The sequence below is a fragment of the Pongo pygmaeus genome, chromosome 9 (assembly GCF_028885625.2).
Source record: "Pongo pygmaeus isolate AG05252 chromosome 9, NHGRI_mPonPyg2-v2.0_pri, whole genome shotgun sequence".
Classification (NCBI taxonomy): domain Eukaryota; kingdom Metazoa; phylum Chordata; class Mammalia; order Primates; family Hominidae; genus Pongo; species Pongo pygmaeus.
This window is the reverse complement of record NC_072382.2, coordinates 90,268,314-90,376,293: the sequence shown is the minus strand read 5'-3', so window position 1 is coordinate 90,376,293 and position 107,980 is coordinate 90,268,314. Positions and strand designations below refer to the sequence as shown.

The following is a 107,980-nucleotide window of genomic DNA, read 5'->3' as shown; positions in this document are numbered from 1 at the left end:
ACTGAAATACTATTTGAAAATCCTAAGCAGACAAGCACAACTAGATATAAGGAAACTGAAGAGACTGGGAACACCTGGACAAAGTAAATTAATTTGGTTGGAAGGCTGGAAGAAAGAATGGTGAAAACCCCTGAAATAATGTGGAAGAGTAAAAGGGACTTTTTATAGAGCATGGTTAGCATTGCTTTACAGTGGGAAGAGTTGGTAAGAACCCTGAGCCAATTTAAATAAATGTAATATACACAGACTCACTGCTTAAATTTTCTCTATAGATTCCAAATCAAATTAGCCACTCAATCCAGTATGTGAAGACTTCCAGTGGTAACCACTTACTATTGTCCAGAGATGTCCATTTTGATTTTGTAACTCTGAGTATTGAACAATGTTTCCCCTTATTGAACTAAAATGGGCCCACTATAACGTCTTCCCACTGTTCCTAGTCTTTTATGCTATGCATAGCCATAATACAAATGTAATATCAATTGTACTTTTTTTGGAAATCAATAGGGCCCCAAAATTAAGTAGTAGGATTATCTGAACATTCTAATTTGAAATCTTAATAGGCAAGGAAAATGGAAATGAGTTATTTCACTAGAACTGCAGAAAGGCTAATATTCAGATAATTGTTCAAACTTCAAATGTTTGATTGCATTTTAAACTTTCTCTAATAAGATACTTTTTAGAAGGTGAAAAGATGTTAATATACTTATCATCATTAAAATATTTAATGGACACATCTTGAGACAGGCACTTAGCTGGATGTGTTATAGAGGCTGGGCCCTTGTTCTCAGTGACCTTAAAAAATATCGTCAGAGCTATGACAGGAAAGAGCTAAAGGTTGTTTTCTATTTGAAGTCCATAATATATTTTGGAGCAGAAATGTAAAATATAGGGGAATATCATCCTTTCTGAAGAAAATAAAAATGTGTTTCTGAAGCCTAAAGGAGTCAGCTAATGTAGATTTCTCACTGTTTTATTAAAATAAAGAAGGGGTCAATAAAATATATATATATATTTATATATATATATCTTTAAATAATCAGAAGGCGAAAATCAAAATTATTTCAATTTTTTAAAATAAGAGCACTTTAATTCAGATACAAATAACAGTTCCTCATTACCAAATAACATCCTTTCCTTAGACATATGGGCTTAGGGGAAAATGTTAAAAGGGCTGAGTGAAAACAGCAAGACAAAGACAAGTGTGTTCTACCTGAGTTGGAAGAAGGCTGCACTTTGTATTAGGTTACAGTTTTGCAAATGGTCTTTACAGAAAAATACCAGCAGATATTCTCTGGGAACCTGGACATTACTTTGAGTTAGAGTGAGGTCAGGCTTTTTGGCCCTACTCTATTGCCTAAGCCTTTACAAATGGCTCTGATACAAGCTGTGGTAATCCTCTTTCTCCAGGAGGAGTGGCTGCTTTTCTTCAGGAAGCTGCTTTCTCTTGTGACGACACAGCAAGCTCACAAGCCCTGACAGCAGGGCAGTGAGGACGGCCCCTACCATCGCCGCCCCAAGGAGCCATGACCAGATCCGACTGGCTTGTTCCAAATAGGACTTAATGTAGTCTTGAAAGGAGTCTGGGTCTGAAATAGAAAGACATCCCATTGTTTTTATTGTTACCACCATTGTTATGATCACCATCACCTTCATCCTTTCACAGTCCTTTGGAGTAGACACCTGGGTTTGAAGGCCAGCTCTACTACTTATTAGCTGTAAGAGCTTGGGAAAGTTATACCTAATACTCCAAAGCCTCAGTTTCTTCATCAGAAAAATAGGAAAATAATACCCCCTTGTTGGAACGTTTGAATTTTATAGATAACATCCGTAAGTGATTCAGAGCCTGGTATATAGTGTGTACTCAATTAAATGTTAGCTGTGATTTTTCCATCTTTTTCTGTAAAAGGATGTTGTAACTATTCCTATTATCAATAGAACACTGTTATATCATTAACCATTCACTAATCCAGTCTTTTAATTATTTGACAAACATTAATAGTAGTGTTGGCAAATGCTCAGTAATCTTAGAAGCCTCCCAAGAACACCAGGGCATTTGAACAATCTCTGTATTCACAGAGGTCACAGTCTTAAATCTTGAAACAGATTTTGGTGCATGGGCGCCGTCCCTCTGCCCTAAGGCTTCGGGAGTGGGGGGCGCTCTTGGTTACCGGGCCGCAGTGGCATAGGAGTGGGCCCTGTGCCGCGGTACCCTGGAGTGCCCGCACTCTGGGCCTTTGTTTCTCCTCGGAGATGCACTCCCTGCTGAAGGGCAGGGGCCTGGCATTTATAGGCCTCAGGACTCTGAAAGTAAAGCCTGGAGGGGCGGGGCTTAGGGGAGCCGATACATGTAAGAACAATAGCCCTTCACGTCTGCCAAAATCAAACAACAACCAAAACAAACAAAAAAAACCCAAAAGCCTTAAATGAAACTACAGTGCAAAAAATATAAATAAAGAATTTTAAAAAGGGAGGAAAAAAGAAAACAGAATGAAAACAGTAAAAAAGTCGAAGAGGCAGAGCCTGAAGAATGTGTGGAAAAACTACTGGATCCAATTATAGCAAAAGGGAAGGTGGAGCATTTCCTGAAGTGGAAGGGACGTCAGATGTTGACAGTACTTGGGAACCCGCAGAAAATTTAGATTGTCCAGAATTAATTGAAACATTCATTAATTCTCAAAAAGCTGGTAAAAAAAAAAAAAAGGTACAAAAAGAAAGTCTTTATCTGACAATGAATCTAATGACAGCAAATCAAAGAAGAAAAGAGATGCTGCCGACAAACCAAGAGGCTTCACCAGAGATCTTGATCCTGAAAGAATAATTGGTGCCACAGGCAGCAGTGGAGAATGGATGTTTCTCCTGAAATGGGAATATTCACATCAGGCCGACTTGGTGCTGGCAAAAGCGGCAAATATGAAGTGTCTTGAAATTGTAATTTTTTTTACAAAGAGAGACTAAGTTGGCATTCTTGTCAAGATGATGAAGCTTAATTGTTTGCATTGTGATATATATATATACACACATATATACATATATACATATATATACAGATACACATATACATATATACATATATACACACATATATACATATATGTGTGTATATATATACATATATATATCTGGGTCTTGGCTTTTAATTAACTAGTGTGGAAAAATAACTACAATCTAATGAAAAACAGTTTTGATATGTTCATTTTAAAACTAGTATTGGGAGAGTTGGGTTTTTTTGGTGTGTGTGTTTTATTTTCATCAATATCACTGGTTACTTTGAACAAATAAAAGCTTTCTGTAGTTGCTTCCTTTATCACAAAAGATTTGATATCCTGTTCTTTTATGAATGTATTCATAAAATGATGTATTATTTCCTCTGCATTAGAGAACAGCATTTCTAAATGTCGGGGAAAATTTCCATAGTCATTACTCAATCAGAACTTGCGTTTAGCCTAAGGACCATTCTGGGTTGTGTGTGTGTGTGTGTGTGTGTATGCATAAAATGTGTACGTAAATGGCTTTTTGTGTTGTTTTTAAACATTCACCAAACAAAAATCATGGGTAAGCCCATGTTTTTGAGATGCCATCATTCTGAGCAACCTAAGAAATAAATCACATCAAATTAAATTCAAAATTTTCCTGAAGCCAGACATTTCAAATAAAACAGATGATTCTATAATTAGTTGGACAATTTAAATGAATCATTTAATAGTAGCCATATAAGAATCTCTATCTTATATAATGGGATCATTTATATCTCATATCTTTATATCCCTATCTCATATAATGGGATCATTTATATCTCATATCTTATATAATGGGATCATTTATATCTCATGTAAATGAACAGTTTGTTTGCAAAATTCCTAAAAGGAATAATTTTATTACTACCAACAACCTCCCCAACCAGATGAGGGAACTAGAGACATCCTGCTGTGTTTTAATTATCTAAACAAGACTTAATTTAATGGACATTTAAAGATTCCTCTAGCAGGCCATTCCTTTACAAAAAGTTGAAATCCCTGTGCTATACTGACTAAAAGGTAATGATTCATGGGATGTCTAAGACTTGACTTTAGGAACCCAGGCAGATGGTTGGAGATTTGGCAGTTTAGAATCTGCTGCCATAAATGGATGAACAACTTTTGTAATGTATTGACTTGCATATTTTTTCTTTACCTTAACTCATTTCTTACACGTAGACTCAGTCTTTTCAATATTCGATTTGCTGGTTCAGCAGAAACCAGGAAAAACAATAACTTGGTAGTAATCAGAATGTTATCCAATTGTATATTGATTCCCTTATTGTAAATGAAGGTGAATAGCGGTCAATTGTTTTACATTACTTTAAAAAGCAACAACAGATTTTGACCACATATGTTTTAACAATAATTCTGAACAAGGAAAAGTCTTTAGCCTCCTGATTATTTATATGCCTTCAAACCACATAAGAACATGGCACTGGGGAGAGACAGCATCCAATATGTTACTGGGTTAGCATTTCCTCTATTATCGTACCCATCACATTATATTCCAGCTATCTATTACATGAATTTTTTTTCTATTAAAATGGCTCATTGAGGGCCAATAGTATATTGTCATCATTGATATAATTCTGAATCTGGTATAGTGTCTGAAACACATATGAGAGAATGAGCATGTTTACTGAATGACCGAATGTGTTATTGGATCCAGAAGATACGGTGAAGGAATGTCCCTGAATGGCAGCTGTGGAATGAGAAGGGGAGACATACACAAAAGGATGTCACCCAGGGAAAAAATTTATAAATTACTCATATTTCACTATGTTATGAAGTGGTATTTACAGTTCCTTTTAAAATTTGGTATAAACAGTGATGGGTGCTTTAAAATGAAAAAAAAAAGTCTTAATTACAATAGAAAAGTAACATAGGAAAACAAATGTAATCATAGCATACTATTTGGTTGAACTGTAAATAATATTGTAGTAGTAAAAACAATAAAATTCCTAGATGTGAATTTGCCCCCAAATATGATAATACTATACTGAGAAGATGAATGAAAGAACAGGGAAGCTGTAAGAGAGTTAAAATCATTATTTAAATATGAAGAACTCCAAAGATAAACTTGATGAATTAACAGATAGTAATATTTCCCTATTATTTAGAAATACAGGGCAATATAGCAGAATAAATAGCTAAAAGGGTTACAGTAGCTGATATAGGGGCATAAACCTTTTGTTATAAGACTTGGAGCCCTCTTTGGCTTGTAAAATAACATGCATATAATATTTGCTAAAACAAAATTAAAACATATGCTTAACAACTTATGTGTATGTGGAAAAAAGTATAAGAAAAAGTACAATGGAGACTAAAACAGCACAAGTGATCCACCTAACAATAAGATTACAGGTGATTTTTATTTTTGGTTTATTCTATTATTAATTTTCCAAAATAAAAAAAATGTCTTTTTACTGATACAGTTAGCACGCTACTAAAAGTACCTGATGCAGTTAATAGATGATATAACTATATATTTAGGAAATCCATAATCAGATAATGCATAGTAAAAAAATAAAATACTGCTAGATAAGGATTACATAAATTAAACTTCCCTATACATCAACAATTAACCTATTGTTTCTATTAAAATGGCTCATTTGAAGGCCAATAGTATGCTTTCATCACTGATATAATTCTAGAATCTGGTACAGTGTCTGAAACACATATGAACATGTTTACTGAATGACTGAATGTGTTATTGGACCCAGAAGATATGTTGAAGGAATGTCCCTGAGTGGCAGCTGTGGAAATGGGAAGGAAAGATTTGTTTTAATGAAAAACAAGTCTCATTCTCACAATCAACTACATATTTAAGGCACGTAGAAGTTAAGGAGAGATGTTTAAATTTTATGTAAATATAACTATAGAATCTATTTAGGAGACTATAAGATTTGAGTAAATAAGGAAGTCTGTAGTGAATATCTATCTGTTCAGTAAGAGCAAATGGATTCTTTCTAACAAAACAATTCCTTTATAGAAGATGTTCTCTATAATGTATATAGAAGATATGTATGTAGAACATACACAGAAGATACTATAAATTTACTTTTTGACATAGCAGAAAGAAGAGAGTGCATCCTGGGCTTACCTTGCAGCAAGTCATGGCTATGTGACTCAAGTCTAGAGCAAAAATATATGTTTAACTTTGGGGGAAGTTCTCTTAAAAAGAAAAAAGTATATCTTTGACCATTTACCTTTTCCTTTCTGACTAGCTAGAATACAGACAGGTTGTTGGTCAGCCATCATGGACTATATAATCCAGTGTAAACCCTAGACCTTGAAAGTTACTGTTTTCAATATATATTAAAATTATTTTGAAAATGGGACTACAATACTTAGCTTAAATTGCTGTTAGTGGCTTCAATACATAGTACATTTAAAATGTCCAAAAAAAGGCAGGGTACATAGAGGCTACATAATGAATATTTTCTTTTTTGTTAAAGGCTCGGCTCAAGTGCTTTCACAGCTTTTAAATACTATTTCCATGTTGGTCCTGTTCTCCAGCTTCTCTTATTATTGCTCCACTTCAATTCACTCCAAGTGGTCTCAATTTTTACTGTCACCAAGGGACTGTCTTTGAGACACTTTTATTTCTCAACATCCTTAAAATTTGGACTTTCTTTCTAAGCCATCTGCGTTTGAGCCCCAATAGTGCACCTTTTTGTTCTGTCCCAATGTTGTAATTTTTTGATCATCTTTCCCTATGTGAAGTCCTATTTTTCTTGTCATCCATTCTTTTCAGAATAATTATGTAGAGTTTTGTTTTATGCTCTATCATTTCCAAAGTGCGTTAACATGCCCATTTATTCACAAAACAAGCACATGAACTAGTTAGGGGCCATTACTCTAATGAATTAGGAGTCTGCCTGGAGCAATTAAACTAGACAATGTATGTATAGCCCTTGGTACAATGTCTACCATATAGAAAACAATTTACAACTGCTGTTGATTCTTATCATGATAGAATGATAATTTCATCAATATTTCAACTAAATCAGCTTACAATATGAGTTTTTCTTTCCAAACTTGCTTTGACTGCTGACTCAGCTCCATTCTGTCTTCTGGATTCTCAAACTAGTTTCTTTGCTGCCTTGTGACATTTGGCACAAATGTCCATTTATTATAATTATATCTATTTATATGTGTCTTATTTTTCAAGCTTGTCACAAACTCTCAAGAGCAAGTATTATGTCTTACTTGTTTTATCTTTCTTCAATTCATTTATTAAAATATCACATATTCATTGAGATACACTACCTGTTGGCTGGGAGTTGGGGGGACTCTGTCTCATTTACCTTTTCACCCTCAGCACCTGGTAGGTAAACAAATCATTTCGAGAGTAATGTTGTTCTGATGAAGATACAAAGGGATCATGGAGAAAAGACTTCCTACATCTCTGTGAAGTCAGGGAAGGCACCCCAGAAGACTGTCCCACTGAGTAAAAGAATGAATTAGACTCTGAGCATATAATGTTGATGGCAATCCATCCTAGGCAGAAAGGAACAGCATGCACACAGGTATACACAGCCAAACAGAGCTATTGAACAAATTCATGAATGATAGAAGTGTCAACAAATTCCATTGGCAGAATGGGGCATTGCAGTTACTGTGAACATTGTTTCCCCTTCTCATTTTTGAAACCAAATTTCTAGGTCTTTTGTAATGTATGGGAAGAAGGAAGCTCTCAACAGAGAGTTTTTCTGCTACGTAGAAAGTAAGATTACATTTATCAACAACATTGAGGACATAACCCTTCTTTGCCAAAGATTTTTGGCCTCACCTTGTAAATTAGTTGTACATACAAGAAAATCACCTGCTACTCAATTTTCTGAAGAATCACTCAATTCAATTATAAGAGAAAAAGTTTGATAAATGGCAGACATCAGCTGCCTTTTTACAGAAACCACTTAAGTAATTATAAACATGAGTACCTGGATGATGAATAATAATCCCCTTGAACAAAATTATATCAAGAAATTTTAAATAATCTTTTAGTATGCTTAAAATTTAGCTATGAATAGAGATAAAATTTAAACTCCTTGAAAGTACAACAGAAGCAACAATATTGAAAAATTCATAAAATAGAAAATAGGCAATTGGTGTTACTTAGTTTAGCTGTTTTGTTTTGCTTTGTTTTTAGAGATGAGTCTTGCTGTGTTGCCCAAACTGGCCTCACACTCCTGGGCTTAAGAGAACCTCCTGCCTCAGCCTCCCGAGTATCTGCCATTGCTTATTTTAAAGTCAAACTTCTCTAAAATTAACTTTGTAAATTCAAAGCTGTGTGAAAATTAAAGAATTTCAAATAAATTGTTTCTTAATTTTAATTGGAAATAAATACCTTCAAGCCTCTAATATGACTCATTGAGCCTCTTCTCCCCTGGCTCATCCAGGAAATTTTGTTGCCTTTGTAGTAAAAAGTATCCATTTGGACACTAGGGAAGTAACAAAGCGGTGGAGCATATGTGTATAAGACAATATAGGGGTTAAAGGGAACCCTCTTCTCTGTGCAGTGATGGAGTGATGAAGTTTTGGATTCAATATTTGACACTAGATTTGTAGTTTAAAATTAATCACTTTAACTTTTTGAGTCTCAATTTACTTACCTGTAAAACAGAATAAAAATCACCCCTCCATGGGGTTTTAAAAATTAGCCGATTCAACAATTTATATGCTGATGTCTCTCGCATTCGGATCTGAGGGCCAGACATCACTTTTGAGTTTCAGGCCTGTGTATCCAACTTTCCAAGGCACATTTACCTTGCCACCCCATATAACTGCATTTCACTGTATAACAAAACCATAAGCTTTCCTCCATGTCTTTCTTTGCTCCTGTTGTTATTATATGAGTGAATTGTACTACCATTCATCAGTTTCACAGGCCAGAAAGCATAAAGCCATTCCTAATCTCCTTCATCTGGTGTATAAATCATTTTCCAACTTCTGTAAATTTTGCCTTCAAAATAATATCAAATTAATCATGCTTTCTAGCTCCCTTACTGCCACCACCACTGCAACTTAAACTACCTTTACCTCTTCCTCAGACTCTTATAATAGCATTTTCACTGCCTTTCTGCATGTGCTTTCCAATTACTAAAATTTTTCTGCATACTGAAGCTGCAATAATCTTTTGAAAATTCAAATTTGATTATAACCTGCTTAAAATTTATCAGTGGCTTGCATTATTCTAACAATATGGCCCAAATTCATAACCATGTCCTCCTTTTCAACTAGTTAATTCTACCTGTCATATTGATGTCATCTGAAATATCACTTCATTGACCCCTGGAGTTAGACATATCTCTACATAAATGAGTTTTTAAGCAAATGGTTAAGATCTTTCTCTTCCATTGTAAACATTGTGAAGATAGAGACTATGTTGTTTACCATTGTATCCATAGTATCTAAGGCAATGTCTTATTCAATAAATGTGTATGTAAAGAATAAACAACTCAGTACAGACACATAAAAAAAAACCTGGTGTGATAGAATACTTATAGTGTTTTAAAATATATATCCAAAAGTGACCTGAATATTAAGAGGTGTGGCATTTTTCTAGAAAACTTCACTTATATTAGTTAAGAGAAATGACACTTCATGATAAATATTACTTGCACTCAAATTGATTTATTGATTTCAGTCAATACCAGATACAATGTGATGCTTAGAGAAGCTTGCAAAATAAATTCTGATCTTGGGGGTTTGGGGAAGAATAAAACCCAGGACAGGTTCATACATAGAAAAAAACGCTATGTAACTATGAGAAAGGCATGAGTAAACATCACTATAAGTATAAAATGATTTTTATATCTGAGAGTTTGACAAATGGAGAAATAGAGTCAGAATTCAGGCAGAAACAATAGCATATTTAAAAGCATGAACCCCTGAAAGTCTAGCGTGTTTTGGAAATGGAAACAGAGACCAAATCATAAAATCCTAAATGGAAAATATTGGAAAAATAGTTACCAATAAGCTCCCATTTTTATGTGCTGTGGTTTTCATAGAAGAGAAGACATGTTACTTGAGACTTACAGGAAGCCCCTCCTCTTACCACACCTCCACCCTTTGCAAATTTCTCTTTCTTAGTGATCTTAAGATTTTCCAAAAACTGATCTCCTTTGTCAGCTGTGTTAGCATTTTGTCCATTGGCTACAGTCTTCAGATAAAGCATAAAAGTTCAATTAAACCCATATCTTCTCAATTAATCATCCCTCAAAGGGCAGAACAAGGTTGATAACCTATAGGCTCTCCTGTTAGCCCCAAATTGTGTATGTACTATACCATATACTAGGTAAGTGGCCTGGGAAAATCAATTTATACTCTTTATGACTCTGTTTCCTCATCTATGGAAAATAAAAAGAAATAATGATACCTACTTCATAGAGTAATTATGAAGATTTAAGGAAGTAATACATAGGGCACATTGAGAAGAGTTCCTGGCTAATAAAAAATACTTAATATGTGTTAACTATTATAAACTGGGTCAACTTATTTCCTTCATGTCCTTTTCCACTGTTCATACTACTCAAATAGAATAATTCAGCATTTCATAAATATGCTGTACATTTTCCACCTCTACTGTTCTTGCTATTCTCTTTGCTTAGCATATCCCCTGCCCTTTTCTATCTGCCACCTGCTTACTCATTCTCAAGGCCTTGTTTTCTCTTTTTAGGTCGAACCCTTCAAAAGTCATGGCTTTCTCTTCAGCATTGCTGTGGGATTTTCTTTATGACTCTTTTACTGCACATAACACAGCCTGATGTTTTTTGCTTCCTTGCACAATTGTCTTACTTCCACACTGGAGCTTCTTCAGGTATGAAACTATGCCAATCATGTATCACTGGATTCGAGCACAAGAGTGAGAGGGTTGAGTTTCATTCATTTGTTTGTTTTATTTATTTATTTATGTATTTATGTGTCATTATCAATGAATACAATGAAACATCAATGCTTGTTAAATACCTCCTACCCACAAGCCACACTGTTTTTGATAATTAACCCTCATGCGTTAGGTGAATTACAGTGTGGTGAGATGAGGAGGACCTCCTAGAATTGAAATCTTGCTTCTCCACATTATTAGTGTTTGAGAAAGTCACTTAAATTCTCTGGGTATCAGTGTTCTCACCTTTATCTTGGAAGAATAAAACTTAACTCCTATATGGTTTCTTAATAATACATGTAAAGAATATGCATGTAGTGGACTTTCAGGTAGAAGGAAACACTACTATCTGTTCCTCATTTTGTCAAGAAGATACTGACATGGTTCTATGCAGGAAGATTATTTAGAGCCCAAATCTAATTCTAATCCTGGGGTTTTATATTGCTATCTTCATCATAGGGCAATAAACATTATAATAGCTATTATTATTAACTACACTTAAGTTCAAGATTTCTACAAATTTTCTTGGTAACCCTAGCAAGAAACTTCCAAAAATGATTCCAAAACTGCTGGATGTTTACCCTGTGTTACACTGTACTAGGCTCACTAATGTATTATTCTCAATAATTCTTTAAGGTGTTCTGTCCCAGTATTTCAGGTGAATAAACTGAGATTCAGGAATTCAGAGCAAATTTCCCCAGATCACATTACAGTCAGTTGATAGAGTCATGTCTCAAAGCCTTTTTTTTTCTTCTTCTTCTGATTCTACTGCTCTTCCCATGGTTGCCATGTACAAAATGGCCTATGTTAAGCAAAATGACTATGACTTTAAAGATCCTCAGAATTTGACTCCTGTGATAATAAACTGGTAATAAATTAAGGATTATAATGCACTTTCAGGATTTAAAGTTTCAGGAATAACATTGTCGAAGCCTAAAGTTTTGTGTTATCTCAAAATAAATTGGTAACACTAGATTCAGCAATTCCTCTGAAAGAAAGTAAACTTTACCTGAATCTTGTAGATAGCTATAGTCATAGCCCAGATCTTTGGATGAAATAAAGAAATCACCATTTCTGTACAGTGGTATAAAAGGAACCATATAGGATTCCCGGTTATGTCCAATGGGTGCATTGGCTTCCGGATAAACTTCTTGAAGAGGACGGTGCCTTCGGAGCCACTGCTCAAAAATACTGCAGAGGAAAGTATTCAGACTAAGAAACGTATTGTGTATAAAAGAAACATTTGAAAATTTTTAAAGTAAAATAAGGCATATATTAAAATCTGGAGACATGGAAAGATGTTGAATATATTCTTTATACTTCAAAAATATTTCGTAAAGTATCAGTTTATTATTTCAGGCCTTGAAGTTCACTCATTTAAAATAAATATTGAGGCTAGCTTTGAAAAAATAATTTCTTAGCAGGTGAATAAAATTTACACATTGAGTTTTAACCTTCAGAATGCTGCAAAATAAAGGTAACTATTGGTTGAGTGACAATTGAGTCATAGTTGTAAATTAAATATATTCCCAAAGAAAGACCAGAGAAAGAACACATAAAACTAAATTGGAAACAGTGCTGGAATTTGATCATTTTTTTGGTTCTGGTGGGAGGCTTTAAATGATTTAAACATTCATGTTGTGATAGGTGAAGTGTGGGCTTAATGAGTCTTGATGGGAGACAGAGCTTACCTCCAATGACAATGGTTTAGATACTTAAACTTTGTTTCTCGGCTTTTTTTAAAGTTAGAGTATGACCATATGATAAATATTCTGCCAATCTGACATACTCATTCATGACTTCGAAACAGGAGATAGTGACACAAAGAAGCAGGGACAATCAGAAACCATCCTAGAAATGGGCAGTGGCAGTTGATATAACAATATTTAGTTTTCAGGGGCAGCAAAGCCAGATGTACCAGCAAAGGAATCCATTGCCCAGCAAGTGCCCTGTGTTCTATAGCATGGTTTTGGCAGCTATCTTAGCTGATGCCCTTCTTGCTTATTCTCACCTGTTTCTCAACCTGCTGCTCCATGATTTTGTGAGCTGCTCAATAGCCGCTCAGCAAATTCTTTTCCTACTTAAATCAGGCAGAGTTAGTTTCTGTTTCACGCAACTAAAAACTTTGACTGGAACAAAAACTAAAAACTTAAAGGACTGAAAAAAGTCCGGTAAGAATGGAGTAGAAACTCAAGTTGTAGGGTAATTTATAGTGAGGCATTAACAATATAACAAAGAGAATGGCTTTGCATTATCGAGTCATATGACATAGAAGAAAGAACACAAGAGCTGGAGTTGTGGAACTCTTCTTGAGGCCTAGCTCTGTGTTTTCATCTGGCTGTATAACTCTAAGCAAATCACTGAACTTGGAGATTTAGCCTCCTCATCCTTAAAATAAGAGTAATAATATCTGTCCTACCTGTTTCCAATATGATAGTTTTTGTGAAAGTACTAAATAAGTAAGCTATCGTTACTTAGCTGTACGTTTTAAGCTAGCAGGTCAAAGGATGGTACATGGTAGAAAAGGTGGTATTGAAAAAGAAGCGATAATGCTTCAAACAAAATGAATACAATTTTAGAAAACCATTTTCAACATTTTGAAGCACAATAACGAAGAGAACAAGGAAGCCAAATGGAAGAAATGGTAATCATTTTTTCCATGACAGAAAACAATTTTGTTTATTAGAGGATCTGAACTTGAAACACTACTTGTGGTCAAAGTTGGTTTTCAGTTGTGAATTTAGTGAGGAATTGGCGGTCCACTGATAAACACTAAAAATCTGGTCCATGCAAACCAAATGCTTTCTAAATTAGTTCAATTATTAAACGAATATTTACTGAGTATCTACTGTAGGTCAACTTACACAAAGAACTGTGTAAAAATCCGAGTTCTATAGGTTGTGACAGGGAAGATTTGTAAAATTGTATCTGTTTGATCTTTATTCTACAAAATGGAAATTATACTTATGTCATGAAGGTAATGTAAGGATTAATTAAAATAACACAAAATACACAGTTAAGTGCTTGCCAAATGGTACATAAAAGCTATTATCTTTCTCACAGCTCCTCTCTTCTCTTCTTCCCCCTCCTAAATATTATGATTATACTGGAAAAACTTTAAAATTGATGAGACATAACATATGCTGTATTAGAAATGCCAAAGCCTTGTATATGTGAGCAGTGCCTTTAGTAATGGTTATTATTCTGATAGGCAAAAGCGAGAAATTAGAAGATTTAAGAAGATTAGTTTTTCTGTGCTTCAGTTTCCTCAACTGAAGAGGTTAGAAACTGGGTTGACAATAAACCCCAAATTTTATTAAAGTCCTATGATTTTATAAACTAGTCCTTTTGTTTTAACTTTTATGGTTTTCTTCTCTTTACAAAAGCAGTACTTATTTGTTATGTAAAATAGAGAAAATACAAACAAAAAGGAGAAAAGAAAAAATCACATGTAATTGCTCTATGCTTTTGTTATATCTAGTTTTTAAAATATGCATCCGCAACACTCTACATGTATTTTACCAAAAAAGGAAATCACATTACAGATAATTTTTAGTAGACATTTTATTTGTACTAAACCATGTGTTTTCAATTGGTAAATTAATTTTTTAAAATGAGAAGGAGGCTGTCTGATAATCCCTCCACCACCCCTGTCAAATTTTGACTGATTTTGGAACAGCCTGATATACAATGAGCCACTAAATAAGGGCTTGAGGCAAAAATTGTACCTTTTGTCAATTGAGAAAAATTACTTCTATAGTTCAATTTATAAATAATCTTGTTTCTGCCATGAAATAAAAATTCTGTACCTAAGTAGGACAAGGACATCAATTCTCAGCACCAAAGATTTAATGGATGAAACCATTAATGTGCTCACCCACCTCATCAACCTTTTCAAATGAAGGTATTAATCTTGATTAAGTTCTTCACCAGTGATTCTCAACTTCAGTTAATTTCACCAAACCGTGACTAGAATAGCTCACATGGGAATATTAATGTTTAACTTAGATAATTACATTGACATTTGGGGAGGAGGGGGTAGTCATCTTTTTAGCAAAACTTAATTTGAACTGAATCTAGATAGTTTTTCTGAAAATCTGAGTAACAGTGAAATTCACAACAGAAAAATTAGAAAAATGTAAAGATGACCACAGATGGAAATATGGAAAGATGTGTTTTATAAATAAAAGCTGGCATGGGACCTCTGATTTCAGGTCTGACATGTAAAGACTCTGGTCACTCTTATCCTTAAAATAAGAAAAAAATTTAGACAAATTAATAATCAACAAATTTTCTTGGACCCATGAGAGAATTGAAGTTGCATGGCAAACTGCCATCCTCAAAAGTGGAGAGATGGGTTCATCCAGAGGCACATAGCTGAGATCTGCTTACCAGGGGCAGGAGCAGCTGGATTCCTAAAGTGGTAGGAACACTGAAACACTTTGATGAATGGCTGGAGACTGAGTCTAGACTAGTGATGATAGTGGGAAATTCCTGGGTGCTGTTGTCTTATGGGAACTTCCACATGTTTGGGGCTTTACCTCCAAGAACTCCAGGTTTTTATGGTGAAGACTTCAGAAAGATACTCTCCTTACTCTGTTACAGGGAGGAGGAGAGTGACCATTGTGAAATATGCCCAGGACATTCTCCATATCAAAGCCCTATGATCCAGGGGAAATTGTTAGAGCCTTAACCCAGTTTCAGGAAGAGAATTCCTTTCAGTCCATACTCTTTCAGTCTTCCTGTCTCACCTAAGGGGAAGTAAATATAAGCCACAGGGGTCAGAGTTTCAAGGAAATAAATCGAAATACTGCAACCAGGGAAGCAAATAGAGGGGCAGAGGCAAAAGAAGAAAAAGCTGTATTGTGAAGCCCCAATGCACTGGCCTACTAAGGGACTAAGATTTAATTAGAATATTTTGAACACTCCCCTCTCTCATACTTCACCAGCATCCAACAAATCTCCAGTGGATTGCAGCTAAAAGAGCTGAAATACGTAAACTATCTCTGAGGAAGAGTATGTAGGGAAACCCAAAACCAAGAATAGAGACAAAAACAAATACACTAGAGAAACTTGAGGCCTCTGATCTCAAAACTAAAACAACTACGACAAACATTTAAGCATTGTCCAACTCCTTGACAGAGTAACATAAATTTGTACACTAAAAGCCCATTTACCTTAGTTTATCTTACCTAATGAAACATATATGGCTTTTAGTAAAAAATTACAAGGCATGGCAACAGAGAAGAAAAAAAAATCTGAAGAGATAAAGCAATCATTAGAATCATTTATATCATATTAGATATGATATAAATTTTGGAACTATGAGACATGAAATTTGAAATAATTGTGAATAATATCAATTTTAAATAACTATACATAATATAAAATTAATATATTAGAATAACATTTCTAATAGAAAAAGTAAATCAGATGCAAAAAATCATGAATAATGTAAGCAGAAAGATGGAAACTCTAAGAAAAAATTGAAAGAAAGGCTAGAAATCAAAAACACTCCAGCAGTGTTGTATATATCACTAGCATTGATATGTCCAAGAAAAGAATCAGTGAGCTTGAGGCTAGGTTAGTAGAAACTTCCCAAACTGAAATGCAAAGAGAAAGAATAAAAAATAATTAAGAATTATGGGATAATTTCCAAAAAAATGTAACATATGCATAATTGGAATGCCAGAAGAAGAAAAAGTAGGCAGAACAGAAGAAATATTCTCCAATAAAGGGAACTGGATCTCCTTGATGAAACGGCAGGCTCTAGGGCTGGCATAAGAAATATACAAGATGTATGTTGAGCATCTTTCAGTGCCATAAAGTAAGGATATGTTCAAAGAAATGACAACCACCCACAATGTTAGAGATATGTCAAAGGGACAGAGTAGTCAACTGAAACCACTCCTAAAGGCTAAAGCTGGAAGAGTTTGAGTCACAAAATAAAGTCATATAAAATAAATATAGAGGAGTCTATACAGATATAATCTATAAATATATAAATTAATAAATGGAGAGAAATACATAAATCTATCATGTGAAAGAATTCAAATAATTATGTAGATACTCTGCCTTGAAGGTACTATATATAACTCCCCACTCACTAAGTATGGGATGCACACAGTGACTTCTTTTCAAAGAGTACAGTATCAAAACATGGTGAAATCATTTAACAGTTTGAAAAACTTGACCAACACTACCTCTGCCAGGTGATCAAGGTTAACATTCACAATGGTAAGTTATGTTAATAGCATGGCCCTTTTGGGGTGATAGAGGTGTGATAATTTCTCTCTACCCATCATAAGGGTCATGGCCAACACTCCTATAACAAAAGACAGATTAACAAGAGAAAAGCATAATAAATTATTTAATCAAAGTTTTATATGACGTGGGAGACTTCAGAAAAGAAGAGCCAAAGACGCAGGGAAAATTGTCTATTTTTATGCTTAGATTTTATGCTTATGGCCAGTGTTGCAGAAATTTGGATGAAAGAGTATGATATAATGGTAACAGACTGAGAGAAATAACCCAGTAAGCCCTGTCTGTTTGTATTCTTCTTGACCTCTCTTTGCAGCAGTCCCTCCTCCTACATAAAGGACAGGACCTTAGTAATGAAGGTTTTATGACCTACTATCAAACAACGTAGGTCAGAGTATTTCTTTATGGCCAGCTGCTACACAGAAAGGTGGGAGAAGATGATAGTAATATTTCTAGGGTTTATGGCTTGTTTTGAAAAGAAGGGTTCTAGTTTTTATGATCTTGGGGAACAGGGAGTTTAGTTTCTATGGTTTATTTCACAGGAGAAAGAGGGGCCAGAGACTTTGCTTCTGAAGAATTCCAATCTCCTTTACTTCAAAATACTCAGCGTCCCAAGGCACCATACTTTGGGGTACATTTTTGAGTCCCTATACACCTTTGATATGATGAGAAGAGAATGGTGCTTTACCTCTATGGTTGTCCATCCCAAAACACATAACCCAGTTTAATCATGAGAAAAAAAATCAGACAAATATCAACTGTGGGACATTTTACAAAATACCTGAGCAGTACTCCTCAAAGTTGTGAAGGTCATCAAAAAACAAGGAAAGTCTTAAAAACTATAATAGGCAAGAGGAACCTAAGGAGACAGGATGATTAAATGTAATGTAGTATCCTGGGTGGGATCCTGAAGCAGAAGAAGATATTAGGTAACTACTAAGTAATCTAAATAAAGTATTGACTGTGGTTGATAATAATTGTATCAACATGGTTCATTAATGTTGACCAATGTTCCATACCAAGGGAAGAGGTTAATAATAGGGGAATTGGGTATGGAAAATGTTGGAACTCTCCGTTCTATCTTTGCAACATTTTTACCTATAAAATAATTATAAAATAAATATTTATTTAAAAAAAGAACAAACAAGGAAGCCTTAAGATAGTTGGATATTTGGGAACTGATTTGTTTTTTTTTTTCTTTTTTTTTTTCTTTTATTATTATTATTATTATTATTATTATTATTATTATTATACTTTAGGTTTTATGGTACATGTGCGCAATGTGCAGGTAAGTTACATATGTATACATGTGCCATGCTGGTGCGCTGCACCCACCAACCCGTCATCTAGCATTAGGTGTATCTCCCAATGCTATCCCTCCCCCCTCCCCCCACCCCACAACAGTCCCCAGAGTGTGATGTTCCCCTTCCTGTGTCCATGTGTTCTCATTGTTCAATTCCCACCTATGAGTGAGAATATGCGGTGTTTGGTTTTTTGTTCTTGCGATAGTTTACTGAGAATGATGATTTCCAATTTCATCCATGTCCCTACAAAGGACGTGAACTCATCATTTTTTATGGCTGCATAGTATTCCATGGTGTATATGTGCCACATTTTCTTAATCCAGTCTATCATTGTTGGACATTTGGGTTGGTTCCAAGTCTTTGCTATTGTGAATAATGCGGCAATAAACATACGTGTGCATGTGTCTTTATAGCAGCATGATTTATAGTCCTTTGGGTATATACCCAGTAATGGAATGGCTGGGTCGAATGGAATTTCTACTTCTAGATCCCTGAGGAATCGCCACACTGACTTCCACAAGGGTTGAACTAGTTTACAGTCCCACCAACAGTGTAAAAGTGTTCCTATTTCTCCACATCCTCTCCAGCACCTGTTGTTTCCTGACTTTTTAATGATTGCCATTCTAACTGGTGTGAGATGGTATCTCATTGTGGTTTTGATTTGCATTTCTCTGATGGCCAGTGACGGTGAGCATTTTTTCATGTGTTTTTTGGCTGCATAAATGGCTTCTTTTGAGAAGTGTCTGTTCATGTCCTTCGCCCACTTTTTGATGGGGTTGTTTGTTTTTTTCTTGTAAATTTGTTGGAGTTCATTGTAGATTCTGGATATTAGCCCTTTGTCAGATGAGTAGGTTGCAAAAATTTTCTCCCATTTTGTAGGTTGCCTGTTCACTCTGATGGTAGTTTCTTTTGCTGTGCAGAAGCTCTTGAGTTTAATTAGATCCCATTTGTCAATTTTGGCTTTTGTTGCCATTGCTTTTGGTGTTTTAGACATGAAGTAAGCTGATAAGCAACTTCAGCAAAGTCTCAGGATACAAAATCAATGTGCAAAAATCACAAGCATTCTTATACATCAATAACAGACAAACAGAGAGCCAAATCATGAGTGAACTCCCATTCACAATTGCTTCAAAGAGAATAAAATACCTAGGAATCCAACTTACAAGGGATGTGAAAGACCTCTTCAAGGAGAACTACAAACCACTGCTCAAGGAAATAAAAGAGGATACAAACAAATGGAAGAACATTCCATGCTCATGGGTAGGAAGAATCAATATCATGAAAATGGCCGTCCTTCCCAAGGTAATTTACAGATTCAATGCCATCCCCATCAAGCTACCAATGACTTTCTTCACAGAATTGGAAAAAACTACTTTAAAGTTCATATGGAACCAAAAAAGAGCCCGCATCGCCAAGTCAATCCTAAGCCAAAAGAACAAAGCTGGAGGCATCACACTACCTGACTTCAAACTATACTACAAGGCTACAGTAACCAAAACAGCATGGTACTGGTACCAAAACAGAGATATAGATCAATGGAACAGAACAGAGCCGTCAGAAATAATGCCACATATCTACAAGTATCTGATCTTTGACAAACCTGACAAAAACAAGAAATGGGGAAAGGATTCCCTATTTAATAAATGGTGCTGGGAAAACTGGCTAGCCATATGTAGAAAGCTGAAACTGGATCCCTTCCTTACACCTTATACAAAAATCAATTCAAGATGGTTTAAAGACTTAAATGTTAGACCTAAAACCATAAAAACCCTAGAAGAAAACCTAGGCATTACCATTCTGATTTGTTGTAACACATCTACCACCACGATGACCACACACCAAAAAAGTTACATACACAGATATAATAGAAGACCTTTTTATTTATTTATTCATTCATATATTTCAAAAATAAATGAATATATTTTAAACATCTATAATAAACTGGCTCTGTGCCCAGCATTGATGAAGTTTTCTGCCCTATAGTATTTGGAGTCTAGTGGTGGAGATAGACACTAACTAGCAATTTCAGAAATCAACCTATACTTATGGACTGGCAAATATGGAAGCATGTAATATGGTAACAGGATTTAATGGGGAAGCCTCATCTTGTCTGTGGCCTGAGGAAAAGTCTTTGATGGTGCATTCTTCAAGAGTTGAAGAATGACCGTTTAGAGAAATGGTAGAAGAATATTTCTGAAGAATAGAATGGAATTTGGAAAGAATGATTGGAAGTATGCGACAAATTCAAGGAACTAAAAATTGACCAAGATGTCTATAGGGATCAAGGAGCAAATAGCTCCAGATGAGTCTAGGAAGGTGAACTGAGGCCAAATCATGAAGGGTAGCAGAGGCCATGTTAGGGAGATTTGTGTTTTTTTCCTAAGAGTGGTAGAAAGTCACTGTTTGTATCTAGGATGGTGAATGATAACATGAACAGATTATCATTTGTAAAAGACCACACAGATTTCATTGTAGAGAAGGGACTGAGGAAGAGTAGGAGTTGGTGGATATGCAGGCATCAAGGGGGATAAAGAAATCAGTGAGAAAATTTGCATCCAGGAAAAAAGATGATGTCCGGAAATCCAAGCAGTTCAACTGAGGGACCAGGTACCACAGAAAATGCCTAGTTTTCTGGCTTATGCTATTGAGCAAAGTGTTTGTATTACCAGATACAGAAATCCCTGAAGAAGTGGAATATTAGGGGAGGATGTTGATGTCATGATTCTAGATGTGCTGTGCTGCAAGATGTTTTTGAGACATTTCAGTGGCGACGTCAGGTCATTCGCTAGATATCTGGGTCTGGATTTCAGAGTAAGATTAACTTTGGAAACACAAATTGAGAAGTCACCAACCTCTAGTTAATAATTGAAGCCATGGGAATAATGAGATAATGAAAATACAAGAGAATCTGGAGTTATTTTTCTTGGATATCATCTTTCTGAAAGGCCAGGACAGATGATGTGACAGTCACACTCTCTTTGAGAACTGCAGCTTGAGATGCCTCCAGCCACTCAAATTTCTAGTCACTCAAAATTTATTTAATTGCAGTTGTATAATAGCAAGGCCAGTGCATTCCTATATTTTTAATTCTTTTTTTATTATTTGTTTCTTCATGTAGTACTTGTTTTGAAGCAGTCACTTGTTAAAACAAACTTGTAATTTTTAAATGATAATAAACATTTCCATTTAAACTTAATCCAATAAAACTCTCTAAGCCTCAGTGTGCTCATTTGTAGAAAGGGGATGGTACTATCTATTTTAATGTATTTATGAGAACAAAAATAAAATAAGGAAGTGAAATGTCAAGTAACAATAGTTAAGGATAAAATGAGACAAGATAAATGATTGGCTTAGTTCTGAAAAAGCAGTAATTTGTTTTCTTCCCTTTCAAACCCCTCATTTTACAGAGGCAAATAAAATTTGAATCCAAAGGTCACAGTTAATGGTACAACCAATATTGGAATCAAGGGGTCTTGTCTACCACTCTGTTACTAATAATAGTAAATACCCTGTTCTCTGTGTGTTTACACAGGATGACAGGGGTGTTTCTGCAGTTGCAAGTATGCATATGCTTTTACCAAATTCTGATGTGTAGATTTTCTCTCTCTTGGAAGACGCTCTGCTTGACCTTCATCTTGAAATGTAAGCTGTTTATCCAACAGACACCTGCATTAATTAGCATTAAACACCTTAAGTGTTCCTTTTCTCAGAGGACTCAGGACTCACACACTCTATACTCAAGGAGCAGCAATGAATACATTACAAGATCAGGAAAGGATATGTATTAGCCTAAGAAATACAACGAAGGAGATAATGTGAAATCATACTTTAAAAAAAAGGCAGAGAGAGAGAAAGTAGTGAACAAAGTTGGTAAGGGACTGAGTTAAGATGAGAACCCAGTTCTTCTGCTTCTTTCTCTGACACTTTAGTGTTCGCTATCTAGGTTTCTGTTCTTTCCTTCCTTTCTCTCCATGAGGAGGTTTTTGTTACTTTCCGACTAAGCTTTGAGCGATGCAGATGGAGGAGAATTTGTCAACAGGGTGGGAAAGGTACAGAAAACAGATGCTAGATTGTCAGTTAAACACGCTCCTTATTTCAGAAATTCAGGATCACAATCAATCTTTTTTCTTTCACTGTGAGGGAACAAGTCCACATAGAGGCAGAGGCATTGTTGTTTTCAAAGCAGGCACAAGTACATTGGAGGAATATCAATGCTGCCAACCAGCTGAAGAATAACAGCTTTTTATCTTCTGTTTTCTCAGTGCTGTGCACACAGATTAGGTGCCAACTATTTACCCAATAATCTTGAGTTTATAATCTAACCCAGATGACAAAGTTAGCAATAATGCAATTTCTATAAAATAAACTCTTAATATATTGTTAAATCAAGTTTAGCTGAAAGTTGTCTCCTACATATTTTAAGTTCAGCCTAAAGGTTTCTCTGTACATTGTGAACTATAACCTAAATGGAGTTGTAAACAGACTGTAGTCTATTCTTGTGCCAATCACAGAGTTTTGTCTAATCCAAGGTGGCCAGCTGTTCAAACCGTGTTCAAATAAGTCAAACACCAAGCTATAACCAATCTAACTGTTTCTGTACCTCACTTCCATTTTTTTAACGTTATTTTTCTTTTTCTGTGCATTCATCTTCTTCCACCATGTGGCTGTGCTAGAGAATCTGAGCCTACTCTAGCTCAGGAAGCTACCTGATTCATGAATTGTTCTTTGCTCAATTAAACTCTTTTAAATTTAATTTGGCTAAAGTTTTCCTTTAAATAATATCTTGCTTAATATTTTATTGATTCCATTTTACAGAAGAAAAAATTGAGTCAAAGAGTTTAAGAATTTGCCAATAGTAACTCAACTAGAAAGCAGTAGAAGATCTGGGGTTCCATTTTAGATTCCTGTGACTTTTATTATAACACCCAGCTGGCAGAGCTAGGACCAGAATCAAGGTGCTCTGTTCCAAGTTTAATGCTTTTCCAATAACATGCAAGAAATTAGTAATTTGGAATTAAAACAGAAAGGTGGGCAAGGCCTTCATGTTTTGTTCCAAGCATTAGCAGGCCTTTCAAAGCTATACACAGAAGTGAGAACTAGGCATCTTCTGATTTCACCTCACGTGACAAACAGACATTTGATTACAACATCTCTGAGTATGTAAGAAAGGGTGACGGCACAGTTGTGAAACACTAATAACAGTAGTCTAAATTAGACATACGATTTATCCTTGTAGAATTGAAACCCTTTTTTATTCACAGGCCATGAGGAGCCGTAGACCAGCACTGGCTTAGTAGGGTACAAGGCAGCAACAGATAAGTAGGTCAAAGAGGATGCCATGAACATGAGATTCTGGATCTGGGCCTAGATGTATCCATGATGACTAGCTTAGAACACCCTCCTGAGAAGGGCCACAGAGTACTTGGGAGGTGACTTTAAGAGTGCTGAAAGGGACCTAAACAGCTCACATTCACAACAGGCAGTGAAAGTGAGGGGAATTGGGGAAAGCAGTACAATATATCTTGTTATAAACATAGGAAGAACCTGCCAGATGAACATACAAGAAGGGAAAGTCCAATTTCCACAAGCACAAAGGCTTATACAAGGCATCCTAACTTTGGCCTTGGGATGTGGGAGCAAGAAGAGAAGTCAGAAATACAAAACCTCCTCATAAGAAACCTTGTTTCAAATTCCTGTTATTGATTTTTGTGAGGAGAGAGAAGATAATCTCTGGAAGTCTCAGTTTACTCATCTGTAGAATGTGGATAATAACAAACTTCGAAGAGCTGTGAGACATAAATGAGATGAGGTACACTAAGGACAGTGCTTAATATGCAGTGACGTTACTTGTGGCTATTATACTTGCACAGAGCAGAAACCATTAGTTCTACAGCTTAATACAGGAGCCAATTAAATTTCCTTAGAAAAGACATTTTAAATATTTGCTATTTGTTCTCTCATCCAAGTACTAACCAGGCTAGACCCTGCTTAGCTTTCAAGAAATTGGTACGCCTATGGTATAGACATAGGCAAATTTTTGCTATTTGTGAATTATGGTGTACCACAAATAAAAGAGTTGTCCTAAAAATTAATTCAATAGGTCTATGAATTTTATTTCTTATTTTAAAATTTAAAAAGAGAATCATACAATCTAAAGGTTAGCCTCACAGATTCTGGAGCTAGATGATTGTGATACTTAATAATTCTGCAAACTGGGGCAAGCTACTTAACTTCATGTGCTCCACTCTTCTTTTCAGTGAAGTGGGGATTATAACATATTATGAGCTAAACTGTGTCTATGTAAAATTCAAATGTTTAAGTCCTAATTCCTAATACTTCAGAATGTTACTTTATTTGGAGATAAGATCTTTAAAGAGATAATTAAGTTGAAATGAAGACATTAGTAGGCCAGAATCCAATAGGAATGAAGTGCTTAGAAGAAGAGGAAATTTGAGCATGGGCAGGGACAGAGAGGAGACTATGTGAAGACACAGGAAAAAGATGGCCATTTACAAGTCAAGGGAAGAAGCCTTAAAAGAAGCCAACCCTGGTGACCCTTTGATCTCAGAATTTAATTTTCCAGAATTGTGAGAAAAAAAAAATTCTGTTGTTTAAGCTACCCAGTCTGTGGCACAGGTATACCACATTTTATTGCAATTCAATTTATTGCTTTATGCGGATATTACATTGTTTACAAATTGAAGGTTGTGACAGCCCCACATTGCAGAAGTCTCTCAGTGACATTTTTCCAACAGCATGTGTTCGCGTCATGTCTCTGTCACAGTTTGGTAATTCTCACAATATTTCAAACTTTTTCAATATTACTAAATCTCTTATTATGATCTGTGATCAGTGATTTTTGATGTCACTCTTGTAATTGTTTTGGGGTGCCACAAACCACATCCATATACGATGGTGAAGTTTTGTATATGTTCTGACTGCTCCACCTGCAAGCCATCCTCCTTCCCTCACGCCTCCATCACCAACAGTCCTCCTCCCTCTCTTCAGGCCTCCCTATTCTCTGGCACATAGAAATATTGAAATTAGGTCAATTAATAACCCTACGGTGGCCTATAAATGTTCAATTGAAAGGAAGAGTCACTTTAAATCAAGAGGTAGGAATAATTACCTAGAGGTAAGAATAATATTAGATAAATATTAGAGATAAGAATAATAATGAGGAAAGCATGTCCAAAGCCAACATAGCTAGGCCTTTTATGTGAAATACAGTCAAGCTGTAAATGCAAAAGAAAAATTCTTGAAGGAAATTAAAAGTGCTACTCCAGTGAACACATAAATGATAAGAAAGTGAAACAGCCTTATTGCCAATATGGAGAAAGTTTTAGTGGTTTGGATAGAAGATCAAACCAGCTACAAACTTCCCTTAAGCTAAAGCCTAATCCAGAGCAAGGCCCCAGCTCTCTTCAATTTTATGAGTCGTGAGAGCAGTGAGGAAGTTGAAGAAGAAAAGTTTGAATCTGGCAGTTGTTCAAGAGTTTTAAGAAAAGAGCCCATTTTCATAAAATAAAAGTGCCAGGTGAAGCAATAAGTTCTGATGGAAAAGCTGTAGAAAATTAACCAGAAGATCTTGCTAAGATAATAGATGAAAGGCATTACACAAAACAAACAATTTTCAAGGTAGACAAATTGCCTTCTATTGGAAGATGCCATCTAGGACTTTCTTAGCTAGAAAGAACTCAATGCCTGGCTTTAAAGCTTCAAAGGATAGGCTAACTCTCTTGTTAGGAGCTAAGGCAGCTGGTGAGTTTAAGTTGAAGCCAGTGCTTATTTAGTTGAAGCCATTCCAAAAGTCCAAAGGCCATCAAAAACACTAAATCTACTCTGCCTGTGCTCTGTAAATAGAACAATGTTTAGATGACAGCACATCTGTTTATACCATGATTTACTGAATGTTTCAAGTCCACTGTTGAGACCTACTCCTTAAAAAAAAAAAAAAGATTTCATTCAAAATATTACTGCACATTGACAAGGTCACCCAAGAGCTCTGATGGAGATACACAAGGAGATGAATATTGCTTTCATTCCTGCCTGCACAACATCCATTCAGCAGCCCATGGATTAAGGAGTAATTTTGACTTTCAATTGTTATTATTTAAGAAATACATGCCATAAGGGTATAGCCGACATAGAGTGATTCCTCTGATGAATTTGAGCAAAATGAATAGAAAACCTTTTGGAAGGGATTACCTATTTAGATACAATTAAGAACATTAATTTTCATGGGAGGTGGCCAAAATATCAACATTAATAGAGTGTAGAAGTTGAATCCAAACCACATGGATGACTTTGAGGGGGTTCAAGACTTCAGTGGATAAAGTTACTGCAGATGTGGGGGAAATTGCAAGAGAACTGGAGTACAAGTAGAGCCTGAAGATGGAAACAAATTATTCAATCCCATAATAAAATTTGAATGAATGAGGGGTTGCATCTTATGGATGAGCAAAGAAAATGGTTTCTTGAGATGAAACTTATTTCTGGTGAAGATGCTCTGAACACTGTTGAGCTGACAACAGAGTACTTAGAATATTCTATAAACTTATCTAATAAAGCACCAGCAGGGTTTGAGAGGATTGACTCCATATTTGCAAGAAGTTCTACTGTGGGCAAAATGCTATCAAACAGCATCACATGCTACAAGAATATATTTTTTGAAAGGAAGAGCCAATCAATGTAGCAAACTCTGTTTTTTTCTTTCTTTAAGAAATTGTTGCATCCACTCCACACTTCAGCAGCCATCACCCTGACTGGTCAGCAACCATCAACCTGCTAGACCTACCAGAGGTCTGACCTACCAGAAAAAAGATCACAACTTGCTGAAGGTTCAGAATATTCTTAGCATTTTTCAGCATAAAGTATTTTTAACATAAGGTATGTACATTTTATTCTTAGGCATAATGTTATTGCACCATAAATATACTACAATATAGTGTAAATATAACTTTTCATGTGCACTGGGAAATCAAAATATTAATGTGACTAACTTTATTAGAATGTTTGTTTTATTGTGGTGGTCTGAAGCCAAACCTTCCATATCTTAGAGTTATGCTTGCACTGTATTATGGAAGCCCTAATAAACCAATAGATAATAGTACTTACTACAAGGGATTGTTTTAGCATTAACTGAATTAATGTATGTAAAATCAATTAGAGTAACGTGTAGCATAGAGTAAGTATTGATGTTATTATAATTGTTATTAAAATTATAAATACTTTGTTTTGGGATTTTTCTTCCTTAGGGGTTCTTTAAACTTTTATATTCTCCTACATCTTTTGCCCCTTTAAGATTAGCTCAATGGCTACATCTATGAAAACTTTTAAGAGTTGACATTTTCCTCCTTTGATTATCACATTTGTCATATTGCATTGCAGTTATTACATCATGCGTAATTTTTTGCCTATATGGGAAATTCGCTGAAAGCAATGATATTGCCTTATTGGTCATTATATGTCCTGTGTCCATTACAGTGCCTGCCAGTTAAAAACAATATGAATTCAACCAGGAGATTGAATTCATATTATTTATAAAGTCTCATAAACCATATATATAAAATACATAGGAATTGTGTATTTTTCTCTGGAGAGTCCAAAATTTTTTCAAATTGTTTAAGATTAAATTATTTAAGATTAAATTCTTTAAATTATTCAAATTATTTAAACATTTTATGAATCACTAATTTAGTGTTTAGATATCAGAACTTGGAGAAGAAAGGATCTAAGAAACGTTGATGACTTTGGATTGAATCTTGGTAGATTGCATCATTCACTAATCCCCATCAGTTAGGACAGTGCCTGGCATGTAATAAGCATTGCACTGAGTGCTGGAAATAGAAAGTCAAATGAGGAAAGGTGCTTGTCTTACAAAGAGCTAAAGTCTGGTCAATAACTCAGCACAGTACAGTGTGAATGCCAGCAGAGAAGGGCCCTTCATGCCTTGGGAAAAAAGAGAAAGATGAATTAGTGTCCGCTTGGATGAGGGTTGAGTGGTGTCAGTCAAGGTGCCCCTTTGGTGACACTTGAACTTAAGTTTTAAAAAATGAATAGCAGAGATCTAGGCAAAGTAATAAGATGGAAAAAAGCACTCTAGGAGGAGTAAAGCACAAGCATGAAGGAACAGAAGTATGCTTCTGGGACCCTGCAAGTAGATCAGATGGATTGAAAGGAAGGATATTATGTGGATATCTGTAGGTATATGTGGTTTAACACAGATACTGTAGGGTTTGCATGAAAGGTAATTAGTCAATATTAGTTTAAAAGCTGTGAGGAGCCATTGGAGGATTTTAAGCCATGCAGTGACATAATTGTGCCTAGTTACTGTATAATTCAACGGACCAACAGCTGAATTTGGGAGCTCAAAGAGAGCAACATGGTAGTAGACAGACAGCCTACTCTTACTGGGAAAAACTTGGAGCATCTATCTGGGTTTGAAATAATAGCGTCCCAGGAGCTCTATTTCCTCCTGATTCCTGGCTAATGATGAAACACACTTGAGGAGTGTCTGGAAATTTTCACTGAAAAACAGCCCCTTTAAGAGAACTCCACACTTTAAGAGTAGAGATTGTCAGGAATAAATAGCTTCAAATGAAAATCCTGTTATACAGCTAAGAAATTCAACTGTGGCCAATCTCAATTAACTACAATTTTAAGTATATAGTCTAGAAGTTCTTAACTTAGTTGAAAAAAGGGGAAACAAACCCTTGGGGAATCAGTAAGGCAGTTAAAATCAGATTAAAATACTTAAACTAACAACGAAACTTGGAGAAACTCAGTATAAGAACCAAAAAGGCCTAAATAATTAAAAGTTTAAGAAAGAAAGGCAGTTTCAGTGTTTTTTTTCTCTCCTTTTCCAAAAAACATTTAAGTATATCATTAAGTAGCGGGCACCCTGCTATGAACAATTCAATGTGCACCCAGGATTGAGAGACACTGCATTAGGCAGAACTTGCACTCCAATAAAATGAGCCAGGCCACACTGGCCACAGTAGTCAAGATGAATCTAGAAAATGTCTCCTAACAGACCTCCAGACAATGCTGTGTGTAAATGGGAGGTCTGCTATTCACTTGGCTTTCAATAGGAATTACTGATGGGCCTTCAAAGCCTCATCCCTCTTACCTGTGAAGTGGTGATAACAAAACTTACCTTACTCCCTTCACTGAGTTGTCCATTTATTTATTCAATAAATATTCTATCATGTTAAGAATCATGACATGTCAAGCTCCAGTGATGTAGAAGCATAGTCCCCAACCTCATTGATCTCCCTCCATGTTGTAACAAACGCATACATAAAGTGTTAAGGCAATGTAAATGATGCTCTTAAAGATGTGTATAAAGCCTATGGGATTACAGCAGGACCAGCTAACCAGATGCGGAAACGAGAAAGTGGTATTTAAATTGGTTGAGTAAATTATGGGAAAGGTATCACATAGAATGTGTAGACTGACAGGGACCCTGGGCACTGATGTAATTGAAAAATAAAAGTGATCTGGTGTGGGATGCAATGTAGAGCAGTGCGGGATCAACAAGAAGTGAGCCCAGAAAGGTGGAGGTGGGTCACACTGTGAAAGGCCTTATGCATATCAGGGTGGGGAGTCTGGGCTTGATCCCAAGGGTTAACTTGAACCTAAGTACTTTAGATAAGAAGTAACCATTCCTGGACTTTAATTTTAGAACTATGATTATAATGGATGTGTGTATTATATTAAATTATAATCAATCAAAATATAATACTTCTGTTTAGTGGAGATCATAGTATGCCAGGGGAGCAGTAGTGACTAAGATAACTTCTACATATGACAAATAGCTATTGCTTTTCTTAAGATGGCTATGCTGCCTCTCTTTCTTCCAAAATTTCTCTTCATTTAACATAAATTATTGTTCTACTATTCTTCACTAGAGTGATGCTTCTGAGGCTCCTAGAATAATAAAAAATGACTGATTGCTTCAGTAATAATTTCAATTTATTGGATGACAGTCATGCATCCAGTGCTATGCTGAGAATTTTGATATATATATATATATATCATATTTATTTCTCCAACAATACTGCAAGAAATGTATTAGTAATGGTAGCAGTAGTGAGAGTTAGCTCATATACCACTGTATGCCAGGTATTATTCAAAGCACTTCACATACAGGAACTCATTTGAACCTCAGAACAACCCTATGAGGTATGTTATATTTGTATTTTACAGATGAGAAAACTGGAGGACAAAAGGGATATAAAACTTGCCTAAGGTTATACAGCCAGTAAGTGTGAAGTGGCAGAATCAACATTTGAAACGTGCAGTCTAAATATGATAAGTGTTCTTAGCCTTAATGAGGTATTTGTACAAAAGTACTCCCATTAAAATACATATAAAAATAGGCAAACAAACAAAAAGTGAGGGTTTAGGCAACTTTCCTCTATTTAGTTAGTAAATGGAGCAGTAGGAATCAAACATGAGTCTTTTGTACTTGGCACTTTCCAGGACACCAAGTGCTTCCAATTGTGTATTCTGCATACACACATACACACACACACACACATACACACAGTAAGCCTATATGACTTGCACATTTTCTAAGTTAATCAGGAAAAAGAAAAACATTGAAAAAGATCTTTGAGTGGAAAACTATGTGACATTTTACATTAGAAATAAAAACTTCATCTGTTCACTGCTATGTCCATAGAAAGGAGAATCGTGCCTGTACACAGTTGATAATAAATATTTGATAAGTAACTATCCCAGAGGGTTTTCAGAATGTATCCCCTGGGAATGAGGAGAATATATTATATGTTTCTTTAAAACATATATTCAGAAAATAGATACTAACAAGCTATTACCTACAGGCAAGTACAGGAAATGTATGTAGTAAAATGGGAGATGAAAAGCTTCAGAAAGCAGAGTCCTTCCCTTAAGGAATTTTCAGGGAAGAAAGCCACTTAAACCATTTATATCTATTTTGTCTCTTTTTATATCTTTAATCATTTATATGATTTTTATATCTTCAGTCAAAGACCAAGAACTTGTATCTGATGGAGAAAGGTGTCTTCAAGTGCTATAAAGTAAAAGTCATTATTCAAGGTAATAACAGTTAAGTAAGTTCAAAGTGAGCATATGTAGTACAGGCACACTTTCACATAGCCAACACTCTTGTCATAGCACACAATACTTTCTGGTTTCCAACATCCTCACTGAAATATTCCCAGTACTATATCCCTAAGCCCTAAGCATCAACTTTCATGTGACATTAATAGCCTTACTGCTCTCCCCCAACTGTGGTAGATTTCACTTGATTCTGAGAATTACAGTGGAAAAGTTTATCATATATCTACTATCTGTACAGATATAGAACTCCTTTATTTTGAATGACAAGTCTTTCCCCCAGACAAAAGGATATCATTCCTGTTCTGCATAAGGCCCTTCAGACACAAACTGTAACACTTGTAGCCTCCCCAGTAATTGACATGGTTTGGTAGGAATCCAGAGGAATTATTCTTTATGTAATAATCTACATGATAATCTTCATGTAATAACCTACATGATAATCTGCATATGAACAGGCAAGGTTTCCACCTCTGCTTCAGAAAATGAGAAAAATGAGTGCTTAGTTTGGTGCTTATAGACTAAAACAATAGTAGAAAAGTGGGCAGCAAGAACAAAATAGCAAAAATCTGTGGGTATCAGCCCAAAGTATTTGAATTTATTCTGTATGTAATATATATGCAATGGAAGACTATTGCCATTTGAAGAGTGGAATTGTGTGAAAAAATAGTGCATAGAAAGAATTATATGGAGGTGTTATGCAGATTGGATTTTGTTGTTGTTGTTGTTGTTGGAGAGATTAGAGGCAGGGGACCAATACATATGATGGGGCTAAGTACCTATGGCCCATACTAAATGTAAGAAAAATCAGAGGTAATATCTGTAGATAAGACAAGAAAGCAAAGAAAGTAAAAAATATGTGAACACAGAGATGCCATCTAAAAGAAGCAAAATTCTCTGTGAATTATCTATGAACTCAAATGCTTCTTTCCAAAGAACAGCAAATATTCTATGCATGACTAAGAGTATTTATGGTTTACAATTATAGAAATATACAGAACACCAATACACAAATAATTTATCCAATAATAAAACTAATATCATTGGCAATTTAGATAAGAAAAAGCATGATGTGTTAAAGTCTAGCCTAATGAACAAAGAAGATAATGTAAAACATTCTTCAGAGAGCAAATTCAACTGAAGCTGACAACCTGACATCTTAATCACAACAAATGATCTGGACTGCTGGAGGAAGGACCCCAAGAAAAGATCGATCAAGTGCTAAAAAACAGACTATTTTCTTTGCGTTTTGCCCAAAAATAGTAGTTAGATATCCTCCCGTGTACTTACCATTTATTTCCTTCTCCAGCCAAAATTTTTATTTACCTAGTATTTCTTAGCTTTTTTTCCTTTTCTACTCTTCTAATCCTCTATTCCATTTGGAAAAATTGACAAACTAAAGTATGTCTTAAAAAAGCTAGTGATCTGAGCATCATTCGATCTGGAGTTAAAAATATTAATTGCCACTTTCAAGAAAGGAAAAACTGATTATTTTATTTTTATTAAATCTCCACTATGGAAAGGGAGATAACATGGAGGAAAGGATTCCTATTTCTTCTGCTAACAAACAATTTGTGGAAGAGTGAGAGACTAGTGAAACCCCCTCTGAGAACAAACAAATAACAGAGGGTAGAACATCAAAGGAGAAAACTCAGAAACATCTCAAGAAGACTCCAGAATATAAACCAAATGGACTTGTGATAGTGAAAATTTTGAAATTTCTATTAAAATCCCAAGTTGATTACTTATTATCTATTTTCTCCGAGTGATTAGTAGTAAAATTCATGAAATGAGAAAGGCCCAGTTAAGAAAAATCAAGGGTAGTAGGAGCTATGAAGACATATTTCACTCCACAGCCAAGTGGTGAAGGCAGAGGAATTCTGAGGGGTGGAGTGATTGTGACAACTCTTACCAGCAAGCTCCTCCTTGGGCCCGTCTGACAAAGCTTATCCTTTTATCAAAGGTCAAAGGAGTAAACTCCTTGTTTGAAGGCTTTTCCCTACTCACTTATATATCCTTGGACAGTGAGAATAATTGTTTTTATCTCCCATATCCCTGAGTTCTTATGATTTGCTTATTTACTTTTAAAAGCATCAGTGAAGGTCCAATTTATCATTGTTTGTTGTTGTGCCCAAAACATTTGAGAATTTGTAATTGTTTAGAAGTTGTTATTAGGTATACTCACTGAAAAAATATGAGCTTCTCAGAGGCCTGATTACCTAATGGGCTTAGACTCAAAACTGACGTAACTATCAATAAAGCTTAAAAGAATTAAGTGTGCACTAAATACATAGATATCATTTACTGAGAAGAAAAGGAAAAGTGAACAGATTTCCTTGAAGGAGTGGAAGAGAAATGGCACTTAAGAAAAGCAGTTTTCCTTACAAAGGAGAGAGGAGAGTTCTTAGATATATAAATAACATATTAGACACTTCACAAATATTAGGGCTTGAAAGAACACTGCTCATCCATGTCCCTGCAAAGGACATGATCTCGGTTTTTTTTTGTTTGTTTGGCTGCATAGTATTCCACGGTGTATATGTACCACATTTTCTTTATTCAGTCTATCATTGATGAACATTTAGGTTGATTCCATGTCTTCGCTATTGTGAATAATGCTACAATGAACATATGCGTGCATGTTTCTTTATAATAGAATGATTTATATTTCTTTGGGTATATACTCAGTAATAGAATTGCTGGGTCGAATGGTATTTCCGTCTTTAGGTCTTCAAGAGATTGCCACACTCTCTTCCACAATGGTTGAACTAATTTATACTTCAACCAACAGTGTACAACAAACTCCCATGACGTAAGTTTACCTATGTAATCAACCTGCACATGTACCCCTGAACTTAAATAAAAGTTAAAAAAAAAATACTGTCATCTAATCCAAGGGTTGATAAATAAGTCATCTAGAGTCCATGAAATATTTGAGGACTTGCCACCCAAATGGACTTCGGAGACTTTACCCCAATCACAATTAGAGCAGTTCTACTTGTATCTGTTTTACATGCTGAAATGACATTCAGTGTAGGAATTTTTTTTAAACAAGGGTTTCTGGATTTCCACTTCTGGATTGGCAGTGGGAGAAGCTTCACGGACCTTCTCCTTTGCAAAATAAGCGTAACTAGTAACAATTATGTAAAAATAATACTCCCCCACTTAAAGTCTCTAGAAGTTATTCTAAGGGTACACAGAAAAGGCTGAAACATTTGTTCAAGAAAGTCTACTAAAACATTAAGAGCAGTGAGGCTCTGTGGCATTTGAATCATGATCTTCTAACTTCCTCTCACTTGACAGAGATTGTGTTGAATTTATAGACTAACTTAGAAAGTATTGTCATGTTAACGATAGTTAAGTCTTCCAATTTGTGAACAAGGGAGGTCTTCCTGTTATTTTATTCAGATCTTTATTAATTTCTTTCAATAGTGTTTTACAGTTTTCAGTATATAAGTCTTGCCCTGATTTGGTTAGAATTATTCCTAAGTATTCTATTCTTTCTGATATTACTGAAATTGTTTTCTTAATTTCCTTTTCAGTTTGTTTATTGCTAATGTTTAGAAATACAACTGATTTTTATATATTGATTTTGTATCTTGCAATTTTCCTAAACTCGTTCAAACTGTTTATTTGTAGATTCTTTATGATTTAAGACACTATTATCTGCAGAAATAGTTTTAATTTTTCCTTTCCGGTGTGGACAATTTTTATTCTTTGTCATGCCTAATGGCCCTGGCTTAAACCTTCAATACAATGTTAAACAGAAGTAGTCTAAGCAAACATCTTTGCCTTGTTCTTTACATTAGGAAAATTATTTGAGTTATTTTTCAGTTTTTAGTAAGTGAGTATGATGTGTTACCTGTGGCTTTTTCATAGTTGTTATTTATCAAAATGAGAAAGCTCTTTTTTATTCCTAGCTTGATGCATGTTTGTTTTTTAAATCATGAAAGGTACTATCTTTTTCTGCACCTATTGAGATGACCATGGGTTTTTATTTTGTGTTTATTATATTAATGTGGTATAATAAATTTATTGATTTTAATATGTTGAGCCACCTTTGTATTCCTCAAATAAATCCAATTTGGCTTTGACATAAATATTTGTATATGCTGCTGGGCAGTTTTTCAGTATTTTGCTTAGAATTTTTTTTCCATTTATATTTGCAAGTGTTATTGTGCTGTAGTTTTCTCTTGTGATGGTTTTATTTGACTTTGCTCACAGGATAATACTGGCCTCGTAGAGTAAGTCAGGAAATGTTCCCTCCTACTCTACTTTTTTTGAAAGACTTTAATTGATGTTCTTTAAACATGTGAGAAAATCAATTAATTAAGCTATCTTGTCCTGAGATTTTCTTTGTTGATTTCTTTCTTTTTTTTTTTTTTGGATGAGTAGCTTGTATCTTTACTTATTACAGGTCTGTTTAGATTTTTATTTCTTCTTGAGTCTGTTTTGGTAATTTGTGTGTTTCTAGGAATTTATTTTATCTACTTTATCTAGTATCAGTTGCTGCCATACAATTGTTTATAGTATTTCTTTGTAATTTTTTCTCCTGTGAAGACAGTAGTAATGTCCCTCTTTCATTCCTGATTTTAGTAATTTGAATCTTCTTGTTTTTTTTTTTCTTGGCCAGTCTAGCTAAATGTTTGTCATTTTTGTTGATCTTTTCAAAGAATCAACTTTTGGTTTCATTGATTTTCTCTGCTGTGTTCCTATTCTCTATTTTGCTTATTTCTACTTGAGTCTTTACAGTAATTTTTTTCTTCTTATTTGAGTTTAGTTTGATCTTTTATTTTCTTGTTTCTAAGGCTAGTGGTTATGTTATTAATTTGTGATATTTCCTTTTTTAATGTAGTCATTAATAACCATAAATTTCAGGCCAGGCATGGTGGCTCATGCCTGTAATCCCAGCACTTTGGGAGGCCAAGGCGGGCAGATTACCTGAGGTCAGGAGTTCAAGACCAGCCTGACCAACATGGTGAAACCCTGTCTCTACTAAAAATACAAAAATTAGCTGGGCCTAGTCGCAGGTGCCTGTAATCCTAGCTACTCAGGAGGCCCAGGCAAGAGAATCGCTTGAACCCAGGAGGCAGAGGTTGCAGTAAGCTGAGATGGTACCATTGCACTCTAGCCTGGACAACAAGAGTGAGACTCCATCTCAAAAAAAAAAAAAAAAATTTCCCTCATTGCCGCTTTTGCTATTCTCCATGGCTTTAGTTTATTTTGTTTTTAATTTATCTCAAAGCATTTTCGAAATCTCTTGTGATTCTTTCTTTAATTCAACTATTATTTAGCAGTATGTTGCTTAATTTCCCCATACATTCATAAATGTTTCAAATTTCTTTTTATTGTTAGTTTCTATTTTTTTTCCATTGTGGTTGGAGAATATACCTTGTATGATTTCAGTCTTTTCAAAGTTTTGAGACTTGTTTTATGCTCTCACATGTAATTAATCCTGGAAAATACTCCATGTGCACTTGAAAAGAATGTGTACTCTGTTGTTGGGTAGAGTGTTCTATAAATATCCGTTAGGTCTCATTGGCATATAGTATTGTGCAAGTTTTTTCTTGCTGATTTTTGGTCTAGTCCTATCCCTTACTGAAAGTGGGGTATTAAAAAGTCTCTATTATAGTTGACTTGCAAACGTTTCCCTTCAATTTTGTCGGTTTTTGCTTCATGTATTGTGTGGCTCTGTTGATAAGTGCATACATATTTATAATTCTTGTATCTTCTTCAGCAATTGACCTTTTTATTGTTATATTATGTCTTCTTTTGTCACTTGTTAAAATTTTTGTCTTAAAGTCTGTTTTGTCTGATATTAGTATACCTATTCAAGCTCTCTTTTGAATATTTTTACATAAAATATCTTTTTCTTTTTCTTTTCAACCTATCTGTGCATCTAATGTGAGTCTCTTGTAGACAACATATATTGAGATCATTTAAAAAAATCCAGTTAGCCAATTTGTGTCCTTTTATTGCAGAACTTAATCTACTTACATGTCATGTAATTGCTGATAAAATGTCATTATTCTTGACATTTTTCTGTTTGTTTTCTATGTATCTTATGTCTTTCTTTATTGTTCCTCAGTTCTTCCATTACTGCCTTCTTTTGTGTTAAATACATAATTCCCAGCTGTTCCCAACCTTTTTGGTGCCAGGGGCTGGTTTCATAGAAGATAATTTTTTCATGGATGGAGGTTGAAGGGATGGTTTTGGGATGAAACTCTTCCATCTCAGATCATCAGGCGTTAGATTCTCATAAGGAATGTGCAACCTAGATCCCTCATGTGCCCAGTTCACCTGCCGCTTAGCTGACAGGAGGCAGAGTTCAGGTTATACTCACTTCACCACTCACCTCCTGCTATGTGGCCTAGTTCTTAACAGGCCACAGACAAGTAGCAGTCCATGGCCCGGGGGTTGGGGACCCCTGTTATATGGAGCATGCTCTCATTTTTATGCTGTTATTGTCCCACATTTTATCTGTGTACATTATATGCCCACCAACCTGGATTTATAATTATAGCCTTATATATTTTCTTTTAAATTGGATAGAAAAAATAAGTTAAAAACTCAAAGAGCATTTTTGTAGTCTTTTAAATTTATCTATGCAGTTATCTTTCACAGTGCTCTTTACTTTTTCTTGTGGATGAGTCACTGTTTAGTGTCCTTTCTTTTCAGCTTGAACTGCTTCCTTTAGCATGGTTGGAGGAAGTCTACCAGCAATGCAATCTCTCAGTTTTTCATTTATTGGGAAATTTCTTTATTTCTCTTTCATATTTGAAGTATAATTTTGCCAGATATAGAAGTCTTGGGTCACTGTTCAAAGTTCTTTCAGCACTTTAAATATGCCAATCCTTTTTTTTCTGGCCTTCATAGTTTCTGGTAAGAAATCAGTTCTCTCTTCTCTCCTTCTAGCACTTCTGTTACACATATGTTGATATACTTAATGATGTTGCTCAGATCTCTTAGGTTTTTTCATTATTAATTTTTTTTTGCATTTTATTCTTCAAAGTGGCTAATCTCAATGAAATGAGAAGTTCAGGGACTTCTCTAAGGTAATAAAACTGTCTGATAGCAGATGAGAAACTACTGCACATGTCCTTGCCTTAACCCAGTTATTTGCTCATTCCATTGAATTAAAAGAAGATAAACTAAAAATATACAAGCTCTTTTTAACCAACAAAGAATGTCTACAAGTGGATAATTTTAGTTATCAGAGAAAACATAGCCCCTGGAAAATAACATGTCCAAAGTTACATGAATAGTAAATGGCAGGCCCAGGAATTAAAACAATGTTCTTAAGAACCAATCTGGTTCTTAAGCCCATAAACTCCTAACTAAAAAGAATAATATAATTAAATAAGAGGGAATAATTATTAATCAAAATTCAGATAGATTCAGTATAACAATAGTGGTGTGTATTTTTAAGAAGTTACATATGGTTCTGTCATTATGCATTGATGATTGTCCAGCAGATATGCTGGGAAGTTGGTAGAATGCCAGCTTGGAAGGAAAGATGTGAGGTCACAAGTAAGCTGTGCCTAGAATATTATTCTGGTTTTAGGTAGGGTAAGCCCCTGAACAGGGGATCCAGGGGTCTAAACATGAGCATTCAAGGAATTTTATGAATTCTGGTTTGACTTTGGCTTACTATTTTATTTCTTGGTCCTATTTCTTCCAACTTCTGATATATTTTTTTAACCTAACTACATTAGCTACTTCAGAGTAGTAATATTTGATGTTATTTCCAAAGGAACCTAATTTAGTGTGAGATCTATTGTTCAGAAACAGGTGGTTGAGGTTATAGCTTTCGGTAGTCTGCCTGCTTGGCATTACTTTCTCAGTGATAGAAGTTTAAATAGTGTCAACCTTCTTGGGAAAAAGACTAAAAAGAATAAGGCCAAATACTAGTGTTCTAGCCAAATATTCTACACAACAGGGCAGAATTTGATTCTCAGTATGAGAAGGAAAGTGCTAAGCTTGCAGGGAAGATGTCTAGGCTATGTAAAAAAAGAGATTAGGAGAATGCTATAGTCATCGTGTTCTTAGAATTCATTTTTAGCACATCTGTGGTTACATAAATGTTAAGAATTCTAGACTCATTCATTTTGGGCATGAATGCAATGGTTCTCAACCCATTATAATACTGATGCCCAGACTTCCATATCTGTTAATTCAGAATTTCTGTGTTTGGGGCTTGCACAAGGGTATTAAAAAAAAACACCCACTGATTTGTGCAGCAAGGATTGAGAAATACTTTTGCAATAGATTACCTATTCGGGTAGGTATGACTTAGAAAATGGATGAAACAGACATAATAACAATGTATTAAGTAACTCCAGCTGAGAGAGGGTGGCAAAGGCACTGGCTGCTCCCCACTCTGCTCTGAAGGAATGGTGTTTTATCAGAGCCTCATAGTTGGTCTCTGGTATTAGATTTGGCACTGTATAGTGGGAATAGATAGGTCAGTCTTTGGAAGGAAGAAAGCCATATTGTTGAAGCTATGCAAAGGCTTAGAAAACAGGCCAGTGCCTATTTACATTGTTTACAATTAAATGTACAGTAAAAATACTTTGTTTTTCTTAAATTCACCCAATATCTGTCCACTTATCATGTTTGTTTCTTCATAATTTCATGGGATTTTTTCCCACATATTCTGTGATGCACATTATAAAAAGTGTCAAAGAGGATGATCATAAATCCTCATTTTTTCTAATCTAACACCTAACTTTAAAATCTTTTCATACTTCACACTGAGCCAGAAACAGCCCCAACTTATTTCACTTTTTTTTTTTTTTTGCACATTTTCATTTGGCCAGATGTTGCCATATAGGTAATAAGAGATTTCCTTTATTTTTCCTTTGAGGAAAAGTTGTTACATCCATCAGGCTTCTAGCAAAAAAAAAAAATCAATTTTCTTTTTTGTTCTTGACTGATTTGATATAGATAGCTAATATGGAAACACAATTTTTCTCCTTCACTACTTTCAAGGTATCAGGTGTCATAATTCCTCAAATTATAAATAGTTAAAAGAAACATAAAAAACGTTTCTCATCTGTGTTCAGATAGAATCCATTTGAGAAGAAAATTTTTCACCTTTCACCAAAGCAATCAATATACACTCCGTTGTCATGCCACACCTTCAACATGAATTTAAAGGCATAAAAATAAGTGTTGTGGAATCAATTAGCACAATCTTTTGGGACTTTGCACCAAAACACAATTGTACATTGTTAAGTTTTAGGAAGAACATGATTTTTTTTAAAAATCCATATTCTCAAGATACATTTGGGGTGTTGCTACATGGTAGTGCAGGAAAGACTATATGCATGAAATTCAGGGCCTTCTTTGAAGAGTTTTTAGCATTTCTGTGTTCAATAATTTAATGGAAGACTACAGTAACCAAAGAAAGGTGAAAATCACTCAGAATTCAAATTCCCTAGGAAAGAAAGTTTGAGTCATTTGATAGGTAGAGATCCTTAGCCAGCCGAAATGCTGGCTGAGTGCAAATATAACATTTAATGGGTAGTAAAAAAATAAAATAAAATGAGGTCTGCAGCAGCTATGCATCTTTTCTTTCCTGGTCCTTCTGTGTTTTCACATATAACCTAATTTGTGTCTGTCTGTGTGTATACATATACAGTATTTTTATATATTAACATTTCATGTCTCATTATTTCATATGTGTTATCAATGATATTTAATCTTATAATTCCCTCTTTAGAGTACAGAATGTTTATATAAACCATGACAAAATTTGATGTTTATATGACATCTCCCAAAGACGGATAATATGGCTATTAATCAGAAAGGAATAATTAATCAGAATTGGCTTTTGGGACATTAGTTACCTCTTCATGGGGATAGAATGAAATAATCTTGGTTTGAAAAAAATAGCATAAGTTTGTTATTGTTATTGTGTGAAATTTAACTATGTATGGGAGGGTAAATGTGTATCAATGCCTGATAGCCAAGAGGTGGACTGTGCCAGTTTTTAAGCTATTGTTTCCAGCCCCAACGATGTCCTACTATATTCCATTTTGGGATACTGGGGCTGAGAATGTGTAAGCTGCATTTCTCTTTTGCTAGTTGAATCCCTGATAGACACTACATATAGGCTAGAACAGCAAAGGACTTGTTCCTTCTTGTTTATTTCAGTGACTGTTCTTGACCCTACGAAGAGCAGTAGAGTCTAGCTTCTAGCTTTCTTATCAGCACACCAAGAATCAGCCTTATCATTCCCCTTATGTAGTTTCAACATGCTTTAGGCCATATTCCCCATTCCCTCACACCCCTACATCCCTCTCTGCTCAAAAATCTGAGATCTAGTTCTGTAGAGCACTAGTATACTCATGAGCTATCAGTACCAGTTGACTAAAGCCTCCTACTCAGGAGTTTGAATTCCTGCCCTGTGAGGCTCCTCCTCCAATGTCAGGTGATATGAGATATCACTACTAAATAAACAGTGTCCCCTCTTCAGAAATCTGAGTGCAGGTTTTCGAAGCCCTTCCCAAAACTACTATATTCTAATATCTCTTACTACTTTGTTATTTTTCCCCAGCCCTAGGAGTGGTACTGCTTCCTTCAATGCCTATCTCTGTAATTTTTCAGTTTTTTTTCCACTTTTGAATTTTCAAATATCTATTTAAGCTATTATTTATTATTATATAAACAACTGACATTATTAAAACAACTAGCATTGTTTCTGTTTTTTCTCATTGAATCTTGACTAATACGAAACATGAACACGCACATACACACACACACATATACACAAGTACACACACATACCTCTATCATTTTGTATAAAACTATAGAAAACAAAGTTCTTTATAGCTAGTTGAATGTGAGTTAATGTGATTTTTTTAATACAAAGTTAAGAAAAACCTAGTAATTATAGAGTATACATTGAAGGCATATGACATAGGACAGTATCAGAAATACTTGGTGTGTATTCAGAATTCATACATTTTACAGGCAAAAACTTACGTTCACACATCCAAGTTGCTCTAAAAATATTTGTAAATTTTTCAATAACAAACAAATACCCGATTTTAAATTAAAGTTTAAAATTATATTCTTGAGTTTTATTAACAATATTTTAAGTGCCCATTAGCCACATGTGCAGATATAGGTCATTGTCTTTATTACTCATATTTCACCCTGATTCTATAGCAAACCATATGTAAAATTTTTGAACAATATATGGCAGTTTAATGATGTCAAAGATGAGAACAGAAGTAAAATGCCACTGTTTAATTAAAATATGTGACTTATTTTGTCAGAAGATACTAGACCAGCAAGTAATAATAATAAAAAATATCAAAAATTACTGAAATGTATAATGGAAAAACAACAGAGACCATCAAGTAAACTAAAGCTGCCTCTTAGAAAAAGACAAATAAAATGAAGAAAGGTCTAATTAGGCTGGTTATAAAAAATTAGAAGAGACAGAAATTACCACTAACAAGAATGAATTAGCGGCATCACTACAGAACCTACAGATATCAAAAGGATAAGAAGTATACATTATGAATTATTGTATGCCACTAATTTGACAATTTAAACAAAATGAACTACTTTGAAAACCACAAACTACTAATGTTCATTCAAGAAGAAATAGATTGGTTGGGTAACATTAAATTTATTAAACCAATTGAGTTTTAATCTTAAATCTTTCCTACGAGGAAAATTTCTAATCTAGCTGACTTTACTGGTGAATTCTACCAAACACTTAAGAAAGGAATATTGCCAATTAAATATAAACCCTTTGTAAAACTAAAAGAGGAAGGAACATTCATTTTATTTTATTTTATTTATTTAATTAATTTATTTTTCACTAGACAGGTCATCAAGACAGAAAGTCAACAAAAAAACAATGGATTTAAACTATACCCTGGAACAAATGGGCTTAAGAGATACTTACAGAACATTCAACCCAACAACCACAGAATATACATTCTACTCATCAGCACATGGAACTTTCTCCAAGATAGATCATATGATGGGCCACAAAACAAATCTTAATAAATTTAAGAAAACTGAAATTATATCAAGTACTCTCTCAGACCACAGTGGAATAAAATTGGAAATCAACTCCAAAAGGAACCTTCAAAACCAGGCAAATACATGGAAATTAAATAACCTGATCCTGAATAATCATTGTATCAACAATGAAATCAAGACGGAAATTTAAAATATTTTTTGAACTGAACAATAATAGTGACACGACCTATCAAAACCTCTGGAATGCAGCAAAGGTGATGCTAAGAGGAAGGTTTACAACCTTTAACATCAAAAAGTCTGAAAAAGCACAAATAGACAATCTAAGGTCACACCTCAAGAAACTAGAGAAACAAGAACAAACCAAACCCAAACCCAGCAAAAGAAATAACCAATATCACAGCAGGACTAAATGAAATGGAAACAAAAGAAATACAAAAGATAAGTGAAACAAAAAGCTGGTTCTTTGACAAGATAAATAAAATTGATAGATCATTAGCAAGGTTAACCAAGAAAAGAAGATAGAAAATCCAAATAAGCTCAATTGGAAACGAAATGGGAGATATTACAACTGATGCTACAAAAATACAAAAGATCATTCAAGGCTACTATGAACATCTTTATGCACATAAATTAGAAAACCTAGAGTAGATGGATGAATTCCTGGAAATACACAACCCTCCTAGACTAAATCAGGAGGAATTAGAAAGCCTTAACAGACCAATAACAAGCAGGGAGATTGAAATGGTAATAAAATTACCAACAACAACAACAAAAGGTCCTGAACCAGATGGAGTCACAGCTCAATTCTATCAGATGTTCAAAGAATTGTTATGAATCCTACTGACACTATTCCACAAGATAAAGAGTGAATTCTCCCTAAATCATTCTATGAAGACAGCATCACCCTAACACCAAAACCGGGAAAGAAGAACATAACAATAACAAAAAACTACAGACCAATATCCCTGATGAACACAGATACAAAAATGCTTAACAAAATACTAACTAACTGAATCAAACAGCGTATCAAAAAGATAATCCACCGTGATCAAGTGGGTTTCATACTAGGGATGCCGGGATAGTTTAACATACACAAGTCAATAAATGTGATAAACCACATAAACACAATTAAAAGCAAAAATCACATGATCATCTCAATAAATGCAGAAAATGTACTTGACAAAATCCAGCATCCCTTTATGATTAAAACCTTCATCAAAATTGGCATACAAGAGGCATACCTCAATGTAATAAAAGCCTATCTATGACAAGCCCACAGTCAATATAATACTGAAAGAGGAAAAGAGGAAAGCATTCCCTCTGAGAATTGGAACAAGACAAGGATGCCCACTCTCACCCTTCTATTCAACATAATACTGGAAGTCCTAGCCAGAGCAATCAGACAAGAGAAATAAATAAAGGGCATACAAATTGGTAAAGAGGAAGTCAAACTGTTGCTGTTTGCTGATAATATGATCATATACCTAGAAAACCCTGAAGACTCTTCCAAAAAGCTCCTAGAATTGATAAATGAATTCAGCAAAGTTTCATTATACAAAATTAATGCACACAAATCAGTAGCTCTGCTATACACCAACAGCAACCAAGCTGAGAATCAAATCAAGAATTCAGCCCCTTTTAAAATAGCTGCAAAAATAAAATAAAATAAATTACTTAGAAATATACCTAACCAACGAGGTGAAAGACCTCTAGAAGGAAAACTGCAAAACACTGCTGAAAGAAATCATAGACAACACAAACAAGTGGAAACACATTCCATGCTTGTGGATGGGTAGACTCAATATTGAAACATTCATTTAAAATGGTCAGCATTACCTAGATACCAATACTTGGCAGGGCTGTGTGTTACCTGGAAATGAAGTATTATGTAAGAGCAGAACTCAACAATACTAAATAAATACCAAAATAAAAACAGAGATTTGAAAAAAAAATCTTCAAGCAGTTAACATTTGTAGTTGGCAAATTCTTGTCACCTGTATGCAATGCTTATAGGCTAAGAAGTCTACTTTTGCAATAGGTACTGACCTAACTATAGAGAAAGTGAAAGGATCTTTCATTGACAAGTAAAGAAACAGAGCATAAGAATTAAGACAAATTCTAATCCAGCTGAAATGAGTTAGAATTCTGAAGTTTAAATTTGGAGGTATGACTAATTTGCTTGCTGTGTGGAAGAAGAAATAAAGTCATGTAATATAGAGAAATTAACCTAGATTTGGGATCAGAAGATTGTGGTTCTATTTACCACTTAACCACTTTGTACTTCAGAAGCACTTTTCCAAAATACTCAATTTATTTATTTTAAAAACAAATGGCTGTATGAGACTGTTTCTATAATTAAATGACATAACAAAGGAGTATTTCCTAAATGTTGCTTTCCTTTTCATGTTGAAGCATGAAACTCCTTAAAATGATCTTCGAGGAGCCTCATTACGTCCCCAATCTTATTCTCCTGTACAATCTCCCTAGTTTACAATGGTCCAGTTATTCTAATCAATCTGTTCCTTGAAATTCTTAGTTTGTTTTAATTTCAGAGGTTTTGCACATGCTTTTTCTGAATCAGTACTTTGTTTAATTTAAAAACACAAAACTTATATGGAGTGCAAGCACCAGGTTTCTAATTTTTCAGGGTATTATTTTACTATCCAGGTCTTGAAGGCTAAAATCTTCCTTTGACTTGTAGTGGATTTTGTTTTTCTACTATACTCATTCATGAATGATGCAGATTTCTAGGGTCTTTGATTTATGTGGACATTTTGGTCCTAGCCTTGGGTAGGCTCAAGTCTTTCATTTCTGCCCCATTATGGGCTTTAAAATCTTATGCCTTAGGTTATTGAGACCAAAACCCCAACAGCCAAGGTAAGGTACAGGCCAGCTTCCTAGATCAGTACTCCTGTTTTAATTTATTTTTTCTTTCCGAATCTTATTAGCCTTACTGTTCTGAGAGATAGATATGCATGTAAGATAAATTTTCCTATTATATTTTTCTGGCTTTGTACTGATCATCTCAAGGGAGTTTTCAGATTCTCATAGTCTAATATCTCACTAGAACAGAAAGCCATATATCAACTTTTAGAATTGCACATAAAATATCTTAAAAATAAATCAAATGTCTTCCTTACTCATAGAACATGAAAAAATAGAAGGACATTGGAAATCAGAAAAGCCAATGTCCTCATTTTGTAGTGAGGATAAAAGGAAATATATGCGGATGGCATAACTGAAGACGATGCAACTTAAGAGTGACACTACTACAACAAGGGCTTTTCTCAAGGCCTGCTTCCCTCACCTCCATACCTCAACACTGAGTACTAGAGGTAATTACATTTCAATGATTTAACTGATATGAGCAACTTTCTGATTAGTATCAAGGCACCTCACAGAACAGGGATCACTGGGGTTAAGGGATTTCAAAAATGTTATTTCTGTTCTCCAAAGCGATTGATTCCTGGTTTGGTAAAAGAATACCCCATCATGTGAATCTTGAAGCTTGTTCTCCTGTCTTTTTTTACCTGGCATACAGGAGCTGTGATGTTTCTTTTTATCTTGGGAAAGCACTTTTTCTAAAAACACAAAAACAAAACTTTTTTCCTTTCAGTAAATATGCTTTGTATAAGGACATAGCTACAGAAAACTTTCAGCTGCCATTTCCTCTTTGACTTTTTGAATTTAGTAATATTTCTTTCCTGAGTATTCAACAGATTCTTATCCTTATTGTTATTCTAGATTATTGTGACATTTTGTACTTGACAAGGTATTTCTTGGGCATGCTTTACTTTAGGATAAAAATAACATTTGTATTGTCCATGTATGTTATTATTTGTCCTCTGCTGTGGCAATCCGACAAGCAGAAATTTGTTTTGATACTTCAGGAAACCCTTATGTCATCAAAATTACATTAATAAACAGTCATATGATAAACAGATATGTTATGAATAATTTGGCAAAGGAGGTTTTCAAAATAGCATTTCTTATAGATATTTTATACATTAGTTATTGTTCTTTATTTTTCCTTTGAGGAAAATCTGAGATAATTTCCCTAAAGAATATCTTTTGGAATTAAAGCCATACGTTTTATAGTACCTATTTAAACATTTCAACATGGTTTAATGTTTTTTCTCTCATTTCTTCAGCAAATTTCACTTAAACTATAGACTCAGTCACCTGTATCTTAAAATAAAAAAATCATTCTAAAATACTATATTCTTAATTCTTGCTCCCTTCAAATGATTTGTTTCCTTATTTCTCTATTTTATCGTCACAATTTTAAAAGCTAGGTCTGATTTAACATTTTCAACTTCAAGTCTGTCATTATTCCATTACAGTTTGACTTTCATTCTCACTACTTGTAACAGGCTGAATTGCTTCCATGCAAAATTTGTATGTTGAAGTCCTAATCCCAAGTACCTCAGAATGTGAGTGTATTTTAAGATAAAGTTTTTAAAGACCTTATTAGGGTGAACTCTAATGCAATATGACTGGTATCTTTATATGAAGAGAAGGTTAGGACACAGACACACAGACAGGGAAGACCCTATGAAGACACAGCAAGAAGATGGCCATCTACAAGTCGAAGAGAGAGGCCTTAGAAGAAATTAACCCTGCAGTCACCTTGATCTTGGATTTCTAGTCCCCAGAATTGTGAGAAAATAAATTTAGGTTTTTTAAGCCACCTAGTCTGTGGTATTTTGTTGTGGTAGCCCTAGAAAAGTAATATACCACCCTATAAATAATGTTTTTGATATGATTATCAGTTACTTCCTAATAGATATAATGACAGAATCAAAACACAGGGACTTTCAAGTAAGACAGAAGTGAGTTAAAGTCCTAATTTTAGTCAATTAACTAGTGCTAAAACTTTGGGTGAATTATTTAATCTTTCTTTGCCTCCGCCTTCAGACTTTAAAAAAGGAAATAATTAATATTCATTTTTAAGGATTAAAGAGGATGGTTATATGGAAATGCCTTGTGTAATATCAAGCAGATAATAATGAAACTCATGACACTATAGTTCTTTCCTGTTGTCCAGACCAGCATGCTTCCTAAATTCAGACCACTGATATATTTAATGACATAAATAATGGATGATTTGTCTAATATTGTTTTATCTAACTTACACAAACTGTTCCTTTCTAATTCTTATTCTCCTAGTCAGCCCCCAGCCCCTTAAGAACTGATGACCTCCCTTCACACCTGAATAAGAACATAGAAATAACTAGATCGGTACACACTAATTTGTCCAAGAACAATACATGCATCTATACTCTATCCTGTGTCTCCATTCAGGCATAAAGGAAGGTTCCTCCCAACTCATGGCAAAGGCTCCTCTCTCCATTGGGCTTTAGATTTCACATCTCCAGTACCTTGCTGTGGCAGTCTTTTCCTTTTTCTCCTATGTCTCTTTCTCTGAATGTTTTCATTTTCAACAACATATAATCATTCTCTAATACATATCCTCTCTCTTAAAAAGAAAATCTCAAATCCTCCTTTCTTGTTCATATCTCCTTTCCTGCTTCCCACTTAAAAATGCTCCTTTTTTTGTGAAAACTTTTCAAAAGATTTGTTTAGAATCTGCTCCAGTCTGGTTCCTGAAGCTTCCATTCTACTGAAACTTTTCTGTTGCCAAGGGCATGATCATTCTTGTATTTTCAGACCCAATAGGTACTTTTCTCTCCTCATTTTATTGATCTCTTAAGAGTACCTGATTTATTTGTCCACATTTTTTTTTCTTTTTTTTTTTGCTACTTGGCTTTTGTGGCTTAATGTCCTTGTTTTCCTTCTTCCTCACTGATCAATGACCCTCTGTCTTCTTTGCTTTTGCTGACTCATCTGTATCGGCTCATCCTTTTAATGATGGGGTATGCCAGACTGCTTCCTTTTCTTCTGTGTTTATACTCAATTCCTGTGACCTCATTCACTCCATTAATTTTAAATAATGCTAAATAATTAAGTTTTAAAACTTAAACAATTAAATAACACAAAGTGATTAATGCTAAATAGATAAGGCTAAAGCTACCAAATACATATATCTAACCTGATTCTCTCTTTTGAGCTTGATACTCCAAGATTCAACTGACTGCTTGGCAGCCTCTTTTGGGCATCTATTTGCCCTATCCTAAAAAGACCCAAAGATGTTCAAAGAAAACTTTAGTTCATTTTCTTTGCTAAATTTATTACTTACCCATCCTTTCTACTTCAGTAAACATCTCCACTCTTCTCTCTAATGCTTCTAATTATTGGAGTAATCTTTGACTACTCTTTTTTCTTTATTTTTAAAATTACTAACTACGTCTATATTATCACATAGTCCATTAACAAGCCCTGTTGGTTTTACCTCTGAAATACACAGGGTTCAGTTTTCTTTTTCCCAATAGCTCCATTGTCACCTCTGTGGTTGAAATCACTATCATTTCTCATTTAGACCAATGCAATAGAGTAATCCATGTCACTTTTGAAGTTTTCACTCTAACAGTCTATTTGTCACAATAGCCAAGACAACTTTTAAAAATGTCAATCTAAAAATTATTTCAGCACCTGGATTAAAATAATTTAAACTCTTTCCTCTGTACTGTACTTAGGGCTCTGTTGATCTCTGCTGATCCCTTCAATCTTATATTGCACGAAGTTCCTCTTGTTCACCATATTTAGCTTTTCTAGTCTCCTTTCCAAAATTGAAGCAGGACAAGCTCTTTTTTGCCATGGGACCTTTAAATGTGTGCCTTCTGCTTCCTAAAAATCTTGTCCCAGAGGGATTTCTATGGCTACCTCTTTTCTGTGGTCTCAGTGTCAAATTGTAGGTCATTTCCTCAGAGAAGCCAGCTATAAGTAGCCTATCTCAACTGGAACTTTCTCCCAGTAATTCTTTATAAAATATATAGATATTATATCACATCATAGTGCTTAACTGAATTTTGTGCTTATTTCTTTCTTTTCTGGTTTGCTTATGTTTCTCCTCACTAGAATGCAAATATTTTAATAGCAAGTTCCTTGTCTATCTAGTAACTGTGTGCTAAGAACATTGTTACATATATATTTTTACAATATCATACTAAAAATCAAAGCTGTAACTTTAGATGGCTACAAATATTAGCACCATTTTATGGCTGAGAAAAAGAAGGCTTAGGGAAGACTAAGCAGCTTGCCAGAGATTATGTAGCTAGATGTAGCAGCTTTGGGATTCAAAATGAGGCATGTCTGATGCTAAAATCTATGATCTTAATCACATGATTTACTGCCTCTTAGTCTCCTGATTTCTGGCCTTTTGATTTACTTTAGAGCTCTGTTCATCCCTTGGATCTGATATTTGGTGCTATTTCAGTGGGTCTGACATTTGGCTCTCTAAATAATTATGATAAAGATCTATCCTACAGTCATGCTGCTTCTGTCTGCCTAAATATCCTCCTGCTATGTTAAGTATATTCCACATTGCCCCCAGGATCTCCTAATCTTCAGGGCAAGAGGTTGACACACTTCCATCTGCTTTGCAGAAAACTGTGTGCCTTTGGGCACATCATCTTCTCTGGGTCCCAATTTCCTTATTTGTAAAATAAACAATTTGAATTATGATCTTGAAATTCTCCTTAAGATTTCAGCAATAATGACAAGTCATGTTTCTTTATCCCCCTTCCTTTAAGCTTTTTAAGTTATCAATATTTTAATTTAAGCAATTTAACTTTCCTAGTACTAGAATATATTAATCCTACAAAGAGCAGCTACATTGTTGTAGGAACATTCTTTAGGTTGTTCGTTATAGTACACGATGTCTTCATCACTTGATAGAAAGCAATTCAACTTTCTTAGATTAATATTTCACTCCACAACAAAATGCTATTGATAACCAGTAGATGCCTGCCTACCTCAGAGTTATCAATTATACAACAACTTAGTCTAATAAGTATGTAATGAATGTCTCCTATGTGCTAGGTTCTGTGCTAGGTGCTAAAAATGATCGATACATAGATGCTGTCTGCCACGAACCCATGATTTAGTGGGAGAGATGGGCAAACCATGAATCAATCTAACAAGCGCAGAGTGGTATAAGAGCTAAATCTAACAATAACATCAAAAAGAAAAACAGCTGTCAGAATATAGACAAGTATGACTATAATGGTATAAATGTTCTTTGTTCTAGGGCATTAATTCTGCTTGAGAGAACAAATCAGGGAGCAGTTTTTAAAGCTGGTCACAATCCAACAGTGTAAAAAGAAACCCAGAAACAGACAGGTCCCCCTCTGCCATCCCATCTGATTGCTAGAATAGACTTTAAGACATTTTTCTGGTTTCCAAGCTTACCTACCCCCATAACCCTGAAATTTCTGCCTTTCTGAGCAAGCTTCAGCCTTGCAATCACCAGCAGGGAAGCAATCTGCTGTTCATTCCTGAAGCCCCCGGGACCTTTCTTACTGCCACCCTTCTGGTTGGACTGTTTCTGGGCTGCCAAGTTGGCAAGGCGTCTGGTTTGAAGGCATGTGGGTTAGGACAGTCTTCTTAGCAGGATGGCCCAGGGGAGGCTTGGGGAGTAGAGTAGAAGGGAAGCCTCACTGGAAAATACAGCCAAAATGTCACTCCAGAAGATGTAATTAATCTGTAGCTAAGGAGGGAGGCAGGCTGGCCATCCCTGGAGTGTATTGTTTCAGGTTTACACCTAACCTAGATTCCTACACATTTAAGAGACACGCTATGGGAGAATCAGTGAGGTGATGCCAATACTGGAGAGCATTTAGAGTACAGTGAGTAAAGAACAAAAGCATTGAATATTTTTTTAAGCCCCTTATACTTTAGCTCTTTACAGGAGCTACTCTTTGTTAATGTGTTATAGTTTATAAAGTATGAACTCAGGTTCTTATGAGGAAAGTAGTATTATTACTGCCTTTTTCTAAGTGAGGAAAATTAGGCTTGGAGATCAGCAACTTTCCTAAGATCACACAAAAGAAGCATGAAGCAGACCCAGGACATAATCACAGAACTTCTGACTCCAGGTCTCATGATCCTTCCACTACAGGATTCCTCTTCACAGTTAGAATTTAGTATCTAGACTGTGAGCTCCTAGTGGTGGATGTCATGTCCTGCCTTTTATACCTCGGTCTCAATTCCTAAGCTAGTGCCTGTCCAGTCAGGTTGACTCCTATGAGCCCCAGCCACATCAGAGTATTTAAGAATCAGTTAAAACTGCTGACCCAAGCTTCTGAGCATGCTAAATGGCACATCTCCCTACCCTTAAATTTTGGCCCAGTGTTTGTTCCTCTTCAGATTTTTTTTTTTTTTTTTTTTTTTTTTTTGGAGATGGAGTCTTGCTCTGTCGCCCAGGCTGGGGTGCAGTGGCACGATCTCGGCTCACTGCAAGCTCCGCTTCCAGGTGCACGCCATTCTCCTGCCTCAGCCTCCCGAGTAGCTGGGACTACAGGTGCCCGCCACCACGTCTGGCTAATTTTTTGTATTTTTAGTACAGACGGAGTTTCACTGTGTTAGTCAGGATGGTCTTGATCTCCTGACCTCGTGATCCGCCCGCCTCGGCCTCCAAAAGTGCTGGGATTACAGGCGTGAGCCACCACGCCCGGCCTGTTCCTCCAGATTCTTCTTAATCCACATTTCCCTGTCTGCCTGCCCCATCTGAGCATGCTAAATTTTTTATCAACTTGTTTTGCTTAGAATGCCTCCTGCAGCAGTAACTGCACTGCTTGACTAGTGTTCAAAATAATCACTTATCCTGATAGTTCCTGCTCCCTTGTTGGAGGAAGAATATACTTTCTTTGTCTATATCCACTATACACTTTCCTTCTATTAAGCCTCCATCTAAACCTTTTATGAAGCAGTATTTAGTACCGGTTACTTAACCTCTCAGAATTTCAGTCTATTCTTCTGTTAAGTATTGACTGAATGAGTCAATTCATGTGATGCGCTTGGAATTTGGTGTGTAGTAAGCACACAATAAACCTTAGTTTTGTTTTTAGTATTTTCGTAATGTTGTAACTATTGACTGTTGTCTGAAGTTTCTTTCAACCACATACTTCTATACCTTTTTGTTTTGTTCTCTATGTATTGACTGTTTTTACACGCAAATGTCACACTAAAAAATCTACTCATTCTTCATAGAACCACCAGTCATAAAATTGTATTCCAAACAATAGTATCAAACAGCTGTTCATTGACTATCTTATGCTAGGCATAGTGATAGGTGCTGCAGATTTAGGGGTTAAAGAGGACTACTCCTGTTGTCCGTATTCTTTGGTGCTCTTTTTCGCACTTCCAAATATCCTGTCCTATTGAGCCACTATTACTGCAGAGTTACGTTTTGCTTTACATTACTTAGTTGTTGACATATCTGCCCTGGAGGAAACTAGGTGGAGAATAATAGTATTTAGTAATCACTTCATCTCCATGGTCTAATATAACACATGACACATAAAGGGTACGTAATGTTAGTTGAATTAACAGATGAAGGAATGCATATGTGCAGAGGTGTGTTTGTTTTTTTTTTCTGTATAAGCCATTCTTAAACGGGAATGTGCAAAGAAGGAAATATTTCTAAAGCCCCTTTTTTGCTGTTCTGACATTTATTGAAGGTGCACCATCTAGCACCAACCCTTTACTTTCCTCCTCAGAAAGCTATGCACATAAAAGCTTCCAATCTACTGCTAAAACACGGGCAATGTGTAGCTTAAGACAAAATAGGTCACACAAAAGTGAGACTTGGATTTGCAAGAGTTAATTCCATGCAGAGAATTACCAAAAAGAGAATTTGAAGACCTGCAGAAATAAGGAGGAGCCATTGAATACATGGTTCTCGCCATAAGCAGGCCATGCTAAGCTGAGAGGGCATTTCAGAAGCTGGAGCTGGACAGAGAGAAATACAGAGTGTGTCAGGAAAAATGCAGAACCTGGAGCTCAACTGCCTAGTAGATAGAGCTCTTTATTCAATCAATCTATGAGACAGATAATTCTGGAAAATATGAGTCACCAGTAATTACTTTAATAAAAATAGATAAAAGGAAACAAACATAATTTTAAGCAACCTTAAGAGTATAGGCAAATGATAACACATCCCTCTCTACCCTTTTGTATGTTTGTTTGCTTATTTATCTGTACAGTTTTGGAAATAGCCTCTATTTTTGATATTACTGCAAAAATGTACATATCCATTGCAAAAAAGTTTTAAAATTTGTAAAACACAAAATAAATAAAATTTATGCATAATTCTACCAACCAGAGGTCCATTACCAACATTTTTATACCCTTCTCACCTCTATTAATAGATATATTTGCATTTGAATATACATGCATATGCTTTTGAAATAGAATATTATTAAAGATCCTATTCTATAACCTTCCTTATTTAATAATAAATAATAAATATTTTAAAACCCAACAGTTATAAATACACATCATTTTAATGGTTACTGAATTTTCCATTGCATGCAAGAGTTCACTAAATGTATTTATAGAGTGCTTTGAGAAACGACATCAGAGAATATATTTCAACTACATTTCTTAAGTCGATTTGCTAGTTAACACACTGCAGTTGGACATTGTTATACTTTATTAATTCAACTAAACTTTGTGTGCTGGGAATTACCCTGAGCACAGAAAACTACAGATACAAAGATGTGATAGATAAAATGAGAATTGAAATTATAATTCAAGATCTTGCTAGGTAACTGGACAATTATAACTCATAATAATACAATTCTATTACAATGTCTTAAGCTCGACATAAAAGGTCAGCCCCCAAATTCTTGGAGACCCAAAAGACTGGAGTAAGGACCTTGGGGAAGTGGAGAAAGCTGCACTGACAAGGTGATGCTTGAACTATCTCTTGACTTATAAGTATAGGTGGAATCCCCATTTGCATGTACATTAACATGCCCGTTTAGGAAGAATGCAGAAGCTGAAGTGTCCAGTGAGTGGCCCACACATGCTAAATAAGTATTTATTGAATGAATGTAGAATGAATAGATAAAACGATAAAACGGAATCTTCTAAAACATTAATACTACCCTATAACATTTATATCAATTTATTGGGACCTCTAAACCCCAGTAAAGCACTGTATTCCTTTGCCATGCCTACTCTGAAATCATGTAAAACCTATAAACTTTTGAGAATAACACTATTTTTGAAGAATAGGCATTCAAATTGTTGGAGAATGATAATTATTGTATCATCTTATTATTCAGTATCACCTAAGTATTATTTAAAATACTCCCAACACCCTGACAAAGGTAGTATTTTGTGATATCCATTATATAGAGCAGAGGCTCCGTGATTGGGTGGTTAACTGACTCATTTCTGAGTCGAGGTCTCTCTGACTCTTTAATTCATTACGACACTGTGCTTCCTACTCTTTATAGAGAGCATTTTAGATTCATACCTTCTTTGATTTCTATAACTTCTGAGTTGGTCAGGATCTCTTTAGAGATTCCCATTTTAGCGATGAAGAAAAGAAGTCTCAAAAAAGCTACATTATTTATCTGAACTCCCAGAAATACTAATTAACAGATTCTAAATGTAAAAAAAGTTTTCTTCCATTGGCCCACACTGCCATTAACCACTCCTGACACAATGTTCTATATGGAAAAATTTCTGAAATGCTAGTTGTCAGACTAGAGCCCTCCAGTTTATCTCCAAGGTCCAAATGACCACCTTCACCAAAGTCCTTCCACACTAGCAGGTCTATGTGCTATAAAGTCAATAAAGAGGCCAGGCATGGTGGCTCATGCCTGTAATCCCAGCACTTTGGAAGGCCGAGATGGGTGATCACCTGAGGTCAGGAGTTTGAGACCAGCCTGGCCAAATGGTAAAACCCTGCCTCTACTAAAAAAAAATGCCCAAATTAGCTGGGCATGGTGGTGGGTGCCTGTAATCCCAGTTGCTCGGGAGGCTGGGGAAGAAGAATCACTTGAACCCGGGAGGTGGAGGTTGCAGTGAGCTGAGATTGCACCACTGCACTCCAGCCTGGGTAACAGAGAAAGACCCCATCTCAAAAAACATAACAAACTAACAAACAAAGAAAACCCATAAAAAACAAAGTCAGTAAAGAGCCAAAGAAATCCCTTCTGAAATTTTATCCTGGACACTCATCTTTCTCTGAAATAATAACATATCTTTATCTTCTTCAGAAGTGTATCCACACCTGGCTCTTTCCATGCTCTTCACTATGCCAAAATATTTATAATATAATCTATGGTGGGAAACAGTATAATGTGATTTAAATTGCTCAAAAAATCTGGGTTCAAAACGTGGTATCATCTTTTAGTATCCATTTAAAGAAAAGCGAATTATTTTTTCTCTTTGTCTTCAGTTTTCTCATCTATAAAAATGGACTGCAATACCTTACATAATTGTAGTGAGACAATTTCACTATTATATTAATATGAAATATATATATTATATGTACAGTATATACTATATTATATAGTATATATAATATACTATATAATATCTATTATAGTAATATATAATATAAAATATATTAATATATTAAATTATATTAACATGTATACAAATGGACTGCAATACTTTATATAATTATAGTGATACAATTTTAGTGAATTGTAAGAATTAACTGAAATAATATTGATAATAACTTAAGCTTTTGAGGTTTTTGTTCACTGCTATAACCTATTGCCTAGTATAGTGTCAGGAGCTCAATAAGTATTTTCTAAATGAATTAATGAGTGAATAAATTCATTAAATTAATAAATATGAATGAATGATTGAATACAATATTTAAAGGGCTTAAATATTTACTGGACACATATCATATTTCTTGACATTTTGCTAGGTCCTAGCAATAAAACTATGAACAAACCAGATGTGATCCATGTAGAACTAATGGTGAACACTGTTAAGAAAACAGGCAAGTAAGCAGAGTACAGCATGATGAGGATGCACAGGGTAGACAAGAGTACATACGAGGATAAATTTAAGTGTATGAGGAAGACATTTCTTCCTGAGGCAGGTCACATCTATAGAAGTAACATGAAAAATTTCCGTCACAAGACCTGGAACTTAGTATGTTCCTAAATAGTTCTTCATACTTTCTACACCTTCTCCCACCATCCAAGTTGAAGAGCATTTATTAGGCTGATTTAATGACCCAAATGCCCTAGTCTTTAGTTTTTCCCAAATCTGTTATTTGTGTAGAAACAGAATAAACAACTCTTCAACCAATTCTTTCTTTTGGAGTCTTCAACCTCCTCAAACTTTTCAACCCCATCTCCATGCCTGAAAGTTTTTTGTTTGTTTTTACAAACCTGAGAACAGCTTAGAGTCCCTTGTCAAACCTTAAACTGAATAGAGAAAAATAATTTTAACTATAAATTGAACTTCTCTATTTGTAACTTACCTATTAATCATAACTAAAAGCATGATTAAGCTGTAACTAAAAATCCCAGTAAAGACCTGCAACTGTACTAATGTATTACTGTCATTTCTTCAAAAAGAGATTATCCAGTTGTAAAGTCCAGAAAGGAAATTAGAGATTTAGAGCAATTCATTCTTTTTACAGATAGTACTACTGTATAAGAAACAAATGTTCATGACCTTAAAGCCATGAACAAATGACTGAATTAAAAAGAAACCACATGAAAAGGAATAACTTCTGAATAGCAAAAAAGTACCATTAAAACATTAAAAGATAATAACTAAAAAATATTTATAATGTTTATGACAAAAAGAACTAATTTTTAAAAATTGTGAACAACCTATACAATGCAATAATAGAACCAAAATCTAATATAAAATAGCAAAGGAAGTAAATAGAAATTTCACAAAAATGAAATATAATTAATTTTGTTATTTTGTTTCTTTCTCCCCTTTTTGTATTTTCTGAATATTTTTTAGGTGGTAGGATAGGTTTTAGATAATTTTTCCCAATTGGATCCTTTATGTTTTATTTTTATTTTTATTTTTTGATTTCCAGCTTTCATTTTAAGTTCAGGGTACATGTGCAGGATGTGCATGTTTGTTATGTATGTAAATGTGTGCCATGGTGATTTGCTTCACAGATCAACCCATCAACCAGGTATTAAGCCCAGCACCCATTAGCTATTCATCCTGATGTTCTCCCTCCACCCCACCCCACTCAATAGAGAAACATAGGGCTTACACCACATTTTAAATCAAATGGACCCAACAGATATATACAGAACATTCTAACAGCAACAGAAAATGTACATTATTGTCAAACATACATGGATAATCATATAGTTAGACACAAAACAAGTCTTAACAAATTTAAGAAGATTGAAATAATCAAGTATCTTTTCTGACCAAAATGGTATGCAACTAGAAATCGACAATAGAAAGAATTTCAAAAAATTCACAAATACATGGAAACTTAAAAATATGTTTCTGAACAACAAATGGGTCAATGAAAACATTAAAAAGGAAATTTAAAACCTTTAGAGAGGAGAAAATGGAAACACAAACTACTAAAACTTATGGGATGCAGCAAAAGCAGTTTTAAGAAGGATATTTATAACCATAAATGCCTATATTAACAAAAAAAATTCCAAATACATAATCCAATGCTGTACTTCAAAAAACTGAAATAAAGGTCAAACTATGCCTAAAGTTAACAGAAGGAAGGAAATAACAAAGATCAGAGAAGAAGTAAATGAAAATAGCACAAAAGATAAATGAAGCTAAGAGTTGGTTTTTAACAAGGTAAACAAAATTGACATACCTTTATCCAGAATAAGAAAAAAAAAGAAGATGCAAATCAATAAAATCAGAAATGAAAGAGGAGACATTACAACAGATACCACAGAAATACAAAAATCATAAGAGACTACTAAGAACAACGAATTGGGTAGACTAGAAGAAAACAGATAAATTCCAAGAAACACACAATGTCCAAAACTGAATCATGAAAAAATAGAAAATCTTAATAGACCAGTAATGAGTACAGAGAGTGAATTAGTAATAAAAATTCTTCCATCAAAGAAAAGCTTAGGACTTGATGGCTTCAGAGATAAGTTCTACCAACATTTAAAGAACTAATACAAATCCATCACAAACTCTTCCAAAACATTAAGTGGCGAGAATACTTTCAAACTCATTTCAGAAGGCCAGCTTTACCTTGATACCAAAGCCAAACTAGGAGAGTATGACAAAACAAAATTACAGGCCAATATTCCTAATGAACATAGATGCAAAAATCTTCAAAGAATACTAAAACACTGAATTTGACAGTGAGTTCAACAGAAAGCTGGTTCACTATCATCAAGAGGGATTATCCCAAAGATGCAAGGATAGTTAATACACAAATTTCACAGTTATATTTGTGAAAAATCACATGATCATATGATCATTTTAATAGATGTATTAGTAGAAAAAAGTTTTCAACAAATTTAATATCGTTTTGTGATAATACTCTCAAAAAATTAGGTATAGATGGAACGTACCTCAATACAATAAAGTTTGCATATATGACAAACCCAGTGCTAACATCATACTTCATGGCAAAAAGTGGAACTTCTTTTGTCTCATATCAGGAAGTAGACAAGGATACCCACTCTCACCACGACTAATCAACAAATACTGTAAGTCCTAGCCAGAGCAATTAGCTAAGACAAAGAAATGAAATGTATCCAGATTAGAAAGGAAGAAATTAAATGGCCCCGGTTTGCAGACATGATTGTACATACTGAAAACCCTAAGAAATCTGCCAAAATTCTATTAAAAATTAAAAAATGACTTCAGTAAGGTAACAGGATACAAAAACAAGATACAGAAATCAGTAGCATTTCCATACACTAACAATGAACTATCCAAAAAAAGTGAAGAAAGCAATCAATTTACAATAGCATCGCAAAATATATAGATCAAAACATCACATTGTACTTACTAAATATATACCATTAATTGTTAATTAAAAATAAAAATTTTAAAAATCCTAAGGAATAAATTTAAACAAGGAAGTAAAATACCTATACAATGAAAACTATAAAACATTGATGAAAGGAATTTAAGGAGATACAAATAAATGGAAATATATCTCTTGTTCAAAAATTGGAAGAATTGGCTGGGCACAGTGGCTCAGGACTGTAATCCCAGCAATCTGAAGTCTGAGACGAGTGGATCACTTGAGGTCAGGAGTTCGAGACCAGCCTGGCTAACATGGTGAAAACCCATCTCTACTAAAAATACAAACATTAGCCAGATATGGTGGTGTGTGCCTGTAATCCCAGCAACTCAGGAGGCTGAGGCACTAGAATCGCTTGAACCTGGGAGGTGGAGGTGGGAGTGAGCCGAGATCATGCCACTGCACTCCAGTCTGGGTGACAGAGCGAGACTCTGTCTCAAAAATAAATAAATAAATAAAAATAATAAAACACAAAATTTGGAAGAAAGAATATTATTAAAATGTTCATACTACCTAAAGCAATCTGCAGTTTCAATGCAATCCCTACCAAAATTCTAATGATGTTTTTCACAGAAATGAAATAAACAATTCTAAAATATTTATGCAACCACAAATGATCCTGAATAGCCAAAGCAATCTTGAGTAATAAAAACAAAGCAGGAGAATCATAGTATCTGACTGCAAAATATACTACAAAGCTGTAGTAATTATCACAGGATAGTACTGGCATAAAAACAGACATATTGACAAATGGAAAAGAATAGACATCCCAGAAATAAAGTCAAGCATTTATGATTGATTTTCAACAAAGATGCCACAAATACACAATGGATAGGCTCATCAATATATTGTGTTGAGACCACTGGATAGTCACATTCAGAATAATGAAATTAGACACTTATCTCACACCATATATAAAAATCAGATCAAAATTGGTTAAAGACTTAAGTGTAAGACCTGAAAATGTGAAACTGCTAGAAGAAAATGGGGGGAACGCTCCATGACATTGGTCTGGGCAATATTCTTGGAAATGATCCTCAAAGCACAGGCAACGAAAACAAAAATAGGCAAACAGGATTACATTAAACAAAAAAGCTTCCTTCAGCCAAGAAAACAGTTAACAGATGAAGAGATAAAAATAAAAAGATAATTGATGTGTCCAAAATAAGGGACATAGAAAGAATGTGCTGTGAGTTAATAGATTAGAGCAGTGGTGTGTTGGCCATTATTTTAACAACTAGGTCTTTTGGAATAAGAGCCCTGATGTGTACCATTTGCCAGTTTCATGGTGTAAATACTCTCATCATGGCTGATTTCAGGCTACCAACTTGAGGTCACTTAATGCCAAGTTGGGAAATGGTATATTCATAATTACATTTTGGAGTGATAGTTATAGACAGAAATGACCTGGGCATAGTTTATGGAGGAGGTCAAAACTGAAACTAATCTTGAAGATTGTGTACAAACTAGATAGGTCAAGAAAAGTAGGCTAGAGATTTGAGGAATGGTCTAAGCAGAGCCCAGAAATAGGAATAAATGTGGAATGTTTAAGAAAATACACTCAGTACATAGTTTGCCAGTAAATATATTTTTGCATAATTGAATGGCAGTCAATAGACCTGTCTGATTGGAAAAATGAGTCTTCATAGGTAGAAACTTGAGAGGATGGCTCAGATGCCACACAATGATCTGTGGTAACCCACAGTTCTCTAGCTTTCTGTATAATGATAATTGAATCATCAGAATCTTCATCAGCTTTGTTACAAAGGCTCAGAAATTACCTTGATCTTTGCTTATTATTTTTGAGTTATTTTAATAATTATGCAAATGTCTAATAATAAAATAGAATTAATAGAGAATTCTAAGGGGGCAGAAAATTCTAATTTTCAAAGGTTGCAGAGTGGCTTTTCACAGCTGTATATCTACATAATGACATTCTCTCTACTAAACAACCATGCCTACAGACATTGAATTTAATGATAGTACTTTCTTTAAATATAGGTGGGCTACAGAAAAAACAACTTCTTTCTCTTGTCTGGTGTGTGTGTGTGTGTGGTGAGTGTGTAGGGAATTTTGTGGTTTGGCAGGGATCCCCAAACTTTTTCTGCAAACGGCTAGCTATTAAATATTTTCCACATTGCAAACAATGTGGTCTTGGTCACAGCTAATCAACTCTGACATTGTAGCCCAAAAGCATCCATTGACAATATGTAAATGAATGTCATGGCTGTGTTCCAATAAAACGTTATTTATAAAAACAAGTGGGAAACATCAAGGCATCTAGACAAATTGACACTTTTAAAAATTTTATGTTTAATTGACAAATAATAATTACATGTATGTATGGGGCATAATGTGATGCTGATATATGTATATATTGTGGAATGATTAAATCAAGCTAAAATAACAGTCACCTCATATTTATCATTTTATTGTGGTAAGAACATTTAAAATCTACTCTCAGCAATTTTGAAAGATACAATATATTATTATTTACTGTAATCATCATGCTGTGCAAAAGACCAGTAGAATTTACTTCTCATGTCTAACTAAAACTTTGTACCCTTCAACTAACATTTTCATTGACCCTATTCATCCCCTTCCACTCCTGCACATCACCTTGTGATACTACGATTCTATTTCCTAATCCTACGAGTTCAAAGTTTTTTAGATTCTGCATCTAAAGAAATTATGTGGTTACTTGTCTTTCTGTGCATGGCTTATTTCACTTAATGTAATGTCCTCCAGGCTTGTCTATATTATGATAGATGACAGAATTTCTTTTGAAATGGTAAATAGTATTTCATTGTTTACATATACCATATTTTCTTTACCCATTTGCCCAATTATGGACACTTAGTTTGATTGTATATCTTGCCTATTGTGAATTATGTTACAACAAACATGGAAGTACAAATAACTCTTTGACATACTGATTTTACTTCCTTTTGATATATAGTCAGAAGTGGAATGAGTGGATCATATGATGATTCTATCTTTAGTTTATTGAGGAAGGTCCATACTATTTTCCGTGGACTAATTTACATTCCCACACAAAAATGTGCATGTGTTCCGTGTTCTCCACACCCTCTCCAACATTTGTCTTTCATCTTTTTGATAAGAGGTATTTGAACAAGTCAGAGGTGATATCCCATTGTGGTTTCAGTTTATATTTCACAGGTTATTAGTGAAATTGGGCATTTTTCATATGCTTATAAGTCATTTATGTTTGGAAATATAAGTGTTATCATTTTATTGTGGTTCGCTTTATTGTGCTTCACAGATACTGCATTTTTTTTTCACAAATTGAAAGTTTCTGGCAAACCTGTGTTTAGTAAGTGTATCACTCCCACTTTTCCAGCATGTGTTCACTTTATGTCCATCACATTTTGGTAATTCTTGCAATATTACAAAGTTTTAAATTATTATTGTATGTGTTATGCTGATCTGTGACCAGAAATCTTTGATGTGACCATGGTAATTGTTTTGGGACACCATAAACTGTGCCAATGTTAAAAAGGTGACTTTAATTAATAAATGCATGTGTTCTAACTGCCCCACTGACCAACCACTCCTCTGAATCTCTCCCTCTCCTTGGGCCTCCCAATTCCCCAAGACACAAAAATATTGAGATTGGGCCAATTAATAACCCTAAAATGGCTTCTAAGTGTTCAAATGAAAGAAAGAGTTGCATGTCTCTCACTTTAAATAAAAAACTAGGGATGATTGAGCTTAGTGAGGAAGACATGTTGCAAGCTCACCTAGGCTGAAAGCTAGGCCTCTTGTGCAAAAGTTAGTGAAGCTGCAATTGCAAAAGAAAAGTTCTTGAAGGAAATGCAAAGTGCTACTCCAGTAAACACACACAATAAGGAAGAAAAACAGTCTTACTGCTGATATGAAGAAAATTTTAGTGGTCTGGATAGAAAATCAAACCAGCAACAACATTTCCTTAAACAAAAGCCTAATTGAGAGCAAGGCGCTGACTCTCTTAATCCTATGGAGGCTCAAAGAGGTGAGGAAGCTGCAGAAACAATGTTTGAGGCAGCAAAGCTTGGTTTACAAGATTTAAGGAAAGAGCAGTCTTCATAACATAAAAGTGCAAAGTGAAGCAACAGGTGCCATGGAAAGCTGCAGCAAGTTATCCAGAAAATTTAGGTATTAGATGAAGGTGGCTATACTAAACAACAGATTTTCAGCGTAGACAAAACAGCCTTCTATTAGAAGAAGATGCCATCTAGAACTTTCACAGTTACTAAGGAGAAATTAACGCTCAAAGGATCATAAAGGATTAAGCTTCAAAGGATAGTGTGATACTCTTGCTAGGGGCTAATGCAACTGGTAACTTTAAGTAGAAGCCAGTGCTCATTTACTGATCTGAAACTCCCAGGGCCGTTATGAAATACTCTAAATCTACTCTGCCTTTGTTGTTTAAATGAAACAACAAAGCCTGAGTGATAGCACGTCTGTTTACAGCATGGTTTACTGAATACTTTAAGAACACTGTTGAGACCTACTCCCTGGAAAAACAATTCCATTCAAAATATTACTGCTCATTTATAATGCACCTGGTCACCCAAAAGCTCTGACAGAGATATACCAGGAGATGAATGCTGTTTTCATGCCTGCTAACACAATATCTATGTTGCAGCCCATGGATCAGAGAGTAATCTGGACTTTCAAATCTTATTTAAGAAGTACATTTTGTAAGGCTATATATTCCATAGATAGTGATTCCTCTGATGGATCTGGGCATAATAAATTGAAAACCTTTTGGAAAGGAGTCATCATTCTAGATGCCATTAAGAATATTTCTGATTCATGGAAGGAGAACAAAATATTAACATTAACAGGAGTTTGGAAGAAGTTGATTCCAATCCTAATAGATGACTTTGAGGAGATCAGGGTATCAGTGGTGGAGATAACTGCAGATATCATGGAAAGAGCAAGAGAACTAGAACTACCAGTGCAGCCTAAAGGTATGACTGAATTGCTGCAATCTCATGATAAAACTTGAACACATGAAGATTTGATTTTTATGGTTAAACAAAGAAAGTAGTTTCTTGAGATGGAATCTACTCCTGATGAAGATCCTGTGAATGTTTTGATAGTGTAACAAAGTATTTAGTATATTAGATAGACTTAGTTGATAAAGCAGCAGCAGGCTTTCAGAAGGTTGAGTCCAATTTTGTAAGAAGTTTTACTGTGGGTAAAATACTATCAAACAGCATAGTATGCTACAGAGAAATCTTTTGTGAAAGGAAGTATCAATTGATGCAACAAATTTCATTTTTGCCTTATTTTTTAAAATTGCTGCAGCCACCCCAGCTTTCAGCAGCCATCACCCTCATCATTCAGCAGCCATCAAAATCAAGGCAAGACCTTCCCCCAGCAAAAGTTTGACTTGATGAAGCCTCAGCTGATTGTTAGCATTTTCTAGCAGTAAAGTATTTTTAAATTAAGGTATATAAATTGCTTTTTAGGCATAATGAGATTGTACACTTGTCTACGGTAAAGTGTAAACATAATTTTAATTTTTAATATTTTTTTCTTTTTCAACTTTTATTTTAAAATCGGGGGGCATGTGTAGGTTAGCTACAAAGGTATATTGCGTGATGCTGAGGTTTGGATATGATTGAACCCATCATCCAGGTTATGAGCATAGTACACATTAGGTAGTTTTTCAGCTGTTATGCCCCTCCTTCTGTCTTCACTCTAGTAGTTCCCAATATCTATTGCTCCCATCCTTATGTCCATATGTAGCCAATGTTTACCTCCCACTTATAAGAGAAAACATGCAGTGCTTGGTTTTCTGTTCCTGTGTTAATTTACTTCAGATTATGGCCTCCAGCTACATCCATGATGCTGCGAAGGACATCATTTTGTTCTTTCTTATAGTATTCCATGGTGTAAATGTACCACATTTTCTTTGTCCAATACACCATTGATGAGCACCTGGGTTGATTCCATAAACATAACTTTTACATGCACTGGGAAACCCAAAACTTTGTGTCTCTCTTTATTGAGATATTCACTTTATTGTAGTGGCCTGGAACTAAGCCCACAGTATTTTGATGTGTGCCTGTATACATATATTGTGAATGGCTAATTCAAACTAATTAACATTGCATTACTTCATGTACTTACTTTTTACTTTTTGTGTGCTAAGAACAGTTAAAATTTACTTTCTTAGCAATTTTCAAGAATACAATATATTGTCATTAACTTTAGTCATCACGCTGTACAACAGATCTCTTAATTTACTTTTTTTCTTTTTTTTTTTTTTTTTGAGATGGACTCTCGCTCTGTTGCCCAGGCTGGGGTGCAGGGGCACAATCTCAGCTCACTGCAACCTTGGCCTCCCAGGTTCAAGCGATTCTGCTACCTCAGCCTCCTGAGTAGCTGTGATCACAAGCGCACACCACCATGCCTGGTGAAATTTTTGTATTTTTAGTAGAAATGGGGTTTTACTGTGTTGCCTAGTGTGGCCTCGAACTCCTGAGCTCAGGCAATCCACCCATCCCAGCCTCCCAAAGTGCTAGGAGTACAGGCATGAGCCACTGCGCCCAGCCTACTTCTTATACTTAACTGAAATTTTGTATCATTTGTCCAACTTCCCTCCAACCCACACCAGCTCCAGCCCCCGGTAACCATCCTCTACTCTCTAATTCTAGGAGTTTAAATTTTCTTTTGACTCCACAAATAAGTGAGACCATGCAGTTTCTGTCTTTGTGTGCCTGACTCATTTTATTTCACATACTGAACTCCAGGTTCATCCGTGTTGTTGCAAATGAGAGAGTTTTCCTTTTTTATGGCAGAATAGTGTTCCATTGTGTATATATACCACATTTTCTTAATCTATCCGTCATTATCAATATTTGGGTTGGTTTTGTATCTTGCCTTATATGAATAATGTTGCAATGAACTTGGAAGTTCAGATATATTTCCCTTTGGATATATGCCCAGGAGTGGAACTGCTGAATCATATGATAGTTTTATTTTTAATTTTTTAAGAAACTGCTATGTTTTCCCAAATGACTATATTAATTTACATTCCCATGAACAGTGCACAACAATTCCTTCCTTTTTTTTTTTTTTTTCTTTTCTTTTCTTTTCTTTGAGACAGAGTCTCACCCTGTCACTCAGGCTGGAGTGCAATGGCATGATCTTGGCTCACTGCAAACTCTACCTCCTAGGTTCAAGCAATTCTCGTGCCTCAGCCTCCCGAGTAGGTGGGATTACATGCATCTGCCACTACGCATGGCTAAGTTTTGTATTTTTAGTAGAGACGGGGTATCACCATGTTGGCCAGGCTGGTCTCAAACTCCTGACCTCATGATCTGCCTGCCTTGGCCTCCCAAAGTCCCTTTTTTTTTCTTTTTAACATAGTCTCTAATACTTCTTGTCTTTGTCTTTTTATTAATAGCTGTTCCAAAAGGTGTGAGGTAATATTAATATTATCTCATTGTGGTTTTGATTTGTGTTTCCTGATGATTAGTGATGTTGAGCATCTTTTCATGTACCTGTTGGACATTTGCATATCTTCTTTTGAGAAATGTCTATTTATATCCTTTGCCCAATTTTTTAAATTAGTTTTTCTATTTTCTAACTATTGAATTGAGTTTTTAATGTAGTTTGAATATTAACCCCTTATCAGAGGTATGGTTTGCAAATATATTCTCCTATTCTGCAGGTTGTCTGTCTGTCATGTTAATTGTTTTCTTAGTTGCTTGGAGATTTTTAGTTTGAAGTAATCCTATTTCTCTATTTTTGTGTTTGTTTCCTTTGCTTTGGGGCTCCTCTCCAAAAAAATCGTTGCCCAGACCAAAGTCTTGGAACTTTTACCATATGCTTTCTTCTAGCAGTTTTACAATTTCTAATCCCTATATTTAAGTCTTCAATTCATTTTGAATTGGTTTTGGATATGGTGTTAGATATGGGTCCAATTTCATTCTGCTGAGTGTGGATATCCAATTGTCCCCAAACGACTAATTGCAGACACTGTCCTTTCCCCATTGTTTTTGGCATCTTTGTCAAAAGTTAATTAAATGTAAATTATTGGATTGACTTATGGGCTCTCAATTCTGTTTCAATGAACAATAAATCTGCTTCTATGCCATTACCATGCCATTATAATTACTATAGTTTTGTAGTATATTTTGAAATCAGGAAATGTGATGCTTTGTTCTTTTTGCTCAAAATTATTTTGGCTATTCAGGCTCTTTTGTAGTTCCATATGAATTTGAAGACTGTTTTTCTATTTTTATGAAGAATGTCTTGGTATTTTGATAGGATTACATTGAATATGTAGATTTCTTTGGGTAGTATAGTAATTTTAACAACATTAATTTTTCTAATCTATGAATACAGGACATCTTTTTTTATTTTTGTGGTCTACAGTTACTTTTATCAATATTTTATAGTTTTCAGTGTACACGTCTTTCAGTTTCTTGGATAAACTTACTTGTAAGTATTTTATTTTTTGTTGCTGTCATACATGGGGTTGTTTTCTTAGTTTCTTTTTCAGATAGTTCATTGTTAGTGTACAGAAACACTACTAATTTTTTGTATGTTGCATTTGTATCTTGCAAGTTTACTTAACTTATCAGTTTTAACAGTTTTCCAGTGAATTATCAGGCTTTTCTGTGTATAAGGTCAGATCATCAGTAAACAGAAACAATATCCTCTTTGTTTCATATTTTGATACTTTTTCTTTTTTTTTTTTTTTGCCTAATTGCTAATTGGGTAGACCTTTTAATACTATATTGAATGGAGGTTGCAAGAGTGGTCATACTTAAATCTTTAGAGTTCACTGGGTAGTTCTAGATATTAAAAATGGCAAAAATTTACACTAAAAAGTGATACAAAAATGACTCTTTAAAAAGTGTTCAGTGTATCTTTTCTGATAACATTTTATTCCAACACTATGCTTTTCTCTCTTATGTATGGGTTTAGGTGGTTGTGATGTTGGTATTCACACCGACACTTTGGTGTTTATACATGTTCTTATACACTGATTTCTGAATAAAACTTAACACAGACCGTTACTTAATTCTCGTTATATGAGAGTTGCCGTGAAACCAATGACAATCTGCCTAATGACTTTCCTGGATAATGGTCACTTTCTTATTTGATTTTATGTCCATGTTCCTGTGGACATGAGTGAAGAGAAGATGTTGGTAAATTAAGTAAAATCTTTAATTCTCAGTTTCAGTTTCCTTATCTTTAAAACACGAAAAATAACTCCTCTTATTTTTACCCAAAAGGATGATAGTATTATGTTAATGGCAGGTATAAATATGTGCCCTTTATTCATTAACTGTGGTGAGAAAATTACCGTAGAGGGGACAAAGAACACTCCACAGCATTTGTTAGTCATGATTTGATGCTTTATTTTCTCCTTTCTTCTTGAAAATTTCAAGAGTAGACAGCTGACCTTCCTCTGAATACTTTCTTTTCTGCTATCACCTACAATTAAGTCTAAAAGCTAATATGTCTAAGACATTACACATGTAATGGAAGAGGGCTAATAAGGGGAATAAAAGCTCCAAGAGAATTAAATCACATTAAATAGGATAGTTGGGTCATAGTGCTCTCTGTCTGGAGAATTAATCATATACTGTTCAGGCCAGTGGAAGAGATCAGTTTGTACTTCCTTATATGAAAGTGTGTTAGGTTCAAAAAGAGAAGAAATAACCATACAATTTCCAGAAGGAAAGATATATTGATGACAGATGTAGTAGGTTAGTGCCAGGCCCACATGGCCTTAAATTCCTGTAGCAGTTCTGTGTGTCCATCCTCCTGCTTTTTCATTCTTTGCTCTTAACCACTTTCTCCTGAAGCCTTTAGAAGGCTGCCTTTGGGTACTGGGGCCACAAAGCCTATCTGGACTCAAGCTCCTGGGAGTTTTACATCCCCTACCTCAGGGCAACCTGTAGCCAATGGCTATTTAGCATGGAAGTACAAAGACTCATCTGTTTTTTCTTAAGGTAGGACAAACTAGTGTGTACTTTACCTTCTACCAAGATCTAGTGGAGTCTGGGATTTCAACTGACATTGTACCCTTATTTTACTTTTCTTTCTTTTGTATCCTGCCTAATCCACCTTCTTACTAATTTATCTTTATAAACACTTTCTTTATTATACATTTGCATGCAAATTCTTAGCCTAAGGTCTGTTTTGGGGACAACCTGATCATAGACAATAGACTACCATAACTTCTTAGCTTTTATTTAATAAATTAAATCACATTTGATAGGCACCCTCTATTCAAATCCAATGAACACATAATTTATAAAGAAATATTAACCAACCTGTCAACAAATGCATGGTGAAGAAGGAAGATGGGATCGTTGGCAGATCCCTGTACCTGGGACATTGTTCCATTCATATAGATGTGCAAGGCATTGTGCATGCTGCTTTGAGAGGCATCTGCTATCCCAGTAAGTGGACTAGCAAATCCTGTTCATTAAAAAAAAATGAAAAAAATATGTTTACTTTAATGACTGAAAACAGAAGTGATTATCCCATTTGATTTATAACTATAACTTGATGACAGTTTCAAAATATAAATCAAAAATAAAATTCATTCCATATTGAGACTCATTACATTTTGGATACCCAGTGTGTATTCAATAAATATTTGTGGAATTTAATGGCCAAAATTTGGGTACAATGGACAGCTTAACCAAGTAAAAGAGGCTGAGCCAATGTGTGTTCCCTCCTATTCCTTCTGCCTATAATTTCTGTTTCAATATGGACAAGTCATAGGAACACTTTATAATAACCAGCAGTCACTTTCACTTCAGTCTCTGACAACACCTATAGCAGATCTTTTCAGCCTGTTATGTGTCCCCTTGCTTTCAAGTTCTGGAGAATACTTTAAGTTTGGTTTCTGGTTCCAGAGAAAGCGTAAAATTTGTGACTCTTCACATTTCAATTCCTCTTTCACAGGAACATCTTTCATATCAGTTCATAATGTGTCTGATTTTACAAAACATTCATTTCAAAAATAATCAGAACTCCAATAAATATTTCTGTTTATTGCATCAGCAACAGTAATAATGGGTAAAATTTTAATAAGAGCTATTATTTTCTAAATGTTGAGTATGCTAAATGTTTATTGTGACATATGTTCTTCAATCTTTACAGTAACTCTGTTGGTTAGAAATTATTATCCCTATTCAAAGAAAACTGAGGTTCAGAGAAGTTCTGAGTTTACCAAGCTACCCAGGTAGAGTTGGAATTTTAATCCGTATCAATTAGACGCTAAGATATGAGCTCTTGGAATTTTGTGTTCTCTCTCATGTGCCCATTAAGAAGAGGAAGAGGAAGATAACTTTTTAGTGCCCACTCAGGCAAAACTGAGAGTTAGGACCAGAAAAAGAAGTTTGAATAACAAAATTGAATTGTAAGCAGGAACCAAGTTGGGGGAACATGACAAAGGGCATATTATTAAATTTCAGAATTAAGAAATATCAAGCAAGCAGAAATTGTGAGTAAGATTACAACGTAAACCAGAGTTATAACAGAAACAGTGAACAAAGTAGGATTTAGGCAGGGAAGTTCTAGCTTTATTTCATACAAGTAGAACTATTTTATTGGCAATATCTTCCTTATTAAAGGTGCAGTTCTTAATTTTTGCATCACATGCCTTGTGCTCTCCCACTATTGTGGCTGATAGTGTTTCTGCCCCTTTGGGTAGTGATGATTTTCCTCCTTTTACCTCCTTTTGAACTTATTTTATTCATTCTGGGAGACCATACCAATCCCTGATCCCTCTGGAAGATTAGCCTAAGAACATGCACATCCCTCTCCTTTACACAGTTTTGTCTATGACAACTTCTGTGAATATACATACATGACACTTAATCTGTGTAGAAATTTTCTAGATCTTGACATAATTTTATGTGACATTTAGAAGGATCTGACCAATTAAGTACTTAAATTATTATAGAAATGGAAAAAAATGGCTTAGAGGGGACAAAGAACTTGTCTAAGGTAAAATAACAAATTGGAGGTTAAGGTTAGAGCAGATGCCTGTTTTAGTATAGAACTTATGCTTCTAAATACAATGGTTTACTTCCTTTGCTATGTAGCAATAAATCATGTCACTGAGGACAATGTTCTTCATAGAAGTTGTTTTCAAGATTTTATCTTTGAGTAGCACCAAATGAAAAATTTAAAACCACTTATATATATACTATCTCACTTTTTAAAGTAGGTCTCAAACCGATTTTTTTAATTTAAAAGAATTTTTAAAGTTTTATATTTTTCATTGATATGTAATGATTGTACATATCGTTGAGGTACATGTGATATTTTGATGCCTATAATGTACAAGGTGTAATGATCAAATCAGAGTAATTGGAATATCAGTCACCTCAATCATTTATCTTTTCTTTGTGTCGGGAATCTTACAAATCTTCTCTTCTAGTTATTTAAAAATATACAATAGAATAAACTGTTGTTAAGTATAATTTTTCCGCTGTACTATCAAATTGTTTTAATGATAATCATAAATAGTTTCAGAGGATATAATAAAAGGATATTGAAAATAGTGTCAATTTAAAAATGAACATATAATATTACTTTCAAAAAATGTATCCACCATAATGATTTGATTCCATCATCCATATCAAAAATAACTTAAACTCTTCTTTGATAGTCTGTAGCTTTCTGGTTACCTTTTTATACTTGAACTTGTATTTGTATGCTATTTTTCTACACAATTATATCTAAATGTTATATATGTTATGCTTAAAATATTTTAAAAATATTAGTGAGGATTAAGGAGATGTTAGTCTAAGGATACAAATTTTTTGTTAGATAGGAGGAATAAGTTCAGGAGATCTATGATACAACATGGTGATTATAGTTAATAATAATGTATGGTATACTTGAAAATTGCTAAGAGAGTAGATTTTAAATGTTCTTACTACTCAAATAAGTATGTGAGGTAACAGATATTTTAAGTAACTTGATTTAGCCATTTCCCAATATATACATACATCAAAGCATCATGTGATGCACCATAAATATATACAATTTTTATTTATAAATTTTAAAAAGGGAAAATAATAAGTAGCCTACCAAAATTCTCTGTAACAAAAATAGGTATATCAATTATATTCTAAATTAAAAAAAATAAATAACTGCCAAGAAGCTTTGTTCTCATAAATAACTAGATAAGGATAAATAAATTTTTATTTAAATTTTACTTACCTTTTTGAACTCATTTGAGCTAAATATGCTAATAATGATACAATCCAGCAAAAAAAAAAAATAGTTTTTACAATTTGATCCATCAACTGACAACTCAAGCAAGAATTATTTGATAAAAGCAATTTCACAAATGATGAATTTATTTATAAACTACCCAGCTTGTAAGAAGTTTGTTGCCTAGTAATTAAAGTTATACATGTTGGCAACACTAGCACCAATAGTTTGGATTCCCCACTTGTTAAACACTCTGGAAGTTTTTCCCATTCTGGGAGCAGACTGTATTGAGAATGAATTCGGGATAGGTGGAAGATAGGCTCTTCTGAAACATCGGAGAAGGGAGATTTTGAAAGGAGAGTTTGTGAAGGAGAATCTTCAGGAGTCTTCTCAATCAGATTCATTTGGAAAAGGATGCTTGGAAGGATGAACTAAAAATAAATTTTCTTAAAACTCTCTGCATCATGTACCCCTTAGAAAGTCTTTGTGAACCTGCACTAGTGTATCTATGCCACTTTGAAGATACTGCTGTAAAAAAGATTTTTGAACCGAGTAGAACTCGGCTTAAATTCTATGTTACATACTGGAAGTATAATCCTTGTCAAGTTATTTATATTTTTGGGGCTTCAATAAGAGAGGAAGTAAATAATGTCCATTTATCAGTTGGTGGCAAGGATTAATTTTGATAGCAGCTATAAAAGCACCTAGTATATATCTGGTGCAAAGTGAATACTTCCTGAGTAGTAACTAGTCTTTCTATAATCATGTTGCATGTGATAAATGATTGCTGCTAACCAAGAATATGGTGCACTCTCAATGCAAAAGTGTCTCTTTTGCTGCAACCATTAGGTACCACCCTAGCATCACGCATCTCCCTCCTTCCTAAACTTCATTGTTCTGTGGAAACCTGCCTGCTGCCTGCTCTCATCCTATATCAGGTGTTCTTAGGTGTCTTAGGAAGTAGAATGGACTGACATTTTAAGAGCATTTTCAGCCAGGCTAGTATTTCATTACTCACTACTATACTGACCTGACAGATGTTGCATCTAGAAAAGCCTTTAATATTATTAAGAAAAAAAAAAAGCAGCTAAAGAAAAAGCACACGGAGTTTGTCAGAATACATTGTGATATGTGCTTAGAAATAATGTAAAGGCCCAGGTTGAACCAAGATTCTTTGTAATACATACAGGATTAATATAAACAGTTGTAAACAGTTTTATTATAGTAACAATTTTAAATAAACTATGTATATATTGTCTCTTCAAATAGACTAGAAACACTTCAGAATTAGAGATCAAATTGTTTGTTTTGATTTTCGATAATCAAAATCAGAGACTTGAACACTTTCATATTTAAAAGATAAACAAATATAAAATACTCTCAATCTTCCATTTGTATATCCTACAGAGACTGGGAATAGGAGAGACAATTTCCAAAAAACCTATAAGGGAATTTTAGAGAGCTCTACTCTGGCACCTGTCAAGTGACAAAACAGAGAAAACGTTATGAATGACAAATAATATAAAAATGTAGACAAACTATTTTCTACTTTATCTTTTCATAAAGTTCATTTTCTTGGTTGGTGAAGTCAACTTGAAAAAAAATAGAAATAATTACTCCAACATTGGTAGCTTCTCTGGCTGAGATTTGACTCTGTTTTGGAAGAATAAGTCAAAGAGGAAATTCTAAGTACCCCAAAATAGTGCCCATATATATCCAGCTTTTCAAATATCTTTCATGTAAATAATCTCATTTGAATCTCAGGGCTACTTGTGATATGAATATTATCATTACCTCAATTTTACAAACGTGAAAACTACGGCTTATAGAAGTTAAATAACACATACATTAAAGCTAGTAGTTGGGGAATCAATGAACTGAATAATTGATTCCAATTCCTGTGCTCCTTTTTGCATATACAGTTGGGTAGTGTCTGTACTGACTTACCCTTGGAAATTTCTTTGCACTATACCCCTGCAATGAATTTGTGGACTTGCCATTTTTAGCTACCAAATTACAGCAAGGTGCAGAATGTGTTATTATCTCAACCTTGTCCAAGAATTCCTCATGGAAAGAAATTTTAATGAGCCAGTAGAGACATGTTAGTCACAGATGCCAAAATAGCTCAATGTTCTTTGTGAAGGGCAGTAAGAGTTCCCCCAAATTAAGTTATGCCTTAACATTTGCAAGCTACATTCCTATAGGAAATTAATAAACCCAGTTTCAGGTCAATGGCAACAATAGAATTTCTTTTTTTTTTTTTTTTTTTTAACACGGAGTCTCACTCTGTTGCCCAGGCTAGAGTGCAGTGGTGCGATCTCAGCTTTCTGCAACCTCCACCTCCTGGGTTCAAGTGATTCTCCTGCCTCAGACTCCAGAGTAGCTGGGATTACAGGCACAAGCCAGCATGTCTGGCTAATTTTTGTATTTTTCATGGAGATGGGGATTTCCCATGTTGGCCACACTAATCTCAAACTACTGACCTCAGGTGATCCACCTGCCCTGGCCTCCCAAAGTGCTGGGATTATAGGCGTGAGCCACCGTGCCCGGCACCCAGCAATAGGAAATTTCAACTAGTTGATCTCTTTTTGCTCTTTTCTTCCCTAATACTACTCTGAAAAGTTTATGTTTGTTTGTTTTTAATATTGATGCTAATTTCTCATACCTAGAGATTCAGATATAACTGGTTTAGAATGGGACTCAGGCACTTGGAGTTTGAAAACCACTCCGGGTCGTTCTAACATGTGACCAGGGTTGCACTGAACTGAATTAAGCTGGATTAATCTCCATTCTCTAAACCTGAGCTCATGCTTCAAAAACTTTACCTCTGAATATATGATTTCCTTGATGTGAAATTTTCACCTTTTATATTCTGACAGTCCAAAAATCCTTCTGCCTTTAAAATCTTACACTATAAACTTATGCCTTGACATATTTTCTTGCTGGTAACTGTTCCATGTTCCTTTGAAAATTATGATTTAAGAAATTGAGCAACTACTATGTAACAGTCACTGGCTAGACATCAGCACATATATCACCTCATATAATTCCGTATCGTTCCTTTTAGGAAGATGGGTTACAGATGTTGCACTTTAATCATACCTGCTAAGAGTCTGAAATATGAAAAGGTGTGTAGTTAAATCTTCAGAAGAATAGAGCACATTTATTGAATTTCATTTAAGTGCATTTTTAACCTATTTTAACGTTTCATAGTGTTTCAGAGATGGAATTGGAGAAAAGGAAATAAAAAGAAGATAGAAAATGTACATTAGTGCATCTGAAGATTTTTTAAAAAGTGACTTTAGACCCACTGACTTATATTCCTTCAATTTACTCTCCTAATGTGCGACTTCGTTGAGGAATTAAGTACACAGCTTCAAAAGGTTACGCACAATGGTTTTAGGAGGCTGTATTTGATGGCTGAATACTTTGAAAAGGCTTGTAATTTAAACTACTTACAGAAGAAATACAGAATTGCAGATCAAGAAACATTTTTGGATCTAAGCAAGTCCCTAGATACACGAGAAGCATTAACTTTCAACCAACTTCCAGTTTGCTCTAAGTGCTAGCTCTACAGCCATAAATGTAATTTGTTAGCATTTATGTTTATTAGAAAATACTTTTAATTTGACTCAGGAGATTTCTTTGATTATGAGGAATAGAGTAACGAAGCAAATGAAGTGGTGCATGAGTGTTTCATACTATGTAATTATTACAGCATAGCCCAGGGCACAAACACTCCACATATTTTGTGGTTTTCAAAAATGTGGTCCCAGAGTTAGCAGCATCACCTGTAAATTTGTTACAAATACAAATCCTCTAACCCTAACAGTGAATCACTGAACAGAAAGTAAGGTGGGGACCCATCCTGTGTGTTAACCAGTTTTACAGGTGATTCTAATGCACAATAAGGTTTGAAAACAGCTGCTCTCATTCTTTTCATTGTTTGCACAAAGACAATACAAATCACAATGAATTATAAGTCATCTCCATAAATTCAGTAAAGGTTTTTGTGTTATTAAAGTGTTTATTATTTTAAGTGGGCTTCTTTACTTGTTAACCTCGGTATTTGTGTTTTCTCTTCTCTACTGCTTAATTGCCTCTCTACAACAAAGATTACTGCTATTACTACACCTTCTATTCCTATGTGGTAGGTGCTAGGCTGCATTTCCTTAAGTTTTTATGGAACTTCATCTTCATAGTAACTCTGTTTTTTTTGCTTTGTTTTGTTTTGTTTTTGAGTTTTGTTTTTTTGAGACGGAGTTTCACTCTTGTTGCCCAGGCGCTGGAGTGCAGTGGTGTGATCTCCGCTCACTGCAACCTCCGCCTCCCAGGTTCAAGCGATTTTTCTGCCTCAGCCTTCTGAGTAGTTGGGATTACAGGCACCCGCCACGCCCGGCTATCTTCGTAGTAACTCTGTAAAGAAGATATTATTTAACCAACTTTCAGGTGTTGAAACTAAGGCTCGAAGAGGATAGGTGGTTTATCTAAGGTCATTCAGTAATGATATAGTTTGGATATGTGTCCTAGCCCAAATGTCATGTGGAAATGTAATCCCCACTTTTGGAGGTGGGGCCTGGTGGGAGGTGATTTGATCATGGGGCAAATTTCTCATGAATAGTTTAGTACCATCCGTTTGGTGCTGTTCTCACAATAGTGAGTGAGTTCTCGCAAGATCTGATGATTTAAAAGTGTGTGGCACCTGCTACCCTTCACGCTGGCTCCTGCTCTGGCCATATAATGGGCGTGCTCTCTCTTTGCCGTCTACCATAATTGTAAGTTTTAGCCTCCCCAGAAGCCAGGCAGATGTCAGCACTGTGCTTCCTGTACGGCTTACAGAACTGTGAGTAAATGAAACCATTTTTTTTTAATTACCCAGTCTGAGGTATTTCTTTAAAGCAATGTGAGAACGACCTAATACAAGCAGATAAGTGGCAGGGTCAGAATTTTGGCCAATTATCTGCCAAACTTCCAAGCTTTGCTCTCAATTATTCTGTTACATTCTTTCAGTTAATATAAAGCCATTAGTTGCAATAAAATTTAAAATAGACAATAGATGTTGTGTTGCAGTTATGCTAGTCCCTTTATTTCCTTTAATTCTTGTCATATCCATTGGAATAAAAAGCTGAAACCCAGCTTTTTCATAAAGTACTCTCTTGGGGTAGAAAAGGCCCTATCATGCTGGTTCTTACTCTCTGGATGAAAACCTCATCAGCTTCCTATCACAGGACTCCAGGGCACATAGTCAACTGGATCAGAGAAGGCAAGAATTTTTGGTAGTGTCACCAAGATATTGTATAAGACCCAATACCCACATACTTATGGGTAATTTTTGTTCTTATCAAATTTAATTTTTTTACTAGATTGTAAGAATTTGTGGAAGGACATAATTTCATCCTAAAGGTTGCTTTTAAAAGCATTCTATCAGGCCGGGCATGGTGGGTCACGCCTGTACTCCTAGCACTTTGGGAGGCCAAGACGGGTGGATCACTTGACATCAGGAGTTCCAAACCAGCCTGGCCAACATGGTGTCTCTACTAAAAATACAAAAATTAGCCAGGGGTGGTGGTGCATGCCTGCAGTCCCAGCTACTCGAGAGGCTGAGGCAGGACAATCGTTTGAACGTGGGAGACAGAGGTTGCAGCGAGCCAAGATCACTCCACTGCACTCCAGCCTGAGCAATAGAGTGGGACTCTGTCTCCAAACAAACAAACAACAATAACAACAAAAAAGTCATTCTATCTTTCTGCTGCTCTTTACACTTTGGATATAAGTTTAATTTAGGACTAATATTTTCCTGAAACAGTTTTTGTCCAGTTTGAGTCTCAAGTCCTAGTCTATTGTTTGGAATTGGGCTCGAAAATTACAGTGTGTGCATCAGCATGCAAGACGGTAACTTTAAGGAACTTTTATTATTGCAGTAAAAGGATAGTTTTAAGTAATTTACAAATACTGACTTACGTAATCTTCACAACAACATATGAGGTAGGTATTGTGATTATCATCACTTTGTAAGTGAGGGATCTCAGGCAAGGGCAGGTTAAATTTATAAAAGTCATTTAACTAGTAAGTGATAGTACTGGAATTTAAACCCAGGTAGTCCAACTCTTAACCGCTTTTCTTTAGCTGCATCTAAAACTTGGCTTTTCTATTTGGAACACTTGAGGACATGATCTCCCTTGCTAATGATCCAGGTTTTCTACCTGTTAGGTCTGTAACATTTTCAATTGGATAAATTATCAGAATCTCAATTTCCTCATTTATAAAGTGTGCATAATAATAAATATGGTATAAGGCATTTAAGAGGAGTAATTAAGATAATGGATGTGAAAGGTTTTTAGAAAAGTAGGATTGTAGTGATGTTAACAGTTGTTATTAATTACAGAGGTTATCTGGTAATTGGTAAGGTTATTCAGTAAAGATATAGGAAAGAATTTTTCGGTTTTCCTCCTTTTCTTCTTTGTACTTTACTGAAACTATTCCAGCTCATTCTTGGTGATATCAGATCATCCATACAAATTTCTTTGACAAGAAATATTTGGTTAGGTTCCTTCATTTAATGACACTTAAATTTGCCTCTTTTAATCATTTATTTTCTTTGGATTATAATTAGTTTTTCACAATCTAGTTCTTAATTATATTAAGTTTCAGGAGGGCAGAATCTGTCATTATTCCTAGTATATTGCAAAGTATCTGTAAATGTTTTTTAATCAATAAATTTGAGGCATATATTTCTCTTTCTAAAACATGTAGCTTTAGTTGCTGGCATAATTTTAAAATCAATTAAGCTAACTTTTTTGAAGATTCCTATAATGTTCTAAGGTTTATGTCTTTGAGTAAGATTGATGATGGCTTTGAATTTAACCCTTATGTTTTTATGTTATAGGCCTTTCTCTCAATAGTCTCCTGATGGAATAATTAAGGTGAATAGAGAGAAAGCCCAGAACAACCTACATGAAAAATAGTTTTGGTGGTGTTCAGCATGGAGGAGATAACAGTAGATGTTAGGATAGAAGAGGTAGCTGATTCTTCACTCTAAAAAAGTAGTTAATAGAAATAACTATTCACCCATAAAACATGGCATAATAAATTTTTGGGAAATACCATGGGAAAAAAGAATATGTAATGATTGTGGAAAACAGAATAGCATGATCTTTTTCCATGTGGTAAAAGAAAATGGCATAACATGGGAAACTATTTCAGAAAGAGTAGGGCAAGCAAGCAATTGTAAGAAAGAGAAAATTATCTATTCTTTCACAGTTAAGAATTGAGGCTTCAATGTATACATATGTAACTTACCTGCACATTGCGCACATGTACCATAAAACCTAAAGTATAATAATAATAATAATAATAATAAAAAGATTAAAAAAAAAAAAAAGAAGTAATCAAAAAAAAAAAAGAAAATGAGGCAGGCCAGCCCAGGCCAGAACTAAAGTTCAGGAATTACTGGATCCTAGAGGGAAAAATAAAACAAGGAAGAGACTCGAACAGAAAGACCCAAGACACATCCATTCACTGTGTTCAAAAAACCACTTTCCCTTAACTCCTGGATGCACAACCAACCTCACATTTATATGTGGCCCTGTGAATAAGTAGTGGGAGTTTATCAGAGTCCTCAGCTTTACTTTAGCAGGCTGAAGAAGGCTTTGTAGTGAAGTAGAATTTGTATCAGCCTTGGAGTCAGATGAATTTGGAATAGTAGACTTAACTGTAGTTGTTATCAACCATGTGACTATCAAGTTCCCTATCCGTAAAATCAAGGCAAAACCTATCTCATGCTGTAGTTGGAAATTTCAAGTGATTTATTTGAAAATGTACAAGGTATCAGGTGCTCAACAAGTACTAATTTTGTTTTCTCTGTTGCTCACTTGTAAAGTGGAAATGCAAGTATCTATTACCTTCTTACTATAATATAGCCAAGCTCTTTAGATATCAAAGAAGTCTATTTACGTTATATGAATCAAAGGCTAATGATCAGACTTGCAAATTGAAAATAGGCCACTCCTTTTACACTAGAGATTTTACTAAACAGAAAAATCTTTTCATAGAAACAGCATCATTTTTTTTCTGTCCTTGAGGTAAGAGGAGCTTGCAAAGAAGAGAAGTATAAGCCATGAAATAGTTAGTTTTTATAACCATATTTCTACAGTTGATTATAAAATCTGCTCCCCCTCCGTTAATTATTACATCATAAGAAAAGAAATGTGAATATAGTAACCAGCTATGGAGCAGAGCTGCCCTGTATGCCTGATCATAAAAATCACCTGAGGCATTTACTAAAGTTAAAGTTTCCTAGGATCCAGCTATAGAGTGTGTGTGTGTGTGTGTGTGTGTGTGTATTATGAAAATACATTCTAGTTTTGTATTATGAAAATACGTTCTAGAACCAAGTGAACACTAATCACATCTGGAATCAATATATGTGCCAGATAATTTGTAATAACCAATTAGATCAAGTTTGGGAAACACAATGACCTACTATTTACTATTAAAAAAAACTGCTTCATTTTCGTAGCTCAGCAGTGCATGCTTTTACTGTGGGATTTTCATGCTGTCCCTCAACTTTCCAAATACTAGAAGGTTGTGTGTGGACCTCATTCTGTTGAAGGCCCTCAGGATGCACCCAACCCACTGTAGACAACCTCAACAGCCACCAGAGAGAAAAGCAAGGTGACTAATGTACCATTGCAGGAAAACACCTTTTACCCTGCCTCCACAAAAATAACTGTGTGTGGGTGTGGGTGTGTGCTCTTTGTATTGATAATAAGGTTTAATATATAAATACAAATAATTATGTGATATATATATATATATCCACACACACACATATATATAACATTATTATATAAGTCACCGTGGCTCACTGGAGGTCATAAACACCCCCATTTCCACTGCCAGACCTACTGAACCAAAATCTCTAGAGGAAAGGCCTGATAACGTACGTTGTTAGCCACCATCTCTTTGGATTTTGCAAATGTGCCTTTAGATGTCAACATTCTTTGACATTTCATCCTAAAAATGCAGAATTACATTTGAAATTAATAAGGTCTTCTCAGATGCCCTTATTTTTAAAAAAGAAATTATTCTACAATCCCAAGACTTTATTGCTTAACAAAATGTGGCCAACAGACCCCTTGAAGTCCCTGAAACTCTTTCAGAGGATTTGCAATGTCAAAACTATTTTCCTAATGATACTATGATGTGATTTTGCCTTTTTCTGTGTTCACATTTGCACTGATGGTGCAAAAGCAATGGTGGGCAAATCTTCTGGTGTCTTAACACAAATCAAGGTAGTGGCAACGAAGTGTACTGTAATTATTATATTCTTCACCAGCCACAGACTTGCAGTAAAAATGAATAAATGCTAGTTTCACTTAATGTCCTTAATGAAGCAATACAATTTTTTTAAACTTTTTTTTTTACATGCCTTTTTAATTTTCTGTTTGACAGACTGGAACCTACATATGCACCATTTATGCTGCATTCTGAAATATGTTCATCTAGGGAAAAAACATTTGTGCCATTATTTGTGTTGAGAGCTGAAATAATCATGTTTCCCACAGGAAATCATTTTCACTTGAATGTAGAATTCAGAGATAAACTGGCTATTTAGACAGGCATTTGGCAGACTTCTTCTTATGTGAACAAAGCAAGTCTGTCACTTAAAAAGAAAAAAAAGCTAATGGTATTTTTTTTTTTTTTTTTTTTTTTTTTGCCAATGCTACAATTTGAGTTTTCAAGCAAAAATTTAAATTAAGAAAAATTGATAACATCACTATGAGCTTGACAATGTCTTCATACTTAAAGATATTTCTGATGAGATTGGTGGTGATATTAATAATGTGATTTTGAATATTGTATAATGAGATATGTTAACTTTTGGAAGATCACATAACTGAGTATTTTACAAATGACCAATACATGCTATTATAAAATCACTAATGGGTAAAATACTCATTCATGGTGCTAGACAGATCAACGGACTTTAATGTAGTAAGGACAGAAAGTTCATTGATGTGATTTCAGATTTGACAGTGTAATTAAACTCTGAGGAAATTACCATTTGTGAAGTTTTAGTATCAAAAAGAAAGGATACACCATTATCTGAAAATGTTTTTAAAAATACTTCTCTCTATTCTGAGTACATAGTTGTGTGAGGCTAGATTTTCATCAAGTTCTTCAAACAATAAATTATAATATATTGCATGTAGAAGTAGTCATAAAATCCAGATGTAGCCTGTTTTTAAAAAATAAAAAGTAGTCTCATTCCACTTAGTGTTTTTGAAATTATTAAAATTATACTATCACATAACAAGTTAATTTTTTAAATAAATTAATTCAAATATGCAAGATCTTTTTATTTCAGTTTTACAAATGAGAAGTAGTCATAAATATAACCCACATAAATAAAAGCTGGCAGAAATTTTTCATATATTGTAAGAGTTGTAAATGGATTCTGAAACCAAAATACTACAAATCATTAGTGTAGAAGATGACAAAGCAGTCCTATGTATGCATCAGACATTGTTAATTTGTCTTTGATACCTTGAAGTTAGGCCAGGCATGGTGGCTCAAGCCTGTAATCCCAGCATTTTGGGAGGCTAAGGTGGTGGATCTCTTGAGGTCAGGAGTTTGAGACCAGCCCGGCCAATATGGAGAAATCCCATCTCTACTAAAAATACAAAAAAATTAGTGAGGCATGGTGGCACACACCTATAGTCCCAGATACTCGGGAGACTGTGGCTTGAGAATCCTTTGAACCCGGGAGGCAGAGGTTTCAGTGAGCCAAGATTGTGCCATTGCATTCCAGCCTGGGCTACAGACCAAAACTCCTGAAGTCTTTTAACTCATATTTGTTTAATAAATGCATAAAATAGAGTTATAAATTTTCTTTGCAATATGCATTGCTAATGTGTAGTGATATTTTTCCCAAGACTTATCCCAAGGAAGTGAAATGTCTGTCTTAATGCCTGACTCTATACTTAGAAAAGGTGTATTATTATTCTGCTCCATAAAGATCTTCTAGGACCCTCAATTGAATTCTTGGAAAATGAGATTATCCCTTTTAAATAGCCATTTTCCACAGCAGTGAGTTCAAATCATGAAAAATTAAACAAAAGCTCTTTAGCATGGATAAATACACATCATGAAGACTGGTAGCCTATGCTAAATTATAAGAGAAGTTGAGAAGACTATTGAAGATTACAGAGAAAGTGGCAGGAGAAAAAGGGAAACATTTTTTTGTGTATGTAATAGGAGCTAGATGTACATAAATTCTCCTAATAACCTGAGCATTTAATTATTGAAAAAATTTTATAAATGAGGAAGTAGATGCCCAGAATTTTAGAACTGATACTGAAATCCAGTTCTATATGTCTTCAATATCAGTGTTTTCATTGCCCCTAAAGGACTCTGCACGAATCTGGGAAGTTTCTCTCTTTCTCTCTATCCAGTGAATCTTCCTATGACAGTACTTGCCAGAAGATAATACTTGCACCTTTTAATTCAGAGTGAAGATGACACAAGGCTTACATAAATTCACTTTACTTTCTCAATATTCATATTTGGCAAGGACAATAAATTGCATATGCCAGTACAACTAGAGGAGTAGAAGAAGGAATAGGTAGAAGAGTCATTTTAAAATGCATAAATATATGGGGACGAATGTTTTTTATTTTTTTTATAGAGAGAGCCCCAGCAATATCATTATTGCACTTACTGCTTAAAAATTACTGAGTATCAAGCAATAATACCTTCAAACTTTAAACTATTCTAAGTTCTCTCTGAAAGAAATAGAAAACAGTGACTTTCTACCACTCAAATGTCTCAACAATGTCACTGGTTATAAAGAACTCTGTCTCTGCAAAAATTAAAATACCCCCTAATCCTCAAATAGTCATTATTTCTAGTAGGCTATTACTGCATGCTAACTAGAGAATTTCTATAATAACCAGATGTGATAAACGTATTCTGGTCCTCCCAACCTTCTGCTTTGGGAAATAAGACATTGATTAAGAATTTGACAGGGATTTTCATATGTAGTAATTACACTTGACTTGTGTGTGTGTGTTATATGTGTGTGCACGTGTGTGGGTGTAGATGGGTGTGTGAAACTATTACATAAATATTAACTCTTCCCTGAGAGCAGCTTCTGCCTTCGATAATTTAAAATATACATAAATATCTACAAAGCTGTTATTCACAATAGAACATTTCCTATTTTCAGAATTTTAAAAACAGTAATGTTATTTTCTGATTAAATAACTACATTTAAAGCAAATACACTTGGAAAACAATACAATTGTCACTTGTTGAATTCCCTACATGTTATAGAAAGGGTTCTATTTGCTCTGAGAACTTGAAGAAAGAGAACAAATTTGGTATTTCATTGTGGTTTTGATTTGCATTTCTCTGATGGCCAGTGATGATACCATCTCACACCAGTTAGAATGGCAATCATTAAAAAATCAGGAAAGAACAGGTGCTAGAGAGGATGTGGAGAAATAGGAGCACTTTTACACTGTTGGTGGGACTGTAAACTACTTCAACCATTGTGGAAGACAGTATGGCGATTCCTCAGGGATCTAGAACTAGAAATACCATTTGACCCAGCCATCCCATTACTGGGTATATACCCAAAGGATTATAAATCATGCTGCTATAAAGACACATGCACATGTATGTTTATTGTGGCACTATTCACAATAGCAAAGACTTGGAACCAACCCAAATGTGCAACAATGATAGACTGGATTAAGAAAATGTGGCACATATACACCATGGAATACCATGCAGCCATAAAAAAGGATGAGTTCATGTCTTTGTAGGGACATGGGAAAAGCTGGAAACCATCATTCTCAGCAAACTATCACAAGGACAAAAAACCAAACACCACATGTTCTCACTCATAGGTGGGAACTGAACAATGAGAACACTTGGACACAGGGTGGGAAACATCACACATGGGGGCCTGTTGTGGGGTGTGGGGAGTGGGGAGGAATAGCATTAGGAAATATGCCTAATGTAAATGATGAGTTAATGGGTGCAGCACACCAACATGGCACATGTATACATATGTAACCTGCACGTTGTGCACATGTACCCTAGAGCTCAAAGTATAATAAAAAATATATAATATATAAAAAATAGAAAAGAGAAAAAAGTTATCTTTTGAGTAAAATGAGTGGAATGAGCTTGTAATGTAAGGACAGAGACTGTCTCCTAAGTTTATTGGAATAATTACTTTGCTGAGAATGGTGCCTTAGTTTAATCAATGAAATGTCCTAGGACTGTTGTGAGGACTAAATAAGATAACATGTGAGAAGTATTAATGTCTGGCACTTAGGAATTCTTATTGTTATTATCAGGATTATTTCCTGATCAGAATACCAATGTGGTTATCAAGGTGGTAAATCTGGGGGATTAATTAAAACAGCCCCAGAAAGGTTTTCCTGGTCTGGCAATTATCTTTCAAAACCTTCTGCCTCTCTCTGAGTCAGGGTACACCAAACTACTGAGTTGCTGATTCCCTCAGAATTAGTGAGGAAGATACTAGGGAAATAATCTAGCCTTCTAATTACTAGAATGTGTCACTCCGTGTTAACTATCTCCTTGGCTATCTAGTTTATACAATTAGTGTCAAGTGAATTTATTTTTTGGATCTGTGTGACTTTTTTTTTTTTTTTGCATGAACTAAGAAAGTCCATTTCTCAGGCAGGAAGACTGAAAACTAGATTACCTATGGAGGCTTCATTGTAGTTTTCCAGCTGGCTTTTCTCTGCAAATACACAGACTATTCTTGTTTAAATGTCATTAAAATTTTCAAAACTTCCATTGTTTCTCATTAAAGACCACAGCTCATTTACCACTCTGTAGATTGCTCCTTAAAAAATCCTTGCATGTGAAGTGGTGAAATACTTCCTAGTGAAGTGTTTGACAGTGACATTGAAACAAAAAGGGCTGAAGGGCTGCAGAAAAAAAGTTAAGGTTCTAGAGAAGCATAATATCAGGTTTGTAAGTGCTGTTATATGAAAAGAAATTACATTTTTGAATGATATATAGCTTACTAGGACAAAAACAAGGACCAATTGTTAGAAATCAATCACAGATGTGTCAGAATCATCCTGAACTTGTTGCTTTCCTTGCTGCCTTACAGTCAGTCACCGAGAGCTTTTGATTCTATACACTAACCAACTCATCTGCACCCTCATTCTCACTACTTTAGATCAAGCTGTCATCCATGACTCCCCCCAATAGCTCACTGATTATCTTTCTGCATTCTACTAATGCCATTAGCATCATATATTTTGAAGTATAGGTAGGATGATATCAATTCCCTGCTTAATAACCTATCACAACTACCCTTGTCGATGGCAATGTTTTCAAGACAAATTTTTCAGACATACTTTTGAAGATAAGAATGTTACAGTTTTTAAACATTGGGTTTTTATGGTGATGACAGCTACTGTTTAATGTATTACTAATGAATTTATAACTCTTTAAAAGTGAAGATTTGAAAGAATCTTAGAATAAACTTCAGTTTCTTAATTCTCTAGGGATTTGTGAACATATTCCTAGAGGCCTATAATGTGTTTTTTTCCTTCAAGAAGATTGAGAGACACTGGTATACATGGATTTTTCTAAACTCCTTACATCTCTTGTTATTTCCCACTACAAACTCAATATTCTAGCCACGTAGAACTTTTCATTTTTTGGTAACTCGTCTCACACTTTCACACCTCTATGTCATTGCATATGTTGTTCCCTCTGCTGGAAATGCCTCTCCTCCTCTTCTCTGCTCAGTGAGCAGTTACTGATATTTCAAGATCCAATTCTATTTTCACCTCCTTGGGAAATATTTCTGGTGTATCTGGGTTCCTACCTCATTTTATATCAATTACCATTTTGTGTATTTATGTATTTGTGTGGTGTTTCTTCACTTGATGGTGAGCTTTTCAGTGAGATAAACTGTGTAAGTCATCGTTGTATTCTCTTGTACTTCCATAGTATACCATAATACCAGGTTCATGGATGCCTCTATTTAAGTTGAATGGAATTAGATTTTGATTTAGCCTAAAGAACTTCATATTTTCCCTTGTGGGGTAGGTTTTCCCTTGATGGGTCACATGGTGGTGTTATCCCAGTGGGCATCTTAGCATAGTGTGGGATGTCGGACTGAATATACTGAGAAGTCTCTTCCAATAGTAAGTTTCCATAGTCATAGACTGCATTTGTTAGAAGGGGGTGGTTTGAAACAATGTATGATCAACCAAGATTGACTTGGTCCTACCTATGATTAATTTGATTTTATACCATGTCAGCCAATACTTAATGAGCACCTACTATAGGCAGCCACTGTGCTCAGAGTTGGAAACACAACATTAAACACCAACAGGTTGTTCCTTGTTCCTGTCTCCTCCTTCCCTTTTGGGTAACAGAAGATACCTTTGTTCCTGCTGTCACCTCATTTTTGAAACTTGTCTTGAAATCCTATCTGTCTCCAGAAACATTATTTATTTTGGGGTCTATCTTCATGAATTTTCTTTTCCATCCTCCCCTTTGCCTTATTTTTCCACTAAATGTAGGCCATTATAATATATTTTCTCAGAACTCACTGTAAACTTACTTTGTTAAGCTAATTGCCAGAGAAGTTAATGATTGCTAAGTTGTCAGTAATTAACCACAGCTTAACACAATACTGTTGTGCCCTTTGTTGAAAAAATGTTCTAACTACCTTACATGTATTACATCATTTAATTCTTTGAACCTTTTACATTATCATTGTTATCCACATTTAACAGATGGTAAAACTAAGACCCAGAGAAGTTAAGTAACATACCCAAGGTCACACATCTAGGAAGTGGTTGAGCTAGGATCTAATCCTAGTCAGTTTGATTACCTTTAACCAATTCATTGAACTTTCAGTCCCCATGTCCCATTCTCCAACAGTGCTATTAAAAAAAAAAAAAAAAAAAAAAGAAAAAGCAAACAAAAAGGTCTCTTGTAAACTCTGAAATATAGGACATAATGGATAGAGATTTTCATGAGAGAAAATTTTGTTTTAATGTGACAACTGACACTGCACAGGGTCCCCTATTTAGCCTAATCAGAAAACTGCTTATAATACAGACATTTTTCTTTGCTTTATCTAGAAACATGAGGTTTTTATTTTTATTTATTTATTTATTTATTTATTTTGGGAAAGAGTCTCACTCAGACTGGGGTGCAGTGGCATGATCTAGGCTCACTGCAACCTCTGCCTCCTGGGTTCAAGCGATTCTCCTGCCTCAGCCTCCTGAGTAGCTGGGATTACAGACATGTGCCACCATGCCTGGCTAATTTTTGTATTTTTAGTAGAAACGGGGTTTCTCTATGTTGGCCAGGCTAGTCTTGAGCTCCTGACCTCAGGTGATCTACCCGCCTTGGCCTTCCAAAGTGCTGGGATTACAGGCGTGAGCCACCACACCCGGCCATGAGGTCTCTCTTATACAATTCACAAATTACACATCTTCACTATTTCAGCAATGAAATCTCAGAGGAAAGCTGACTTTACTTAAATAACTTCAGTAGACAAAAATACAACAGTTCCTTTGTCCTAGCAATGACGATGAATATTTTGTTCCATAGGAAGTGCATTATATACTTTTCACAAGACCAAGAAAAAAAAGGAAGCAATAACTTTAAGGTATAATCAAAAGCAACAATTCCACTTCATATACATGTATTGAGGGAGCAGAGTATAATTTTGACATTTGCTCTCCTCTCAAGTCCTACTGTCCTCACTGCTATATTCACTTGCGTACTCCTTATAGACCAAGACACCCCACATCCCTGCCCTATTCATGTTGTGAGATAAAATGTGTCTCTCTGGTGAGCAAAACTTGCTTCCGAATCTTGATCTTGAATTTCCTTCCCAATGAAAGAAAACATTTCTCCTTGGACTTATGGCTAATTTCAGGCCTGGAGCATTGTAGGTACAAGACGCTCTAAAATAATTTGCTTACCAGAGAGAGTGTGTGTTTTAAAAAATGTGTATATGAAATGGAGACATAAGAACCAGCTTGAAGGTATACCATGGACAAATTTTGGAACCATTGGAACACAAAGATAATTAAGCACATCAATGAGTTTTACACTATCAAACAATGGAAAGCCTTTACTCCATACCATTAATATAGATAGATAGATAGACAGATAGATAGATAGATAGATAGATAGATGGATAGACAGACAGACAGATAGATAGATAGATAGAAAAAAATGGAGGATTCTTGCTAATAGTAGAATCCTGAATATTGGCTAATAAATTTAAAAGAAGTGCTGAAGTTGAAAAATCATAAATTTTTAACCATCGACGATGCCAACTGTAGAATAAATTGTGATAAGAGGTGAGGTATTTGCATAGTCTTAAAATGTCTCCATGTAGACAGTTTATTAAACAGGGGGAAGAAATAATTATACAGTGGGAAAATTGGACCACATCTGGAGTAGGCGATAAAAATTAACATCACCAACATGAGACAGATGGTCATGATGTGCCTCCAGATATGACACCATCTCAGAAAGATCCATAATCACCTATGTGGAATTTTGGCTAAAAGTGCATTACCTGGATCTAGTCATGAGGAAATATTAGATACACTCAAAATGAAGAACATTCTATTAAAAAAATGAGGAAGAGGAGGAACTGTATCCTCCAGAGCTGTCAAGCACATAAAGACATATATGTACAAGGCTATGGAAATATTTCAGACTAAAGAACCATGAAAACTAAATGCTATTGGACCCTAGACTGGATTCTATTTTGGAGAGGAAAAATACTGAAAAGGATATTATTATATCTATTTTTAAAAACTGATATACAGTAGATTTGATAAAAGCATTATATCAATATAGAGTTTACTGAAGTTGAAAACTGTTCTGTGGCTATATGAGTCTATTCCTATTCTTAGGAAATACACACTAAAATATTCAGGGGTAAAGAGTTATAGTCTATGCAATTTACCCTTAAAATGGCTCAGACTGGGAGAGAGAGAAACAGGATACAATGTAAGTAAGTTTGGGTAAAATATATATTCATGTTTTTTGTATTGCTTTTATTTTCACAACATCTCTGTAAGCTTAAAATTATTGCTGAATACAAATTTAAGAAAAATAATTTTAAAATGTGTACCTGGTAAAGAAAAGTTCTTCTTAGCAGCTGAGCTTAATGGTTTCTCACATTTTCTGTCATGACATGGGCTTCGTACAACAGGCATGGATAAGGTAAGTGGTGGTTTAGATGCAATTTGAAGGATTCTAGCTATTATTTACATACTCGGTTATCAGACACTTACTGGACGCCTACTGTGTGCCAGACAATATGCTATGTTGCATCTGTTTGCTTCTCAACACACTTTGCCTACTAAAGTGTGTAAGAATGATAATAAATTATGGGAAAAAATAATTTACAAACATAAATTATTTGTAGTAGCAAATTATTTGCAGTAAATCTGCTGTTCCCTCCTCACCTGTGTGTATTAGTCTCTCACTTGAAAACCACTGGCTGAGTTGACACATCTTGAGCCACTTTTTTTCTTTGACTTGAGACCCTAGACGAGTGATGTTCCCCTGTCTTATTTCTGCGACCAACCCGTGCTTCTTAATAATAAAATATATGCTTTGTCACTCATGGCTGAAAAACAGCAAAATACTCCAGTTTCCTTAAAGATGTGGCTTCGCTTTGCAATGTCATTAATATCAGCATTCTGAGTACTCTTGTTAATCCCTGAAGAGTCCAGTGGGTCACCCAATCCTCCCAGATTGTGACTTTGAAATTGTGTACCTTAGATTTGTTATATAGGCTCTGAGATTACCTGGCACTATGTCTTGCCTTCTTATATCAAAAGACCAAACTGGTATTGTCCACTTTAAAGAAACTGTCAACCCACTGTTGATTATCAGAGTGCAATGGAAAGAACTTGGACTTTGGTACTTGATAAAGCTGGGGGCAGATTATCTCTGCCACTTTTCAATGGGAATCAATAACCAAAAGACGAATATCTCTGATAATGTTCCCTCCCTAAAAAGTGGGAATAATAAATATAATCTTCCTCAGGGGATAGTTATTAGAATTGAGTGAGTTAATGCCATACAAAGTGTTTGACATGGTGTTTTGGATACAGTGATTACTTTAAAAAGTTAATCATGAATATTACTATAGAAGAATAAACCTAATTTCTATTTTCATAGCTGGAAAACAGAATTCATCTTTAGGATGAGACTGTCCTTCAATTGATTCTGGATGTAAGACCCTGAGGTTATGGTTTTGAATAAAACAGGGAAATGAATGAAACAGTAAAACCACTCTGCACAGTACAATAATAAAAGTTAGGGTGTAAAACAATGACAAAAAGGAAAAAAAAAGAACAAGTTAAGGAGAAAGGATTACAAAAGGGAGGAAAGTTTTTCTACATGGTAAGGTGTCACAGGCCTTTTAGGAGCTGGGATGTCTAGTGTTAAATTCTGAGTTGTCTGACTTGCCACAAGTCAGTGCCTATGTCTTCCCCAAACTCCTGTTAAATTTGTGACTTGAATGAGTTTTTCTTTGTTTTTGTTTTGTTGTGTTTGTTTGTGATTTTGTTTTCCTAATGCAAATTTATGTGAGTGAAATGGGTTTCATGACTGGGTCAGCTATAAGCAGAGAAGAATGAATAGATATTGAATGCAAAATGCAAGCAAGGTGAAAACATTTGTAGGAGAAATATTTAGGAGTTAGAGAAGATCATGAGATGCAATCTCTGATGAAGAACAGAAAACTTAAGGGATAATGAGAGGGAGGCTTGACCTATGTGCTGTGTCCTTATTACAGTTAAATGAATGAACTTACCTCAAATAACCCACTGCCTAGAATATTTTAAACAGGAGAAAACTAAAACACTAAAATGTAGGAAAATACTATCAGTCCATAGACATATATCTGAAATTCCACAATACAAAATGTTCTGGAAATGAAATTACTTTTTCTCTTTTAATGGAAAAAACTGACTTTACTCACCATTAGGTTGCCTATTGCCTGTATTTATTACCATGATGAATATATTCATATATTTCACTAAAGCTGCCACTGCTGCTGCTTCTGCTTCTACTGCTGCTACTTCTTTCTTCAAAGTCTCTCACTTTGTTACCGAGGCTGGAATGCAGTGACATAGTCATAACTCACTGCAGCCTGAAACTTCTGAGTTCAAGTGATCTGCCTGTCACAGCCTCCCAAGTAAACTGGGATTGCAAGCATGAGCCACCATGCCTGGCTCCTGAAGCTAACATGTTGAATTATAACGTGCTGACCAGTGTCAGCTAGGGTCATTGTCGATATAAGTATATACAACACGTATTCTTGGTCAACTCAGAAAATTCTGAATTCTCAAACACCTCCTAGGACTTTGGATAAGAGACTGTAAATATGAATTCAGAAAAAAAATTAAAAGTGAAAAGAAAGAGATTACCTTCCAGTGTATTTCTAAAGCTGAAATTGGCAGCTTTATCCATGGAACCAGATTCATATTGGGTCAAACTGAGGCAAAATTCTACGTCAGCTGAAGAGGGGAGCCTTGGGGTTCTGGATTTGTCATGGTTTCCAGGATTACGCCGTAAAGGTCCCTCGGGCGTTCCATTGCATAAAGATTGATGGCTGTTGTACTCCTCCAATCGGCTACAGACAATCTGTACAAAACACCCTCATGTTAAAGAAATTGTCACCACCACTGAGTCAGTAGAAGGCAGAAATGTTGGAATTCCTAATTACCATTTTTAGACTTCTCCTTAGGAGATTACTACAATCTTGTGTCTTTAATGACAGGGATATGTTCTGAGAAATCCATCATTAGGTGATTTTGTCATTGCGTGAACATCATAGTCAGCGTAGTTGCACAAACCTAGATGGTATAGCCTACTAAACATCTTGGCTGTTTGGTAAAACCTACTGCTCCTAGGCTACAAATCTGTCCAGCACATTACTGTACTGAATACTATAGGCAACTGTAAGATAATGGCAAGTATCTGTACATCTAAACCTATCTAAACATATAAAAGGTACAGTAAAAATACAGTATAAAAAATTTTTTTAAATGGCATACTTGTATATACAGGACACTTACCATAAATGGACCTTGCAGGACTAGAAGTTGCTTTGGGTAAGTCAGTGAGGGAATAAGGAGTAAATATAAAGGCCTAAGATACTACTATACACTACTGTAGATTTTATAAACACTATATATATAGGCTACATTAAATTTATACAAATATTTTTCTTTTTTTAATGATAAATTCACCTTAGCTTCCTGTAACTTTTTTACTTAATTTTTTAAAACTTTTTGAGTCTTTTGGTAATAGCACTTAGCTTAAAACACAAACACATTGTACAACTGTAGGAAATATTTATTATATCCTTAACCTATAAGCTTTATGCTATTTAATTTTTTACTTATTATAAACATAATTGAAATTTTGTTAAAGACTAAGACACAAGCATACACACTAGCATAGGCCTACACAGAGTCAAGATTGTCAATATTATTGTCTTCCACCTCCACATCTCGTCCCACTGGAAAATCTTCAGGGGCAATGGCACACATAGAGCTATCATCTCTATAACAATAGCGTTTTCTGGAACACCTCCTGGAGAGCCTGCCTGAGGCTGTTTTTCAGTTAAGTTACTTTTTTATAAGTGGAAGAAGTGCATTCGAAAATAGTGATAAAATATAGATAGTAAATACATAAACCAGTAACATAGTTTTTTATTATCATTATCAAGTATTATGTAATGTACATAATGGTATGTACTAGATTTTATACAAGTGGGATTTCAGTAGGTTTACACCAGCATCGCCACAAAGACATGAGTAATGCATTGTGGATAATATTATGACTGCTATGATGTCACTGGGTTACAGGAATTTTTCAGCTCCATTATAGTAGTGTGGGACCTCTGTCATATATGTGGTCCATCCTTGACAGAAATGCCATTGTGCGGCATATGACTGTATTTTAAAATTGTCGAAGGAATTAGCTTTTTGAAGGTTGCAGAATGAGCCATAAAAGTTAAAACCTAGAACAGGATTCTAGTGTTGTATCAACCACTTAAGAAAATGATTTAACTGTCTAGGCCTCATCTATCAAGTGAAGGTAATAACAACTACCTCACATAGTTATAGAAAATAAAATATTTATTAAATACCTATTATATATTAAGCACTGTGCCCAGTGCTGAGGCTGGGGTAGGTAACAATAGAGATAGGCATCTTTCTGTATGTAAAGCCCATAGCACATGGCATGACCAACAGAAAACACTCAATAAACAGTAGCTTTAAAAACATTAATCTATATTATATTCAGAATGTCAAGGACTAGAAATAGTTTCACTTTGGGCTTTTTGTTCATAAAGTGTTGTGTTATTGTCCCTTTTTTTTTTTTTTTTTTTGATATGCAGTACAGTACTTGTGGTTGATTTTTTTTTAAAAAAAGAAATTTCTCTGATCCTTTAGCTAGAACCAAGGTGATTTTCATTGTAGAAATACCGTCTTAAAAATAAGAACTTCTCACCTTTTTATAAGCAAAACTTTTTAAGAAAACATGGCACATGCATTGTTTCATTTAAATCACAAAGCAATACTTTTCACTTCACAAATAAGGAAAATGAGACTCAGAGAGGGTAAGTGGCATTTCTCAGCTTATATGGCAAATAAATGGCAATGTTGTGATGGCAACCCAAGTTTTCCAACTTCATCTTTAGTGTATTTTGTGCTTTTATAACTAGTCTAGCAGAGCTCAACATTAAAATTTTTTTTAAAGTAGGTTCTAGTTTAAAATACAATAGAGAGTTCTAGTCCTGTATCTCAGTTGTGGCTGAAAACAGGATGTTGTTCTTTGTTGGTTTCCCTAAACCTTGATCAAATTTTTCTAAATAAACTGTCTTAATATAACTTGGTTTGGGTATCTATTTCCTACTGAGATCCTGACTGATGCAAACATTATTTCCTACTAATCTTTCCCTGTCCCTCTCTTCTGTATCTTCACTGGCCTCTTTGCACTTCCCAAAACTCACCAATCACTCTTATGCAACATGTTCTTGTACTGGTTATTTTTTCTGGGTAGACTGTTTTCCCTTGATACCTGCTTGGGTTATTCATATCTTCATTATCTTAATGAAATCTACACTAAACATCTATTTAACATAATATTGAGCCTTACCCACTTTAGCAGTGTTGTAGAGCTGGTTAACACTAGCTAGCAAAACTTCAAAGTGTGTAACCCTTCTCAATATTAGAATGTTCAGCAATATCCCATCATTAGACGGAAATCTACCATTGTCAGTATTTACACCACAACAATTGGCAAATCAGAATCATCTCTCCCTACTTTCCCATTCCCCATTGAGAACAAGTTATTAAACATTTACTGTACACCACTAATTTCTGCTTTATCTGTGCACTTAGCACCTTCTAACAAACTATATAATCAAAAGAACTCTCATAGAATAATTGATTTATTGTTGCTGCATTTCAAACCTAAGTTTTAAAATGTCTACGTGTCAGGCATTATACCAGAACACAAGAATACATATTGAACAGGATAAACACAGTTTTTATTTTTATAGAGTTTACAGTCTAATAAGTATGGTTATGAAGATTAAATGTCTATACCATATTGCCTTATTCATTGACTTAAACATTATTTTTAATAAGTATTAGCATTTTAAGCATTGAGTACTTTATGTAACTTACCTTCTAGTGGAGTAGGTCTAGGAAGTCTGAGTGCGTGAGACAGTAAAGCAATATATATAGCTTATTATATTTTTTAACTCCTTAGCTTTTTTAAATAAAATATTATATATAATTTATTATATATATTGTTTTACTGTCTCACCACACACACTTCCTAGACCTACTCCACTAGAAGATAAGTTACATAAAATACTCAATACTTACAGTGCTAATATTTTTGCACATGAATTTTTAAATCAATGAATAAGGCAATATGGTGTATATATTTAATCTTTATAAACATACCTGTTAGATGATAAACTCTATCGAAATATAAACTGTATCCTGTTCACTATGTATTATTGTGTTATGGTATGGTGCCTGACACAAAGACATTTGAAAATTTTGGTATGAAATTCAATAACAATAAATCAATTATTCTATGAGAGGAGTTCTTTTGATATTTCCATCCCGTCAATGAGAAAACAGGCTTATAGAGGTTAAGTGACTCCATCAAACATATATAGTTTATAAAACGGAGGGAGTTAATATTTGAATATAGACTGCATGATTTAAAGCTTAAGTCTTAACAAGTATCTTAAATGAAAATTCCATTTCCTGGCTACCCATTCCCACATAAAGGCACTCTAGTCATCTTTTCCTGTCATCTCTTGACCAATGAATTTATGAACCTTCAAAGACTCCATATTATAAAATCCAATTATCTCTGCAAGTTCCCATGTTAAGATAGCATCGGGCACAGTTGACCACTTTCATTTTCACAAAACACATTCCTCTTTCTACTGATTTCTATAATCACATCCCCTTTGATTTTTGCCTTTCTCTCTTGCTGTTACTACTTGGTGTGTCCTACTAGCTCTTCCTCGTCTATCTTACCTGTAAATATTGTAGTGCTCTAGGCAGGACTTGCTATGCAATTTGCAGCACCAGATAAATGTTGAGGCCTTAGCTGGGGGTAGGGAAATCAATATTCACTTTCTCAATCTACAGGGAATAGGTGTCCCACAGTCTCAGTCTATAGTTAATAGGTGACTCCCTAGGGATTGAAACCTCCATGCTAAGACTTGTTTGAGTAGGTGGGTAGATTAGTTCAGGCTGCCATAAGAAAATACTACAGACTGGGTGGCTTAAACAGCAGACATTTATTTTCTCAAAGTTCATGAGTTTGGAAGTCCAAGATCAAGGTATCTGCTGAGGCCTCTCTTATGTCTTGCAGAGGAAACCTTTTCTCTGTCTTTACATAGCCATTTCTCTATGCATACACAAAGAAAGAGATGGCTCTGTCTTTTTTCTCTTCTTATGAGGACATCAGTACTATTGGATTAGGACCCCACTGTTAATGACCTCACTTAACCTTAATTACTTCCTTAAAGCCCTACCTCCAAATACAGTCACACTGGGAATTAGGGATTCAACACACATGTTTTTGGGAGACACAACTCAGTCCATAATACTGGGTGAGAGGCCCATATGTAATCACCTGTGCACCATGCTAAGGTGCAGCCAGCCTCGGTAGAGAAGGCCTCTGTTTCACCCTGAACCAATAAATCATGGGATCATCACCCAACCTCACACCTCTTTTTGCTTGCACCAAGGACCCCACCAGGGATGGAGAGTGACAGTGAAATGTTGACCTCTTCCCTCCCACCAGTGGCCTTGGGCAGAGGGTGAGGAGGTGGAAACTAGATAGGGCTGGTGGATGGGTAGTGGTAGCCAAGATCCATCCCAGGAAAACAAAGAACAAAAGGTCTGCAGGACACATATGAACCAAGCATATGTTCCATTGTCCCTATAAATTCACTTATAAAGCACAAACTCAAAGATAAGATTAATAAGAATTTCAACACCAAGACCACAGATCATTAAACCTCAAATGTAGGGTCTGCTTCTGAGCATGGAGCATTGTACGATGGCACTGCTTTTATTTTGTCAATTCTACCTCCAAAAAATATCTCGAGTCAGGCAACCATTCTCCATGTGCTCACATTCTGTGTGATCCTGCTGCTAAAGTCAGATGGCCTACTTTCTGTGGACACTGCTTGTGCTTCTCCATTCCATGACTCTGATTGTGGCTAAGCATGCCTACTCTTTGCCATGCATCTAATATCCTACCCATTCTTTAAGGCCAAAGCAAATAATTAGTAAAAACAGGCATTGTTGACTCTGACTTAAAAAGTAACTCAAAAGGGGCTGACTCTGAATGTAAAAACATTTCAGGAATCCTTCACGAAATTATTATTCTTGTAGTTTCATTTATATGTAGGCAGAAGAATAAACTATGATAAAAATATATGACTACATAAGCCAAAAAGGGCTCTTAAGATAAATATAATTTGTTGTTTTTCTTAGTGGTACATAAATTAATGCATCACTTAAATTCATTGATACCTTAGATTTAATAAAATAGAGTAATTAGGTAGTGAGAGAGAAATTCGAAGCAAAAGATGAAATTCAGGAGAGTCCACCCTGCCATCATTGATTGTTCACAACAGGTGCATGAATCCGTGGGAGGCTTGGGGCCACTAGGGAGATAACATTGTTCTTTACCCAACTTACACTTACTCATTTTCGTCTCTAATAAACAATGATTGTTACATCCCTTATAAAAACGCATCCTTCATGAAGACACATTTATTTTTACATTGTTGTTTATTTCTTTACTCTCAGAATCTAGTAGAGTTTCTAGCACTCTGTAGATGTGCAATAAGTGTTTGTTGGATGAATGAACAGAGTCAGTGGATGAGCCAAAGAATCTCCTACAAAAAGTATGTGTTGAGTGCTCATTTTTCTTGGTCATGTTGTTGGTACCACCTCTACCATAGAATATATTTCTAGAACTTATTTTTTTAAACCTATATGGAGTCACTACTCTGTCCTAGGCCATAAGGGAGATATCTCCATATACAGTAAAAATAGAAATTCTCACAACTACCCTGTGGATTTTTATGATTTTATCTCTATTTTCATGATAAGGATACTAAGCCAGACTGTGAAAGACTACAAAAGGCTAACGGGATATAAAGCCGTATGTTATGACTTATAATTTTGTGAACAGTAGGCGAGACACATAGAATAATAATTTAAAGGTAAAATGTCTTCCTGGTCAACTGTTTGCATCACATTTGAAAATAATCAAGACTGTTTTATTGGTCTCCTATCCCACTGAATTTGCTATCTATAAGCATGTATAAACAAATTTAGTCATCTCAAATAAAATTGAGTGGACAGTCCCCCACCGTAGATGGCTGCTACTGTGTTAGATAAGAAATGCTTAGAGAACCTACTCTTAATTTTTGGTCACTAAGACTTAACTTAAGAATTTATGCATTGTGTTGTAGAGAAAAAACTGGGCTCCGTAATGCAGGTAGATGCAACTTCAATTCTGGCTAATTTTCTTACTGGCAATGAACATGTTTTTTAGGCTTGCTAAATCTCAATTTTTTTAAACTGTACTATGACATAATATATGAAAAGAAACTATTCAACAAATAATTTCTGGCTCAACAAATGCCAGTTTCTAGTTTTCCTTATACTTCTCAACATTCCTAAATCCTTTTATCCATATGTAATTGAACTAGAACTGTTGAGTGACTTGTTCTAGAGTCATAGGACGTTTAGAGTCAAAACCAAAGCACTGAAACACAAGTTTCCCTGTTCTGAAGCAATACCCACTACATTTATTATGATGTGTTAATGGCTTAGGAATGGTTTAATAAAACTAACCTAACTTTTACATTGAATGTAATATGTTGGATGCTTTTATAATTTTGGTTAACTAGACGCTACAAGTATATAGACTAAATCATTTTTATTCCTCTTTGAGTAATCTCAGGATATTTTCAAAAGATCCTGCTGCCTTAAAGACTCCTACAGCCAACTCAGTTAAATTAGAGAGGCTTGAATGAAACTATTTTTGCTGAAATGCCAACTTCCAAGTGACTAAGTGTTCGGATGACTGGAGGTATTACTAACGAGGAGAAAATCTACCCTGATTCCAGAAATAATTTGAAAAACTCCAAACCTTAGTCTTTATACTGCATATAGGAGAGGAGGTAGGCTAGGAGAAATTGTTAGTATTGTGCTTATGATCATGAAGATTCTAGTCAGAAAGACCTGGTTTCCAATACTGACCCTATTAGTTACATGGCCTTGGGCAAGTTACTTAAGCTCTCTGGGTATTAAGTTTTTTCATCTGTAAATGGGAATTATACCTTTCTATCGATAATCAAATAATCTAACATGTATAAAGCACTTAGCATAGTGCCAGGTGTAAAGTGTTTAATAATGACAACTATTATAATTATTTTTGAAAACAAGACCATTGGGCAGGTCACCAAATTGTTTTTAACTTTGGGTGTATAACAGTGTTTGAATATTCATTATTATAATATCTAACTTTGATGTATCATTTAAAAATATATTATTTCCACACATGCAACTCAAACAATAGGTCAGATCCTAAACAAGCCATATAAACACATCTTATTGAATCCCTTCACAGTAATGCTTTAACCTATATTATTCTAATTTTAGGGACAAAAATCATCTCAGAATAATTAAGTAACTTAGGGTCTTGTAGCTAAGTAAGTATGAAAGTTCACTCAAATTCATGCTGATGTGACTGAAAAGACCATACTCTTTCCACTACATTATTCTGTTTTCCATTCCATTTAATCCTCCTATTAACATACACACAAAACATGTATAGATGGTAATTCTACCTCATTTTTTTTCTCTTTGGAAAAAACAAAGGTCAAAGATTTTAAGGAACTGGTCCAATGTCATCTACTAAATGGCAGGGGTAGAATTTGAGCCTGGATGTTCTGATGATGACTCTGTTCTTTTTCTATTTCAACACAAGTGATTTATAACATATGTTGGGGGGACGATCAAGTGTTCCAAGTCAAAGAAAAAAGGGGAGATAGAAGAAATAGATACATTAATGAGGAAGGTGAACTTAAATACTGTTCTTTTAAATTTAAAGAAATAGCAATAAACTGCCAGCTATTAAAAGCTTTTGGGAGCAAAGATTTTGTTATAGCATTAGAGGTTTATCTGGGGAAAAAGTGTAAACCATATGACATTCCACAAAATCTTTTTCATAAAGAAAAAGAGAAGCTGTTATTTCACTGAGCTGTTGTCATGGTTACCTAAAACCCATGACTCTCTGTTGAAATGTGACTTTTTTTCTTCTGTTTGCCTCCATGTGATGTGCTTTTCACCTGATGAGTGAATTCCCTGGTCACAATTCACTCATATCTATCAACTAGGAAATGTTTTTCCTCTTTGTTTCCGTTCATCATGACACCTATTCCTGATGCCCCTTTTATTTTTGTGGCTAGCTGATCTGTTGGTTGCATAACATGAGATCTAATTATGTTGAGCATGGGTAGTTTGTACTTAAATGTTATTAAGCAACCCTCCACCTCCAAATATAATGAACTATTTTAATTGATGATAAACATGGCCCCTACTTTAAAGCTTTGGGCGTTAAACAAATGAGCAAACAACAGACATGAATTAGGAACACAATATTTCCAAATAAATTAATTACCTGATTTTAACATATTTAATAGAAAACTCTGACCAGTAAATATTAATTTCATTTAAATCAAACTCAGCTATGTTGCAACTTGCTTCATCTTCTTTCTTGTATTCTGTCTTTCTTTGCATGCGCACGCAGACATACATATGGAACTACCAGAGAGAACGACACAAGATATATTATACCCAAATTTGAGTAAGTGGCTACTGTTGACATTGTTGTATCCTTGGCATTGGGAATCCAGTGCTATAAAAAACTGCAGTCAACGGTCCTAGAAATCTACCCGTGCAGAGTTTAATATTTTATGTATGTTAGCATTGGAGCTAACATTTCTTTGATGTTAAATTCAGCATGTATTTATAAAGCCTGTTCCATGTGTATATTATAGTCCTGTGCTCTGTGGATACAAAAATATTTAGAAATGATCACTACCTTGGAGCAGCTGACAGGCTGGCAGATACAGACAGGCTGGAAAGCCATTACATGTAATGAAAAGTTACAAGTGCTATGATACAAATCTGTATAAAGTACAATGATAGCACAAAGGGGGGGAAAGGGTCAACTCTACCTGAGTAACGGAGGTGGATCAGTAAAAGTCTCAGAATATTTTCATTATGATATAAATTAAAAGGACTACATCACTGTGTCTGCCTATGTTGTCTGGGGCAGGACAATTTTAAGGGAGTCAACGTGATTACGTGTCAAATTATACACCCAGAAATTAGAGGGTTACTTGACCCCTTCTGAACCTAAATGGATCCTTACAAACAAGAAATAACATTGTTAACTTAAAAAGCACTGCAGTCAGAGCCGCTTGGTTTTAGTCCTCAGATGTGTGACTTTGGACAATCATTCTACCATTTTAGACTTTTCTATAGTTTTTAATAAAATGCACAGCTTACCCTAAATAAAATTGAAGATCTCTCAGCTCAGAGTTAATAAATGCTATCAAATCTCTAAAATCTCAATTTTGGGGTCAAGTAAAATGATATCTGAAGCCAATAAAAAAAGAAGGTTTTATGTGAAAGGTGCATCAGCCTAGCTAATTTGGAAGGTCTTAATTAACTCAATCTGGAAACTATTTGATCTCATCTCACACAAATAGTCTAGTTCTTAATTTCAGCATTCAATTTGGGCAAAGGCATTCAAATTAATGGTGTGTTTATTACAGAACCTGCATTTTTGTAAAGTGCAAGTAAAGAGATACCAAAACAATCTCCATATTCATTAACTCAATGATTCTCAGTGCTGGCTGCACATTAGAATCACAAAATGAGGGTTTAAAAATGCAAACACTTGAAGGCCCAGCTTGATGGCTCAGGCCTGTAATCCCAGCACTTTGGGAGTCTGAGGCGGACAGATCACTTAAGTTCAAGAGTTCAAGACCAGCCTGGCCAACAGGGTGAAACCCCATGTCTACTAAAAGTACAAAAAATTAGCTGGGCATGGTGGCTGGCCCCTGTAGTCCCAGCTACTAGGGAGACTGAGGCAGAAGAATCACTTGAACCTGGGAGGCAGAAGTTGCAGCGTGTGGAGATTGCACCACTGCCAAAAAAAAAAAGACACTTGAACTTTACAACCTCACAGGAGACCACCTGAATCTGAATTTCTGGCAAGAAATTAGGTGCATGAAAACCTTGCAACAGTTTTTTATTTTTATTTTTTAAATGGTTTTTTGGAAGCTTCCTAGGTGATTTTGACATTGAGAACTCTGAATTAAAGCAATGTAAGCAATCGATCTTAACTGTTTTAAGGACTTGTAACCAGAGAGGCTGTGTGAAGGAATGGAAACAGCCAATGCGAGTGGGGTTTGACTGTCACCTTTGCCACTAATAATCCCTTGATACTACTAAAACACAGTAGGTGAGCAGCAAATGTTCATTTCACCTTTCTTAAACTGTGATTTGCTTGTTTCTCTTCAATCATCTTCCTTCCACTCTGTTTTCTAATTTTGTTTTTGAAACCTGTTTCTACACAGCAATTTAATCATAGAACAAGGTTGAAGTTGATAATTGTAACAATTTCAGTTCAGGGCTTACTGACTTGACACAATTTTTTTTTTCTAGAAAGTATTAAAATTGAACATATTCATGAAGAAAGAAAAAGGAAAAAGTTCCACTCGACAATTAATAAGTAATTAGAAAAATAATACTCATATAGTTGTGGATAGCATCTGGTATTACACATCTCATGTAATTAAAAATCAATGTGTATCTATCTATTAAGATTTCCTGTGGATGTTGCAGCTTATTTTGGTAATTTAGACAGTCCTCCAACCTTTCTGGGTCAAGTTAAGCCACATAGTTAAATAAAGCATTATAACTGACTGAAAATCCCATGTCAAATCCTGGCAGTTTTTTTTAACAGGAACAGAGGATATGAGAGCTAAATGAGAATTTGCACATTATAGATTAAGGTAGGGAGGTCTGAAAGCTTATTGAAATAGATTTTTTTCCAAGCACATTTTTTCTAGCCTTTCCTGCCCAAAACCCATTACATTTGGTAAATAGCTGACTAATAACACCAGAAATTATACAGTGGCTATTTTTTTAATGAACTTCAGTAGACTCCTTTGGGATGGGGTACAAACTTGGTTGGGCGGAGAAGGCCATCTACATTTCAAAACTGCAGATTGTGAGAAATTGAGTGCAAGAGTCTTCCCATCCCATTCACATATTGGGCTTAATTTCATAGAGCATTGCTAGTCAAAAGTGCTGCATTAGAAATTTTTGGAAGACAGGCAGAAAAGCATTCCTTTAACATACGGTTTTAAAATGATAAATCATTAAGCACATATTTCTTTGGTTACCATTTGCCCCTAATTCAGAATGAAAAAATCAGAATAGAAGAAATAGGAATTCAATTCCAAATAGTAATCATTCATATTTTATCTAAAGTTTTCAAGGACTGAGAAAGAAAGCTAACTTCTAATGCAGCCTAAAGAAAAAGTGAGACAGAATGAACCAGATCCTTTAGCTAAAGATATCACAGCAGTCACATCCTTGGAAACAGAATACAGTGGTCATACAGCTGGACTATTAGAGAATAAATGTGATTTTTTTGTTGTTGTTGTTGCTTATTAGCTGTATGATCTTATGCAAGTTACCTGATACCTTTATAACTTCTAAAATAGGGAAAGATTGATAAGAGCATGAAATGAATGAATGCACAAAAACACTTGCCGCGGGGTTTGCACATGCTAGAGGTTCAATGAATATTAGCCATCTTCATTATTTACCTGTTTAAGCCTCAGGATCGTCATACTTTCAAAAATGAACATCTAATCCAATAATTATTTCCCAAACATTCCTGATTAAAAGAATCACCACATACATTTAGTAAATTGTGCCTTCTCAGGACTCTCTCCTGAAGATTCTGACCAATGAATCTGGGATAGGGCCAGGAATATGCATTTTTAATTTGTACACCATATGAATCCTGTTGTGAGTAATAATTTTATTTTTCAGAAACATTAGTGTATATCATTTGTTTTTTTAATCATCCAGATATGCATTCATTCACTCATTTATTCAATTCACAAAATATGTAATGCACTATTGCCATTTTTAAAGGCACCATACTATGTTCTGGGAAATACAATAATGAATCAAGTACTCTGTTCATTGCAGTTTAGAAACCTAGTAGAAGTCATTAGACAAATAATTACACAAATATCTAAAGTGTGCTATTAAAGGAAAAATACAAGGTACATTGAGAGTTCTTAACAGGGCACCATTTCTGTCCTTGATGGGGGCTGTAGTGAGTGTTCAAGAGAGAAGTTTATAGCCTGCCTGAAGAAGTGATTGTTAAGGTTCCTCCCTGCTCTGACATCGTATATCTAGCATACCTTACCTGCCAAGAGGAGAAGAATGATGCTGGGCTGAGTAAGTTAGGATTTGTGGGGTGCTGACCTCCCATGTACTCATCTGTGCAAATGTCACACTTTTCTGCATCCCGCCAGTCCCAATATGGAATAGTGAAGTTTTCATCTCCTGTCAGCATCTGGATTTCTTGTTCCAACCGCAACAAGAAGAGTCTATGCCAAGGCAGAAAAGCTGGTGCTTCATGGGCAAAATCAATGTCTCTCCAGATTTCAGATCCCCCAAGCAGTGCATCCATTGACACATAATAATGCATCCAGACAAAGAGGTCATAAATATTGATGTCGTTAAACATGGGTGTTGATCCATTTTTCATTTGGCCGTAGGTCCCTATGGGGATGACATAGTCTGAGCTGATGGTATGCTTTGCTAAAGTGAGGTAGGCAAAAAATTTGTCCTTCTCTGGGGCACTCAAATCAAAGATGTTTCTTCTCACCAAGAGTCGTCTCTCTGTGCAGTTTGGTCCCCAAAAGCCAAACTTGCAGTTTCCACAGTTGAATCCCATGAAGTTGCCAGAGCACTGGCAGGTCCTATTATAAAAGACGGAAGGCCACGACTCCCGGTCATCCACCCCTGTGAAGGGAAATTGAGGCCCAAGTGGTGCATTGGACAGAAGGATATTCTGACAGGAACCTCTGCCTGAAAGCTGGCCACAGGGACTCCTGTCCCCGTTCCATGGTGGGCAGCATTCCTTCTCCATCAGGTTCTTAGAGGAGACACAGGCTCGAGGGAAATGGCCAGCGGAGGTCTGGAAACTCCACAGCAGGCAGTACAAAACAGCCAGGAGCATTCTTCCTCTAGTCCTCACAAGGTCTGCTGGAACTGGCTAATTGGAGTCACAGACTTCTCTTTCCAGCTATTCCTACAGTGATTATCACATGTCTTGGCTGAGACCTATATAATACCACTCCCACCTCCAGCATCAAACACTTTAGTCTTTATCTTAAGCTTTCATCCTCTGAAAAACACATGACTGACTTTTCTTTGGAATTGGCTCGTATCCCACCAGTGGGATAGGCCTATGTTAAAGTGAAAATCTCTATTCACCATTAATAGTTTAATTCTTATTGTTAGAATATTAACAATAAGATTAATAATAATGCCTG

The 107,980-nt window shown here is 35.1% G+C and overlaps 1 protein-coding gene and 1 pseudogene across 1 annotated transcript; one reads left to right on the top strand and one right to left on the bottom strand.

Moving 5' to 3' along the window:
* Positions 1–957: 957 nt before the first annotated feature.
* TYR (tyrosinase) lies at positions 958–107,743 on the bottom strand. Its single transcript, XM_054439386.2, has 5 exons — positions 106,846–107,743; positions 94,173–94,389; positions 70,782–70,929; positions 11,921–12,102; positions 958–1,589 (listed from the first exon to the last, which is right to left on the bottom strand). Exons 1-5 carry the CDS (start codon positions 107,662–107,664, stop codon positions 1,366–1,368), a joined length of 1,590 nt encoding a protein of 529 aa, XP_054295361.1. The 5' UTR covers positions 107,665–107,743; the 3' UTR covers positions 958–1,365.
* On the top strand, positions 2,484–2,990 carry LOC129007579 (chromobox protein homolog 3-like; annotated as a pseudogene).
* Positions 107,744–107,980: the final 237 nt, after the last annotated feature.

Coding starts and splice junctions, on each gene's coding strand:
- TYR (XM_054439386.2), bottom strand. CDS start 107,664: ATGCTCCTGGCTGTTTTGTACTGCCTGCTGTGGAGTTTCCAGACCTCC. Junction 70,930..94,172: donor CTTTAGAAATACACTGGAAG/GTAATCTCTTTC, acceptor TTTAATGAACAG/GATTTGCTAGTCCACTTACT. Junction 12,103..70,781: donor CACCATGCATTTGTTGACAG/GTTGGTTAATAT, acceptor TTTCCTCTGCAG/TATTTTTGAGCAGTGGCTCC.